The sequence below is a fragment of the Tamandua tetradactyla genome, chromosome 10, assembly GCF_023851605.1.
Source record: "Tamandua tetradactyla isolate mTamTet1 chromosome 10, mTamTet1.pri, whole genome shotgun sequence".
NCBI lineage: Eukaryota > Metazoa > Chordata > Mammalia > Pilosa > Myrmecophagidae > Tamandua > Tamandua tetradactyla.
The window spans coordinates 1,127,322-1,271,500 of NC_135336.1; the positions used below are offsets into that span (position 1 = coordinate 1,127,322).

The 144,179-nt window shown below is 45.0% G+C and overlaps 1 long non-coding RNA gene across 3 annotated transcripts; it reads right to left on the reverse strand.

Annotated features, from left to right (window-relative positions):
• Window positions 1–5,198: 5,198 nt before the first annotated feature.
• Window positions 5,199–76,741, reverse strand: LOC143648132 (uncharacterized). Of its 3 annotated transcripts, XR_013158409.1 has the most exons (4): window positions 76,552–76,741; window positions 31,203–31,314; window positions 8,681–8,923; window positions 5,199–8,266 (listed from the first exon to the last, which is right to left on the reverse strand). It is a non-coding gene; the product is annotated as an uncharacterized LOC143648132 (long non-coding RNA). The 3 variants fall into 3 exon arrangements; XR_013158407.1 differs by having other exon boundaries at window positions 5,199–8,923; XR_013158408.1 differs by lacking the exon at window positions 76,552–76,741 and adding an exon at window positions 33,561–33,643 and having other exon boundaries at window positions 5,199–8,923.
• Between the last annotated feature and the right edge of the window lie 67,438 nt (window positions 76,742–144,179).

The window sequence follows — 144,179 nt, forward strand, 5'->3', positions numbered from 1 at the left end:
CAGAGAGCTTGGAAAGTTCCTTGTCTTTGGAGGCAGAAAAACCCCTGCCATGCTGGAAGGTCACTAAACAACACCCAGCTGCCTAACTGAATGCTGGCACCACTGGATGGAGCAATGCTCTGGCCAGCAAGGCAAGTTCCTAGCAGAAACTTTCAGCCACCGAGAAGGGCCTTTCTAAAAAGTTATTCAGAAGTTAAGTTACCAACACTCATTTGAACTAGCATTTTCAATCCATACAATTTTTCTTCTGGACCTTCCAAAATGTCTGTTTTCCTCAATGATATTCTTATTCAAAATACTGCTACCAGGGCTAGAAGTTTGTTATTTTTAGAATTCGACTCATTTCTTTTGGAGCATTTTTATCTCCTGTTTAGGCAAACCATTATGTTTGCCACATACATGGACATACGGCTGTACTTGCTTTTGTTGTTACCACCTGGAAAAAAAAAAAAGAGGACTCATTTCCAGCTATTAATTTCAGACTCCTTTGCAGCTTGAAATGGAAGTTATTTTCTTTAGTATATGTCCTTGTAAATTTATGTTTAAGTTTTTATGGCAAGATGAAAGGGTGATGATTATAGTAGAATTAGAGGGTGAGGTGGTTGACAGAAGCCTCAGTGTCTGTCAGAAATAATGTGTTATTTTTCAGAGGAAGAGGGGAACCTATATAAAAGCAGCAAGGCTGGTCCCCAGGCAGTCCGCAGCAGTTGCAGGCTGGCTATATCATCGTCTGATATTCACAAGGACAGAGCAGGATGTGGCCTGTGCAAACATTCTGGAAATAAAGCCAAGAGACAGGAAAGAAGAGAAGTTTGTGAGGCAGGGGCGAGGAAGACCAGGCGGCCAGACCTTCAGTGAGTTGCATACAGTCAATTCTCAGTGGGGATGGCTGGTTGTCCAGGGCAACTATTAATAAGCCTGTGTGCTTCCATCTAGTCCTCACAGCTCCTTCTCCCTCAGCATCACTGACATCCCGGTCAGGTCAGTGCCGGTTCCTGGGATGCCACATTTCCCAGGCCTGGGTCACTCTGCCAGGCTTTCCCCTAGGCACAGGGAAACACAAGTCTCCTGGACATGTGGCCCTTGACACTGAACTTCTGTTCTGCCCGCAACTCCAAGCACAAGCAAAGGATGCTTCATAGCGTTAATGTGTGGCCTGCCCCAAAGCCGCCTTCCCCACAGTCCAGGCTGCCTGGGGATTCCCATGTGGGTACCGCTGAAAGGGGGTGAGTGGCCCCTAGCAAGCCAGCCCAGCAGCCAAGATTGATGGTGGCTGGCTCAGCAAGGGAGGGGAACCTGCACAGCCACCGATGAGCATGTCTGATTGTCATTCAAACCACACTGCCATAGTATATTCACTCTTGTTCTCCACAGAGTCATGAAAAGTTCAGCCAAGGGCGCATACTTATGAGATTAAAGGAACACATTAAAACAATGGGAAAGCCCCGTTAAAGGGTATGACATGCTAATGTCTCTATCACACACGTGAGGGATGGAACAGAAAGCCCACGGCACGGTATCCAGAATCCAGACCCAGCATGCACAGGGCAGGTGTGTTCTCTGTGCAGGGGATGCTTATTAGTCGGCATCTCCACGGGCCACCACTGTCCTAGCACAAGAGGTACTGGTGGGCAAGGCCTACACAAGCCTTGCCTGTACCAAGCTGGCATTTCCATGCAATTAGAAACATATGCTCAGCCTTTCGCCCCCCAGAGATGACTGTCTGAGAGTAAAAGGCCGGGTCCTCTTTGGGGCTACACCCACAGGTGTAGACACTGCAGGACCTTGGGGAAGGACCATGCTATTTGGGTGGCCCCAGCTGCCTGATGGCCCCCCAAAGATACCAGCAAAGGGGCTGAGGTCCCTCGTCTCACCCTTGCTCTGCCTGAGCCCCAGGGAGCAGGGGACATTTTGGGGGGCAGTGAAACCTTTCTGTGTGACACCATAATGGTGGTTATATGGCATGACGTCCTTGTGAAAACCCATAGAAGTGTAGAATAAAGCAAGCCCTGATGGGAACAATGAGTTTAGTAAGTAAAAAAGTGCATCCATATGGGTTCATCCATTACAACCAATGGACCATGTGAGGAGAAGACGCAGGGGAAACTGAACCATGAGAAGAGGGGCAGAAGGAAACTTTGTACCTGCCCTACTATTTCTCTGCAAACCCACAACTGCTTTGAAACATAAAGTCTTAAAAAGAATCACACTTTCTGGGGAGCCATGGGTCTATGCGGTTAATATCACAACCTGTCCTTGGTGAAGAAAGTCAGGTCTGAGCACCTGGATACAGCCGTGCCTGAAACTGACCCAGAGTCTTCAAACGGGCATGTTTTGTTGGCTCAGGGAATTAATGCTAGCTGCCATGACATCTGTCCCTTCTCCCTCATGTGCACTGGCTCCCTGTTACAGGCAGATGGGTGACCCCCCCCCAGGTATACAGCAATCTGAGTGGCCTCAAACTTGTGCCTCTGCCATTTGCAGGTCAGGAGAGCAGGGGAGCGTGAGCCCAGAGAAGGTACCCACTCCCAACTGCCACACCCCCTTCATGCCCTAGATCCTCTGGTGACCACACAGCAAGTCCCTGCCATGCCAACTTCCCTTCAGCCAGTTCCTGTGATGCTAAACCTAGAGTGTCCTGCAGGACACAGGGGCAGGTGGAGTCGTTTCCTGTCATCTGGGAAGTTACCAAGACTGCTTTCTCCCATGCCAGAATGCTGCTGATGAGGCCCTTCAGGGCCCCCCACTCACCCACCTAGGGCACATGTGCAGGGCAAAACAGCACCCCCAGGCTTATGAGGCTCCCATGTCCATCAGAAGCTCATGTGTAGCCAAAGCAGGCAGAGATCCCAGAGACAGGCTCCGCTGGAAGGCCAGGCAGCCTCGGGCTCTGCCAAGCACTGAGGGTCTCGGGCTGGCTGCTCTGCCTTCTGTGTCCAGCCCAGCAGGAGGGGGGATGGCACCCCTAGAGCCTCCAGGGCTGTGCAGGGAAAACCAGAAAGCAGGTGTGTAGCTGGTGCTCGGCAGATGCTCGGGAACAAGGCCACTCTCGCTCCAGGGCCAAGGCACACCCAGGGTGCAGGGGCACCTCTGCTCTGTCCTATCATTTCAGCATCCCATCTGGGAGCACCTACAATTCCTACATCTGGCCTCAGGGCAAAATTACTGCCCACCGTCCACACCCACCTTTGAAGGAAGGAATGTGTTTCATAAACCGCTTTCCCGTGATAATATCCTGAGAAAAAGAATGAATTCCTATCTTTTTAATGTTTTTTTGTCCTTTCCTAATAGGATCTCTATAAGCCACTTTCCTTTTAAGATCCAGTTTATGCACATGAAGCGGGAGCCTATAACCTCTGCCTCAGAACATGATTTTATTATTTCCTGAAGACGAGAACCCTTGAAGCTCCCCACACAGATAAAAGCCAAAACCGCTCCCACTCTTAACTGTGCCGTCGTGGTGCCCCGGAGGAGGCGCAGCTCTGCCCAGTGGCCAGTGAGCTCAGGCTGCAAGCCTTGGACCTGCCCCCGGCCCATGCCCGAGGGGCCGTGGCCTCACACACCCTTACATCTGACAAAGGCTTTGCCTCTTGTTAGAGAATATGAGACCTGAGTCCCTGGTGACCCTGAGCCCCTGGGTGACCCCCAGTCCCCTGCAACCCTGAGCACCCCAGCAGCCTGGAGTTCCCAGTGACCCTAAGTCCCCAACAGCCCTGAGCCCCCAGTAACCCTAAGCCCCCAGAAGCTCTGAGCCCCCAGTGACGCCGAGCCCCTGCAGACCCAAGGCCCCCAGCATCCCCAAGCCCCAAGTGACCCTGAGCCCCCAGCAGTCCTGAGCCCCCAGTGATCCTGACCCCAGTGACCCCAAGCCCCCAGCAGCCCGGAGACCCCAGCATCCCCAAGCCCCTGGAAGCCCCAAGACCCTGGCAACCCCAAGGCCCCAGCAGCCATGGGCCCACAGTAGCCCTGAGCTCCCAGGGACCCCAAGCCCCAGGCAGCCACAGCCTCGTCTTGCTGCCAGGCCACCATGGGCAACAGAGGCCAGGGCTGCAGGCTCATTACTTAGGGCCCTGCAGAGAGCGCCTCCCCATGCTTGGGGGTCCACTAGTCCTGGATGGATAATACATTTAATATGCACAATCAGTGCCTGTCACGCCCAGACCCAGGCCTAAGGAACTCCTCATGCTGAAGCCAACAGCCAGAACCAGAAACACCTGCTGTCAAGGGTCGTAGGTCGCCAGCCAAGAGGGACAATCATGATTCTGTCAGCTAAAGTAGGGGGCACCGTTCAACTGTAGAGGTCAGAACCGAAGAAAGGAAAATCCCATTTGTACAGATCAGCCAGGAATGATGGCCAGCCCATCAAAAGGGATTTTTCTGGGAACATGTAACAAGATTCGGTACCCAAAGGACTCTCTTGAGGAATGCAATCAACTTAGAAAAGGAAAAATTGTGAGAATTCAATGTGCCAGAGACTCCTTTCACCAAACAAATTCATATACACATACATTCTTAAAGGCTGAGGATTGTTCTTCCAAATCCTATTGACTGCAGTTTCCTTTCATTCTGTGAATCTCACATTTCATTAAAAAATGGTGCCCAGCTCCAGACAGCCAAAACTATCTTGAAAAAGAAGAATGAAATTGGAGGACTCACACGTTCTGATTTTTAAAACTTATTACAAAGCTACAGTAATCAAAACAGCATGGTACTGGCACAAGGACAGACATATGTAGCTATGGAATCAAACTGAGAGTCCAGAAATCTACCCTCACATCAATGAACAACTAATTTTTAAAAAGGGTGCTGAGACCACTCAATGGGGAAAGAATAGTCTCTTCAACACATGGTGCTGGGAAAATTGGATCTCCGTAAGCAAAAGAAGGAAAGTAGACCCCTACCTCACCCTATATACAAAACTTAACTCAAAGTAACCAAAGATATAAGTATAAGAACCAAAACTATACAACTAATACAAGAAAACATAGGGAAGCATATTCAGGACCTTGTGTGAGGCAATGGTTTCCTAGACTTTATACTCAAATCACAAGCAACAAAGGAAAAAACAAATCAATGGAATCTCCTCAAAATTAAACACTTATATGCACCCAAGGATTTCATTATGAAAGTAAAAAACCAACTTACAGACAAGAGAAAACATTTGGCAACCACATATCTTGTAAGGGTTTAATATCCAGGATATATTTAAAAAATGCTACATCTTAACCACAAAAGAACAAACAACCCAATTAAAAAATGGGCAAAAGACTCCAGTAGACATTTCCCCAAAGAAGATACACAAATGGACAAAAAAAACACAAGAAAAGATGCTCAACATTAGTCATTAGGGAAATGTAAATCAAAACCACAATGTGATATCATTTCACACCCACCAGAACAGCTAACGCTGACAAAACAGGATATAGTAAGTATGGGAGAGGATGTGAAAAAACAGAAATACTCATTCATTGATAGTGGAGATTAAAATGGTGCATTCACTATGGAAGACAGTTTGATGATTCCTCAGAAAGCTAAGTAGAGAACTACCATATGACCCAGCAATCCCACTACTTGGTTTATGCCCCAAAGAACTGAAAGCAGAGACTCAAACAGATGTTCATTTGCACACCAATGCTTGTAGCAGCATTTTCACCACCGTCAAAAGATGGAACCAACCCAACTTGCTTCCATCAACTGATGAATGGTTAAACAAGATATGGTCTATACATACAATGGAATATTATTGGGCCATAAAAAGAAATGAAGCCCTGATACATGGATGAATCCTGAAGACATCATGTTGAGTAAAACAAGCCAGATACAAAAGGACAAGTATTCTATGATCCACTGATATGAAATAATCAGCATAAAAAATTCATTCATACAGTCAAAAACCAAAATACAGGTTCGCAAGGGCAGGGGTAGGGTAGAGAATAGAGAGTTAATGCTTAATTGGTATAGTTTCTGTCTAGGGTGATGGAATAGTTTTGGGGTGATGGAAAAGGGACGGTGGCGATGGTCGTACAACATTGTGAATGAAATTAACACCACTGAATTATATATTTGAATGGGTTAAAGGGGAATTCAGTGTTATTTGTTACTGTGATAAACTTTTTAAAAAAACACACAGGACTCTACAACACAGAGTGAACCCTAAGGTAAACTATGGACAATAGTTAATAGTACAATTACAATAATATTTTTTCATAAATTGTAAAAAAGGTACCATGCAAATGCAACGTACTAATAATTGGGAAAACTGCACAGGATGGGGTGGAGGTATTTGGGAATTCTGGACTTTCAGTATGATTTTTCTATAAACCCACAAATTTTCTAAAAAAAAATTTTGAAGCAGTATGGACCCCAAATGGATTTTCATGGAGCTTGAAGGTGCATCAAACATTCTTTTCCCAAGAAAGGTAGACAGGTGCCTGGTCTGTCAGGCCTGGGCACTAGCCCATGACCCTGACCCCGTGGGTCAGCTGTGTGCATGGGCTTTACCCAATGAGCCTCACCTGCTAGGGGTCCCCAGTGGCCCACTACAGACGTGGATCTAGGGGTCTGAAGCCACTAACAGCCACTGACCATCTCACCTTCCAGAAAATTGCCCCAAGCAATGGCAGAGAGGTGGAACGAAGCTGCCCCAGAATCTGGGTGGTGATGAAACCCCACATCCAGTGTGGGTACACCGTGAGCTACTCCTGGGGCCAGGAGCAAGCTGGGGGTCCCCTCAGGAATGTTGCTGCAGGGTGAAAAGTCATAAGGCTCAGGGGCCCCGCAGGGCTCCTCAACCACACTGCACCAGGCTTGTTTCTGCTGCCTCGACACTATGGGCAGGTGTGACTCGGAACCGGTCTGCAGGTGAGAAACTGAGGCACAGAGGACAATGCAGCTTCCCAGCCGAGGGTGGGTGTGGCTTAGCCGGAGCTGGAGTCCACAGCATGCTAATTCTCCAGCTCACGTGGGGAACTCTCCTGTCCCCTTTAAAATAAGCACCACTGAGAAGTCTGACACCAGAGGTTTAGAATGCCCTGGTGAGCTTTACTGACACAAACCTATCCAACCTTTCAGGTGGTTTCTGACTTGACATTAAACCTTAGGTAAATTCAGTTGCATAGAGCCCCCAAACCAGAGGATGCCAGAGGACGCCGACCCACACACAGAAGCAACAGCTGCAGCCTGAGGTCTGCCCACAAATAAGAAAGACTAAACCCATCAGCCATGCAGGGCTCCTTCCCTGCAAGCTGGCACATGCATCCTTTCTCATTGTTTTATTTTTGGTTTTCAATGTCTTGTGAACCAGACCAATATGCAGGGCTGTTAAAAAGCATTTACACTGTCATATGTTTGTTTTCACAGTTGCTGAGCATAAGTGTTTGCTCATAATTTCTCTCCTTGAGTAAAAGCACTCACTGACACTCTTGGTTCCTGAACTGTAACCAGCACCCCTGCCCCTGTCACCCCACCCCCACCATGTCCTATGAAAAGACCAGGCTTGTTCCTGCCCTCTGCAGCAGTTTCCATCACTTGATCTGGAAGGTTCTGTGGAATCACACATGAGGAATGGCTGAAAAGACCATAATAAAGAAGTGCTCAAATCAAGCAGCACACGGTGGGGAGCTCTTTGCCATGTCCCCCGGTCCCTCCACACGCAGGCCCCTGGACTTAGGGCTGGCTTTGAACAGAAGGCACAGGCATAGCACTCTTTAACAGCCATCTAATTGAGAAAGCATGGCAGTGGCATCAAAGCCAAGCATCTGAGTGACTTCCAACCTCAACTTCCAACATGAGGGCACTGGAAAGATTCAAAAGGAGGGGACATATATCAGGTCAGCTGGCCTCCCATTAGAACACTTAGCTCCCTCTACCTACCCCCTGGCTGCTCACTAGGAGGGGATGGGACTCCATCCATGGGTACTCTGTGGCTGTGCACAGTGAGGGTGACCAGCCTGACCCAGGGACAGGGATGATGCAAGAGAAGGAAATGAACTGCAGGCTCACAGGAAGAAGCACCAAGAAGAACGCAACCAGGGGCACCTATGCGGGTTGGGGCCAGGTCCTCTGGGCCAAGCACGGCCAATTGGGCAAAGCAGACCACCCGGACTTGACCCGGGCACCAACCTGTGCTTCACCCAGACACCACCTGGGCATTTCCCGGACACTACCCAGCCGTGACTTGCAGGGCAGCCTGTGCCAGTGTCTCCAATGAGGCAGAACATTGACATTTGGATTCCACAACTGTGGAGTAATCCTTTCATTTTCTTATCTGGGATGAACAGAACAAAAAGAAAGTGAGAAATTAGTTCATTTTTTAGCTATATATTTGCAGTTGCATATCATTAAATTGAAAACTGAATACACTATCTATCAGTCGTTAATAATATTTCATTTCCTTTATCTCTCATTATCACAGTGTCATGGTGAATGCCGTCATTATCTGCCCAGTGGTGGGCCCAGAGGCACAGGCAAGGCCAGGCATGCTTGTGCTCATGCTCCTCATCCCCTCATGCCCCTCTGCCCCAGAAGGCCACTCAAGACTGTCCCCACAGCCTCTGGACCCTGCACCTATCTGTGCTCATCTGCTAGCAGGGCTGTGTCAGGTGCCACAGGCTCTAAGTTCTGCTCTGCAACTCAGGGGCCACGTGGCCTCCTCCATGTAGGCTGGTCTCAGTTTCTGCACCTGTAAAGTGGGGCCGTGTGACAGGTGGGTGCAGGTGTCAACCTGGCCAGGTGATCATGCCCAGCTGTCCGGTCAGGAGGCACTGGCCTAATCATTGTGGCAAGGATATTTTGTGGCTGGTTGATTAAATCATTAATCAGTTGATTGCAGCTGTGGCTGATCACACACATGATCAGCTAAGGGTGGGTCTCCTGCAAACAAGAGAATCCAATCCATTGGATTTGATCCAATCAGTTGAATGATCTGAAAGGAGAAGAGAGACTTTATCACCATTTCTGCAGCCAGTGGGCTCTCCTGTGCGTTTGTTGAAACCCTTCATCAGAGTTGCCAGCCTCGGGGCTGCCCTGTAGACTTTGAACTCTTGCATCCCCATGGCTGTGTGAGACACCTTCGTAAGTCTCATAATGACAGATCTTTCCTGTGGGCTCTGTTTCTCTAGAGAACCCTGACCAATACAGGCAGATAACAAGACACCTGGCAGGCTGGCAGGAAGACAGGAAGAATGCGTTCGAGGCCTGGTTCTCAGCTGGCCGTACTCCTGCCCCATGCTGGGTGCTGGCCAGTGTCTGAGGGCAGTTTTGGTTGTTAGGGCTGGGGTGGGAGCGCACCTGGCTTCCGAGGGGCTGCTCACCATGCAGTGTTCAGGATGGCCCCCTGTGCTGGTTTGAAAACATTACGTACCCCAGAAAAGCCACTGTTTTAATCCTGATCCAGTTTTATGGAGACAGTCGATTCTTTTAATCTTGATTCAATATTCTAGATTAGATTTTCCCCACGAAGATGTGCTGGGTCCAATTGTGGGTGTGGCCTTCTGATTAGACGGTGAAGTGACCACACCCATTCCAGGCAGGTCTTGACTAATTTGCTGGAGTCTTTGAAAGGGGAAACCATTTTGCTTGTTAGGGCTGGAGGTGCTGGGTACCTGGCTCCCGGGGATGGAAGCCAGGGATGCCACTTGCCACTCCAGTGCCAAGGATGGCCCCCCAGAGAGAATGATGCAGCCCCACATCCACAGTGTGAGCAGGAGAAACCCCAGGCTGCCGTGGGGGCAGGCAGGCAGCACACGCGGGTTCACAATGCTCTCAGGAAGACATTTAAAAAAATGTTCCTGCTGGTGAACAGGCATGTTCCCCCTCCACCAACTGCTTGTGGCAGCCCTTCTCTCACCACTGTGGGGGATGTCCATGTGGACTCTGCACTGCCAGCATGCACTCTGGCCCCTGTCAGCCTGCTTGGGCCTCTCCCTGCTGCCTTTTCTCAGGGAAGACCCTGAGCTGGACAGATCCCAACACTCTGCCTGGGGACTGCAGAGCCCTATAGCTCGGGTGATAATTCCCAGCATGACGACAGGTGAATCGAGGCCTGAAATGCTGAGAAGGTGCCCCCAGTGCCCTCCTTCCATCCCAACAAATAGTTACAGATAAACATAACTATACATACATATATATATATATATATATATATATATATAGCATTATATAATAAATATATAATATTGTATAATATATAATATATAGCACTATATAAATAACTATGTATTATGATATATAGAGCAGTTATATATAGGTATGACAAATATATCTATAAAACAAATAGCATTGTACCTCACATTCTCTATTATGTAAAAAAATGAGATATATAAATTTTAAGAAGGCAATTATGTCTATTTGTAGAAGATATGATTATCTACTTGGAAAAGTCAAGAGAAACTTCTGGAAAACAGGCAGAAGCACCACATTTGCCTCTGAATCAGATATCCTGAATTCAGCTTCTCATGATTCATCACAAAGTATAAAGAGAGATGTGCTGTAGGATGGTGTTTGCATAGCTTTTCATCTGTCCCTGTCACCCTGTCCCTGAGTCAGACCTGAGACACTGGCAGCCATCTCCAAAAGGGAGAACTTGACCAGGAGAGAGCCCAGCCACTGGGGATGGGGTCCACCCAATGAGCCCACCTGCAGAGAAGGGGGCCCACCTGCTAGGGACAGAGCTCACTCACTAAGCCTACGAGCTGGGGACAGAATCCACCCGCAGGGAACTGGGCCCACCTGCTGAGGTTACAGACCATCCACTGAGGACAGAGCCTACCCGGTGGGGACAGAGCCCACCTGCTGAGCTCACCTGATGAGAACAGGCCCACCCTCTGGGGATGGCTGAACCTGCCTGGAGCTCATCTGTCCCATAATTTCCTGTTTGAAACCAATTCCCCTCTTGGATTAAACCTTTGGGCCACATTGTAGCCAAAGGTTTCCCTCCTAATACAAGTGGTTTGCTGTAAATCATCAGTATGTTTATTCAACACACACACTCAAAATGCAGGGACAGAAACCACCCTGCACAAGGCCGGCCCCATTTCCTCACAGCTTCCCACCCAGTGCTTGGAACAGGTCACGTGACTGTGCCTCCACAGTCACCTGACCAAGCTGGGCAGATCAATGTGTTCAACCAGGAAACTGTCCCTTTTGGGTCTTTGATTGCAAAGGGCACAAGAGGTAGGGTGGGGATGTCACTACTCCATGTGCACAGAAAAATAGGAAAAGCTGGGCTGGAGAGAGTGGATAGTCTAACACTGCAGAGAAGCCTAGGCTCCTTCTGCACTGGGGGCTTCAGTCGATGCAAATGGGGTTTCCTATCTATCAATACCCACAAGCGGCCCCTGGACTGAAGTCCTCGTCCACACACACATCAGCAGCTCCTCCAGCCAGGCAATAGACCATGAGGAGCAAACTCTGCTAATTCATCCAGATAAACAAACACAAAACGTTCCTGAGAGATTTAAATGGCAACTTGGCAAACAAAACAACCTATGGTAGCAAGGAGAAGACAGGTGTTGGATTTCCCCCAAATGAATCTTTGCATCTGTGCGAGGTCATTTCACTCAACCCCCCAGAGAAAAGCTGGCAACACGAATGTGCAATCTGTAAAGAGGAAAGGGGCAAGGGTGCATTTTATTTAAAATGTCCAACCTCTGTACAAATTAAATAAATGCAAGACTAAAAGCTTTCACTTATACCTGTCAACGTGGGAATTAATTCAAAAGCATGGCCATCCGACAGGACTCTGGATGTGGAAGCAGCAGGGATGAGGCCATTTCACATGTCCTCACTGGGAACACAGATTGGCACCATCTTTCCAAAACAGCCTTTCCATGCTGGCCTCCAGGGCCACACCGAACACTGCCTCTGAACCAGAAACTCCAAACTCTGCTTCCAGTGATTCATCATAAAGAAATAATGAGAGCTGTGCTACACGGTGTGTTTGCAGAGATTTTCATCATGACATCCTTTCCAGTAGCAAAGAGCTGGAAATATCCTTTCATCCAGCCACACTGATGCACATGCATACACACCACATACATGCAAGCATGTCACATGTGCATGCACAAACACACAGTACATCCATACACTTACACATGTATCCACACACATGAATACACAACACACTTGCATGTGAACACATACCACATATGTGTGCACACACATGGAACTCACACCACATTCACCAGCTTACACATGCATGCCCACACACGAACAACGTGCCAAGTGGCAAAAGGTGGATTGCTCAGGGAAGACAAGATTTCACTCGATTTTTTTCTTCAGAATTTTCTCATCTTCAAGTTTTCAACCATAATGTTTTTTGGCTTTTCAAAATACAAAATATCATTTAAAACTAAGCAGACAGAGCAAGAAGTAGATTTTTTTTAAAAGAAACCTTATTATTTACCACCTGTTTCCATGTGCCTACTTTACTCCATCATTAAGTAAACATGCTCATCACTGACCTCTATTCCAGCTGTCTTTTTTCTGCATCGGGTGGTTCACTCCAGATCAGGTGGTATTTTCAAAGAAACATTCAACTTGATTCAGCAGCGTGGACAGAATTTACTGATTATGTAAATCCACTATGTTCCTTTCCAGTAATAGCACTTCGATGGCTGACAAAGAAGCCACAGGCCCCCTCAGGAGCATGGTTCCAGGGCCATGCCAGGAAAGTGGTTGGAGGGGCATGGGGCTCAGGCCCAGCCTACCTCCACTCCACATGGGTCTCCCTATGGACAGGGTGGGGGAGGGGCAGGCAGGGCCCGGACCTGGCCATTAGGCCACATCTCAGTCTGGATGTAGGTCAGAGGCAAGGCTGAGGTGGGCAGAAGTGCCCAGCAATAACAGACATGGAGAGAATGGGCTGATGCCCCCCTCCCCTGAGCTGACACCCCTCCACAGTGAGAACAGGCTGAAGCTCCCCCCACCCAAGTTATGCCACCATGAAGGATAAGGAGACAGCAGTGACACCCTGGTCTGCCCAGAACTCAAGCACCAGTGCCACCCCCAATTGTCCCTGCTCAGGATTTTGGACATCTGTCATGGTTCAGGCCACTCCCAGTAACTTCACCACTCCCAGTATCATCTGCCCCAAGGAGAAGCCGCTGGAAGGAATGATGCAATTGTAGCTGGCTGCAGGGGCTCTGTCACTCTGGGGAAAGGGAGCAGAGCACCCCCAGGCAGAGACTGAGGACACAGGGCCAGGGCCATGCTGGGGAGGCCAGTGCAGCCACATTTCAGCCCAGAGGGGCATTGCTGAGGCCCTCCCTTGCCCCCTCTCAACCCTAGTACCTCTGCTGCTGCCTGAAAATTTAAACTGACTCCACATTTCACAAAAGTAAATGCATTTCTAGGGGACATTCATATCATCGTCATGGCACTGGGCTTTGGGATCAGCACAGGAAAAGCAAAATAAGGCCCCTAGATCCCTGCTTGATCCTTGGGGCCCGTCCCCCTCTCTCTGTGAAAAAGTGACATTAGCAAGAGGAGGGGCGTCCTGGCACTCCCCGAAACTCCTTCTTCATGCTGAAAGAGAACTGGAGAGAGAGTTACTTCTTCACTCCTGCCCTTACTGTGTACCCTGGAGACACCCTTAAAGTTCCCCCATCACAAACTCTACCTTCTGCAGAGCCCAAACAAAGGGGGTGAAGCCAATGCAGTCAGCATCGCCTTTCTACCCTCTCAGCCACTCCAGGTCACACCAAGTGTCATCCGGACCTGCCCCATAGCCCCCTGCTCATTGCCTGCTTCACGATTCTCACCCTCACCCCTTCTCAGAGGCTGACCACCCACCCCCAGCCCCCAACCCCCAGGGCCCCCAAGCCCACCCACCCCCAGGCTCGGCAAGCCCAGCCACAGTTCGCAGGCTCAGTGTGGGTGTGTCCTCTAATGCCACCCACACCCAGCCCCCCTGCAGCATGGGGAGGCTGCAACCCTATTCCATGCAGCCAAATGCACCCCATGAAGACATCCCCTTTGTGCCAATGATGCATCTTCAAGAAGGGCCAAAGGACCCTGTGAATAGAGTTTTCCATGCAACTGTTTTGTTCATAACAGATTCTGCAACATAAACTGGCAGATTCAGATTCAGCCCAGAGATGTATCATGGGAAAAATAGGGAATTTTTACATCAAAATCTAGACATCCTACTCTTTCTTAGAAAGCAGAAGCACCAGTGAGGTCTCTGTCCTGTGTGGCAATAATCCTGGGGCTCAGGTGGCATCACCACCAGGGAGGTGGCCGGGGCCTTACCTGTTGCCACCACCCTCTCAGTGTCCTTCCCGCTCATGCCTTTGGCATCCACAGTCATCAAGGGCACGTGGCTCCGGGCTCTGGGTGTGGGAAGTTCCCTGTGCAGGAGCCAAGGGGCTGGGGGAGCCAACCACACAGGGGCTATGGCACACGGAATGTCCCCTCACCTCTGGGAGCTGAGGCTCATGGTGGAGAAAGAGAGCAAGCCCCCAACAGGTCCCCAGGAAGGAGTAAGGGGTAGTGATGGGGGTCTTGTCCCACCTCTGGAGGGCAGGGGTGGGGACTCACCATCAGGGCTGAGAAGAGAGGGCAGAGCAAGGAGAAGGACAAGGGGACTCCAGCAAGGGGGCACCAGGGAGCCCCAAAAGCTGCACTTGGGAGAGACCAGTGGTGCTCTGACATCACGGAGAACTGAAGGGAGGGCTCTGGGGTGATGGGGTGGGATATACAGCACTTCTGGCTTCCCTGGGATACCCTGATGTACTGAGGTGCTGCAGAGCAGACACAGTCTGCCCCCTCAGAGGATTTATGCTGTCCCAGGGGAGGGGTCCACAAATGGGGGCTAGAGGAGCAAGAACTCTAGCTGGGAGCGGTGTCTTCAGCGAGCTGCTATACCCAGTAGCAAGTGGACGGGGAGGGTGGTGGCAGGTTGGGAAGCCGAGGAAGCAGGGTCCAGGAGAGAAAGCAGTGGAGGCTGCGAGCAGTATGAGGACCAGAAGGTGCTCCAGGAAGCAAAGCGGACATGGATAAGCCTGGGGCTTGGTGGGGGCAGGACGAGGAGGCCCTGGGAGGGCTTATAAAGCTCGTCCCGGCACTGCAGGGAAGTGTGGATGTGTGGGATACCCTACAGGGCAGAAAGGCCCACATGGAGGCCAGTGGGGTGGGGGGGCCAGTGCACTGTATCATAAAACCCCTGGACTGCTGCAGAGACTGCAGGGGCAGTGACCCCTGGGGACTTCACTCATGGCCATCTAAGGGAATGGGGCAGCCCCTCAGGAAACAGAGGCAGGGAGCCATAAGTAAGTCCACCCCTGGACCCCGCACACCGCATCTCTATCCAGCAGGCCACCCTCTGCAGTGTTGACACTGTGGGGAAAGCTTTGCCAGTTAAAATCGAACCTCCCCAGGGAAGGGCCCTTGACATTGGAATCTAAAGCAGGCATGATGACAGCACTACAGCCTCAGAAGTGATGGTCAAGTCAGACCCTTCAGGGTAGCTGACTTAGTCTCCGAGCAGCTCAGGCCCAGCCAGGGTCCAGCCCTTCCCCAGGGCCACTGCCCCTCAAGGCTCATCATTCAGGCAGCACCCAGCAGAGTCACCATGCTTCCTCCAAAGGGAGGAGACACCTGCTGCAGACCACACCCATGGTCCCAGCTTCCCTACTCCTTCCTGCACTGTGAACTGTGAACATTGTCACCTCAGAACGATTTCTGTGAGCATGCCACGAGTGTGTGTGCAAGGACAGCCTGTGTGCGCAGCGGAGGGCTGCAGACCAGTGGGCAAGGAGGGCTCCCTGGTCCCGGGAGAGGAGGGCCCCCACCCTGTGACAGGAAGGGCACCTTGAGCTGTCGCCTGATTGTCGGGATGTTGACACCGAGCATGGCCTCAGCCTACAAACACATACCCTCGCGGGCTGCGGACGCAATGCAAAACCATCACCTTCCCATCTGGAGAAGCCTCAGGGTGGCAAAGCAGTGAAAGGAGAAGAATTGATAAAATGTTTTTGGCCAAGCAGCTTGATTCCTGCACATTTAAGCACATGGGCACTTCTTGGTCTCAATTCTCTCAGGTCAATATAATTTTACAGAGTCACCCAATTCTCAGCAGTGAAATGATCCAGGCAGAGAGGAAGGTCTGGGGAAGGAAGGACATGACCAGGGATGGGGAGTGAGTCCCATGATTAGAACAAAACAAAACAAACAAAAAACAACAAAAAAGAACAGAACAGAGCAGAAGTAAAGATGGGTCCTCCTTGACCCCCAACCCCCTGATGAAAACTGCCCAGCTTCAGATGCCTCGACCAGCTAAACAAGCTCAGTGAGTGAAATGTTCCAGATGGCAGTGGGTTGGCTTTTTTTGTCCAAATTATCACACAGGACTTGTATGAATGACAGGACAGTGCCAGGGTCTGAAATGCAAGAACTCGGTCAGGCTGACAGGCACTTTCTCTGCAGCTCCAAGTCAGAACTGGAGCTGGAGAATTCGGCCCTGTCCCCACCTTACCAGAAGGCTAACCAGCAAGCACACCGAGGAAGAGGCTGTCCCATACTAAAACTCCCACTGCAATAATTGTCATTGTTATCCAATTATGCTCTAGATACCTGAAGCTAGCACAGTCCACAGAGGGCCAATTTCATTAGACTAAGACTCACTTGTCTTACATTACTTTGATAATGGCTTAATAAATAAACTCAGTAAGCCCTGATACCAGGTTCCAAATGAAAAATACTTTGGCTTTTCCATTTTATGCCCATCCTTCTCCAATTATCATGCTTTCATATTTTCTTGCTTGTCAGTTCCAGACTCTCCCCCTCTCCAAGAGGTGGGAGAAAGCTCATCTCCTTTCCCTTGCAAGATTCCTCCCTGGGAAGATATTTTATGGGGTGTGCTGGAACATCTGGCTCTCTCTCCTCCTCCATCTCCCACCCCCACCTACATGCTCACTTCTCTGGCTTTTAGCCAGAACCCCCCCTCACATGCACACACACATACACACCCACACACATGCACACCCACAGTAAGACTGAGTTGGGCAGCTGTGGAAGAAACCACAGTATAGTGTACATGTCTTAATAAAAATAGGAGCAAGGGAGGTAGAAGTAATTAATGTGACTTAGCCCAGGCAGAAGGGAGTGGGGGAGCCAGCAAAGAGGATAGAGTAGAGAGGTGCCACCTGAATGCCGAGGACCTAGATGCCTAAAAGAGCCCCACAGATAGAGGTGCAAGATGGGTAGATGGGGGGCAGCTAAAACAAGGGAACAAAGAAATGGGCTTAGCAATTTCCAGCTCCCTTACAGATAGTTCAGGGAAGAGGCCTAGAGGGATGGGTATGGCACAGAGGAAAAGGGACCAACCCAGGGACCATGGCACAGAGGGCAGCACTGGCACCACTGGATGCCCCACAGGAGTCTGCCAAGCTTGCAGGTTCTAAGATTCCCAAATTGTCCCCTGTACCCACTGCACTACAACCCCTGCAGTGACTCTGAGTTTTGGGACTCCAGGGACCCATGGGTATCTTGGAAGTAAAATGCCAACTGCAAAGCCCAAATGGACAATATGATTTGCTGATGAGGAGTGAGGTGTCCTGCTGCCCCCATGCCCCCATGTGCCCAACAGCTCCTGACTCAGGGGGCATCTTGGAGTCGCTGTGAGGGAATGTCAGGCCCAGGCTGTCTTAACCAGGGCCACCTCCATGGGCCTCCACGATGTCCAGCACATTGGGTAGCTGACTCGGTCACAGGATGCAGCTCAGACAGAGAGAGGGTCACCGAACAAATGCCAACGCCCAAGGGTGCTGGGGATCTCAGGTACCACCCCCTCTGGGCAGGCATGATGACAGCACTACAGGACCTCATGCTGCACAAGGCACCTAATTATCTGCAGGTGTGGTGTAGCCTCCTGATCCGTACTTTCCCTAGTCCCCAGGTAAGTCACTGGGATTAGCAGCTGCCAGAATGTAATATACTGGAAATAGGCTTTTATAATGAGGATTTAGAAGGTTACAAATTTACAGTTCAAAGGCCATGAAAATGTCCAATTTAAGGCATCAACAAGATGATACCTTCCCTCAAGAAAGGCCGATTGTGTCCGGGGTTTCTCTGTCACATGGGAAGGCACATGGTGACATGTTGGCTCTCCAAGCATCACCAAATGTCTGTGTCTGGTTTCCTCTCTCTAAAATATTCACTTTTTAAAGGGTTCCAGTAAGTCAATTAAGACCCAATTTGAATGGCAGGGTCACAGCTCCATGGAAACCTAATCAAAAGGTCCCACCCAGCAATAGGTCTGTCCCCACAAGACTGGATTAACATGACATGGCTTTTCTGGGGTACATAATGGTTTCAAAGTGGCATAATCACCTTGAACAGAAAGTTCAAACTCTGTCTTGTGTCTAACTGAACACATCTAACCTCAAAGCTCAAGATCATCTAAAAGCAGAGGCAGAACAGAATTGTTGCACACTCTCTGGAAGCTACAAACTGCAGAGCTGCACTTCTGGTCTTACACTGCCACAGATGGGTTCAAACAAAAAAGACTAACTGATTCTCAGAAAAATAAAAATGGATTAATAGGATCCAAGCCAAGCTGCTAGACGGGGTTTTTCTGTCCCTAAAGTTGGGCACTGCAGGTCTCCCTAAACGGGCTAGCACATTAACACTGCAAAACACTAGACTTATTTTTTTAAATAGCAAAACTACAATTATCTCTGCATGCCCGTATCACCACTCTGCAGTACCACTGTGTAACGAAGTGTCTGTGAATGATAGAGCAGGGACCGCATCTGTGGTACACGAGATGGCCAGGCTTATCAGAATCCAACTATATTAATCCTTTTCCTTATATCAAAAATCAAATTACGTTCTGGAGAGAAGCTACACTCTCATGAAGAGCAATTCCACTGGGAGACAGGAGTTTAGATTAACAGCACAATATGTTGGAACTAAACAGATAAGTATCAGCCTCCGCAGCTGCTGGGTGACACAGAACCTGGGACTCTCTCAGCCCAAACAGCAAGTGTCCAAGAGCTCGGCACGACCTCACCGCTGGCATGTGCCACCCATGAGAATAATCGGGAATCTCTGCAACAGAAGCACTCATTGATGATGGCATTTTCCAATAATACAAGTTTTGCCCCACATGGCATTTCAGTAATAGGGAAATAATCTTATTTCTCAACTGATAAGGGAGAAATGCAATAAGACAATTCGTAGATAACCACATGGAGGGGAAACCTTCTTGATAAAATAACCACCTATCAAAGTAAGGAAACAACGTGATTTTCTGCCTAGAGAGAAGGAACAGATAGGCGGGGTAGTCAGCAGCCTCCTTATCTCCAGAGCAGTTCCTCTGCTCCCCCTGGGCTGGAGGAAGTGATTAATTAGCGTCTCCTTGATGCCACTTCCATAGGAACCTGGCTGGGGGACTTCTCCTTTGCACACCCTAGAAAGATATCCTTCCAGAATCCTCCTTTGAGAACCCAACAATGGGACAGTCTCCACAACTGTGGGTTTGGCAAGCTGCAGCCTGGGCACCACCAAGCGACAGAGCCCTGGCTTGTAAAGGAATCCTCTTCTCAGTGTTTCCTTTGCAATGGGCGAGAAAGCCACCAGTGATATGACTTTTTAAAAAAATATGTATTTTTCTTGACAAATATCCACACATAGAGTCCAGCCACATTATTCAATCAATGGCTCACAATATCATCACATAGTTGTGTATTCTTCACAATGATCATTTTTAGGACATTTGTATCACTCCAGAAAAAGAAATAAAAAAAGAGCTCATGCATTCCATACTCCTCCCTCCCTCTCACGGATTCCAGTATTTCAATCTATCCAATTTTTACCCTTTACCTCCCCTTATTATTTATTTATTTTTATCCTTATTAATGTAATGACACAGTTTTAAGTGAAAGAAGGATGTGACCACATACCAGGACAGCATCTCACTCCCCAGCCCACTCTCCATCCCACCCTCTCTTGCTGCCCTGGGCCCCAGAGGGCACTTTGTCAAGCTGCCTCCTTTCAGTGCAGCAGATGCAATGGCAAGCTGGTGACATGGGAGTGACCGGGAGTACCCACCTGCTCATCCACGCCAATCCCTGGCCTGGGGTGGGGGGTGGGGATGAGCCCACCCACACATTTTAATTTCCCAAATGTTCTTGAATGGGGACAGGAGTGTCCTGTCCACGGCACGCTCCCTCATATGGCACAGGGGAAGTACCACCTCCAGGTCCACGGTGCTGAGAAATCCAATTCCTCCCTCAATTTCAGGGAGACATGCCTGGGCATGGCATGGGGTACTCCAAGCCCAAAGCAGTGGCAGAGCCAGGGGTGCGGCCGGTCCAGCCTGCACAGTTGCTCAGTCCTGCTTAAAAGGGGATGGGCACAACAGCTTGGCACAGGGGTGCACACAATGGCAGCCTTCTCTCACTTAGGAAGAAGGGGCACCGCTGTCCATGGGCTCATTCAGCCTACGGTGGAGGACGTCAGACACAAGGGGTCCCTGGAAATGAATATGCTGCCAACAATTATTTTTTTAAACCGGGCTCTATGTGTGTCCACTGAATGCTCAGGCACTCTCTGCTCACTCAGCCCCGCACCCACCCAGAGCAAAGGAGATGGGCGAGTGGGAGTGGAGGGCTGGAATGAGGAGCTCTTCATTTCCCAATCTTGTTCAACCCCATGAAACTCTGGAAAGTTCCAGAATCTTTGTGTACTGGAATTTCAACTTAAATAGTGGAGTAACCCATTCTGGTTTCACAGGACTACACCCAGAGTCTGTCATTGCCATTTAAAAATCTGAGATTTTTAGAGAATAATTTGCTTTCTAGTATCAAAACACAAACCCTGGCAGTAGGGCCATATCACAGACCCACAGGTACAGTTGAGGCTGATCGAAGTAGGTAGACTCACTGTAATGAAAATGGGTCTACAGTTTCTAGGACTACCAATTCCAAATATTTGTCTAAGGATAAAACCAAAAATACCCCAGTTGAATGCTCCATTGCCTTCCTGAAGGCAGCACGCTCACCCAAAAGACACCACTTGAGACTCAGGCCATGTCATCCATGCATACCAGTTCCAAAGTCACCATTTGTGACTTCAAAATGCGTTTCAAAGGCCTCTGTAATTTTGGCAGCATGACTTTTTACATCTTATAAGCTATTTTTATTAGTCGGGATTGTAGAAAATTGGTGTTTACCAGCCGTGAACTTTCAAGCACGTATCTCAATTTTGCCTCTTTGTAGAAGTTTATCTTATACTTCTGTAGGGCTCAATCCCCAATGTGTCCAGCTCCTTCAAGAAAAAAAGGCAAGTCATAGCCATCCTTCATCAAGAAGGCTCTCTGTTCTCCAGAAAACCTAAATCCTATAATTTTACATACTTTAGATCACAATTTTACAGCCTTCAGCCCTTTCCTAGCATTCTGTTTTTATCTTAAAATATAAGAACTAGATAAGACACATTTTATAATCCCTTCTTTGTATCTGGGGGGAGGTGGCAAAGAATAAGCTAACTCAAGAAAAAATAAAATGCCACTTTCAACAGCCAAAACCCATAGAGAAGGCTGACTTGGAGTCACTTACTTTCTTTCTCAGTTCACCCGTGCTCAAGCATTAAATATGGCCCAGCACAATCCAATTACACCAACACCCAATTAATAAATAACTGTCGTTGGTGTGCTGTTTCCTCCGCACACACACACACACACACATACTGAGATCTACAAAGCTTTAAATAAGTCATTCTATCATTTATTTATTCACTTTTAAAAACACGCCTTTTGCCAAAAGGTCTCTGGCCACATATTCAGAAAGGAAAGGCCAATAAGGAAAAGAATCCCCCACGCAAAACCACCAAAATGTTTCTGAATCAAGGCCCCATCTGATGGAAAAAATGACTGCCTAAAAGTTTAGCTGGCACTCACATGTCTTAAGGGCTGGACTCCAGGACTGGCTCACCTGGGGTACTGGGGTTTGTCCGTTGACAACAGAAATGACAAGCGCCTTGTAACCCGTGGACTCAGCTGATCGTGCAAAGGCCTGGGGGGGAGGACATGGCACTGGATGGGGGTGTCACAGAGGTCTATCAGAAGGCAATAGGTAGGAGTGTCTGGCCAGGCCAGGCTCTGGAGCTGGCAGCACCTTGTGTGTTTACATTAAAAAGTATCATGAGTGACAATAGCATTGGCCTTATTTGGAGTTTCTATAGGCTGGGCAGGGCACAATGTGCTTTATACACTGCATCCTCCTATGAAATGGAACTGTCATCCCCACTCCTGAAGGGGACATAGGAGAGCACAGAGCCCCAAAACTGGCCAGATGCAGCTAGTAACAGGGGGGCCAAATGCTTTATAAGACCCTACAACCCATGCTCTGGGCCACAGGAGGCTCCATTCTCCACCTGGGGGGAGTCTGGTTCTGAGATATCAGGGTACAATGTTTGAGGACAGGCCTCTAGAGGGGGCTACCCCATTTAAATCTTGGCTGACCTGGTACCCACTACCTGGCAGGTGACCTGCATGGCCGAGCTCCAGCCCCACCTGCTTGGGGGGTGGCTGGGAGGGCTACTCCAGAGGAGCAGGTGCTGGTCGCAGAGGGGGCTCCATTGGTGACAGCTGCTCTACCAATGCCTTGAGTGGAGCAGGCATTGGAACATGCCAAAGGCTGCTGGAGGATGCAGTTGCCCTATTTGCAGAATTCATTAGTCTATGATGGCGGGGTCCCCTCCAAATGAGACAGATGTGAATAACCCATTAAAGCAGAAAGAGGGAAAAACATATCTTTCCTTTTAAAATGCTCAGCATGCTAGCCCAGCTGAGCATCAGGGACAAACAAGGAGAAGCACTTACCTGTGAAGCCCTGGCCCTTCCTGCCCTGCTTGGCAGGCGGGCTTTGTCCCTGGGTTCTGCTTGAGCTACCTGCAGGGGCTAATGGCCACACACCAGTAAAAGGGGCTTTTTCCTCTCTTGGGAGCTTGGAGCCTCTTGTAGACCCCACACTGGAGAGGTAGGCCTGGACCTGAGGTTTTCCAGCACTGAGCCCTGGGTGCCCTTTGCCCATCCAAAAAGAGAGGTGGTACTGCTAGACTGTAGGCCATCATGGCCCTTTCGGGTACCCCAAGGGACCCTCCCTCTAACCACAGACCCAGGAAACACAGCACATGCAACAGGCCCCCATCCATACCACAGCCCCCGCTGCCACTCAGGTGGTGGAGAAGTGACTAGGACTGGGCCTGGCTGGGAGCCCTGGGAAATGGGTTTAGCAGCCACTGTGTACACCTCCCTCTGTCAGCAAGGCCAAGCAGCCCCACAGCAGATCGCGGCTGCCTGCAAGTCAGGATGGAGATGCCCGGAGTCAAAGGGGCAGCCTTTTCACATTTCCCAGTTCAGCACTTTCACGGAGACAACAGATGTGCTCCTGTTAGGGTCCCCCACTCCTCGCTGCACACACCTCCCCAGCTCATCAGCGGAGCTGGGGAGCCTTTTCCACCCTAGCAGCAGTGCTGCCTGTTCAACAACCCATTCCCAAACGGGGACCTTTAGAGTCACAAAATATTTACAATGTATCTCAGCGATATCCCCAGAATTCCCATGCCTCACGGGTCTTGGCTTGCTGGGGGCCACCACAGCAAATGATCACACCCTGGGGGTGTTCGTACGACAGACAAGTACTCTTGCATAGAATTCCAGAATCAAGGTGTCAGAAGGGTTGCGTTGCCTCTGGGGGCTGCAAGGGGGCTCCTTCCTGCCTCTCCAGACTCTGGGGTCTCTGGGAGGCGCTTGGCTTATGGCCACATGGCTCCCAGCTCTGTCTCCATTGCCCTATGGCCGTCTCCCCTGTGTGTCTCTTATAAGGACACTTGCCGTTGGATTTAGGGCCCACCTGAGGACTCCAGGATGGCCTCATCTCAAGATGTTTAACTTAATCCCAATCAATGTCATCATCACAGGCCTGGTGTGGACGTGGACGTCACTCCACCATGGTCTTGGGTCTTGCTAGGACCCAGGAGTCTGCTGGACTTAGCAACCATCCCCAAGGTCGGTGCTCCTGGGCCGCACCCCAAAATCCTACCCCTTTGCTTTGCAAACAAGGAAAGCCCCCCTCTCCCTTGCTTCTCATGGACCATTTTGAAGGAAACTAGGACTTGGAAGCACATACGGTCAAATAGAAGTAAGGTGGGCTTGTTTTGCTTTGTTCTCTTTTCTTTAGGAACTAGAGGGAAGATGCAGGGACGAAGGGTCAATAGACCAAGGCAGGGCAGCAGGCCTCTGGGAAGGAGCTGCTCAGGACCCGGCCACAGGCCACCAGGCTTCTGACCTTTTGACAAAGAGCAGACAATTCCATCAGCCCAGCTGGCAGCACGCCCCATTCTCTGTCTGGGGGATGAAGAAAACTCACAAGAGCCATGAGATTTGCAAAAACAAGAACACATGTGGAAGACCTTTGGTCAAGGCACTTCACCAGCTTGTGGGATATTTTATAATGCACTGCCCTTGGATGACAAACTATTCCTTCAAAGTCAGAAAACTAGGTACAGTCTTTGAAAGATGAATGCGTGCTTGCTCTCTCTCAGCTTGTGACTTAATTTTGGTATCTTCTTAACCATTCTTTGAAAAAACGAAAGAAAAAAGGAAGGAGGGAAGGAAGGATAGATGGAGGAAAGGAGGGAGTAAGCGAGGGAGGGAGGGAGAAAGACCCTTCCCTCAATTTGAACTCACCTCCACATGCCACCTAAAAGAATTCACAAAACTTCCCCATTTTGAAATTAATATCAGAGGAAAACAATAGTTAACTACATACCAAATATATTTTGTTTAAACTTGCACATTAACTTCATTGTGATAAAATAACCCTGTAGGATGGAATTAGAAAATTTCTGTTTCTGAAACGAAGAAGGTACATGACGACAGTTTATACTAAAATTCGATCGCCACTTAGTCACAAGCGGGAAAGTGGCCTCATGCTCAGAAAAGCCACCTGCAGTGGTGCCAGCAGGGGGGGCTGGGGCATGAGCCTGGGTCAGAGGACCAGAGGTGGGCCGGGGCTGGGGAAGCTCAGGGGGAGCCTGGGGTGGCCAGGGGGACCCTGCCTTCTCAGCAAGATCCACACCAAAGGCCCTGCTCTCTGGAAACCTCAGATAGGAACCATTACAAGCCCCAAGGCAGAGGCCTGGGGGAACACATGGGTCATCCTGCAGGCACGTCGACTCAGGGACCTTTGGGGGCCTGTCCCTGGATGTCGGTAGTCTCCATGGGACCAATGTCCACTGGCTTGTCTCTCAATCCACAGCAAAGCAGTTGGCCTTATTCCCATGGCCACCTCCAGGGTCACACCATGAGTCAGTCCCATGCTCACACAAACTCTAATGGAATGTTGTCGAGGTTTCCTGTGTGGGCTGGACTCTGCTTGGGGAACTTCCTCACTCCTGCTTCCCCCCACCCCACCCCAGCTGGCAGAACCTGAGGACTGAGGGGAGCCCTGCTTTGGCACTGCTGGTCCCTGCCTAGCATGAGAGTGTGCAGCTGGCATCGAGGACGCTCCTGTGCCCACACCTTGGGCCAGTTGTGCAAACCCACATGTGCACTGTGTGTACCCACCCCACTGGGACTCAGGTGCCAGCCTTTACTGCATCACACACTCCTCACACCCACATATTGACCACGTGTGCACCTATTTCCACTGGGTCTCAGGGGCCAGCCTTTACTGCATCACACACTCCTCACACCCACATATTGACCATGTATGCACCTATTTCCACTGGGTCTCAGGGGCCAGCCTTTACTGCATCACACACTCCTCACACCCACATATTGACCACGTGTGCACCTATTCCCACTGGGACTCAGGTGCCAGCCTTTACTGCATCACACACTCCTCACACCCACATATTGACCACGTGTGCACCTATTCCCACTGGGACTCAGGTGCCAGCCTTTACTGCATCACACACTCCTCACACCCACATATTGACCACGTGTGCACCTATTTCCACTGGGTCTCAGGCACCAGCCTTTACTGCATCACACACTCCCGCACTGGGCCTCAGGTGCCAGTCTACTGCACTGCACACTCCATGCACCCACATGTCCACCACACATGCACCCACCTCCTCTGGGCCTCAGGCATCAATCTTTACTGCATCGCACATGCCTTCGCATACCCACGTGCCTACATGTGCACGCACCTCCGCTAGGCCTCAGGTGTCAGCCTTTACTTCATTGCACACTATTTAGCATACCTGGAGGTCCACTGTGTATATATACACCCCCCACTTGGCCTCAGGTGTCAGCATTTACTACATAGTACACTCCTTCTCACAGCCATGTAGCCACCACATGTGTACCCACCCCACTGGGCTTCAGGCACCAGCCTTTACTGTATCACACACTCCTTTGCACACCCATATGTCCACCATGTGTGCACCCACCATGCTGGGCCTCATATGCCACCCCTTACTGCATTGCAGACTCCTTCACACCCCTACATGTGCACTGTATATGCACCTAACCTGCTGGGCCTCAGGTGCCAGCCTTTGCTGCACTGCACACTCATTCACACACCTGCATGTGTACGCATCCCACTGGGCCTCAGGTGTCAGCCTTTACTGCATCTCACAGTCCTTCACACACCCACATGTCCACCATGTATGTACCACATGGCCACCTCTGTGCAAGGAAATCTGGGGGTGTGAGTGTCTGAAATTGGGCACACTGTCACCCCAAAAGGATTCATAAATTAGTAGGAAGAAGGAGCGAATGGATATCAGATAGGCAACTTGCAGTGTCCAATAATTCTAAGCACTCATGCCTGCACTTTCATAGCAGCTCCCACTCTGTTGTTGCCAGTTAACCACAGAACTCAGAATTGTTGACAGCATGAGCATTTCCTTGCTCATTCCTGGCTTCATTCACCTCACAGGATTGCACACCCACCCCACAGTAGGCACAGCACAGTTAGATTTGCTTCTCTTCCTGTGCATTTAGGGACTCCCTCCTCTATGGTCTGCAGAGATGGTTGAGGCAAAGCACACTTCTCAGCTCCCTCCTAAAGACTTGAGCATGGCGCTTCTGGCAGTTCCCCTTACATCGTGATAAATTCTTAGATTCTAATTCCTGGACCTTACATTTGATCTCTCTTAACTCTCTCCCTTTATGCCTTACTATGGGAATGCATCATTGATTCAACAGTTCCTAGCCTGTTTCCTCTGCTTAGGTTCTGGGGCTGGACATGGGGAAATGTGCCAGACGCTGAAAATTACCTATTTGTCCAAACCATTCCTCCCTTCTTTCCTAAAATAGAACTTCTGTTCCAAGTGGCAGTTTGCTCATCTACAAGGTAATGGATAATGGTGGGTCTAAGTCAAGCACAACAAAGTAATCTCTGCTTTCCAAATGCCCCTCTCATTCTTGTGGCTAGGACAAGCACATGATCAAGTTTCAGCCAATGAAACCTTCTATGGGGGTTCTTAGAAAGCAATTGATTTCCTGATATAAGGAAGAAACAGATGATGCTATTCTCCATCCCTCTTCTTTCTCTGAACTCAGAGGCAATGCCTGGAGCCACAGCAGCTATTTTGAAAACATGAAGCAACAACCTGACAGATTAAAGGTGGTAGAACAATACGAATAAAGATTAAGCACATGACGGTGTTGGTGAGCTGCCATGCCAGCTTCGGGCCACCTGTTTTTGCACTCGCTGTCATGCAAGAAAAATTAACACCAATATAAATATAAAGATTCTATTATTTGGTTTTTACCCTGTTGGCCCAGAGCATTCCAAAATGGTATAAATGGTAAACAAGTGTCAAAGGGCTGCTGTCCTCATGAATCTCACAATTTAAGAAAGAGAGATGATTGAACAGATTCCATAAACTCTCACATGAGAAGAAAGGGGGTAGCAGGGAGGTACACAAGATGGTCCTCAACTAACTAGGGGTGGGGGAGAGGGAAAGCTGTTCTGGGGAAGCGCCATTAAATTAAGTCATTATAAATAAATTTCCCTTTGATATAGCCTTGGCATTCATGGCATATCCACCTTCCTCAGAATAATGTCCAGACCCCACACCCTCCTCCCCCCTCCACCAGACAATGTCTCTACTCCTGCCACCCTTGTCTCCAAAGTCGAGGAGAAATATGACCCATGCCCCATCAGTTCGCACCATGCCCACTATAGTTCTCCTACCCTTATGGGCTTTTCACCACTACATTGGTCCTGGGTTTTCCCAGAACTCTGTCCACTGTACAGGAGAGATATGCAGGTCATGGAGTCAGGCTGCAGTCTCTAGTCAGGCTGGGACCATTAACTATTAACCAAGCAGAGAAAAAGATATCACCTTAGCAGTTGCCACAGATGAATCTATGGCACTGAGACTGTTCCATTATAGCCTAAGGAAAGTGGCATAAGCAGCGTGTCTTAGACATTACCATGCCCGAGTGATGATGACTGTGTGAGAATTATCCTAAAAACAAAACTACAGCCGAACAGTGTATGCAAGTCCCCTCCAATGCTTGCCAGCAGAAGCATGGGCAGTATGCACAGAGGGGGTCTAGGAAAGCCAGAAATCAGCCGAACCACACTCTGCATTTCCAAACTTAGTGGCTAGGCTTTGCAAAAGGTTCACAATACATGGTATTTGCTTCCCTATTGGGGGAAACTATTTTAATCCTAATTAGCATGGAATTTTTAGAATGGGAATGATCTTCATTTAGACATAAAACAAAATGCCACAACATTTCTTTCATCCATTTATCATAAACAAGTTAATTACTGTGTAACAAATCACTCCTGCTGGAATCTGTATATCTGGGAGCCGCTGGTGAGCTGACTCAGGCAAAGAGAAGGCACCAAAAACTGTGGTTAATAGCTTAAGGTGTACTTATAATAAAACAGGGACTCTGTGATGCGTGCTTGTCAAATTAAGGTTAAGCTCTCTCCATTGGAATAATTCAATTATCTAGTCATTATCTATTTAGCTTGATTCCTATCAGAATAATAGAAACATTCTGCTTTCCTTATTTATTTTTTGACACAAGCATTCTTACTGTGGTGGTGAGGCTACAGACTTTTCTGCATAAACAGAGGAATTTTGATCTGCCTGGGACTGGTACATACGTCAGCCTTGGCATTCACCTCCCTATGTGTGAAATTATTTCTAAGACAGAAAAATGTTTCTTTGTTCCTGAAACTCCATGCCTCAAGAAGAACCAAGAGGAGACAAGAGTGAGAAGGTGCTCGCAGGTGTTGCAGAAGCCAAAGGACCCCAGCCCACCCCGAAGGCAGAGAGGTCCTAGGATCCCAGGAGGCTCTGGGGATGGGCTGCAATTCCTCCGGAATTGGGGGGCCCTCACCTCAGGGAGGTGGGCTTAAAGCATGAGCCACATACCATGCAGCCCAAAAGATGCTCCAAGTTCACCTTTCACAACTGACTCTTGTTCTTCGCTGGGTGAAAACCTCCTGGCCAGGGTGGCACCAGCCAGGGAGTCCAAGGACAGAGGAGAGAGGGCAGTTGAACCCATGCCTACAGAGCTAAGGGCAGCCCATGATGAGAGAGGAGCACTGCCTTGAAATTTCACATTTTATAGCAAAAAGTATGATGATTTTTATTGTACTTTGTACCCAGAATATCAGTCATTACTAAAAAAGAGGGTTTACTTTTCTTCAATCCCTGAGTAAAGAAGATGTTCAGAGATACATCTTTATTTTCAAGGCTCCACCATATACTTGGGGAGGCCAGCTTCAGAAGAAGAGCTAAGGGGTCCAGGAGGGGCCTGCAGGGGGGCTGCAATCAGCACCTCCAGGTGACACATGACAGGACAATGTCCTGAGCACAAGGGACCCTCCAGGGACACTGCAGATGTGTAGGTACACACAGGAAGGAAAGGACATGAAAGACCACCTGCCCCTTCTAACTGTTCAATGCATCAAGTGTGATCAGTCTCACTTTTGAAAGCTCTCCATCACACATGCCCACTTCCACAGAGTGCTCCTTCTGCTTTGGCCAGCTTCCTAGAAGGTTTTTGTTTTGTTGGTGTTTGGTTTTATTGGTCATCAAAGAGATCAATATCATCACACTGCTGTCTTAGCAGTTAACTCAAACAACAATAAATAAGTACAAGAAGGTGGATTCAGCGTAAACTGAAAATTGTGATTCACATAGCTGGAAACAAACAAGATAGGTCAATAAGTTCTGTTACAAAGGATGAGGATCTGAAAAGTCAGCTTCTTCTATGTATGTGCGCATGCACACAAACGCGCACACACACACACACACACACACAGGCATGCACATGGACACACTGGCACAGATGCACATACACACACAGCTGTCAGTTCTTAAAGGAAAATACTATATTCCCACCTCGGCTACATAGTACTAGGAAAGCTGGAAAATAAAACTGGGGAAAAAGCCAGTAGGCTGGGGATTATTTAGTTGTACATGCTAAAATCTCACTTTGATACTATATTTAAAGTTTGCTCCCCCCCATCACTTTGAAATCAGCTAAAAGGCTCCCAATTCTGGGAAGCAGACACAGAGAGGGAAGGCACACAGGCAGGGTGCAGCTGTATAAGTCTAAAACCTCAGAGAAGGAAAAACTGATTTATTTTCCCTCCCATGCAAATATAAAGTTCATTAGCTTGTCTTGAAAGGGAAACAGATCGATATGCAGGATGATCTATTGCCGTTTGCGTTTTGAAGCTGTCTCCAAGATTCCCATCACAAATGTGGATATAATCCTGCAATTACGATAGAGCTAATTGGTAGTTCCCTCCTGCATGTGTGTTTCTGTGTTGTCAGTGGGGCAGTCATGAAAATGAATGCCACATTTGTGAACAGCACAGCTGTGGACTTATTTACCGCATTTCCAACAACATCATCTGCTTTATCGTGCATTTCCAAGCAGGATAATTTAAGAATCCAGAAGCTCATACATAAAAATACTTGGTACAAAAGTCTCACTGCACATTATTTGGGTGATGTTACCTCCAAATTTTAATTACTTGCCCAGGAAATGATTCACCTTACTCAAAAGTGACAGGCACTCATAATCTTTCACCTGTGATTTTGCACCTGCTGGTCATGAATTTGCACCTGCTGGAATCACAATCTTTGTTTCGTAGACAGCCCAGCTCTAAGACCAGCCAAGCCTAGATTTTTCAACCTCAGCATCTTCCCCAACCAACAATGTGGTTTTTAATTTACTTCCACCCTCCACGCCCCATCCCTACCTTTAAGTAGCTTCTCTCCTTCGAGAATATTTTGGGAGATTAATGCCATGTAATCTTCTTCTGAGAACCCAGACTTACAGTTCTGTCTGGACGTAAGATCCCCAGTATGGGCCTAAATACAGAAAGAGGAGAGGTTAAAACACAAATAACTTCATGGAAATCTAATCCCATCATTTATGGGACTGTATTGCATGCAAGGTCTCGGCTGCCACAGAACCATGGGTGCCCAGTGACCTCCTCCATGGGCCTGCAGTGTCTCCCTGGCCTCTGGGTACTCGCAGTGGCACTGGTCTGCACTGGATGTTTCTCTCCCAAGCAACCTGGCGGACATGCAACAGGGTGTGTCAGGCAGCCTGGAAGAGGCTGGGGGCCTGGTGGGGACCTCCAGGCCATGGGAGCAAGAAAGGTCTGCAGGGTCCAGCGGGCAGAAAAGGAGGAGTCCAGTGTCCAAGGAAGCCACTGAAGGGGGGGGGGGCTCCAGGAAGGGCCAGGAGATGAGGGCAGGCAGAATCCAGGTCAGCCTTTTGTGGGGCCATTGTTCCCCCCTGGACCTCTTACTCTGTGCTTTAGGGGTGAAGGAGCAGTAGGCTGCTGGAGTCTCCTCCAGGCAGTTTCACCCCAGGGGGAAGGAGAGCAATAAAGAGGAGGCTCAAAAATCACCTAAGCAAAGCCACAAGCTCTGAGGAAGGCTGCCAAGGGTCCAAGGGTTAAGGGGGGGAGCACCGGGTAGCCCCAGCTCCAGTTTTCTCCCCTCTTCCTCTGACACTTTCACCTTCAGAGTCCCCATCTCCAGCCCCTCCAGAATGGAGATCCCTAGCTGACCAGAAAGGGTGGGTATGGTACTAGGGAGCTCGCTCAGCTTTCCTGCCAGATGAGGCAACTAGACGGCACCAAGAGGATAGAGAAAGATGAGGGTAGGCAAAAGGGCCCCTCCCTGGCTGTGGGGTATGGGAGCCACAGGGAAGCACTGGGGGGTAGGGGATGCAGGGGATGCAGGGAGAGACAGTAGTGTGTGCAACAGGGGAAGGAGAGCAAGCACAGAGCTCCGAGTACAGCCCGCACCCCGCATCCCACAGTCACGCCTTCACCAGGCTGCCAGAGCAGAACGCGCCTCCCCACTAGCCGCTGCCTCCTTCAACCCCGCGCCTCCAGGCTTTGGCTCCGAGAGACTGCCAAGGGTCCAGAGGTCCCAGGCACCCCGACGCCCCAAGAGGGTGGCAGAGTAGGTTGCGGCCTCATTGCTGTGGAAAAGCTCCGAATTGTGGCTTGGTTCCTCGGGAAAGCAGCTGCATATAGCACCGGCAGCCCAAGAGAAGGCTGAACTCATCCATGAAAGTTTCAACCCACCCCCGGGCACACGCCTGGGACACCCCCGGTGTGCCCTGCGGCCTCAGAGCCAGGCCTCGGCCGTCCGCATTTATTTCCGAGGTTACAACAGCGCGGCCCAGGAGGAGGCAGCGAGGCCGATCAGCCACGAGAAGGGGTGCCTCCAACTCCCACAACCCCTTCGTCTCCGCCCAGGGCTCGCCCCGGGCTCCGGACCATCCATAGCTCCCCCAACCCAACAGCTCCGCAGTCTGTCCCCTCCACACCATGCCCTGCACCCCGCGAGACGCAGAGCGGGTGCTGGGGACTGAGCCAGCAGGCTTCCCAGAGCTCGGTCTCTCGCGAACTCCCTGCCCGCGCCAGCCCCGTGCCCGCTTTCCCCTGCCCGGATCCGAGCCGCGAGGGAGCCACCAGGACTCCGGCTGCAGCCCGCGGCGGGGCCGGGCGGCGAGCAAGTCCAACGGCCCATATCTACCACCCGCCCGCAGCGACGGTCCTTGCCTGCACCCCGAAGGGCGGGGCGGCGCTGTGCCGTGGGACCCCAGCCCCCCGGCAGAAGGTGCCGAACCGCATCCCGGCCGGCATCCGCCTGGCTCCCTTCGCCCGCGGCCCCAGCCCGGGAGCGCTAACTCTGGAGGCGCAAGGCTCCCGGGCGGTGGAGGGCGCAACCGCTCCACCATAGGGCAGCCTGTCCCGGTGCGGATGAGCTGAGCTCCTGGCAGCTGCCGCCAACAGCAGGCGGCGAGTGTTGCCCAGGGGGTCCCCCACCCACACACCCACCCACAGCCCACACTCTCGCCGGCTCCGCTGCACGCTGCCCCGGCGCCTCCCCACTCCTGCCGACCGCAGGCGACTTCGAGGAGCGAGGACGCCGGGCTGGGCGCCGCGGAGCGAACTGTGGGGATACCGGCGCCAGCCGGGGAAGCCGGGGAGAGCCCCGCAGGGCGTGTGCGCGCCCCGCCGGCTCCGGGGCCGGCCCTGCGCTGCCCCGGGCTCCCTCCCGAGAGGCCAGAGTGGGAGGCTGCAACTTACCCGGAGCGAGCCGGAGAGCGAGAGCAGCACGAGGAGCACGTCAGAGCCCGAGGTCATCTTCCCCGCCGCGCCGCGCCGCGACCCGGCTCCCACCCGGTGTCCGGCGCCCGGAGCCCGCTCCCCACCGCCGTCGCCGCTCGCCCGCGCCGGCTCCGAGCCTCCAGCCTGGCTGTGTCCGCCACGCTCGCCTCCCGGATTCTCGGAAGCCAGGCCAAGTGTGGTCGGCGGGCCTCGCAGCTGCCCGCGCCTTTGTTCTGGGCGCTTTGAACTGCAGGTGAAACCGAGCCGCGGCCGCGCCGAGGCCCCGCCCCGCCCCTTGCCCGGCCCCTGTGCTCGCTGGGCCTGACCCGGGCCTTAAAGGGGCCGCGCGCCGCTCCCCGCGCCCCCGCCCTGCCCAGGACTGCTCCTGGCTTCTCAAACCGAGCTCCGGCCAAAGGGGCCGAGGGCACTCCACCTTCAGGGACAAAAAGAGGAACGGGGAGACATGAAGTCCCCGTCACCAAACCCGAGCACCCCTGTGGATGGGGAGCCCATGTTGGCACTTCCATTCTGCCCTTTCTTTACTTTAGGAAGTATGTGTCCTACCATGTCCTGGACCCAAGCCTGCCAAACAGCCACAAACCCACGTTCGGGTCACTTTCTAGAAAGATGAGCAAATTCATAAAGAAAAGAGATGGGGTTCTGCTCATGAGAAAACCCAAAGTCTGTGCCCTGGCTCTCGGTGTGCAGCAAGCCATGGGGACAGTACTAACTGCTGCCTATACGTGCAGGCACAGTTAGGCCAGAGAAGCCGCGAAGAAATTCCCGGAGGAAAGAGCAGCTGTAGACCTGCAGGCGGACAGCTGAGGGCCTGCTACCCCTGCTTGGCTTGAGTGGTTTCCAAGCTGAGGACATTTCTTTAAGGGATCGTCAAATGAAAAATATGCACAACTTGGAAAGTAAGTCAGGGTGTGTGCTAGTTTCCTTTTGGCTTGGAGAAGTAAAGAAAAGTGATTTTGTTTGCAGCAAGGAAGTGGATCACTGGCTGCTCGTGGAGGAGACGAATGCGAGGTCATGGGGTACGGGAGGGTGGGAGACAGTGCAGACCCACCTGTGGATGCAGGATCCCTTCTCTGCCCCCTGCAGCTGCTAAAAAGGAGGGGACCCCCACACCCCTACAGTGGGCCCCTGCAGAAGGCTGAGAGCTGGACTGCAGCCTCCCAGCTGCACTGCTCAGGGTCTTTGGGTGGGAATGAAAACTAACATTTGGGCAGTGATCCACCATGTCCAGTACTTTGCCAAACAGCACCCCATCTGTTTGCTGCAGCCCCATTTCCAGATGAGAATGCTGAGGCTCAGAGAGAGGGCACTGCTTCCTGGGGTCCAGGGGCCCATCTCCGCAAGACTACCAGGGCTAAGGCAGAACACGTGTGGAATCTGGAGGGTGCAGCCCAGCCCAACACAGGTATTCTCCTGAGACTGCTGGTGCCCCCCAACCCGCCCCAGGGCAGGGTCACCCGCCCAGTAGATCAGGACGCAGAACCTCGCTGCTCTGCCATCGAATGCCTTCACCCAGCACCCTTGTGTGCTCGCATGGATGAGAAGAGCCCAGCTGCCAGCCCCACAGAAACTGGGCACAGGTCTGGCCCTGTCCCAGAGGAGGCGGAGCTGCCTCTCTTGTCCCTTTTGAGGCCTGGTATCACATCAACTCCCTTAGTGCCCCAGACCAGGCTGCACTCCAGGAACACTGCTGCAGACAAGAAAGTCCTGGTGTTGTCCAAGCAGACCTGGAGCCGAGGTGGGAGGAGGTAGATGAGCTCCATGGCACGTGTGTGGTGGCTGCACATCTTGCACTTTCACACCAGATGCCCCACCTCCTCCTTGCAACCTCCTAGCCACAGAGGTGGGACTTGCAGTATCAGCTTCAATTTACAGGTGAGAGAGTGCAAACATGCCTAGTCTGGGGTTGAAAGCAGGTGCTGGCGTCTCCTCCAGAAGCTCCATGCTCAGCCTTTGGGATCATCTGTTTCTTCTTCCAGAGTGAAGCCAACCACAGTGGGCAGCTTCCTGAGCTTTCATTCAGATCCACATGTCTCCGGTTCCTATGAATGGAACCTCCCTTGCAGGCCCTCCCTTGATCAGCTGCCCCCCAAGTGAACTTCCAAGTAAGCCAGAGACTTCTTTCCTGACATGATGGCCCTGTCCCTGTGACCTCTGCCTCCAGCCTGCTGGTTGAACTGGCTTTTGACAGCGTGAGCTCAGGGGTGGCCCGGAATTGGTGGTGACATGTGCACCCATCGCCACCACTGCCACATCCAGGACCACAGCAGGCATGCCTGGGAGCCTGCTGGCAGCACCCTTGCCGTGGTGGTCCCTTTCACAGCATGGTTATTTACATGCCTGGGAACAACGGTGCCTCCCACTTAGGTGCTTCAGCTTGGGGAACTGGCCAGCATAATGCTGTCTGCATTTGTAGTCTTTTTGGGGGGGGGGATTTCAAAGACTATCATGAATTTTCTCTTTCATTTACAATGATTGCCAAGCCTGGCACATCCTTAACAAGTACTTATTGCCTTTAAAAGATAATGACCCCAGATAGGCCATGGTAGCTCAGCAGGCAGAGTTCTTGCCTGCTGTGCCAGAGACCCAGGTTTGATTCCTGGTGCCTGCCCATGCAAAAAAAAAAAAGATAATGACTTTAGCAGGGACCACAATCTGATCCTCTCTACCCAGAGGCTATATTTTTATACCTGAGCATCAGTGTTGAAAGGCAACTCTTTAGCACATGGGATGGGTAGCACAGCTAGAGGGAGGCCGACCTCTCTGGTCAGCTGCCCCACGTACAACTCTGAGGTCCCCAGGAAGCTGACGTTTCCATCCAGCCTGAGTCAAGGGAAATAAGAGTCAGCATCCCTATGGGTTCTGTGCAAGGCTGAGCACTTTAAATGGATTATTCCATCTTCCTCTCACTCCCTATCTCTGAGGCAGGCCCAGGATCATCCCTGTTGCCACAGAAGGAAACCAAGACAAAAGGTGCTCTGCCTGGTAGGATAGAGATAGCTTCAGACTCTGCTGCTCTTCCCATTGAGAGGTGGCATTGACGTCCCCTCCTTTTCTGTCTGGAATGGCCTTAGTGTCTTACTTGGCCAATAGAATGTGAAAGACTTGACTTCTGGCTCTTCCAATCTACTGATGCCTCTTGGATAAGCCTTCAGGGGCCCTAAATTGCAATGTAAGAAATCTGAGCGCTCAGAAAGATACCTTCTGGAGGGACCACGTGAGTAAGTCTTACTCACAAGTCACCTGACTGTTGAGTGCAGCTCTCCTGGACCCTCCAGGCCAGCACATCTGCCAGCTGAATTCACTGAACACCCTCCACTGATACCACACGGAACCAAAGAATCATCCGGAAGAACCATGTCTGAAATTTTGACTCAGAAAACCATGAAATAGAATGACATAGTGGATGTTTTAAGCCACTAAATTTTGGGCTGATTTGTTACACGGCAATAGATAACTGTTACACTGCCCAACATAAGTTGACTTAGACACATGCGGCTGTCTCCAAAACTTGCTCACTTAAGCACCTGTGATAAAGATACAGAAAAGAAGCCTTTCTCACTTTCATGGAGGCTTTGATGCTGGTGAGCTTGCTGGCTACATCTGACAGCTGATTGGTGTTGCAGCAGTGCCTATACTGCCCTTTGCCCACAGGGAAGAGCCAAGTTGAAGACATAAAGCTCAGCACCTAGCTGATTCAGCCTCAAACAGAGAACTTACTCCTTGAAAATCAGAACCACATGCTTCATAAGCTTTTCTTCATTTATACACCTGGAAAGAAGTAGCCCATTCCCATGAAATCCTGACCCTGCAGGCAAGACCTTAGCATACTGTCCCATTTACAAATGGAATGTGTTAGTCTGCTCACGCTCTTGTTTGCAGGAGCAAACGAAGATGGAAGGATGTATCTCTGCTTGGTTTTTCTCCAACCACAAAAAGATGTAGAGCAGTGGAGGAAAAAGGGAAAAGGCTGAAGAGAGGAATGAAACAAGGCATTTCCAGAGACTCAAATGTGGATGGACTTCCTTGGAAGTATACTGAGTTGTTTTCTTAAAGACCTGAGATCTCTTGGATGAGGCATGTGAATGTAAGTCAGATAAAGGGAAGTAGGGAACATCTGCTGTATGTGCTTGCTCCTGGCAGTCAGAGGCCAGACAGAGGGATGCTGGCCCCGGATGACTGCATTGGAGGGTGGCCCCTGAGAAGCCACTCTCTGACCTCCAGTTGTACATGAAGAACACACCACACAAGGGGGAGTGGGCACACCTGGCTGTGGAGGGAGCAGGCACCCCAAACTCATCCAGTGCAGGTAGCTCCTCCTCTGCAGGGAGCAGGAGTCCCTGCCCCATAGTGGCCTGCTCTACAAAGTTCATCTTGCAAATGACGTTTGGGATGGGCAGTCTGCTATATGTAGTTCCCAGACCTCCAAATAGCTGAGACCCCAATGAAGTCCAGGCTGGGTTGGTTGGGTGGCCCCAGGCAGGCATGCATGTCCCAACAAGACAGGGAGGTGTGGGTTGGTTTGGAATGGATGGTCCAGGAGGGCCTCTCTGCATTGGAGCAGAGACTTGGTGGTGAGATCCGCCTCTGCCTGCTGCTGCTGCAGTGGTGAGCTGTTCCCCTGCAGGCTGGCCACTGTCCTGCCCCAGCCCCACAGTGTCGTATCACTTGGGGGGCTCCCCAGCCTGCCCACAGGCCCAGCCCACAGTGTGTGTGTGTGTCCTGGGGGTAGGGAGAGCAGTCTACAATGCTACATGGTGGAAGGGGGTTGGTGGACATGCACCCCCAGCTTCCATCCTCTTCAAGACCATTCTGAGAGGGTTCTGCAAGGTTCCGGGAGGGTGTCAGTGACCAGCTCGACAACACAGCCTCTTCTGCCTTTTCTGCCTTCCCTGTCTCCAACTCCCTATGTTCCTGGATTGTCTGTATAAAAAAACATGTGCACCCAGACACCAGGGTCAGACAAAGGCCAGCGGGGGTTCAAGATCCAGTCCATTGGGTTTCCCCCCAGGGCCCCTCACAGTGCACGCTTTGCCTCCCGGGGAGCTGGCTTGGACTCACCACTGCAGCCAGGGCCTCTGCTGAACCATGTGTATGGACTGCCCTGGAGTCATTAAAACCACAGTAGTTGGCAGAAAGCTTTAACCACAACTAAAATCAAAAGCCAGGCCTCAGTTTTTCAAATTCACAAACTAATTAGAGCTTTTCAATGTCCAGCAGCATCAGAAACCAGGAATGCTTCCATTCAAAGAGGGAAATGGGGCCTCTGAGCCAGCCAGGGTGCTTCAATGTAGCCAGAAAACCAAATATTTTTCTGAGCTGTTTCCCTGAGGTTGAGAAGAAAGTCAGGTCCTGGGCACCCATGATGGAAAACCCGACAGCAGCGTGGCCATGGGCAGGAGCCTGTGTTTTCATAGCCTTTTGCATTGTCTTCCATGAGCGTGGGTATTCATTTACATGGATTTTCCACTACTGTTCAAAATGTCTTGACTCTGGGCATGTAAAATAAAGTTAAATTGATAATTCAGCTTAAGTCAAGTGTATTCACACACAGTACTCAAGGCCACTGGGAGAGGGCAGCCGGTGCAGCTGTCAGGCAAAGAATTCAGGAGACTGTCCCCTTCTCTGACTCCAAGGAGGTGGGAGAGCTGGGAATAAAGATGAGACCAAGGGCTGGAGGAATGTCTGTCAGGAGAAAAGGAACTAGAGGGGGGCTTGGGGCAGGCTGAGGAGGACAGGAGACACACAGAGGCAAAGAAGAGATCCCAGAGAAAAATGGCTTTCCCTTCTCCTTTAAAAATGGGACACCTCCTCCGTACAGTTGGATCACTGTGCTCCTGACAACTTGAGAGATTAGTTTTACAAAGGACAGCACTTGAAGGAATCTAAAAGCTACTGTTGATTTAGAATCAGAATCTCATGGTTGCAAGAGAAGCATATCTGTTTTAGGAAGGATTGGAAAGACTCTGATTCTGATATTTGGGTGGTAAGTTTAATTACCAATATAATTTTTTAAGTCAGATGAGAGTGAATCACAATTAATGCTGCCTCAGGTTTCTTTAAAAAGAAACATAGGGGCTCAGGTAACCCCCAAACCTAAATGTATTGAGCTTCAGGTACAGCTGTATCCAGGTGCTCAGCATGTTTCTCTTGCTCTCTGGGTTTTGTCCTCCTCCATAGTCTCACCTATTAGCTTTGCTCTGAATGAGGCTTCCCCCTTCTGGTAACAGAATGTGACAGTGGCTCCAGCACCATGCCCTCCCTCCTCAGCAACCCCAGCAAGGGGAGCTGACCTTATCCAGTTCTCTCAGCAAAAATCCTAGGCATGGGTTTGAACCACTGTAGCACTCTCTGAACCCACCTCTGTTTCAGGATGATTCAAGAGTTGATTGGCTCTATCTGGGTCACATAACCGTGGCCAAGCCCAGGTGGTATTGGTCCACCCGAACCTGGTGTTGGGGAGTGTGCAGATGAGGACATGTTCCCAGAAGGAAGGATGCATGCTAGAGGGCAGAGAGCACAGATGTTCCTGAGATGAGAACTGAGCCTCTGCCCTTGTGGCACCTGGGGTTCTTCCCTAATGGCCTAAGGAGATCCTTCCCTGGAATCTGTGCCACTGGTGAGCATTCCCATGAGTGCATTTATAGGATATATTTAGGAAGTGGCACCGTTGTCAGAAGGTACACATGCTTGTACCATTCATAGGTGTCCATTTTAATTTTCTTTGGCTATAACCTCATAACAGAATAAGTGGGCATTGAAGAGGGTTTGCTCCAAGCCTGCAAAAGCTGAGACCCTGGCCAGAAACACTTCAGTTATTGAGACTCTTGTAGATGGTTTGACTTCAAGACCACCAGGGGAAGTGGCGTGGAGGGGGTGGCCACAGGCCCCCCTTCCAAAGCAGCCCTGCCTGTTTACTCTTCATGTGCAGAATGCAGTACTTTATGCTCAGCCAATGCACAACAGGCTGCTCTCCTAAATCAATACGAAAGTGATGGTGGTGACACGCCACCTTCACAGGGTGCAGCTCGAAATGAGCGGCTTTCAAGCAGTAAAATTGAAACTGAGTGGAATTCCAGAGTTAGCAGTGGGGGTGGTGAGGTTGTCTTTGTAGTATAAATTCATATGCACTGTAAGAAATATCATCCACCTGTACAGAACTTGGCGTGATTCCAGGAGACGGGCAGACGCTGCTGTCGTGTTTACCCAGCATGCTTCAGTAAACTTCCAATCTATTTACAGGTATGCATGACAAACTGTCTTGAATGTATGAGTTATGGGTTCTGCTGTACATGAAATCAGTTATATGAGATGGAGGAGGTGTATTCAGAACATACCCTTAATGCCAGCTAAGCTTGGAGACCAGAGATCAGTCTTCAAGTGAGGGAAGTTTCCAACAAACTGCAGATGCATAGTCAATTGGCCCAGACACCCTCCAGGTTCTCTAAATAAGAATAAAAGACAACTTCTGTGTCTTGCACAGGTGGTTAGCTAGTAAATAAATCTGGGAGGAAAGGGAGAGGTTGTATCACAAAATTGCGTCCCTCCATTACAAGTGTTTTGAAGGTCCTGCATGCCTTGTCTTCACTTCAAGGTTACCTCTGACAAGACAAGCAGGTTCTCTTAGTTGTGGTTGGGGAAATTGAGACATGGTGCCATTAGGCAAAAGCCCCTCCCCAATTTATTAGATGTGGTAATGGGACAGATTGGTTATCCTAGGCTCTGACTTGGAAATAACCAAAGACTACGTGGCCCCCCTTTGTGTGCCCATCAGGCAGTGGCAAAGGGTATTCTGGTTTGGGTCAGTAGCTACTATAAAGGAGGCTGGGGACCCTTCAATCTTGCCCATTTCTGAAAACCAGTTTCCCAGGCAGTACAGTGGTAGGTGCCTGTTTGATGCTAACTGAACAGCACATCATTGTTCGTCCAATACTTGGCTGCATCCAGATCTTGTGCTTGTGCACTTTGTAGAGAACCTCTCTACAACTCAGGGCAGGAGGCAATGTTCTGACTGTTATTGAAGTCCACAGATGAGAAGAACAAGGCTCCGAGTGACAGGGCACTTCTCATAGGGAATGCTCTTTACCCGCTGGATGAAGATTTGCAGAAAATTATTTACAGGAAGTCGAAGTGGTGGTTACTGAAGGTGATGTTTATTTTCTTGAGATACCACATACATGCACACAATTCTGGATCTCTGAAGGCATTTTTTTCTATTCATCAAAACAGAAAACTTGAATTGTTCACCCCAAACTCAAATCCAATAATGTAAAACCTCGCTGTGATTGACAGGGGTGGAAAGTGAATAACAAATCTGCACACCTCTGGATCTCCCATTGCTCTGGGCAAACACAAATTACAGAGAACAGAAGCCATTCAGGAGAGGTGAGGCCTGGCTCTGTTCATATTCCATTCCCAGCTCTGCTAGCATATGGGAAGTCTTCACATTTATTTTCCAGAGGCCAAGAAGCTTCATAATTATTGAAATAAAGAGGTGGTTTGAAAGTGGTGTCAAGAAGCAGGCAGCATAATGATGCTGCAGCATGACGTGCTGTCAAACAACTGAGCTACTTAGTGCCGTACCTGGCAGGGCCTTTGTTTTGGCAGCAACTGGATGCTGATCTCTGTAAGACCTTTTAATGTGCAGTGCTTAATTGGGAAAGATGCTCCCTTTATGGAGCATTCATTCAAAGCCCCCTCGCAGGATGCCTGTGTTGTCAAACCTGGCATGGATGGCCTGGTTTGGGTGGATTGGGCTGGGCTTGGGGTGGGTTGACCTAGATTTGGCCTGGATTAGCCTGAGGTGGCCTGGGTATGCCCTGGATTAGGCTGGATTAACCTGGGTTTGGCTACATTAGCCTGGTTTGGCTTGGGTTGACCTGCATTTGGCTAGATTAACCTGAGTTTGGCTGCCCTTCCCAGGCCCAGCTCTCACTTGAGGAGGCCTCCTGGAGGCTCAGCCTTTGTCTTTCATGAGCTGAGGAGGCTGGTGAGCCCTCTGCATGGGGCCGCACAGACTTCTCTGTGCACACCTGGTAAACGGTCTGGGCTGGGCGCAGGAAATGTCAGCACTCCAGCAGGGAAACTGGGGAGAATATGAATCTAACTGTCTCAATGAAGCCCACTATGAGTGCAAGGCTAAGAACTAAGGCTGAGATAGGGAGAAGGAATTAGAGGAATGTGCTCTATGGTTTCACGGTAGCACGTTTCTATAATGTTTGGGCACACAAGCATCATAGAATTTGCCAATGCAGAAAAGGCCCTCAAAGGCATTTAAAAAGTTAAAATGTCATTTCTATTCAATAAATGTCATCTTTTAGAGTGCAGTTCTTTGAATTGTTGAATGTGTAAGTAGTTTAGTTTTGTTTTGCTTTTATTGCTGAGGGACATTTGGATTCTTTCCAGTGTGGGGAAATTACAGAGTTGCCATAAAATGTATATGCAGGGACTTGTGCAGATATGTTTTTATTTCTTTTAGATTAATGCCTAGAAGCAGGATGGCTGGGTTATATGGTAACTGCACAAGAAACTGCTGAATAGTTTTCTGTGGTTGCATTCCCACCAGCAATGGGTGAGGGTTCCAGGTGCTCCACGTTCTTGCCAGCATTTGGTGTTGTCAGTTTTTGTTCTGTTTTGTTTGCTTGTTTGTTATTTTCTTAATCCATTCTGGTAGATGTCCACTGGTATCTCGTTGTAGCTTTAATTTACATTTTCTCAATGTTAACAATGGTGAACATCTTTTCATGCACTTCATTACCATCTGTGTTTCCTCTTTGGTGAAGTTTCTGGTCAGATCTCTCACACCTCCCTTAGCGTTGGGCACTAAGGAACACTCTATCTGTCACAGATACCTTCCATTAATCTAACAAACATGGCTTGTGCCTACTCCTTGCCTGGAGCTTTCTAAGCATCAGGCAAATTGCAGATGAGGCAAGGACCAGCCTATGTGGATCTTGTACTCCATTGGAGGATGCACACCACCAACCTGGGATAATACCTAAGGTAATTTCAGTAGTGACTTATGTGTGAAGAAAGAGACGGAATTCCTAACAGCACCTGGGAAGAGAGGCATAAACACAGGCCATGGGTGATGAGGAGAGATCTCTTTGAGGAGGTGATGACCCACAGAGACTCTGGAACTTTCCAGGCAGAGAGGTTGGCAAGGGCCAAGCCCTGAGCCCAGGCTGTGTGAGGAAATGAAGGTTGGTGTGACTGGTGTGGGAGGAGATAAGGGGCCAACCTCTCCCTGTCCTCGGCTGATGGGACCCCCTGTGAACAATGTCCCCATGGGAGGCTGACTGTCGGGGCAGCAGTCAGTTGCTTTCTCTCCTCAGAGCATTGGCTACTGATGCTCAGCCACCACCAGTGGGCCAGTGGGACCCACCATTGGGGCAGGTGGGTGTGGGGCAGCTAGTCCCAGCATGTCTGGAGAAGTAGCAGAGGTGAGGCAGTGAGAGTGGGAAGGAACCTTCCATCTGGTCAAAGCAGCCAGCACCTTGCCTTGAAGAAAGCAGCGAGTGCAGTGTGGTTCAACTCCGAGGTGAAGGAAATGGTCCAAGACCTCGTCAGGGTGGTGATGGCTGCTGTTGGCAGAATGGGGTCCCCAGGCATCTTCTCTGCAGCTTTGGACAGTGTCCACCTGGCCCCCTCCAACACTCTGAGTCTCACACTGTGCCCAGCAAACAGCTTCCTTAAAGGAAAAGTATGTATAACAGGTGGTGTGAGCAGGTCTTCAGCATTTCATCTGAGCTCAGGGGCCAGCTCAACTCTACTATGTCTCAAGCACATCAGGATCGCCTATGTGTGTGTGCACACACTTATTTTTTATTTCATGGCTTCCCTATAGAAATTTTAGGTTAAGCCATTTGGCTGTTTTTGATGAGCAAAGATGGGAATTTCATATTTTTCTGTTGAATGCATAATGCACACATGTATACACTCTTTAATTCTCCCTGATTCTTTGATTTGTGTTTGTGATGCTGGGGGATTTTGGTCCACAGAAAATGCTAGGAACAAAATGAAAAGAAAAATGGCTTTAACCAAAATAGCATTTCTTTTCAGTCATGAGAACCTGTATTGAAAGTTCTGTGCAGCAGGGCAGCAAGCCTGTGGCTTTTGGCTACCGGGTGGTGCTGTCTTCCTCAGCACGCTCAGTTCCAAGGGGCAGCCAGGCCTGGCAGGGCAACTAGAGGATGTGGACAGAAGTGAGGGGTCAGCCCTTCCCCAGGCCCAGCTGGCAAGGATGGAGGACGAGGGGTGTGTTCCCAAAGGGAGTGAAGACACTGCAGAAATCACCAGATGACCGGGTGCGGGAAAACTGCAAAGAGGAAGGAACTCTGTTTGCAAAAAGTGGCAAAGGGCAAACAAGTTCTAGATATTGTGCAGCATACATAAGAGGACTTTGGTTTTACCCCTGGGAACTAAGAAGAAAATAGAAGAATTGCCATTTCAACCAGCCCAGACATGTGTGACTCGAATATCTTTCCCCTCCATATTGTGCTTTCAGCCTTGATGAGCTTCTGCAAGGGGCCCCCATCATATCCAATAACCCAAGACTTCTCTCTCCTTCGACTCCTCTTTTTATTTAGTGTAAATTTAATCAACTGTGCCCCTGGCCAAGGAATGGCAAGAAGGTCAGGGCAAGGTGTGTCTCTCCAGTGCCCAGCACAGAGGGCTCAAAAGTGCTACTGTGGGTGTGCAAGGATAGTTCAGTGGTAGAATTCTTGCCTGCCATGCAGGAGACCCGGGTTCAATTCCTGGCCTGTGCACTCCCCCACCCACCCCCCAAAAAAGTCAAGAAATGGTGCTACAATAACCAGATGCTCACATAGATAAAGAATGAAATGTGACCCCTACCATATAGCATACAGAAAAAAAAGTGCTTACTGAATGAATGCTTTGAATCAATGAATGAATGAAAATACCATTAGCTCCAATGTACAGTTGAACTCACCCCTGGCCTGTACATCCTTGTTGAAACACTGCAAGAAGCTTGCCATTTATACAGTCATGGTCTATAGCATGCCTGTCCTTATGAATCCAAAATTTTACTTTGTGGTGCCCAGCCCCAGTTTTTACTCTAATCATGGCTTACACACTTTGAGTGTTCCCACCTCTCCATACATTTTCTTACTTCACCTTTAAATTAATCCTGCAGTGTAGAAACACCAATTATCCCTTTTGGCAGGAGCAGCAAGTTGGTGCAACAGGAAGAGGGACCAGTTTGGACTGAGACAGTTTGATCCCTGTTCTTGAGCTGTATTTGTCATCTACAGCTATGTAACAAATTATTTCAAACTCAGTGGCTTAAACAACACAAATTTACTCTCTTACTGTTCTGGCAGTCAGAAGTCCAAAAAGGGCCTCCCTGGGCTAAAATCAGGGTGTCTGCAGGGCCTCATTCTTTTCTGGAAGCTCAAGGGGAGGAGCATTCCCTTATATTTTCAGTTTATAGATACTGTCCCATTTCTTGACTCAGGGCAGATTCTCCATCCTCAAAGACAGCAAGCGTGGGGCAAGCCTTTCTCAGACACAGCTCACTAGCTTTTCTTGTCTCACTCTGACCACAGCTGAGAAAGGTTCTCTGCTTTTAAGAAATCATGTAATTAAATCGGGCCTGGCAGGATGATCCAGGATGTGCACTGATATTTTGAGGTCCATGACTGCAAAGTCCCTTTTTCCCCATGAAGTGACATAATCAAAGGTTTTGGATTCCAGGCCTGCACATCTTTGGGGGGCTATTATTCCTTCTACCACAAGAGCCCATTCTTGGGGCCACCAAGCCTCATAAATTCCATTTCCAATGATCGTTTCAATTCCATTTGGCTTTCCATCCCTTCCCATCGGATTTTGAATGTTTTTCAATTCAGCTATTAAAAATAGTTGCCTCCATTTTATTGCCTCCATTTTAAATGCTCTGGAAACAGTGTATAGGCTTGCATATTCTGAATGGACAATATCCTAGCCCTGTCTACTCATTCCAAATTGGGTGCTCTTCTTTCACTATGTTTGGTGGCAGTCCACCCCTATCATCAACTGAAATCCAGAGCCTAAGGTGATTAGGGCTTCCTGGGGCCAGTTCTTAAAAAGACCCCCAAGGGACAGTTGGCTTGTTCATTTACCTGACCAGATAGCAGGGTGAATCTGGCAGAGCTGGTTAACACGGCAGTTTCACACAGGATTTTAGTTAGGATATTAACTCCCTTTAAGGCAATTTATGCTTGATCTGATTTAATTTGCTCTGAGTATATGTGAGATAGATTTCTAAACTGAAACTGATGTGTGGATCTAAGCATGTTCTGAACAGTAAAGAGCCCAAGCATGTGAGTGGGCAGAGGGGATGGGGGTTGAAGTGCAAACACACCCAAGCAACTGAAGCCCGGTGTTTGCCTTAGAAGGTGCAGGCCAAAAGGAGAAATTGTTTGTAGCATTAACAGGGGCTGGGAAGGGAGGTCAGGGAAAGGTGGGAAAGAAGGTTTGGTAAGGTCCCTGTGGCAGGCAATCCGGTACACATCTACATACCAGTAATGCCACAGTGGAAGCACTTGTTGAAAATGCAGGTGCCCACTCATGGTCACTGGAAGTTCAGGTTCTGGGATGAGCTGAAGCTGGTGACTCGTGTGAGAGTGCAAATCAGATGGCAATCAACCTCTAGGTCACAAACAAGACTCCTTTTAGTCAAATCTTCCTCAGCTCACAGTCCTCAAACCTGCAGTGATGCTGAACTCCACATGCAGGTACCAGACCCTATGTGTCACCAAGAACACATTAGAAAAGAGGTCACCAGGAAGACAGGGTTTGCAGAGATGGCCATGAGGATGCTGAGAACACCTCGTGGTGGCTCCCCCTGCATGCTTCCTGGTGTGTGCATGCGTGTGCACACAATGGCACATCCCTATTTGCCTGGATGTGTGCACACACATATGCACATGGTGGTGCATCTGTACCTACCTGGACATGTGCACACACATATATGTGCATGATGGTACATTCACACCCACCTGGAAGTGTGTATATGGCAAACACATGCAATGGCAGATACCCTCTGGGACATGTGCACATACACACACACATAGTGGTGCATCGGTACCCATGAGCATACATGCACATATGTGCACAATGGTGCTGTACCCATCTGGACACATGTATATGTGTGCATATACACACACATGTGTGGCAGTGAATCTGTACCCACCTGAACATGTGCACACACACACACATGCTCATTATGGTGCGTCTTTACCAACCACGTGTGCACAAGATGGCACATCTCTACCCACTTGGACATGTGTATATGTGCACACACACTTGAAGTGGTGGATCCATACACACCTGTACGTTTGCACACACATACACTATGAGGATTCATACCCGTCTGGATGTGTGCACACACACGTTGGTGTATCTGTACTCACCTGAACATGTGTACATGTACTCACATGTGTGATGGTGAATCTGTGTCCACGTAGATGTAGTCATCTGGATATGCACAAATGCACACACATGTATGATGGTGGATCCATACACTCCCACCTGGATGTGTTCATATGCACATGATGGCACATCTCTACCCACATGGACATATGCACACACATGCATGATGGTGTGATGGTACATCCATACGCTCCTGGCTGTTTGCACACACATGTACAATGGTGGACCCATATGCTCCTGGACCCTTGCACATGCACACATAATGTAGATCCATACCCACCTGCATGTGTGCACACACATGCACATGATGGTGGATCCACAGGTACACATACATGATTCCCTCATTAGTGAATCATCTGCCTTTAAAAACTTAAAATATTGCAGGAAATAGAAGGAAAAAGGAACTGCTTGCAGTGCTGGAAGAGATTTGGGGCTCTCAGCATTCTCACATATGCATTTAGCTCTCGGTCAATTGCCAGACCCTGTGCTAGGACTAGAGGCATTGGCCCTCAAAATGGACGTGTCCACTCAGCACATGGAAGCATGTGAGTTCACTAATTTAACTCATTTCCACCCACTGGTTGGGAAGCAGGAATTGTCTTCATGTGATCGACGGGAAGTCTGACTGCAGAGAGCCTGTGACATGTCCACGACCAAACACCTGATGTTGGCTGAGTAAGGTCTGGAGGCACCCAGACTCATCTCTCTGATTTATTTGTTGTTTAAATCCAGGGACAGAGCACACTTGGAATTCCCTCACATCCCACCCTGATATTGGCTGTAGGTCCAAATGGGGCCATAACTCTAAAGTTAGACAAGATCATCCGACAAGTTCCAGAACCCATGGAGAAGGTTCAGGCTGTGGCCCAGGGGCAGCAGTGGCCATGGAGCCAGGCTGCAGCCTGGGGAGATAAGCGGAATATTCCAGGAACCATCAGCCTAGTGGAGCCACGTGCAGGGCTCGGCACACACACATACTTGGTAACTAATGCAGGAATGGATAAGATGCACGTTTTAGAGGGAGTCAAGATGGGGGTCCTGCGCAGAAAGCTTCTGGAGCCTCCCTTCCCTCTCCTGCTGCTGACTCTCTTGCACATGAGAAAAACATTGATGGCGTCGCAAATCTGGGGAACTTGACCAGCCCCGATCCTGTGCCCAGACCCACATGGGCTCTGGCCGCTTAATTGCACCAACTTGTGGTCACCCTGCTAAAAGGCAAGGAGGGTGAGGCTCCAGCGAGGCAGCAGTTTGTTTTGGGACCCACAGCTCAGAGGGGGTGGAGGCAGGCTTGGTCCCATGGCCATGAGCTGGCGCCCGAGCTTCCTGTTGCCCCAGCTGGTGTGCTGTGGGTCCTGGATCAGCACTGAAGACCAGTGCCATCTGGTCGACACAGAGTGAGAAATACACGTGTAGTTGAGAAATTTCTAGGAGATGCATTATAAAAGGGAGAAATATAACAGGTGAAATTGATTTTAATACTATAGCTTAGTTAAATGCTCTACCTTAGTTAAATCAATATGCCCCAAACATCGTTTTGACATATATTTAATATAAGCATTGTTAGTGAAGTATTTGCAGGCTTTTGTTAGGCTAGGTCCTTGAAGCTGGGGTATAATTTGCATGGGGGTACAGCTCAGTTTGGGCCGGCCACACTTCAAGCTCTTTGGTGGCCATTGTGGCTTGAGACTAGCACCTTAGACACTGCAGGTTAGACCCTGAGGCCAAAAGATGGTTTCCTGGTGGGCAAGGCTGGGGGTACTGGGCAAGCCACCCCACACCGGGCTAGAGTGCACTGTTTACATCAAGGAAATGCCTCTGACCCTCTGGGCACAGAATTTCCTCCCTTCTCTGGCCCTGAGTATCCCAGGAGTTGGAAGGTGCCTGGCCTTGGGGAAGCAGGATGCAAGGGCTTGCTGCTCTCCTTGTTGTCATGGTTACCAGTGCATCCTGTGAGGTCACTCATCATGGGCAAAGGTACTGGACCTCCCTCATTCCTGTGCCCTGTGGGTGTCCTTCTGTCTATAGGGGCACCTGTTGTAGAAAGGTAGAAAGGCGTGGGTGGAGTAAGGGGCAGTTTCTTCCTTCCCATACCCCCGGCAGGCAGAGGCCTGCACCCATCCTGAGCCCTTTCTGGGGTGTCTGACCCTTGACCAAGGGGCCCAGGGGGGGAGGGGGCAGTAGCACACATTCATCTCGGTGCTAGGGGTCTGTCTACAGGGCTGACCTCCTGATTTCAGAGCTACCCTCTTTCTAAGCTTGGTTCTCCAGCCTTCTCGCGAATCTAGAACATTCCAGAGCCTCCCAGCCTGTGGCTCTCCACCCCACTGCACAGTAGAATCACCTGGGAAGCACTTATAAATAGAAGGTTCTGAGGTCCCCACCTCCAGATACAGTTGCTCAGTGGGCTTGCAGCATGGACTGGGCATTAGCGATTTACAAAGCCTCCCAGGGAGGTTAAGGCTTGGGGGGCATGCTCTGAAAGGATTCTCTCTCTTTTGTTTTCTCTAAATGTGTTGGAGACAGAGTCTGGTGACTTGAAGCAAGGAACTCTCACTGCTTCTTCCAGCCTTCCTGGGAACACACGCTGTGCATCAGTACCATGCCTAAATGTGTGCTGCTGGGGACGGTGCTGGCAGAGTGTGTGCATCTTTCCTTGGGAGCAATAAATATTGACTTATTTATGCCAGTAATCCAGGGGGAGCTGTCTCTCTTCTCTGTGCCTTGGCCCAGATTATCTACTAAAGTTTTCGCAAGTGGGTGTAACTTGTCTGCAGGCTCAGCCCATGCCCTTGAGCTGGCTTAAAGGATCAACACAATCTTAGCTGAACAAATATTTAAGAGCTGCATATAATACTTGTTCAAGGGTCTTGCTTTTCAGAGACATTTCAACAGGACCTCTGATCCCCAGTGGTCAATCAAATAATTTCATAGTGAGTGTGTGGGATAACATAGGTTTGCAAGGAGGTGTCCTCTCAGGAGCCCATGGGGTGACCTCTGCCACCCTGTACCTGGAGTGAGAGCCCCAGGCAGTCATTTCCCGAGGATGCCCCATCAGACAGCAACCTGAATAACTCTTGTCAAACATCCAGTTCTTAGGATGAGAATCGAAGCATTGATGCTGGCAAGTAAATCTATAAATCTCATTTTTCTCATTTAAAAATGTAATTCAGGGAATTGCCTGAAAATATACTGCTGTGTTCCAGTAGCCATGTTTCTTGATGATGATTGAACAATGATATAACTTTCACAATGAGACTCTCTGAATGTGAAAACCTTATCTCTGATGCTCTTTGTAGCTACTATATCAACAGAAGAGTAGAACATATGGAATAAAAATAAATAATAGGGGGAACAAATGTTAAAATAAATTCAGTTTGAAATAGTGGTAAATGAAAGCGAGGGGTAAGGGGTATGGTACGTATAGTTTTTTTATCTATTATCATTTTATTTCTTTTTCTGTTATCTTTTTATTCCTTTTTCTAAATTGATGCAAATGTACTAAGAAATGATGAATATGCAACTATGTGATGATATTAAGAATTACTGATTGTATATGTAGAATGGAATGATTTCTAAATGTTTTGTTTGTTAATTTTTTTTTAATTAATAAAGAAAGTTAAAAAAATAATAATAATAAATAAAAATAAAAATGTCATTCAGTCTGGATTATGGTTTGGATGTCCTGATGCATCGGAAGATATTTGTGATGGCCAAAGTGAAGTTGAGAAATGTGAGCCACGAGGAGTCTTTGTCACACCTGATGACAGAGGCCCTTGCACCCTGCAAGAGACACGGGCTGACACTGCCCGGTGGGTGTGAGCTGGGCAGGGCACCTGCAGACTGCAGTTATTACTCAACCACACAGCTCTGTCCCTGTGCAGTTTGTGCTGTGTCTCTAAAAAGTTCAAGAGTTCTTGTATTAGGAGGTCCATTTTTAATTGATGCCTGAAATCACCAAATATTAATTCTGCAAGAGCAATAAAATAGCACTCCCCCAGGGTATGTATTTAAGAGGTGGTGCAATGGGTAATGCAAATTGACAGGTACAGTTGCCAAAGAAATAGATACAAGATGTCTGGACTAAAGGTCTTTTTCAAAAATGACAGGGTGATGGATGAGCCAGCATGGTTTCTTCATGGCATGATTATGTTTCTAGGTCTGGGAGGTTGGGACAAGGCTGTTCACATCACTGACCATTCTGATCCCCGTGGCTGTGCAGTGTGATGGATGTATTGTAAGGTCCCAAAGGTTTCTTCAATCCTGTGCTGTCAGATTCAATAGTCACCAGCCATGGGAGGGGATTTACATTTAAATTGAATTAATTCAAAGGCACTAGAATGAAAGCATTCAGTCCCTCTGTTGCACCAGTTAGTTACATTTCCAGCACTCACTGGCCACAGGGGTTGCCATATCAGGCAGGGAAGATGCAGGACATTCCCATCAGGGCAGAAGATTCCACGGACAGTTGGGGCTAATCTTTCAACTCATGCCCTTTGATCTTCCACTCGTGTAATGAAATATGGGCAATTTCCAGAGCAGGGGACACACCTCCTACGTAAACGTTTTTGTCTTCTTTCTTCAGTGCTGATCTGTGTGCACACGAGGGCTGCTGGCCAGTGTCTCCTGCTGAGCCATAGTGGATGGTGTTTCCTGGAGGTGAAGGAGGTGCAGTGGGAGCTGTGCTGTGCGTCTGGGCATTCCCCGTCCTTCACAACCATGCTCTTGGAGCCTGGAAAAATAATGAACTGGTCCCACACTTATTCTTCTGTTCTGGAGACTTTTGTTGTCAACTCAAGATCCCTCTTTGAAGACCCCTTAAGAGGGACAAGGGAGAAAACAAACTCTAAATTGAAGCTAGATGTTTCCCCCACAGACACATAATCTCTCAATTTCATCTAACTTGTGGAAGCTTACTGAAAATCAGTGGAACTCAAGCATTGCAGGAGAATAGAGAGGCTCAGACTCAGGAGCCAGACTCAGTGGGCTTCAAATCCCAGTTCTTTAGGACTCTTCCTACAGGGCTCCAAACTTGTCTAAGTGTCTATTTTCTCAGCTCTAAAGTCAAGCAAAGAATTCCTCAGTAGGTGGCTGGGTGAGGAAGGAGGAAGCTGATTCGCAAGAGGGATTTCAGGGGATATTTGGCATCAGGAATGCTGGTCCTTCCCTGCTCTTCTCGTGATCTGATGAATATTTGCCTTTTGTTTGTCAGCCTATTTCCCTTTCCTGAATTGCTCTCTGCAGATATTAAACTATCTGTGCAGAAGGCTGAGTATCACCAGGCCACCCAAAGGGCTTGCTCATGCATCTAGGGTGGTGCCATGGTGCATGAACTCGCTAAATGCATCTCTGAAATTCACAGTCACTCCAAATAACTGATGTATTAGCCTTCTTTCACTGCTATAACAGATAACCACAGACATAGGGGCTTTAAACCACATCTTCACTGTCTTGCACTTCTGGAGAGAAGGCATCTGATGTGGGTCTCATTGCACCAAAATCAAGAAGTCAGAAGGGCTGCATTCCAGTTAGAGTTTTTAAGGGAGACTCTGTGTCCTTTTCCAACTTCCAGAAGCTGCCTGCATTCCCTGGCCCCTTCCTCCATCTTCAGGGCAAGCAGAGGGGGCCAGGTCCTCACTTTGCCCCTCTCAGAGCCTGCAGCCATTGTCTCCTCTCTTCCTGTGACTCTAATGACTTCTCACTCCCACCTCTCACTGTCCCCTGTGAGTGATGGGGCCCAGCTGCACTCCAAGGAAACCTCCCTATCCCAGTGTCAGCTGATTAGCAAACTTCATCCCAGCTGTGACCTTCAGCGCCCTGTTTTAGTTTGTTAAATCTGTTGGAATGCAATATACCAGGAATGGAATGGCTTTTAAAAAGGGAATGTATTATGTTACAAGTCAACTTGGCCATAAAATGTCCAAACTAAGGCATCCAGAGAAAGATACCCTGACTCAGGAAAGGGACGATGACATTCGGGATTTCTCTGTCATCTGGGAAGGCACATGGTAGAGTCTGCTAGCTCTCTCTCCTGGCTTCCCATTTCAAACAGCTTACCCAGGGGTATTTTCTTTCTGCACCTCCAAACTTCTCTCTCTGTGTGGGCTCTGAAGTTTTTTCCTTACTGAGGGACTCCAGTAAGTGATCCACCTTGAATGGGTGGAGATGCATCTCCATAGGAACTACCTAATCAAAAGACCATGGGTCACATCTCCACAGAAACAACCTGATAAAAAAGATCCCACCCAACAATATTGAATCAGTATCAAAGAACATGGCTTCTCTGGGGTACACAACAGCTTCAAACCAGCACACTCCCCTTTCCAGGTAGCCTCACATAGTCAAGGGTCCTGGGGTAGGACAAGGACACCTGTGGGGGGCAGTATCCTTGCTACTACAACTGAGAATAGGATAATAAAGCACAAGCAAAGACCTCATGGTTTCACTCTGTGTTGCTATAGCTTTAATTATAACATGGGCTTGCCCTGGCTTGCCAAATGTGAAATGGTCAAGATGTTCAGTTTTGTTTTTCTCATGGTTCCTAATATTAGAGAGGAGGTCAGCAAATACATCTATTGAATATATTCATTTACTGACACCGTTTTTGCCCGAACAATACATTGAGATAATGCAAAACCTCAGAGCTCATGTCTTTCAATCAGGTAGAAAGTAGCAGTGGGGTTATGCCCTACCCCCTTTATGCTGTTCCCTGAGCATAATGAACAGCATGGGCAATGCATTCCTCACTTCTCAGGTGCTTTCCAGACCTGCTCACTCTCCCCTTTGTTATATCCCTTTGTGGTCCTGGGCATATGGTGCTTTGTTTATTAATTCCCCAGGGCAGAAACTTCCAGAGCCATGACATCATGGCAGATGACAAACAGCATTTGTCTGATGATACTAGTTTTCCAGTATAATAGTTAAGGAGATTATTTAATGAGGCTGAAGTCAATGTCACTTAACATTACATTACTTAACATAACATTACAGCATTATTTAATAAAAGAAATTTTAAGATGGTGCTGGGGAATTAGGTGCATAACTCTCATTATTGTTAATGGTGTTGCATACCTAATTCTCTGCTTGGTGCTCTAAAGTGTTGGCTCCAGCTCCTCCTCTTATGGAAACGAGACTATGAGCATCTGCACAGAACACACTGATGCCAGGTATAAATAGCTGCAGCAATGTTTCTTCGTGTGTGCAGAAATTAACCCTGACCCCAATGGAATGAGAGCCCACATATAGATTCAGACTGACAATCAGTGGCATGCAAGGGTCATTACCAAGGAAATGAGGTAAACATCTGATTAGTTTTTATTGAATTTCACACTTAGAATGTAAATCTTGGAAATAGGTAGGACTCTTTGCCTCTTGGATTCTCAGTACTGGTATTTTTATTTTAAGCAAACTGGTTTTTCATTCTCCAGGCAGCTAGGAAATGGGCAGCTCCCCTGTGTTGCTGGAAGGTGGCATGTGCTTTGACTGGGGTACTGGGGAAGGAAGTCCAGGGAGGGACTTTCTAATGAAACAAGTGGCCATGTGTGCTCTGGTGAGAGAGGGCTGAGGCCACCTGACGTATTGGCTCTTTGGGGTTTGGAAGGGGCCTGGGTGGACAGCCTTGAGGACCTTCTCTCAAACTGAGTCTCCCATCATGATCATGGCAGGGGACAGTGGGGCTAACCATCAAAATAAGCACCATGGGAGCAGAGAGGATGCTGACCTGGCTTAGCTGTGTCCTCTGCTTGTCACTCTGCCTGGAACATAGATATTTGTCAGTATCTATCTGTCCAGGACAGACTTCCAAACATTGACATTTCAATAGGAAGGTAGGAATTCAAGACTCTTTGGGTGGCAAGTGGCAGAGATCCAACTAAATCTGGACTAAGTAAAAAAGAAAATTCATTGGCTCATATGCAGCTGAGAAAGCCAGAGTCATTGGATTTCAGGCACAGCTGAATCCAGGTGCTCAAATTATTTTGCCTGAGACTTTCTTCTTCTTCTTTCTGCTTTGCTTTCCTTTATGACGGCCTAACTCAAAGGTATCATTTCCCCTCTTGGTGGCAAGATGACCACTTGTATTCCAGGCTAACCTGGGTGGAAACCCAAAGGAAGAAGATACCTCTTCCCCAGTAGCTTACAAAAAAGTTCAGCGATTGTTTCTATTGACCTGTCTTAGCTCATGGGCCAATGCACTAATAACAGTGGCCTGGGAATGGACTATGCAGGCTCTCCCAGCCTGGGTCTGGGATAAGCACAACACAACAAACATGGACTCAGGGTGGCCAGGTGTCTTCCCAAAGGAAAAGGTGTATCCAGTGATTGGTGATGGAGAGCAGACCAAATCACCATCTTCTGTGGGAAGGGGACACCAGTTCCACTAGCAAAGCAGTGGACATAGGTGAAATGGGAGCCAGAAAACCTGACTTTGGTAAAAGTCTTGGCAACTGCTAGTCTTGTGACTTTTGTTAAATATCTTCATTTCAGTGGGACTAATCATGCCTGCTTACCTTACTCACTGGGCTTTTGTGAGAAATAAGTAGGATGACAATGTTCAAAACACTTTGCTACTGTAGAGCATGGCTTAGACACATGTGTGAACTCCCAATCAGACTTGGATTTCAGATGAACAACAAGTAAATTTTGGTAAATATGCCCCCCTCCCATTGTTGTTTATTGCATGGGACCTACTTATACTATAAATTGTTTGCTGTTTATCTGAAATTCAAGTTTAACTGGCATATATATTTTCTTCAAAATCTTGCAGCCCTCCTGTGATTATGACCTAAGACCAGCACATCCCCCTCTTATGCAGGTTGTGCCTTTGTCTTCTTTAGTCTCCTGGGAGGGTCAGGGAGAGGGTGGTCTCTAAATGTCTAGAAGTCTGGCCAGTATGGCAAGGAACCCCCCAGGCTGCCATGGGACTCCCAAAGGGGGCCACCCTGAGATGAAGCAGACAGTGGGTATGCCCAAAAGGGAGGCCCAAAGCATGAACCATTTTCCAAATGGGTAAAGGGGATGTGACTTAAATATATTGAGTCATGAAGGGAATGAAGGGAGGGAGAAGAGTCTCTCCTCCAAATCCCAATTCCCAAGTGCAGGGGGCATTTTTGTGCAATTTAAAGAAAATTGCCTGAGACTAAATAAAGGAAGCATGACTTCATGAAATTGGGATGACACACATGGAAGTCATTACTTAAAGACCCAAAATACATGTGTGTGCATGGAGAATTTCACCTCACTCATATGTTTGTAAACTGCTACTATTTCCTCTGTGCATGTGTGTGGGCTGGGGATGCAGGAGTTTACTGGTCAGTTCAGGAGATTCGTGAGTTACAGGTAAGGAAGGAAGGCATCAAACATTAACAATATGAACAAAGTACCAGTGCTGCCTGTGGCAGTTGGCACGGCTTCCCTAAGCTGAGCATATCCATTTCTCTGTGTATCTTCATTTGTATTTTCATCTACATCTGTCTGTCTTTCCTCTATGTTTTTATCTACATCCACAACCCATACAAGAGGGGCATGCACTGGTCTTAGGTGTACCTATATCTGAGTGTGTAAGTCTTAAAGATTTCCCAAATGAATACAAGCTTGTAAGCACCTCCAGATCCACATAAAGACAGGACAGAATCCCAGAGTGACATTTGACTTGAGCATTGAAGCATGGATGGAAAGCCAGCAAGTGAAAGGAGTGGAAAAGCACATGCTTGGTGCAGGAGAAGAGAATCCTGAGGATGTCACAGAGCTTGATGCAGCCAATTCTCATGACAGCTGCTGGCCGGGTCCCGGGTGGCTGTGCCTTGCCATGCTGTGTCATGCCCACTGGGATTAGGTGTGGGTCTGATGAGGGAAATGTCCACCTCTCCTAAAGCAGCAGCTGAAACAAGGTAGATGTCAGGCAGCCCTTTGGGGTGGAGGAAGCCTGGGGTGGGCATCTAGGACATGGCAGGGAGTGGCAGCATCCTGCACGCTCACATTTCTGGCTCTTGTCTTTTGGCCACATCCACCCAGACTGCGCGTCCCTCCTCCAGCTGATGTGCAGTCCCCTGAGGCCACTGGGACTGCAGACTGGAAGGAGGAGGAAGGGAGCAAAGTCACCAGGGCTTCCTGGGGAGCCCCAAGCCACATTTTGGCCTGCAGCTTGCTGCAGGGATCGTGGCTGGGTGGCCAGGTGGGCGGAGGGCTGTGGCTGGGCTAAGGACACCGCCCACCCATCTCTGGCATGTCATGTGAGAAGGCAGGCAGGTGGGAGGATGGCAAAAATCATTTGGGGTCAGAGGGAGGCCTCTAAGTGAGAGCTGATGTCTGCATGGTAATAGTGAGTTTGGAAAGGACACGCTAATGAACAAGCCATTTCTGGGGTAGATTTGGCAGAATTTGGTGACCAAATACACATATTGGGTGACAGGGAAAGGAGGTGACATATTCATATCTGGGAGGCTGGATGAGTGGCAGTGTCTTTGATTGAAAGTGAAGTGAAGGAGTCTGGAATGTCTGCAGCCTTTTGAGGTGGTATGAGCAGAGAGTGGAGCTCGCGGGCACCTGGGATGGAAGAGGCTCATCCAGAGAGCCAGGATGGACAGCACCACTGATGGCACAGAGAAAACCAGCACCTATGAGGTGAGAAGGGCAGCCTAGCAAGCACAGATGAAGGAGAGCCAGGGACAGTCCGGCAGTCAACATCAAGGCAGGAGAGAGTTTCACAAGTGAAGGGGCACAATTTGGGCCTCTAACTATGACTCCGCACCAAAAAAGAAGACCTGTGGCCTCTAGGGCTGGGGCAGGGAAAGTTCATCATTAGACTGGGACATCCTATTGTGCCAAGAAAAGGGGAAATGCTCACAAATTGTTGGACATCTCAAAAGGACACCAGAGGTAGCTCAAGGGGCTCCTGCTAGCTAATTCCAGGGCAGTTTTAGCATCAAAATACACTGCACCACATCAGAGAAGAAGGTAAGTAAGAATCCGCTAGTCCATGCTGAAAGAAACAAACGCACAAATACCTTCTTAAGTTTGGGGATATGAGGAAATCTTCTCTCCAAAAAATGCCAACCACAAAATGTTGCCGAATGAAAGAAACCCCCACATCGTGGCAAAGCCTCCCCGAGAGTTGATTATTCATTAGTCAGAACACAGGATAACTTAACATCAGAGAAATCTGGCAGACATGGCCTGAGCCAGTGATTAAACCTAACAGTCTGCACTGCACGTTGAGGGAAAGTAGGCTTATTACTTGCTACAAGATGTGCTGAGAAGGACACAGCATTCATGCCCAAAATGATGCCCCCCAAACTAATCATGAGGAAATGATCAAATACAAATTGAGGGATATTTTCCCAAAAAAGATCAATGCCACTAAAGACAAAAAGTAAAAATTAACTCAGGGGGACTGTTCCAGATTAAAGAGGATTAAGGGAATCTAACAACTAAAGGCAATTCAAGATTCTTGATAGTTCCTGCAGTTTTTCTGGATTAAAAAAATAAAACAACTGCAAAAGGCACTTTGGGAGTAATTAGAGAAAATTTATATAGGGATGGTATTTGAGGTAATAAAATTGTACCATCATTATATTCTCTCTGAATTATAACTATATTGTGGTTGTGTATGAAAATATCCTTGTTCTTAGGTGATACGTGCTGATACATTTAGCAAGGAAGCTCCTTGATGGTTGCCTGATTCACCTGTTTCAGTGAAACAGTATGTACTAGAAGGACAGAAGGAAATGCCCACCTGTATGTGTTTGTATGTGTGTGTGTTCATTGTACCATGCTTGCAGCTATTTTGTAGGTTTCAAATTTCTCAAAATAAAAAATGGAGAAGAAAGAAAGGTCAGTCGGGCATATTGTCAAACATTGCAGATAGGCTTATGAATCTATTTGTTGTATCTACACACATACACACAATATACATACCATCATCCTGCTATTTAGAATCTATCCTACAGGAATGAGAGCACACATTCATAAAGATGAATGCTTAAAGCCTCTTTCTGCCTCACAACCAAACCAAACAATCCTGAAACAAACTGATTATCCATCCAATGATTAAAATATGGGGCATTTATAAGATGGAAGTTTATGTAGCTATTAAAAAGAATGCCTTCTGGCAGAATGACAAACCCTCCCACCAGAACTGCTGGATCAAAAAAAAATTTATGTGCATGTTGTGCTGGCAGGACAGTAAGTTCTACTTCGAGACCAGCAACTGATTATCATGGGGAACCCAGAGAGGTAACAAAAGCACAGAAGCTAGTTCTACCTTGAGGGAATTTGCTAATACAAGTAAATTTGAATTTCAGTTTTACAGCCTCCAGGGGTGTGGGGAGAGATTTGGAAGTTCAGGTCTGTCCAGTGCTAAGTATAACAGGAGCTCCTTGCCCATACACTGGGTGCCCAAAGGGCTATACCCTCCATGTGAACTGCAGTGAAAATCCATCCTTGCCTCTGGGTACTATGAGGAAACCCCACCTGTCTTGGATTTGGAGGGAGACAGGAAAGGGAAAACTACCCTGAAAAGGTATAACCCAGAAGTAAGCTTTGCAGGCTAAGTTTGCATTGTCACCTAGTAAGGAAAACCTCAAACTGAGAATATAGTAGTCCTGGTTCATAATTTCCTAGGAAATTTGTAGAAGCAAGAGGAAATAATCCTACCTTTAAAACAGATCCCAAAGAATTCCTGTAGATGATATTCTGAGTAAATATAAGCTTACTTAAAAATTTAAAACCTCACACAGAATTTAGCAAAAATCAACAGACAATGTAATAACTGTAAAAGTTTAGTCATTAAAATGATCAGGAATAGAATGTAACTTAAGTGTGCTTCTATGTCTAAAGAAATAAGCAAAAGGTTTGAAAGTATGAGGAGCATGCAGGAGAATACAAAATAACCAGATTTTTAAAAGAATCAATTAGAAATGTAGAAAAAAGATAAGGATTAAAATTAAAAACTCAACAGGTAGATTTAGTTAATGGCAGATTATATACAGCTGTAAAGAGAATCAGTTTGCTGAAATACATATATGAAGCCATTATCCAACATGCAGCCCAAAGAGACAAAGAAATAAAAATATGAGAGCACAAACAAATGGGAAGCATGGACTGAAAAAAAATCACAGAGTTTCAGAATAGCAGGAGAGAGTTAATAAGCCATAATGACTAGAATTTTTCAGAACTGATAAAAGAGGCCAATTTACAGGTTTAGGAAGTGTAAGTAATCTTAAGCAGGATAAATAGCTTTTTAAAAACACACATTTAGATGCACTTTGGTGAAACTGCAGAAAACTAAAGACAAGAGACAATCTTAAAGGAACCAGAAAGACAGATTGTTTAGGAGATTAAGGCAGACAGGCAATTTATTGGCTTATCTATAGCAATAATTGCATGTATTCTCATGATCTTTAGAGAATTGCCTTTTACATTTATTTCTTTAACTCACATTGAATTGGCTGTTGCATATGATGTGTTAGAACTAGAATTTAGTTTGGTTCTTTTCTTCCTCTATGAGCATCCAATTTTTCAGCATCATTTGGCAGCTCTAACAACACCCACCCTCCCCTCAGCTCTGATCTTAAACCTCCATCCTCCTCCTACTCTCTCTTAGCAATGTGGTCATAAGCCAAGCCACGGTTACCATCATGTAATGCAGCAGTCTGGGAGGGAAAGTCCTCTCTTCTTGGTTCTTCTTTAACAGTGGAGTGGCTCTCCTTATCCCTTTGCATCTGCCTAAATGTTAGAGAATCTGGTATGGCTGGGATTGCAGAGAACCTGCACATCAGTTTTCAGAGAAATGACATTTTAAGAAATACCGAGTTTTCAGACCCATTAAAATGTTGTATCTTCATTTATTTGAATTTTCTCTGAATGAATCAATACAATTTTGTAATTTTATCAATACAATTTTGTAACAATAGAGGTATTGTTAAAAAATTTCATCCACAGAGGTATTGTTAAAAAAAAACACATTTTGTTGCCCTTGTGAGTGATAGCTTATAAAATTTCATTTCGGCTTGCTGCTGGCATATTGAAATGATATTTATTTTGTAGAGCTATATTTTTTCTAGAAACCTTAAATTTAATTTATCTGTGGCTTCTTCTAACAAATATGGACATTTTTGTTTGTTTTCAAATCTTTCTTAAATATTTTTAATTCTTTTCCTGTTAATACTTTCTATTACCTGTTAACTTCTTATTTTACCTGTTTGTTTTCTGATTTATATGCATTATTTCTCCTTCCCTTCTACTGAATTTTGATTGAATCTTTATTCTTGATAATACAGTGTGTTAGTTAGATTCAGTTGTCAACTTGGCCAGGTGAGCATACCTAGTTTTGTTGCTGTGGACATAAGCCAATGGTACATGAACCTCATCTGTTGCTAATTACATCTGCAGTTGGCTAGAAGGCGTGTTGCTGCAATGAGTGATGTTTGACTTAATTGGCTGGTGCTTAAATGAGAGAGCACAATGTAGCATAGCCAAGCAGCTCAACATTTCTCATTTCAGCACTTGCATCTCAGCCCAGGCCTTTGGGGATACAGAAAGAATTCATCCCAGGGAAAGTTGTTGGAACCCAGGGGTCTGGAAAGAAGATCAGCAGAGACCATCCTGTGCCTTCCACATAAGAAAGAACCTCAGTGGAAAGTTAGCTGCCTCTCCTCTGAAGAACTAACAAAATAAATCCCCTTTTATTAAAAGCCAATCCATTTCTGGTGTGATGCATTCCAGCAGCTAGCAAACTAGAACATACAGAGATGTGATTCATGTATTTTTTACCTTCCTTCTCTTCCAATATAAGCATGTAAGGCAATAAATTTCCCTCTAAATACTGTTTTAGCTGCATCTTTTTATTCTATATACTTCCTAATTTTTATGATGATTTCTTCTTTGACCCATGATGATTTATAAATAGTTTTAAAATAGCTACACAAATAAGACTTTAGTTTTTTTTTTAATGTTTATTTCTATTTCAATTGTTTTGTAGTCAGATAACTTGATCTTTCTCACAGCAGTCCCTTGGATTATGCTGAGATTAACTCATGACTCAGTATGTTTTCAGTTTTTTATAAATATTCTATGGGTCTTTGAAAATAATTTGTTTTATGATTGTTGAGGATATGTGCCCCAGGAAGCCACGTAAATCAAGTTGATATTTTTCCTATGGACTGTGATGTGATGTGAAAATGTTTGAAGAAGTATCATAAAGAAACCAACCTACCACCCCCCAAAAGAAAAATTCTTAAACTGGGAGAAAGCATTTGCAACACACATAACTGACAAGGAAGAATTAAGTATCCAACATATATTATTGACTCCTAAGATAAGTCAATAGAAAAATAAAATCAAGTAATCCAATTAAAATTGCCACCAAAACTTGAAATGACATTTATAGATGAATCTTATATGGCCATAAGGTATGAAAAGTTTTAGGAAATACAAATGAAAACAAACAAGAGTCCCTGTTGAACATAGATTGACAAAAACCCAAGATCAGTAACCTCTGCTGGTAATGGATGCAGGACAAGAGATCTACTTAGGTGGGCCAGGTACACCAAAACTTTGAAGAACTATTTGCTAATATTTAGTAAATTTAAAGATGCACATACCAACTGGCCCAGTGATTAAACTCCTAGGTATTTGTCCCAGGGAACTCCCTCCACAAGAGGCAAGGACAAGCATGCTCACAGCAGCATCATGAATGAATGAGTAAATAAATGTGAAAACACCTCCTTAAAGAGTGGAATAGAGAAATAACTCATAGTATAATTTACAAAGGATTGTTGTTACAACACTGGAAATGAAACAGTTATAGCTTCAGGCAATCAAACAGATACAGCTCAGGACAGAATGCTAAGTGAAAGGAGAAGAAGCTGTAGGAATGCATATGGTACTATTCAACTTATATAATGTTCCAAATGCGCAAAATGTAAATAAAACATGGGAAAGTTGAGAATATATTAATGGAAATGCGAATGTGCATGCTAATACCATAAAGAGAGGCAAGGAGACAGTGAGCAGAAATCAGTGGTTGCTTGTGAGAGGGCAGGAGATGGGGAGAGAAGGAGAAGACAGAGGGTGTCTCCAAGGTCTGCAAAGTTTATGGTAATTTGTTTTCTCTTAAACTCTTTGTTGCATTCCAGGGCACTCATCACTTTGTGATTTGTTATAATTTACACTTACATTATACATTTTTTTTGTGTCTGCCTGTAACCTCTCTTTCCCAAATCTGTTACTCAACAGCATCAAGAATGTTCTTGTCAATGCAAAGATTGGCCGGGACACTCCATTTAATAAAATCTTCTATTGACACTACTTATCCCACGGATAAATAGCAAAGTGTCCACAGGCCTCTCTTCATAGTTTGTGGCTGTAGGCTCCCTTTTGCCACCCCCACTCCCTCCTCCTTCCAGCCACTCCCCACCATTGGCCCTTCTCAACACCTTTTGTAATCTCACTTTCTTTTCTTTCTTTTTTTACTTATTAATTAAAAAAATTAACAACAAACAAAAATATTAACATATATTCCATTCTACATATGCAATCAGCAATTCTCAATATCATCACATAGTTGCAATTCATCATTTCTTAGAACATTTGCATCGATTTAGAAAAAGAAATAAAAAGACAACAGAAAAATAAATAAAATGATAACAGAAAATAAAAGATTATACATACCATACCCCTTACCCCTCCCTTTCATTTATCACTAGTATTTCAAACTAAATTTATTTTAACATTTGTTCCCCCTATTATTTATTTTTATTCCATATGTTCTATTTGTCTGTTGATATGGTGGATAAAAGGAGCATCAGACACAAGGTTTTCACAATCACAGAGTCACACTGTGAAAGCTATATCATTGTTCAATCATCATCAAGCAACATGGCTACTGGAACACAACTCCACATTTTCAGGCAGTTCCCTCCAGCCTCTCCACTACATCTTGAACAACAAGGTAATATCTATTTAATGCATAAGAATAACCTCCAGGATAACCTCTTGACTTTGTTTGGAATCTCTCAGCCATTGACACTTTGTCTCATTTCACTCTTCCCCCTTTTGGTCGAAAAGGTTTTCTCAATCCCTTGATGTTAATTCTCAACTCATTCTAGGGTTTTTCTCAATTCCTTGATGCTGAGTCTCAGCTCATTCCAGGATCCCCATCCCACATTGCCAGGAAGGTCCACACCCCTGGGAGTCATGTTCCATGCAGAGAAGGGGAGGGTGGTGAGACTGCTCATCATGTTGGCTGGAGAAAGAGGCCACATCTGAGCAACAAAAGAGGCTCTCTTGGGGGTGACTCTTCTTATCTTTCTGCTTTAATGTACACTGCATGCTGGCCCTCACCCCTCCCTCACTCTCATAAAGTTTCAGCTCAAACATGTCGCATGAATCCTTTATGAAACCTTTCACTTTGCCAGTCTATACAATTTGTGTCACACAAACCATTCTAGTAATAGAATTATATACCTTTTTACTTCTATCATGACGTGTATGATCATGTCTGAGGAGATGCCTCTTACAGCTTTTTTAGTTGGCAGCCATCAGGAACCAAGAGAACTGGGAAAACATTATTACATGTGGTAGAGGGACCATTGTTCACCCAGCCTCTGATCTGGTAACCCATATGTTAAAGAAGCAAAGGCGCAAGCCTTGGAGAGATGCTAAAGACTTTAGAGGCCAAACTGTGGCTTTCTCCTTGAGTATTCAGCCAACAATAACATTCATTGTTATTGTGATGTTTTGTTGTTGTTGTTGTTATTTTTTTAATTCCCATGCATAGAGCCCTTTGCAGGCATTCTGATTTAATTTGTCTGGGGTGACACCCAGGTATGGGGGGTTTTTTCAAAGCTCTTCACTGAGTAGAGAGCCTCCAAACACCTTTCAATGTCTTATAATTTTGTGTATGTATGTATGAGATAGTAATCACATCTAGCAGGTTCAGTTTGTGAGAAAATTCTTCGTATATCATCCAATTTAAATCCACTCAGCAAGTGTTTCTTAAAAGCCTACTAGAGGGGTAGCACTCAGTCCCATCACGCGCTAAGGAGAAAGAGAGAATGAGCACTCCAGCAAGAAGTTGTGAGAGCCTGAACTTGTAGATGTTTTAAAACATGAAAAATTCCAGGGGGGGATTGTTTTATAAAATCATGAAGTGTACGAGTATTATAGAAACACATCATAGTCATCAAGCATGTTTCTCCAGGGTGTGGGATTTTGTTTTATTTTTACCTTGGTAAGGAAATACCATTTTATTCAAAATTCTTCTATGACATCTCATTTGTATTCTTGGGAGAATATGGCCAAGATTCGTACTTTCTCCTTTAGAGAGATCTTGACCAACAAAGTAGCAACTGATAAGTGTTCTGTGGCTGCCTGAAGGTAAATAAGAAGTCTTTCAGAGCTAGGTGTCTTAGGGTGTGTAGTTTTTGTTTTGTTTCATTCCTTTTTTTGTATGTGTATGTGTGTGTGTGTGTAGTAGTTCTCAATTCAACTCACCAGTATAACTTTAAAAAATACTCAAGTGTGAGCTATATTCCTAGAGATTCTGATTTAATTGTGAGGGTGATATTTTTAAAAGCACCCCAGGTATTTTATAGCTTTCATGTCTCAACATAATGTTTTGAATATATAGTAAGTAGTTATAATAACTGCATAATGTCTTTGTAAATTTTATCATCAGTTTCTGGGTTGGTTTCAATTGATGATTATCATTATGGGTCATGTTTTCCTGCCTCTTTCATGTCTAGTAATCTTTGATTGGATGCCAGACGTTGTGATTTTACCTTCTGGGGTGCTAGATATTTTTGTAATCTTATTCATATTCTGAAGTGTTTCTTCTTTTTCTGGAATTGCAATTAAGTTACTTGGAAAAAGTTTGTTCTTTCTAGGTCTTGCTTTTATGATTTGTTAGGCAGCTCCAGACACTGCTGGGTCTAGGACTAATATTTCCCCACTAATGACACAGAACTTTCTGGAGTCCTGTATCAATCTCTATAAACTGGCTTGTGAGCAAGGACATGGTCCCTGGCTGTATGTGAGCTCTTGTCACTGGGTCACCCTAATCCTTTCAGATGGTTCTTTTCCTAGGCACAGGTGGTTCCCTTACCCACATATGCTGACTAGAATGCTTTCTCTGTCTGCATCTCTCTCTTCTAAAAGGCCATTCTAAAGTGATCAAGGTTAAGAAGACAACCTTGGTTTCGGGTATCAAAAGGTGCCATATGAAGGGGATTTGTCCTTTCTCTACCCCAGCACTACTGCATTTTCTTAATTTCTTTTATTTTTCAAGAATTGAGTCTTAATCTCTCCAGAGTTCTATTGATTGTTGAGTGACTTTGAGATGGGCAAGTGAAACAAACCAATGAACCAATGAATGAATGCACTAAACTATTGATTAAGGAGGTGTCCACTAAAACTGTGGCACAAAGCACTCTTCAAACAAGTCTTCATCGGAGATTGGGAGCTGAGTTGTAGTGAAATTTGGGTGTATCAAACTAACATTACTTCTTTCATTTGTTTTTGTTGTTGTTGATGATGATGAACTGAGCCATAGCTCTGTAAAAAATAAGTACAGCAGTTTTCCCTTTCCAATCCCCACAAAGTAACTATTATAACCTTGAAATAAGCAGGCATTAATTAAGTATCTGAGCATATTGCACTATGCTGGGAATGCTGAGGGAAAGAGGGAATGTAATAAAAATATGTTCCATGTCAGCAATGCTAACTGAGTTATGGAGATGATAAATGCTGTTGTGAGATATTTAAATGGCAGAAGAAGGCTGGACACCATTGAAAAGAACTAAAATTTATTTTTTATTAGTAATGTTTATAAAGTTCCATGACATCAAGCCACATAGTGTCAATAAATGGTACCTATTATTATTATTAAGGAAATCAAAATCACACCTACTTGGATGGCTATGATAAAAAAAGACAGAAATGACAAGTGTAAGGGATGATATGGAAAAATTGGAAACCCAGAACACTGTAGTTGGGAAAGTAAAATAGTATAGCCACTTTGGAAAACAGTGTGGCAGATAATCAATGAACAGAGAGTTACCATATGACCCGACAATTCCACTCCTTGAGAAAGAGAAATGAAAACACAGAAACACACAAGAACTTATACATGAATGCTCATAGCAGCAGTATTTGTAATAGTCAAAAGTGGAAACAACCCAAATATTCATCAACTGATTGATGGAAAAATGAAATGTGGTATATGCATACAATGGAATATTATTTGACCATAAAAAGAAATGAAGAATATAAATGCCACAACATGGATAAACCTTGAAAACATTGCATTTCTATTTGTCTATCTTCTTTGGATAACTATTCATACATGTTGCCAAGTTTTAAGTGGCTTAAGTGGGTTTTTTTCCTTTTTATTATTGAATTCTAATAGTTCTTTATATTCTAAATATAACTCCCTTATCACATACATGATTTGCAATTTTTTACTTCCATTCTGTGGTTTACCTTTTCATTTTCTTGATGGTCTTCAGAAGTCCTTCTTTTGTTAATTTTGATGATAGTCAGTTAATCTACTTTATTTTCTTGCCTTTGCTTTGGGTGTCATATCTAAGAAACCCTCATCTAGCCGATAGTCATGAAGAGCTTCACCTATGCTTCCTTCTAAGAGTCTTATAGCTTTATCTCTTATAGTGGGTCTTTGATCCATTTCGATGTTTTGAATTAGTTTTTTGTGTATGGTGTGAAGTAGGGAGACAACTTCACTTTTCAGCATGTGGCTATTCAGCTTTCCCAGAATCATTTGTTGAAAAGATTATTATTTCACATAACAGTAAGAATTTGTCTCTGGCCTCTCCACTCTATTCTGTTGCTCAGTATGTCTACCCTGATGCCAGTACCTCACTGTTTGGATTACTGTAGACTTCTAGTAAAGTTTGAAATCAGGAAGTATGTGTCCTCCAATTATTTTTCATGGTTGTTTTGGCTATTCTGGGTCCCTTCAATTTCCATATTAATTTTAGGAAAACTTTGTCAATTTTTACAAATGGTCAGCTTGAGTTTTGAAAGGGATTGCAGTTTGTAGGTCAATTTGGGAGATATCATTCTTTTAACAATACTGTCTTTTGACCCATAAATGTGGTTATCTTTCCATTTATTTAGGCCTTTTTCAATTATTTTAAACAGCGTTTCAAAGGATAAGTTTTGCATCTCTTTTGTTAAATTTATTCTTAATCATATTATTCTTTGTGTTGTTATTGTAAATGCAATTGCTTTCTTAATTTCATTTTTGGTGTGCTCAGTGTTACTATATAGAAGCACAAATGATTTTTACATATTGATCTTGTATTTTGCAAACTTGTTGAGGGCATTTATTAATACTAATGGTTTTAAATAGTTTCCTTAGATGTTCTACATGCAATAAAATGTTATCTGTAAATAGAAATTGTTTTGCTTTTTCATTTCTGATCTGACTACCTTTTATTTTATTTTCTTGCCTAATTGCATTGGCTCTAGTGCAATGGCTAATAGAAGTGGTGAGATCAAACATCCTCATCTTATCCTTTGTCTTACTAAAAATCCATTCTTCAGGTTCAAGAACTTTCCTTTTACCCTTTGTTTGTTGGAGGTTTTTGAATGAAGCAATATCTAATTTTGTTAAATGCTTTTTCTGTGTCTCTTGAAATGATCATGAGGTTTTTATCTTTTATTCTATTAATTTAGTGTATTGCTTTAATTGATTGTTGGGTATTAAATCAACCTTGCATTCCTGGGATAAATCCCACTTGGTCAAGGTGTATAATCTTTTTTATATATTCCTATATTCTATTTGCTAGTATTTTGGGGAGGATTTATGCATTGATATTCATAAGAGATATTGCTTTATTGTTTTCTTTACTTGTGTTGTCTTTGTCTCATATTGGTGTCAGAGTAATGCTGGCCTCATAGAATAAATTGTGAAGTGTTCCCAATATTTCTATTTGTTGACCCTTAACTTCAGTTCTTGTGGCTCTTGATTCAAAGAAGGACAGTGACATAAAAACATACAGGAACATTGAGTCTCTTCCTTGCATTAGATTTGCATAAGCTTAGTTCCCTAGGACACATGGATTAGTCAGTAGATTTTGGAGGAAACAAAGAACAGACTTTTCTGGTCTCAGATAGATGAGCATCACTGGAAGGCCGGGTAGGTATGATACTTTGAGGAGAAGATTTACTAGTGGGCATGAAAGAAATGGGCCCTTGAAGTGCATACTGGGATGAGTACCAGGAAAGGCAGTGAAAACCCAGAGTGGCTGCTAGTGTCCCAAGACAAAGGTAAACACTGTCTTTATTCTGGGATAGTTTAGAGAAGACACAGCTACTCTGATGAGACAGAGAAGGTGTGAGGGAGCCCCACATTGTTTCTCAGATTCTCTCACATGGTTGAAGCAACAGAATGTTTCCATGTGATATAAGTGGTAAAGAAGGACACTAGACCAGAAAGGCCCTTGAGAAGATGTCAGCATGTTGGCCTAAATGCACAATGACTCAGTAGTTGGCTATGTGGATGGATGACATCAAGAACCCTATAGGCTTCAGACACCTCTATTTTTTGTCAGATTGTAAACTTCTAGAACTTAGCTACAACAGCATAGTAAAGAGAAATGTGCAGAGTTAAAAAGCAGCAATCAAACAAAACTAAGGATAAATTTTTCCCAACACAAGGGAATGGAGTCTAGGGATTAGGTTAGGTTTGGGGAGAATGGGAAATTTTCATTAATTAAATACTTATATCAGTTGGCTGAAGTTCATATCACCCTCTTTAGACTACATCACTGCCTCCTAATGTGAGTGGTATGAAAAAAATGTCATGGAAAATTGTATCAGTAAGCTATTGCTGCATAACAAACAATTACAAAAATCTATGTTGCATGTAGAATAAGAATTTTTTTCTTTTGTCTGTGCTTCAAATGGGTGCTGGTCTTGGCTATGGTCTGCTTGGTAGTTCCTACCTACTGGTCTACCCCACATTCCCCTTTCCCCTCTATCTCACTATCCCTTCTACCTATATTCCACTGGCCTAAGCAAGGAATGTGGCCAAACCCAAAGTCTAGATTCAGGGAAGAAGAGTCTATGTTTAGTGGAATAATCAGAAAATTTATATGATAAGGGAAGAATTATAGGGAAGAATGCATAAGTGGAGCTAATTAATCCATCTGCCAAGGAGGTCCACAGAAAGAGAGGTTAATGCAGACAAGATCTGAGATGAACTTCATGGAGAAGAGAAGACTAGCACTGGCTGTTGAGGAAGGAATTGAGTTTGGCCAGGATGGAACAAGGAGAAAGGTCTTCCCACATGTGGGCCCTGTCCCGAAGCAACATTAGCACAACAGGGAGGAAGCCAAGTTTGAGAGAACATGACTGAAGTGGTAGCTGTTGTTATTTTAGCAAAACATGGACTGAACCTGCGTTTTGTAGACCCAATTGCAATTGACACTTTTATGTAAGGACAAATTAAAATGACTGCTTGATCTTTAAGTGAATATAATTTTCAAGAGCCCATAAGACATTATTGGTTAAACAGAATAAAGGCATTGTAAATTTCCCATCAGGAAACAGTGCAGTTATTCTTTTCTGTAGAAAATAAATACTAAGTTCCAAGTGGTATTTTTCAATGCATCCATTGAAGAACTAGATCAGCCAGTCCTCATCTCCACTGAGTCTTGCCTGGGTGATAGACAACTGCTGAATTACTGTATGCAATGGGTAATTTTACCATCCACAGCCTCACTCTGCTCATTTAGCATTGGAAAATATCAATGCTTTTGTAAAGGATTTTAAAATATTTGACATGTATGTTTCAGTCCCTAGAGTACTGTGAAGGTTGTGCAAAGAAATCTTTGTTTAAAACTCAGATTTGGTAAATGCAGGCACACCTCGGAGATATCAAAGGTTCCATTCCAGACCACAGCCATAAAGCAAATATCACAATAAAATGAGTCAGGAAATTTTTAAAAATTTCCAAGTGTGTATAAAAAATATGTTTACACTACACCGTAGTCTATTAAGTGTGTAATAGCATTATATCTAAAAAAAAAGTACAGGCCTTAATTAAAATGTGACACACAGACACGAGGCAAGCTTGGTATTTTTCCAACACACTGTTGTTGGAAAACAAACTTGTCCCACGGAGATGTGTCACAAGACTTCAATTTGTAAAAAATGCAGGATCTGCAAAGTGCAATGAAAAAAAGGTATGCCTGTCCTGAATAGGGAGTGTGGATGCAGCAAGAAAAAAGTGTGCAAAGTCACGAGTGCAGAAAAGTTTTAGTGCCAGTCTACCATCCTGTCGCCACACACCTGGACACATTTTTGGAGGTTAATAATGTAACAGAAGACTTTCTAACTCGCCATGAACCATGAAGCTTTTCATTGCTGAGAGCCTCAGCTCCTTGATTCCTTCTAAAGAACCCAATGGAAGTCCAGTGGGGTTCATGGAGAGGTGGCCAGGTCAGTGACCAATTTTGCTAGTTGGTTCCATTCCAAAGGAGGCATTGCTTCTGCCAGCAGTTCCAGGACTGTGAAGCAAAGCAGCATCCTGTGCTCCAGGTCCACGTGGGGCTGAAAGGCAGCATTGAGAATGCAGAGACTGAAATTCTGGATGTGTCCCTGGACAGCCACAAAGAATGAGCCCCTTGCAGTGCAGTTCCATCACCCAACTAGAGGGCCACCCAGCCTGGGTTTCCCCCGACTGGAGTGAAGAAGGTTGGGTTTAAGCAATGAACTTTAAAAAGGCATGGGCCCTATAACCTGACAAAGATTTTTAACCAGAATAAACAGAATTCCCCTCACTGGATAGGAAAATGGAGGGTGGGCTTCCCTGAGGAGTCCTGAATTGTATATTAGAATCTGGTTACTAACTACCTCTTACCTGGTTTATGACAAACTGGTTTACTCTAAACTCAAATGAACTTAAGTGCCAAAGGGAATATGCTGGTTTATATACATGGCAGGGCTGTGAAGGGTTGACAACAGTAGATTTGCTTGGGGGGTCTCTAAGGACACTGAAGACCCATTTTGTTTCCACTCACTGCTGTGCTGTCCAAGGCTGGCTTCACCCTAATGTGGTTCTCTCCAGGACCCCGAGATGGCTGCAGCTCCTGGTGTGACATGCATCTCTGTCCCAGGATTCCTGGAAACATCCCCTGATTAATGAGATGGAGACTGGTCCCATCTGTGACCCCAAGTCTGACCCAGGGCCTGGAGTGCCCTAACGGACTTGGCCAGGGGCACAGGCTCACCTGTTGGGCATGGGGTGGAGCCCCCCACCTGGCTTCCAAGAGTGTCTCAGGAACTGCAGGCATTGGGGAGCATGTGGGCAGTGCACAGTGGCAGGTGACAAGTTGTATGTCCACTACAATCATTTCTAGACTTTGTAATTTCACTGCGGATGAAAGTGTCAAATGTGTAGAGAGCTAAAGTGGTGTTACCAGCTGCTTATTCTGATGGTTAATTACAAACCAGCACCAAGAACCCAAAATGCAAGGGCAGCTGACACTTGCCTGCAGTGTTCTTTTCCCATATTACACAAGTTTATTGTGACACCCCCAAAGTAGGAAGGCTATAATCTCAGAATTGAATTATGTATTAAGAAATCTATTAGAATGTTTATATATAAATGTGTAAGTGGGTTTTAGCATATAAAAATAATAATTCCACATTGTCTTTATTTTACCTGTTTGTCTCATTTTAAAGTTCATCAGAGGTCAGCATTGGCCCTCTAGGTGTTTGGGACCCATGACCTCTAACCTTTTCCTAGAGATGGGCTGTAAGATGTTCATACATTGGGAACTTATGGGTTCTGTGGCTAGGTAGGGTGGAGTCCAGTCCTAGGCTTACCATTAACCATCTACTTGACCTTGGAAAAAATATTTAAATTCTCTGTGTTTTGCCTTCTTTGACTTCTTGAGAGGATGATCATTGAACCTACCTCATGGGGTTGTGGGGACACTGAAAGTAGACAGTGCCTAGGTGCTTAGGAAAGAGCACAGCATGTTCTGCTCCATTGCTGCTGGGCATTGCTGGGCATTACATTTTATTGCCAGGATTGAGGAAAAGTTCCACGCTACCACTAGCCTTGGATGGACTCTTTCAGAGGCACAGAGAAAAGCCCAGGTATGCAAACACTCAACTTTGCAAGTGAAGGGAAAACCTCCCTGGCTTGCCTTCCACCCACTCTGGTTGGGTGGGCGAGGTCCCAGTGAACCATGTAGATAGACTCCAGGGCTCTATTGTCCACTCTGGCCCATATCCGGGCCCACTGGGAAGTGACTCTGGAGCACTGCCCAGAAAAAGGCGGTGTCTGGGGCTTGCATGGACCCCAGAATGTGAAGGAAGTGACTGAAGGCCAGATCCAAGCCTGCTAGAGGTGGAGAGACCACATGGAGAGGCCCAATCCCAGGCAGGACCACCCCCAAGCTGTCTTGGCCACAGCAGACTAGCTCGACCTGGGACCAAGCCAAGCAACCCAAAATTTGTGGCAATAATAAAGCATTACTGCTGTAAGTCACTGAAGTTTGGAGTGGTTGTTACATAGTGGTAGGTGACTGACACAGAAGCTGATTTTAGTATTTGCTACAATGAACACAATCTTCCAAATGAAGAAATGCACTTTGCCCCACTTTTCACCATACCTTTTATTGAAAAGGTTTCTGTTCACTGGATTTGTAGCAATCAAATCACCATTCTCTTAGCTGCTCTATCAATAGGTCATCATCCTCTTTCTTTTGGGTCATCAGCTCCAGACAGGTCTTCCATTCTCTGATCTGATTCTAGATGTTTAACTATCCAAGAGGCATTTGTGCATGGATGAGCACTCATCAGAACGGAGTTTGAATGTTCCAGTCACTGGAACACTTATATACACCAGAGTCTTCTAAACATGCTATATTTAATCTTTCATAATGCTCTTGTGGGTAAGCATTATAGATAACATGGCCATTTTATAGATGAAGACATAATGGAACAACTCTTTGCTATGATGAAGGATTTCAACTCAGGCAATTTGGCTCATCTAACCTCTTAATCACTGCTCGAACTGCTGTCAGCCAGCATTGTGCTTTCTTTTTCTCAGTTTATTAATCTTCCAAATCTGATATAAAACCATTTTCTAAACATTGTGGCTATAATTATAAATTAAAACATAAATTTTTATAAATCAAATTCTCCCATACATCCAAAATTGATGATTGTCTTAGTCATATCCTCTCAAAACAGTTAAAAAATGTATGTTTGCTATGGGAAATTCTCTGAAGTGCCTCAAACACTTCAAGACACAAGCACGTAATTACAGTATTATATAAAATCAGATCTAAACCTATGCCATTTAAAATCATTTCAAAATATCAACACACCATGGGCATGGCTCACCCTAAGCATCCCCCAACTCATTTCTAACCTTCTGGGTATTAGCATCGTCTCACGAAACACTAAGAAAGAGGATGGTGATCCAGGGCACTTGGGGATGCAGGCTTTAGGTTATTTATCAATAGATTCATGTTTTTTTGAGGGGGGTTCTCAAGAACTGGTTGTAGCTTCTAAGGTGATTCCAACCCCAGCCAGCAACTGTGCACCCTTATAACCTAAATTCCAATAAATGAGAATTACATATATCCTAATGGGGCCACCTGCTCTTTTAGTATTGCAATCATATTTAGTTATCTGTATCTTTTTATTTGTGTGTACTTGATTTTTTTGGGGGGAATGCATGGTCCAGGAATTGAACCTGGCTCTCCCTCATGGAAGGTGTGCATTCTACCAGTGTATCTAATATATATACATCTATTTTTGCTTGGGCATGTACTGGTCATCAAACCTGGGTCTCTGGCATGGCAGGGGAGAACTCTGCCTGCTGAGCCACTGAAGCCTCCCTGTATTTAATTTTTAATTATGAAAAATTTCAAACACAGAAGAAGGAAGGATGAACAATGGACATTTACACACATAGCACCCTGATTTAAAATTTGCTAACATTTCATCATAATTTCTTCACTTATTTCTCTTTTTTGAAGCATTTTAAAGTAAATTACAGTCATCATGTCATTTCCCTGAAATACTGCTGTATGTATCTGTAAAATAAGGATTTTTTTCCTACATAAGCACAATGTCATCATCACCCATACAAAACTAGTAACGATTCCTAATCATATACTCCCAGTTCCTTTTCAAATGTACCCAGTTGTACCCTACCTTGTTTGGGGTACAAGCAAGAATCAGGCTTTCTATTTGGTTGTCCTATCTGATAAGTCTCTAATTTTCCCATGTCATTGATTTATTAGAGAGACTCATCTGGCTGCCTGATAGTAGACTCCACATTCTGAATTTGTCTGATAATGCCCTCATTTCAGCTTGTGTCTCTTTTCCCTGGCATTTCCTGAAAACCAGAAGTTAGGTCTCAAGGCCTGATTAGTAAACACCATGGGGCAAGTCTAATTTCAGGGTGATGCTATGTACCCCACATCATGAGATACATGGATGCTGGCAGCCTCCCCAGTAGGACATTAAGTTTTACCTTTGAACTGAGGTGGTACCTGTGAGATCCCTCCACTGGATGAGTCATATTTCCCTCCATTAACCAGCAAGTGGCCTGTGGCAGTAGAATCAGGCATCAGTATTCTGGCACCTTTCATGGAAGGCTTTGCAATGTTTATAATCTTTTCCATTTTGAGTGTCATTATGGACCTGTAGCTTTTTGCTGAATTGACCGGTTACCCATAATGTGGGTTACCTTGTCACAATATGTCCATTGTGAGCCTCTTGGGTAAGCTCTCCTAGCTGTTGGACACCATCCCCAAGTATTCTAGAAAGAATTCTCACTCTCTGACAGCAAGGTGTTATGGTCATCTTGAGTTTCCACTTCCCGGGACATCAAATCAATAACTCTCCAAGGACCTCTGAGCCTGTCATTGTGTATTAGTTGGCAAGGTCAAACCCTGGCAGCTCTGGGTATGTATCAAAGTGTTCTACGCCTGCACTGATGGAGGAGGGGAAGACACTGCTTCAAACAGAAGCTCAGTTTAACCATCCCTAAATCCATTAAACAGACTTTATTCCAAAGTTTTAAAAATGTCATTACTTGTCTCTGTATGTTTACCTAAAATTTTGCTGTAATTGTAATTTTAATTCTCAATGGCCCCACTGACCCCCAACCTTTGGTTGCCTGTTGACATGGTCTGTTCCTTGCTCAACCCAGAGCCCCCTTCCCTCCTTCTGGAAGTCACTTGGTGCCTGGCACTGTGCTGTGCCTGGGACAATGTGAGCAAGACAGACAGAGTGCTGGTCTTTTTGGGGGGACCTCTCAAGGGCTTGTCAGCTTTTCTCTGTGCTGCCTCCGCTTGCCCTCCTCGCCTGCTCCCATGGCCCACACATGCTCACCTGTGCAGCATCCTGTGCCCCATGCACTCACTGGGTACCCCTCCTGGTCCCGACCTGTGGGGGTGGGTGGGGGTGGGTGTTCCATGCTGGGGGTGTGGCCCACCCAGGGGTGAGCAAGGTGTAGGCTTGGGACCTAATGCTTTGGCATATCCAAAGTAAACCTACCCAAGATGTGGGGGTTGTAGACCACCTGGATCTCCCTGGGAACCCCCTGCCCCTGCCTCATGCCCCACCTTGATTCTGCCAGGACAGGTTTCTTGGCTCCCCGCAGTTGACCCTGCTCTCCATGGGGCCTTTTAGGGTCTTTTACAGGTCAGAAAGCCCTGAGGGAAGCACAGGAGCCATTAGCATGTGGGTGCCCTTACAGTACTCCATGCCCAGGTACCTCCCAGGGCCCCGCGAGGATGGAGCAGGCACAGGAAGGTGAGCTATTTTTCCCACAGAGATCGTGTGTCTCTGAGGCACCCATAGTTTCCCAGTTCCTTAAAGGTGATCTTTGGGCCTGACACTAATGAGTTCCTCCTTGTTCAGTTAATGGACTCATGTCAAATTTTTTTGATGTTATTTTATTGAGATATTTAATTTAAAAATTCTTTTGATTTTGAATGAAAAATGTTTTATACTATATATTAGCAATATAACAAAACAAACAAAAATAAATAAAAGGTCACTCCCTCTAAAACCTATAAAATACCGCCCAAACAAGGAAACTCTACTAACACACATTCACAGTAAAAGGAGGGAAAGCAGTGAGCACGCAGCCAATGGATGGTGTTCCTGCCAGTGAATAACCACAGCTGCACTGATGAAAAAACAAGATATTTGTCAAGAACAATTACCCATTAAGAGACTTGATTCTGGAGGATTTGCTAAAAAAAAAAAAAGAGTCAATCAGAAGTAAAAAGTTGCTTTGCTACATCTTGGAGGAACTATTTCTGGGGAGAGGGCTGAACACAGAGTGGAGCCCCCCAGGCCGAGGGGTTCACAGGGTCTGCAGGAGGGCTTGGGGGGCCATGGGTGAGAGTGGGGGAACTGTAGGGGATGCAGGTGGGTGTGGGGGGCTTGCAGGGGCTGCAGGCAGTGGTGGTGGTGGGGCTGTGGCCATGCCAGGAGGCCAGCGCAGGACCCTGCTCAGAACAACCCTGCAGAGCAGAACTGCCTTTGCAATCCACCTGAAGTAGGTAACCACGGACTTGGGAAGATCCACTTTCTTAGAGATTTATGCACATCCAAGTTGAAACATTCAAAGTTTTTTTTTTTTTGAAATATTCTTGAGTACCCTTTGAATGACCCTTTCAGGTACAGAGCCAAGGTGGTTTGAACTGCTGGGTCCTTCCTCTTCAATTTGATAATTCAAAGGTAAATCCCATTGAATCCATTCTCTGTTGATTGGCTAAAGTCATTTTATTTCTTCTTCATTCCAGAAGAGCCTGGAAGCCTGATGATATCTGAGAATCTGTGCTCCACACGTCACTGCAGAGAATCAGAGCTACTTTTACCGAGCACCTACTATGTCCCAGGCACTTTCATAATCATGTATAACCTCCCACCCTAAAAGGGAGCCATGCCCCAGGAGGAGTGAGGAGATGGGGGCTCAGGACAGTGACACACCTTGTTACAATAACACAGCAAGTAAGTGGCAGAGCCTAAGGATGGTCTAATCCCAAGGTTTTCACACTTGATCTGTCTAATTCCAAGGTCATCTTCTTAACTGCCCCCCCATCGGCCCCCATATGCCTCCCTTGCCATTTAGAATTGGTGAGTGTTCAGTCACCCTCGGTCATGCCTCACTCCATGTCCCTTAGTTTTCCCAGCACTGCAAGATTCCCTCCAGCTACAAACAGACTGCACCAGATCTTCCAAAGAACCAATTTTCCTCATTTCCTCTGTGAGCGTGTCTGCAACAGCTTGCCACTCTCCACGCTCCAAGCAGGTCTGATTTTCCAGAACATATATTCCCAGCTGAATCTTTAGAACCCTTTGCAATGTCACACCAGAACTGAGGATAGAAGTGGGGGTGGGGGTGGGCAGAAATATGATTTTTATCAGTCCAATATTTTATAATCCCCCCATGCATGCATTTTCTCAGCAATGGGATTTCATTGCCTGATTAGAAAACTGTTTACCATGCTTCATAATGGCTCATCTCCTTAATGTTTCTTTATTGGATAAATTATAAGTTGCTTCTGATGGTATACTTGCCAAATCTCAATATTAATTGTGTATAGGTCCCTTTTCAGGCCACTGGGTAATTATGTCTATTTAGAATTTATCTCCATTGTTTCAACAATGCGCTATCATTGTCTCTTGTTCAGTGTTTTGCCTCCAGCATAAAGAAGCCAAACAAAGAATTTCAAAATGTTGGCAAGAAACATTCATCTAAGCAGATATGATACCTTAGAAAAAAATGTCTGTCTGCAGCACTCCACCACATGCTTGTTTTCCCTTTCATAACGTGTCAGAACAGATTTGTTTGTTATTTCCAAACCCATGCCAGTGGGGAAAGAGGGTAGAGACTGCCAGCTCCATCCCTTTCCCACTGTTCTCTCCAGGTTCTTACAGTTGATCTGCATCCACTGATGAGCCTCCCAGGAGATGGCCTGGCTCCGAGGAAGTGTGCAAGATAGCTCCCCATGGGCAGTGACCCTCCAGGTTAAGAGGGAACACAAGGTCCTCCGACACCTGGGTCAGGCGAGGCGCTTTGCAGAGCAGTGCGCCTGGTGGGAAGGACCCATGGTGCACAATGCTGGAGAATGCTGGTCTTTCTTGGATGCCTTCCAAGGAATTAATTACCAGAAGGTCACCATGGAAACCATCCTTAACTTGTGAGCAGAGGCTGTGATGGTTAGTTATCAAGACCACAACTTTGTGGGAGAGGCAGATGTATATTCTGTGATTATTAAATCAAAGGTGCATAGCATGTCACCTGAAATCAGTGGGCTGTGGGGTACTGCGGGCCGATGATGGCAGGTATGGGGCCATGAGACACGGCCGAGGCAAGTATGCAGTGCCAGCGGGAGTCCCAGACCCTGCGATGCTCCACAGAGACCAGCCCCTCTTCCTTCCTCACCCCCCTCTCCCCTCCTGTCTTTGTTCTCTTCTCTTTTTCCTTCTTTGTCCTGTGCTTTTGTCCTCTCTTCAAAAATAAACATCCATTGAGCTCTTACTTTATGCCACAGGCTATGGTGATGTTGGGCAGACAGTGACAAATGAGACACAGACAGAGAGTGAGGGGAGGACAGCAGTAGGGGGCAGGGCAGCCCCAAATCCAACAGGTGAGCTAACTATGGCTGTGAATAAGACAAAACTGGGCCATGCAGTGTGAGTGAGTGTGAGTGTGTGTGTGTGTGAGTCTGCATGTGAGCAAATGAGTGTGTGGCTGTGTGTGGGTTGGCCACTAGGAGTGCGTATATGTCAGAGAAGGTTTGGTTGTGTTCCAGTGTGTATGTGTCAATGTGTGCATGTCTGTGTGTGTGAATGAGTGTGTGTGTGTAAGTGAATGAATGTATGACTAAAAATGTTTGTGACTGTGTGAATGAGCATGTGTGGGTTAGTATGAATGAACGTGTGTGAGTGTGTGCCAGCATGTGTCAGTGCCTATGTGTGTGCTCACTGTGTATGTGCCAACATATGTGTGTCTGTGTGGAAGTGAACAAGTATGTGAATGTGTGTGAGTGTGTAAGAATGAGTATGGATGTGTGAGTGTGTGAATGTGTATACATATGGAGATTAGACCTGTGTGAGAGTGGGTGTGATTTGGGTTGACTTGATGTGAAAGAATCAGCCCTGAGAAAAGCTCAGGGAAGAGCATGCCAGGCTCAGGGAACAGAAAAGTCAGTGTCCAAGGCAGAAACAAGGAAAGCAGGTAGCAGGTGTGGGCGGGCGGCAGGGCTGGTGGGCAGCAGGTGGGGGCAGAGGCGGGCACTTCCGGATGCTGTGGTCACTCACTGGCTGAACGGACACCCCCAAGAACCACAACCTTCTTGCAGGAACACCGGGCCTGGCAGAGCTGGGTAGCCAGCCCCCATTCATTCCAAGGGAGAAGGAATGAGCCACACTTCTGTTACTGAAATAGTGAATCCTCATTTCCCAAGCCTTCAAGCTCCCTCCGTTTTACACCCTGGCCTTTTGAAGACATTTATGTTCTAAAGATGGGATGTTTTGGTGGTATGCTGAAGGGTTAAGGCAGGGCTTTGTGTACTTTCAGGTGAAGGAATAGCTGGGGATCTGGTAGAAAGGCAGATTTTGATTTGATGGCTCTGTGGTGGAGCCTGGGATCCTGAATTTCTAACAAGAAAGCAATTTACTGTCTTATCCATAATTTCCCCAGCTTTCTGCATTTTCCATTATTGATCACATCCTTTCAGATTGTGGCTGTTGGGGAGCTGACAGCAGGGCAGTGTTTGAGGATCTTCTCAGCAAATGTCTCCAGGTTGTAGAAAAGTTAACTTTTACAATACTGGGCAACCTCGGCCTCAGCCCCTCCTCTGTGTTCACCAACTGTGCTGGCTTGAAGCTGTTGTGGACCCCAGAAAAGCCATGTTGTTTAATTTGATACTGTTGGGGATCTTTTTGATTGTTTCCATGGAAGTGTAACCCACCCAATTATGGGGTAACTTTTGATTAGATGGCTTCCATGGAGATGTGTCTCCACCCATTGAAAGTGGGGTTGCTTACTGGAGCCCTTTAAGAGGGAACCATTTTGGAAAAAGCTTGAGCACTCATACAGCCAGAAACCTTTGGAGATGCAGAAGGAAAACACCCCCAGGGAGCCTTATGAAAAGAGGAGAGAAAGCTAGCAGATGTCACCACGTGCCCTGCCAGCTGAGACAGACACCACAAACCTCATTGGCCCTTTCTTTGGAGTTAAGTTATCTTTCCTTGGATGCTTTAATTTGGGCTTTTTCATGGCCTTAGACTATAAACTTGTAACTCAATAAATTCCCTTTATAAAACTGTTCTGTTTCTGATATACTACATGCTGGCATCTTTAACAAACCAAAACACCAACCTGTAGGGCACCTGAGGTGGCAGGTGGGAGAGGTCCACCTCACTTTGGTGACCTGAGCCCATTTTGTTGCAAAGATGCCACAGAGAGGTTCCATGTGCCTCTCACCCAGATTCCCTGCATCTAAGTGTTGGGCATTTGTCAAAATTAGGAAATATTAACTGGCCCAAGACTCTTGGCTAAATGGCAGAGTCCCCCTGGCTTTCCACTGATGACCCTTTCTATTCCAGGACTTGTTCAGGACAGCATTGCAGCCCACATCTTCCAGGACCTGGAACGTCTGGAAGCCAGTGGTCAGGTACCTTGTAGACTGTCTGTGTGGGTTTGCATGGTGTTTACTCGGGTAGGCTGAGGCTCTGACTCAGAGGAAGAAGAGCACGATGCTGCTCACCCTTCCTGGCACTATATCCGGGTCTGCAGCCCAATCGCCATCCCTGGGGGCAGGAACCTTCTTCCCTTGAGTAGGTGGTGGCTCCTGGTCTCCCACTGTGAAGTTATACTGTTTCCCATTCATGCTTCAGGAGTGGGTCCTTGAGACCAGGCCACCCCCAAAGAGAGCGAGGAATATCAAAGAATCTGTGGATATTATGTTTTTTTAAAAAAAACACAATAATTAAATATTTCAGAGAGAGAGACTTTGAAACTATGTAAAGACCCTGTTTCTCTTTAAAGTTTCACCCAATAATTTTAACATCAATTGGTGTCTCTTATTCATCACAATTACACTATGGTGTTCAAATGGTGAATTTTTTCTATTTCCTTCACTGCTTCTACATTTATTCACTGGAATTCTCCTATAAGAAAGATTTGTTTCTTCTCTTTCATTCTATTATTTATTAATGTATCTCTATCAATGTGGATTCCGGAATATCCATTTTATAACTTGGGGTATAATCCAATATGTACTATATTTATTTTACTATTCAAATTGCTCCAGCTTTGGCCATTGGGAAACTTTTTCCTGTTGACTTCTGAATCCTTTTGAATGCACCATGATTTTTTATTTTTTTTTTAGTATTTTCTTATTTTCTGATCTTAAAAGGTGCTTCAAGCATATCTTGTATTTTCTTTCCAGCACTAGCCAAGGAGTCCTGGAGCCTTTTATTGAAGAGTGGGATTTAGAAACCATGATCCGGGCTCTAGATGTGTGTGCTTTGCTACTAGTTAGTTATTGATTTAAAAATATTTCTTCTATTTTTATAGGCATTTTACATTATAAAATTTCCTTAAACACTGTTTTAACTTCATCCTACGTATTTCAACATGCATTATTTATATTCTAATTACATTCAAAATCTTTTTATTTCCTTACAAATCTTTTTAAAATCCATGCATTAATTAAAAGTGTGCTATTTAATTTGCAATATTTAGAGATTTTCCAATTGTGTTCATTGTTATTGACTTTTTTTTTTTTTACATGGGCAGGCACTGGGAATCGAACCCAGGTCCTTGGGCATGGCAGGCAAGCATTCTTACCTGCTGAGCCGCCGTGGCCCGCCCTGTTATTGACTTTTTAAGTTTAATTACAACTTTGAGAACATCTTTGTATGACCTCTATTTTCTACATTTATTAAGATTTATCTTATGGTCCAGAAAATGGGCTCTCTTGGTGAATATTCCATGTGTACTTGAGAAGAAAAAGTATACATTTTTCTGTCAGATGAATTGTTCTGTCAATGTCAGTTCAGTCAAGTCAGATGGTAATGTCATTATGTAATCCATGTTCCTGATGATGTCATACTCCATCTTTTTACTTTTAATGTATCAATTTATTTTCATTTAAAATGGATTTCTTGTAGACAACATATATTCAGGTCTTCTTCTTTATCCAATTTGACAATCTCTGTCTTTTTATTGCTGTGTTTAGACCATTTACATTTAAAATAATTATTGATAGAGTTGCATTACAATCTACCATTTTGCTAGACATTCTCTATTTGCTTCATTTGTTCTTTGTTTATTTTTTTCTGCTTTTTCTACCTCCTGTAGGCTCAATCCACTTTTATAATTCTGCTTTATCTCTTCTGTTGATTAATCATTTATACTTCTTAAAAATTTTTAGTGTTTATCCTGGGGTCTAATATGTACATATTTGAACACTCTGCATTTACTTTCAAATAATATTGTACTTTTTCACATGTATTATATTTCTAAATCCTTTCTTCCATTCTTTGTAAAATTGTCATATATTTCACCTTCATGTATGTTATAAATATATAATACACAGCATGTTTGCAAGATGGTGGGGCCCATCCCCAATTCTGTAGCCCCAAGAGCCTCACACTTGGCCTTTAACAATGTATTAAAATTCTTTCTAGCTGCAGCTTCTTCCCTGTATGTATAGTATCAGACAGCATCTATCCCAAAATGTTTGGGTCTTCTTTCTTCCTGTAAGCACCTATCTCTTCCCAAATTTTTGGTTGGTTGTTTGCTCTGCAGTCTCATTTCTCTAGTGGGTTCAATAAAAGTCAGTGGTTTACAATTTTTCCTGTTCTTTTCTTGTTGTAAAGGTGGGAGTGACATTCTTTCTGGCTTTTTCAATTTCTAGTATAAAATTAGAAGTCTTCAGCTCCATTCTGCTTGAATTGTTTTTTACTGTCTTTCAGAGTATAAAGGCTCCATTACAGCAACTCATTCTTATCTGTCTGGTGCATCTTATAGAAAACTGTCGGTGTGCCTGCCAAGGATAAGGAACACTTACCCATATTACCTCATGCTAGGAATCTGCAAAACCTTATCTCAATTTTTCATTCCTTTGAAAAGTTTTTTTTTTTTTTTTTTGGCATGGGCAGGCTCCAAGAATTGAACCCAGGTCTCTGGCATGGCAGGTGAGAATTCTGCCACTGAGCCACCATTGCACTTTGGACATATTTTTTTTAAATCTCTATGAAAAAAATTCTCTAGAACTCTTTGAGATGCCCTTAGAATGGTAATAATTTCTGGAATCACAGATCTGGGCTCAAATTCATATCCCTTCACTTATGGTTGAATCATGATACTGACTTTTCTATCTCTTTAAGTCTCTCAGGATGCAATCAAGGTGGATAATTATGACCACCTAGGCAGCCACTCTTTTATCTTCTCTTATGTGGGCTACTCCTCTTAAACCCATCAATATCTAAGTAACTTCATAACAGCCTCAGGGCCACTTGTTCCTTTAAGGAAGGTTCTTTGGTAGATATCCATGAAGCAGCAAATCCTTCTTTATTCCAGAGTGCTGCATCATCCCTCCCACAAGCTCTAGCCCTGCTCTGTGGAGCACAACTACTCCTTATCCAATATTTCCCCTCCCAGTGAAACCTACTCTCATCCACCAGATGTCAAAGCTAAAAACCTGTGAGGCTAAAAAAAAAAGGCAAAAAACATTCCTAGTGCTTCTTTCTCCTTCACGCCCACATTTCTGAATCTTGAGTTCATAAATATCTCCCACTCTTGCTCACTGCCCTGCCTCCCAAAGCCACTGGCACCTTCTGTCAGCATCTTGGGAGGACTTCTGAGTCAGTTTCCCTCCCAGCAGTCCTCCACTCTGCTCTCTGAGTGCTTTTGCTGGAATGAAACAGAGTCACAACCCTCCCAGCTTTAAGCCTTTGCCAGCTCTCCATGCCCTTGAACCACCCACCACTTTCTCTGCTTCTGTGGCACTGGCAGTTCTGCTTTGGGTCCCAGTCTTCTCTGACTTTAGCTCAATGAGGGCAGCGACTGTATTCTCTTCTTTACTACAACCTCCCAGCAACCAGCTGAGACCTGCCAGTGGCTGAGGCTGGGCATTCCATAGACACTGGCCAAGTAAATGAATGAGTGAGCGAGCAAAGGATGGGAGTCTTACTTCTGGCCTCTCCCCTTGTTTTGGGTCAAATTTTCCAGAGGATTAATGAGGATATTAATAGTCAGCACTTTCATAGCCCTGACTATGTGCTCAGCACATATATGCATTAGATTATTTAACACATACAAATCCCATGCAGAAAGTGTTATTATGTTCATTTTAAAGATGAGAAAATTGAGGTGCAGACATCATCAGTAATTTACAAAAGTCACAAAATCATGTATCACCTTAGAGAAATCAGAAAAAATGGGTTTAAAATGGTGTATCAATTTTATATTACAAATGGCGACAACTATTTATTTTTCAAATTAGTAGTTAACTTAAAGTTAATTCCACCCCATTGGATATTTAATCAAATGAATGATAGATTCTGAGGATTGTCTTGGTAACCATCTATGTCTTTGTTGATTTGTGTTATTTCTGCAGAAATTTCCTAGAAATGGAATCTTCGGGTCCATGGGTGTGCACATTTTAATTTGTAAGTGATACTGCTCAACAGCTGTGCAAATTTTTTTTATGTCAAAATGAACACCACCCACCCCTCATTCTCTGAAACATTCACATGAACAGACCCTTACATCCATGGTGAGTGAAGGTTCTCCTTCCTATGTTCTTTGCAGTGCCCCTCAAGATGGGGCAATAGGATGGAGACACCTCTCATCACAGAGCAGGGGTGTGGGTGGCCGAGCTGTCCTGGGAGCAGGTCACTTTTCCCCAAGGGATCCAGGAACAGGCACACAGGGTGAGATAGCATGCACAGAGATACAGCTTGGTTTGTGAAGGGACAAGGAGGAGTGACCAGTGTCAAGAAGAGTCTGATCTCCAGGCCACTGCCCTCACAGTCAGGTGAGGCCCACAGTCTTCTCCACCACTGTACATGCCCATGGCTCCCAGGCCCAGCAGCCCCTTCCTGCTTGGGGCTGCTGATGTGGCCACCGGCCAGGGGCTTTAGTCTGTGTGGCCCGCCATGCATGTTTGTTGCCTGGATCTTCTTAAATGTGCATTTGTGTGGCTGGTGCTGCTGCAAACCCAGTGACTGCCCACAACCAGATGATTACATAGTCTACCAAGGGGCCACTCACCCCCCTCTGCAACCACAACCAACTGACCTCTCCCTGACATGGCACCCAGAAGCCCCAGGTGCTTCTGCCCTGTTGGGGGAAGAGGGGAGTTTCCTAGGTCAGGCTGGGCTCAAATAGCAGAAGCAGGCTGAGATGGCACTGGCACCCTTTTCTCATCCATGGTGAAAAACCAATCTGAGGGCAAGAAATACATGAGATTTGAGGTTTAGACTCCTATCTACCTGCTACATTTGACAATTCTTCTTATAGTAAGGAAATATTTCTCCTCCTGAAGGTCTTGAATTTTGCTTATCATTTGAAATGAAGTTTTTGACACTGCAGGGACATCTTCCATGAAATGTCTGAGTTCAGTTTGGGGTTCCTGGAAATCCATTTTGTGAGACAGTTATGTCAGCAGTTCCACATGCTTGCAGAGGCCTCAGTGAAGCGGGCAGTTCATGAGCATCTGGAAATGAGGCACAGTCAAGTTCCTGTCTTGGGGCTCCCCAAGCAGCCCCATCCTCTGGAACAAGAAACACAAGATGAAGGTAAGGAGTAAAGAGGGCAGGCAGGATGTGACCCAGGTCCCTCTGGAATGGCGCCGGGTCTCAGCATTACTGCTGCTTACGTTGTTGCACAAGCAAACAGGTGAGTGACAGGTGTCTGTGGATGGTGGAAAAGACACTCTGAGGAACCTTGAATAGGGAAGGCATGAACTGACCTGGGGAGAGCAGGAGGGAGGGGTTGGCAGGCAGGACCCCCTTCTGCAGACCCCACACTGCAAGTTCCTGCCACTCGGGGCCACTGGGACACATCTATTCCCACCTCCCTGGAAACAGGCAGCATCGTGTCCGGGCTTTCCACCTTCTCCCTGAGATCTGGCTGGTCAGTAACTTACCAGCACCCCCGCATTCCCTATCCCCGGTCTCCACTTGCTGATGGGGAGCTACTGGTGTAAGGGAGGGCTCTGGCTTTTCTTTGGAGCAGCGGGTCATTGCTTCACATGTTCTGGGAGTGCAGACAGGTGCAGTTACACCCATGGCCACATTTTCACTGTAAGGGGATCACAGAGACACCCCAGCAGAGGCAGTGGTGGATGGGGAGGCACCAAGGAGATGGAAAATGACAGCGCAGAGGGTCTCATCTGAGCCCTGCCTCCTGCAAGCGCTGCCCTCAGATGCATGGGAAACATGGGGGTGAAGCTTCCCTGTGGTCAACAGTCCCAGGAGGGAGGGAGGTACATGGCCTGGGGGCAAGTCGTGGCTGGTAGTTCATTTGAGAATAGAGGGGAAAAGGATTAAAGGGGGATTAGAGCAGAAAATAAGTAAATAAAGTAACTCTGCAAAGAGGAGTGGCTTATTTATTTTTGGGCTCTAAGTGGGGCATTGATTGGTTGAGCAATTCTTTCATTCATTCGTTCATTCAACAAAAAATTTACTGACAGCATAATGTGTGCCAAGTAAAATGTGCTGGCATGACGATGTTGAACAAAATAGAGAAGGGCCAAACATGAATCAAATCACAACATCAATAAATATATAATGGCAAGTTGTGGTGTGTGTGTGTGTGTGTGTGTGTGCATGTGCAAGTGATGTTTACAGATCCAGTGCAGCATGTGCAAAGATCCTGAGGTGTGAGGCCACAGTGAGTCTGGGGGCAAGGCCCGAGGGCCAGGAAGCCATGCACTGGCTCTTCCCTTGTCAAGACCACCCCCCAGGGGGCCCAAGAGCAGCAGGTCCTATGGGGAAAGCATGGACATGGGCAAGGCACTGGGCTTTCCCTCCCTTCTCACCTCCTGCCTCTGCCTGTGACTGCAGTTTCAATAGCTTAGGAGGTAGACAAACTGGCACCTGCTTCCCCATGCTTACCTTTTGATTTTCATAAATGCAGATTAAAATACTTATATGTTCTCTAAAGACCTGGCATGTTTAAATAACCATTGTCCCTTCATGTATTCCCAGGAAGGAGGAATCCTTATTCTCTCGGATAGAATAAGCATTAAATCCACAGGGGAGTCATTAAAAGATGGCTATTTCTCTGCATTTGACTGAAGCTGCAGCTGTAATGTATTTATTCAGGATTTAGAAAATGGAATTCAGTTAGAACTGAGATGTTGTTAAATTAAGTAATTCCTCTTGTATCTGTCTGATGGACAAGGGTGGGCTGGCTGCAGGGGGGCACCCCCCTTCCTACCAATGAGGGGTAGATCCTGCCTAACCCCTTAATCACCTACTTAATTCTGTTAGTGTTATCTGAGGACCAAGCAGGTTTATTGACACAATTTGATACTTTAATGGGAATAATCTTCTTTACTCACATTGGCTGAAAGAGGTTTAACTTTTGCAGTATTACTGTCAGGTAGAAGGCAGGTGGCTTGATCACACTCACTTTGATGAACCAGGTATTAGGAAAGCATAAAACAGATAGAAATGGATACGCTCATTCCCTTTTTGTTTTTATTTTTTATAGAAATAGAGTTTGAGATTTTTAATGACATGGAGGCTGCAGGCTATTTAGAAAGGAGTCCTATGACCCCTGCCTTGTTGCAGTAAAATTTGCAGTCATTGTCTGTCAAAGGGAGTGATCCAAGACAATTATTATGGACCTAAAGATCAAGCTTTCTAGACAATTGGAAATCAAAATGAAAAATAATGATGATGAACAAGACAAAACACACACAAAAAACATATATGGATTATTGATTAGACAATTGACACTGAACAGATACTTTAGACAACCCTAAAGTATTTCTTCTTTGCTGCCTGGTTGTGATGAGATGTGAGTATGTGGACTATAATGGAAACAAAACAGACATCCACAGATGTAGGTAAAACTTCACACTACTATTATAAAAATTATATGTTTAAATATATATTCTGAGGACATGAACAGCATCTCTTGAATAGCAGGCTATATTTATTTGAGATTATGGAGTGCTATGATGAACTTCCACTGGCAAAAAGCATGCTCCCTCCCTGCAAGCTACACAATTTATTTGTATCAATTGGTAGAAGCAAATGCAGTGACATCTCTTCTATTTTCAGAAGCTAAATAATGGATAATTTGGTTTGAAAGGAAAGGGATGGGGGGATGAAAGGCTTAAAACACCAAAGTCTGTGGATTTCTGAGATCGATATTGAAATTCAGGCATGAATTAAGAAAAATGATCTTTTTGTTTGCAGTCCTTTGGCAAATAATAACCTCAATGAAATTTTTCATGCATGGAGAATGAGGAAGTTCAGCTTGGCAGCTTTCAAACTTCTTCTGCACTCACAGAAGTGCTAACATAAGACAAACTCTCCATAAGGCACTGGCATCCCTTCTGGAGCCTCTGGAAGCAGATGGCATGTCTTTGTGAAATAAGGAAAAGGAGTGAGCAGAGTGACTCTTGGCAACAGGACCTTCTGAGGAGGTCACTTCAGTGAAGGTGTGGCCCTGCTGCCTCGGGATGGGTCTCAATTCTGTCACTGGAGACCCTCAGGGAAGGCCACAGAGGGAGAAGTCATGGGAGCACCAGAGGCTGCAGATCAGTGGACCTGAAGAGAAGCCAGGAGAGGCTGCCATGTGCACCTCCACATGATGGAAAATCCAAGGGTGCGGGGTGGCCAGCAAAGAGCTCCTGAAGGGCACAGTCCTTGGGAGAAAGCATCACCATGAGGATCCCTCAGTTTTGGACTCTCCTCACCTCAAAACTGATACATGAGCTGATACATTCCTTTTGGTAAAGCCAACCCAGTGCATGGTATTTGTTTCAGCAGCCAGCAAACAAAAACAGAGACATCTCTCAGCTCCCTCCTGGATGGTGTATGCCTGCAAACAAGAGCAGAACACTATGGCACCTCCTCCTGTCTGGGGAGGTCTAGGGAACTGCACATGGCAGAGCCTTAAACATGGCAAAGCACACTATGCACCTGCCTCTTCCTGGTGCCTGGGCAGGCTGCCTGCTCCCCTTAATGTTCTAATCAGTTGGCGCCCTTAGTATGCTTACTGATAGCCCATAGTTTGCTCCAGAGAAAATCCCAACCACTCCAAGTGTGGTTCTCTTGAAACTGTTGGCCTGCCTGAAATGGTTTATGCACCCTTGGGAATGGTCGTGAAATAGTAGGTCTTGAGGTAAATACCAAGAAAACAAATGCCACAGCTGTACCCCTGGAGCTGCCCTGGGCCCTGGAGATGTTCTCTCTGGATGGCTTTGCTAATGGATGTAAATCTGTAATATTTCCACTGAGAGTGGAAATCATAATAATAGCCGAGTCTATGTAAAGAAAATAAAAGTTTACAACATTGCACGAGTCACACCAGGAACGAGGAGCACAGCCACGAAGAATTTCCCTTTAACCATCTTGTCTCCTGACATGGCAGGTGTGGGTACCTGTCCCATGTGTGGGCACCTGAGCAGAGTGTTCTGAGCCAGCTCATGGAGGAGCAGGCAATAGGCATGATTTTGCACACTTCTCATTCCCTAAATCATCATGTGAGAAATTGGGCTCTAGAGCCTAGGCATGAGTGTTAATAGCTCTCTAATTTATTTGGCCATGTTCAATTCATGGAAAGATGGGTCTTGGGGAGAATGTAACGAAAATACAAACAACTACAACAACAACAAATCCACCCGTCATGGGCCACAAATACACATTATTTCAGGGAATTCTTACAAAGTACTGGTTTTTATTCTAGCTTTTGAGGTAAGTCTGTGATCATATGACTTTCTTGGCCAACAAAAGGGGGCCCCGGGGTTTGAACTCTTTGCCCCCTTAACTGTGGAGTTTCACAGCAGCTTGTCGCATGGTGGCCAGCTCATGCCATCCTCTCTGTGAGTGTGGTCACCTCACACCTGTCTGCTGCAGCAGGCACTGCCAGGTGGATGGTTGGTAGAACTAGCTTCTCCCGGGGTGTAGACATGGCTTCTTGATGGGGGTTCCACTGCAGCAGGGACAGGTCTCAGGCTGCCTTGGGGTGTGCCCTGATCTTCCAGCACATGGCACTTTGGAGGGTGTGGAAGCTCATTTAGAGAGTGCCTTCTTGCTTCCCAAAGCCACGTGCAGTCAGGTGCTGCACACCCTGGACCTGGGGTGACCGGTGGCTTGTCCCTGTGGCCCTGGCCAATCCCAGGTGACTTGCTCCTCTCCAAGCTTCATCAGCCCAGGCTGAGGAAGAGGTACCAATACTGCACTGAGCCTCCCATGGAAGACAGATGGCAAAAAATATAATAACAATAATTACAGCTTCTCAACCACATGGCTTCAATCTCTCACTGGCAATTTCAATTTTAAAATGTTTCTGTTATAAATAGTCTTGGCAGGGACTGTCTGAAAGTCATTCCATAACAATTCTGTCCCCTGAAAAATCAGTCAGACTTAGATAATTACAGGAGAGTTGAAAACAGAAGGATAGAGATTTGTTTTCCTAACACTTTTTTTCATTCAAGCTAGATGACAATTTTTTGTTTACTTGGTTCAGGTAAAATTCCGGTTGCATTGTGGGCTTTTTAGAAGAATGAAAAATTTATTTTCTCCTTGTACAGCATGGTGCACACACAAACTCTTATAATAGTCTTTGAGGTGATCTATAAAGAAAGGCTCAACTGCAAATAAAATTAACAGGACTCTGGGAGCCAGTGTTTCTCAACCCCTCCACCAATTGCCTGAACCTGCTCATCAGTCCTCAGATGAGAACAGTTAACATAGGCTCCCATATTCCCTTATTTGAGGAGTCTTAAGATCACATCTTGGAGGAGGGGGGTCAACTTGGTGGGGGGAAGCATCCAGGAAGGGTCTGGGTGTGGAGTGGAGAGAGGGAAACCACCTTCTTCCACTCTCCCTGTAGCTGCAGCAAATTCTGGACACAAGGATGGCAGCCCCTGCGCTGTCAGATTTTAATTTTCCACAATTCAGGCTTTGATGTGGAATCTTCCAGTTTGAAATATTGGCAGGTAATTTAGAAAGAAAAGTGAAAAGGTCCACGAGAAGCAATCAAAACAGACCAGCAGGCTGTACACTGTCTCCAAACTGCAGCTTGTGCCCGTGACCTTGACTCGGTTCCCACGTTCAGGCTTGATCCAAATGTCTTCCCAAACCTCATATTGGACGTGTCGCCTGCTTTGCTCTGGAATAGCAGCTTTTATATTCCGTATTTTTATACCCTGTTTTTATCAATACGTTATTTACTCAGTTTATGCTCTACCTCCCGTTCTGGGGCTGCCCAAATAATTTTTATCAGCAGCCTGGTCAGAACAGTTTATCTCAGTCCTGCTCCAAGTATATTCTACTTACATTTTGTTCTGTCTTGCCATATTTTATACATACCCAAAGACATATGGGAAGTTTAAAATGCATTGAGCACCAAGCAATTTATTTACTGGAGTGATTGCTTGGTGCACTTTGAAACAATTGCATTTAAAATATATCATTCTTTTAGTTACCTGTCTGGTCTTCACTTTTCACTTGATGTTAATATTATTTGACTTACTGTTCAATCAATAATTCCAGTTCAGGGAATAACTGGTTTCCCTGAACTGTCCCACAAGTGTCCTTAATTTCCTTGCTTTCCTTCCCAGCATTATTCATATCAGCTCCCCACTCCAGGGGGCTTTCAGCCTTACGGCTTTTGGCTATTGGTTCAGGACATCCTATCACATGCTCAAGAGAATTTGAGCTTGTGTTTCACAGTAGGTCTACAGCTTCTACTCCTTTTGCCTTTTTCTTTGACTCCTCCAGTGAAATCTATTTGATTTATGTCCTTCAAAGTAAACTGATTTTCAATTCATGTGGGTCGTCGTTTTTCTTCAAATTTCATGAAGCCATACATATATATAAATTTATGATAAACATCAACACTGTCTGGGACATGGAGAAATTTAGAAAAACAATCCCTATCCATTCACTACCAAGATCCATGCTGGAACAAGAAACCCAGAATGCCGGTGGCAGTTGCTTTTCCTAGCAATTTGTTTTTACAAATAAAAGATGTACTCTAAAATTGGATATTAACAGTGGTGCATTGGAAATTGACATGAGCAGTACTTGCACATAGTGTTGTTAGGTTTTCCTGATGCCAGTGAAAAGTTGGCTTGGTGAAAATCAATTATTTTATTAATATATACAAGACCCAGATCCTCACCCTGCTTAGAGCTTTTTTAATGAGGTCGATGCTGAAAACACAGGGCTTTGGAAAAAAGTTGAACAAATGACATGCCATTTTTGTTAAATCATGGTTGGTTATATAGTTCTCCTTTTTCTCTCCCAGAATGTAACAATCTAAATAACCAGAGCAGTTGGGCGCCATGTGGTCCCATTAAAATGGGCTCTCAGCCCTCAAATTAAGTCACAAAAATTAAGCTGAAACCGTGTTCTCCCCTCATAGCGCACAAATGCCCAGATCCCGATATGTCTCTACAAAGTTGCTTGTCTTCATCCTGCATAAGACCATGATGCTTATTAGTGCCACAATTTCAGAGCTACTGAGAGATTTAATTGGGTGGAATGAGTGATTTTTTAAATACTTCAGGTTGTGGATGGCACACATGCCACAGATAAGCTAAGCTACCCTTGCCTGTGTCCTGGCCTCAGTGGGTTGGAAGACTGAATGTAATCTTGTCTTTGACATGGTGGACTCAGCAGTTTCCATCATTAGGATGAAGCTGAGGGTAAAGCACACCTTGTGAACAGGGGGAGTGAGAGAATGCTCAGGCCTCCTATATGACTCTTTGGCAAGACTATTCCATTTCCAAGCCTTAATTGGAATATTTTAATCAGCTAAGAGTGGAGAGAAAAGCTACCTTGTGGGAAATCCAACTTAAATCCTCCTCTTTTTAGATTTCTAATCAGATATTTTAAAGGGAAAACTTGTTATAGCCTGTTCACAGACTCAGTGAAGCACAGAAAGAACATGTCATAATGCAGCAGTGTCCTTAAAGCTACAGCTGCCTGGAAATGGAGCCAATCCATCTCTGCCAAAGAGGCTGTGGGGTGAGCTCCAGTTTGGCTAAAAACCCCTGCCCTTCCTGTGCACTGGGTATTAAGATCTCACACGTGTTACAACACATTGTCACCTTATTATGTCACTTCCTCCCGAAGTATTCAGGAAATTATGACAACATGTGGCTCATCACACAAGGATCTGTTGGGGCTGGTTACTGAGCCAGCCTGTGGGAACAGCTCAGGTTGGGGGGCATCAGAGGGTGGAACTTGGGTGAGAAGCAAGTGGATGCCCACCTCACCACACCATGCCCACCTCCGGGGAAGATTCAGTCTAGAGTGGAGGCCACATTCATTTCCCCCACCAGCTGGTCTTCTTGGGCTGTCCATTCCTCAAGCAGGTGGGCCTGTTCCTTCCGTGGTGCCACTGGCATGAGGGCATGAGTGGTAACTGTGGCATCCTGTACGAGGACATCACTGGAAGCATTGCACTGGACAAGGGCTGAGGAATAGTGAAATAAATGGTGGTACCTGAGGCAAAGGGCTGAGAGCCCAAGAAAGCAGGTGGAAGGGCTGTCAACACATGGAATGTAAGAAACAATTGTAGGATGATGTGCATTGCACAACCCTAACTTTATTAAAAAGAGTATGAAATCAAACTTCATGCGTGGGGGGCAAGGAAGGGAGAGGGAGAGGGAGAGGGCTATAGGGAGGGGGAGAGCGAAAGGAGGAGGGAGAAAGGGAGAGGGAGAGAGGAAATTAGAGGGGGAAGGGAAGGAGAAAGGGAAATAAAGGGAGAGGGGGAGAGGGTGGGAGACATAGAAGGACATGGAAGGCAACCCAGTGGGTTTTCTGCTGCTGTCTCTGTGGAAGATGCTGCTGTTTGGGTGGAGCTCTCACTGGGTACATGCCTCTATGTCTGCCTGCATTACAGCTGGCTGCAGCAGTTTGTAATAAAACACCAGGACACCAACAAAGACAGGGTGGAGGTGACACGGATGACAAAGCCACGAAGGCAGGTTAGGAGCTGCACAGAAAATCTGAAATGCAGTGCCACCATGGCTGCACTGGCTCACATGCCCTGAGAGCCCTGCCTGGCTCCTTGGGAACGGCAACCTGAAAGCCAGTGACCTACACACAAAACAGAATGCCCTGTCCATTCTCAAGGCCTTTCCCCTTTGGTTTCCAGAAAGATGACAAGAATCTAAATTCCATCATCATCATCATATAGTCACCATCACTATCATTTATTTGACTCCTGTGATATGGTCGATGGACTCTCTGAGCATGCTCTCATCTAGTCCTTGCCACCAGTTCAATGTAGGGGCCATTATTATGAGTTTATACAGGAAGATACTGAAGTCCTAGTGGTCCCGGGAAACTAGTCTAATTGTGAGGTATCTCACAGTGGGAAGAGGGGTGTAACCACATGTGTTTACATCCTCATCTGTTTTCCTAAGAAGGAAGCTCAGCAGAAGGAAACACAAGTTCTGGGTCTTGTCTGGACTTGGCCAAACCCCACAGCTTTGTTCTTGTAGAAACGTCAGAGCTTGGTGGCATGGGTTGAACGGTGTCACCCACAAGATGTGCCGAAGCCCCATCCCAGCACTGCTGAGGTGCCCCAATTGGGAAATGGGGACTGTGTGGACAGAATTAGGCTTTGTTGAGACCAAACACGAGTGGAGTGGGCCTGGAGCCCATGGGACTGTGGTCCTTATAACAACAGGGAGATACTGATGTGCAAACAGACACACAGACCAGGTCATGGGATGACAGAGGCAGAGAGTGCAGTGCTGCAGCTGCCTCCAGCGATGGCCGGGGATGCTGTGAACACCATGCCCTGGAGGAGGCTGGGGAGGCCCCCATCCCCACCTCCAGGTACAGAGGGAGGATGGCGCTGCCCGCACCCTAATTCCACCCCCAGATTGCAGAGAACCGATTTCTGCTATTTCAAGCACTTGGTCAGTGGCTGTTTGTTCCGTTGCCACAGGAAAGCAGGACGCTTGGCTTCCAGGTACATTCAAGGGGCTCAAGCACCCCAGCCTCCTTTGCCTCACTGGGTGGCTGACACTCGAAGTCTGAACATACTGCAAAACTCTGGCCATTTTCTACAAGGCAGAGGATTGTTATTTGGGTCTTCAAGGTGACTAACAAAACAAAGGCCAGTGGCAGCATTTCTGCTTTTGGTGGCTTGGAGGCTGGCTCTAGAACCACAAAGCGAAGGGCCTCCTGACTCCCTGGGTCCCCCATGCAGAGAACTTCTTGGGTGTGTGAGGCCCAGGACAGGCAGGGGTTGGGGGCAATGACCGGGGAGGACCTGTGCCCTGGCAGTAAAGGGCTAACCCTGCGACCACGGCATCCTCCAGGGAGAGAGAACTGACCAGGTTCAGACTGGGAGGACATCTCCTCTCCATCCTCCAGGCTGGAACTGCCACCTACTGGGTGTGGAGTGAGGTCTGATGGCCACCCCAACACCCTGCCAAGGGGAAGGGGAAGATGGAGCCAGTGTGGGCCCCCTACTCCCAAATGCAACCCCTGACAGTTTTGCAAATAAACTTTTCTGGCTGTTCATGGAAACTCACCTGCTGATGTGGATATTTTCTTTCAATCACAGGACATGTTGGAGCTTCCCAAGGGAGGCATGGAGTGTGAGTTGCCAGCCTCTTCCTGCTCAGCCAGGGCTGGCTGTCCACATGTTTCAGGGCTTCCTGGTGGATGATGTACAATGAAATGACCTTGGAAAACAAGGACCACTTGTGGATGAAGTGGGGAGGGACAAGACCCCCAGAGCAGCTCCTGGAGTGGGGGGCAGTGGTCCTTCCATGAGCTCCAGCTTCCATGAAGTAAGAAGATTCATGGCAGAGCACATTCCAGTGGATGCTGAGCCCCACTTTTTGTGGAAGTCCTGAAAGAACGTTGCTTTTTTTCAAAGAGCCTTGATCCTTCCAAGCTGACCTCAACTTATTAAAAACTGGTGGAACGATGGCCAGCGACCTTGACCTTGACCTTGACAAGAGCAATCTAAGAAAATTTCACTTCTTATTTTATAGACTTTCATGCTCGTTTTTGTAACTATGAAAAGCCATATTATTTCATTATAAAAAATAAACACAGATTGATATAGTTTTAATTAGCAGATGACAAGAATTCATAGGGAAATGATTCTTCCCCAAATGCACAGAAACAGTGTGTGGAATGCATTTCCCTAGTAATTATATTTGTACTAGGGGTTTGTCCAGTAAATCAAGTTTTCCTCATAAAGATTATAAAGATATTTTTCAGGCCAAAATCTGCTCGCATGACCACAGATTCTGAAGTGGCAGAGTTCAAATTAATGACAATTTCCCACAATTAAAGTTATTATCAGTCATCCAATAGGTTGTGTTTGTGAGCTGTCCTGTGTGCTGAGTACTTGGAGAAAGAACAAATGGGAGGGGGAGGCTTGCCTTTTGCTGAGTACACAACTGTGGTGGAGGTAAAATGCTTTAGGAGCACAAATATTTCTTTTCCCTTAGGCTTATAATATCCTGTCCTGCATCCATGCTAAAAACACACACATACATTTTTGTCTTTTGATTCATAATTCATGTGCTTTATGCATCAGACCTGCTTATGATCACAACTGTTAACATCTTCTCTTTGTAAGACAGGATTTGAGGGAAGTCAATATTTTTATGTTGACAGCAAATGCTTGCTCAACATAACTTGTATATTACTTTCTTCAGAAACCGAAAAGAAACAAAAGCATGCCCCTGAAATAAAGTTTTGGGTATGGAGACAACTGCCAAATTCAAAATATAGGACCTGTTTATCTCAGGATTTAAAAAAATGATTAGAAATATTTGTAGTAGCAGGGCATCACCTGAGCAGTCTTCAAGATAAATTAGAAAAAATGGTACCTTGCTTTTGACTTATTACACAGAAAATGTAAATGTGTCCTGATAAATCTTACTCAATGAGTGAAAAAATACCAAGGCCAGTTTATCCTGTTTATTCAAGGCTAAAACCCTGTCCAGCCCTCTTGAAGAATGCTGAAAATTTTATTCTTTTTTTCTAGCAGAGATCCGGAGAAAAGATGGTACTTTTCTATGTGATTGCAAATAAGAATGCTAAGATTTCTTGGCTGAACGGTTTCGCTAGGCAAAAGATTGCTAGGGTGGTGGGCTGTTTGAAAGTATTATATACCTTAGAAAAGTCATGTTTTAATGTTGACCCAATCTTGTGGGAGTAACTGTTTCTTAAAATCCTGATTCACTATTGCATGTAAAAGCTTTTGATTAGATTATCTCCGTGGAGATGTGATTCACCCAATTGTGTGTGTGGTCTTTGATTGGATGGAGATGTGACTCCACCCATTCCAGGTGGCTCTTGATTACTTTATGGAATCCTTTAAAACAGGAAACATCCTAGAGAAACCTTAGAAACAACAGAAACTTTTGAGCAGAATTGACAGGTAGAGAGCTGAGACATGGATGTTTGGAGATGCTTGGAGTCCAGCAGACGTTGCCATGAGATGATAAGCAAGCCAGAACCTGGAGAGAGCCAAGGGAAGCCAAGAGATGAAGACCAGCCCTGAAGAAGCAAAGTGAGGAACAGAGGTTGAAAGCAATGGAGCATAGGAGCAAGGGACCAGCAGGTGCCAGCACATGACTTTCCAGCTGACAGAGGGGTTTCTGACCCATTGGCCTTCCTTGAGTGAAGGTAGCCTCTTGTTGGTGCCTCAATTTGGACACTTTTACTTCATTAGAACTGTAAATATAACTTTTTAAATTCCTCTTTTTAAAAGTCATTCTAGTTCTGATATATTGCATTCTGGCTGCTTACTAATACAGGCTGTGTAGGTTATAAAATGTCAGACACACCACCAGAGTTCAGTAGTAATCGCTGGCTTTTTACTGTAGGCCAGGAAATTAGTTATTTAATACTATCGCTGTGTGTACCTAGGTTTTCCCCTTTGCTAAACTGCAGTCCCTGTAAACCCAGATGCATGTCACTCACACACCTGAATTCCAGGGCCTTCCCTCAGCAGCAGCGTCTAATCCATCAGGGAATTATTGTGAAATTAGCTAGAACAAGATGACTGGAACAGATGAATTTTGCACAAGAGTAAAGATTTTGAAAAACAACTCTGGGCAGTTGTGTCTCAGTCTAGTACAGGCCGGCAGGCAATGTCACCAAGGCTGTCTCACAGGAAAGGGCCCCCCCCCCTGCTTGGGCCTGGACCACTGCAGACTTTGGTGATGGAGCCACATAGGCAAAAATAAAATAGGAGCCCAGTTTGGGGGATTTCCCAGGAAACCACTGTCAGGCAAAGCAAGAAAAACTGCTTTAAAACTTCCAAATCAAGGAGCTGAATAGCCCCACAAAGGAAAAGCATTTGTTTCTTTCATTAAAGAAACATTAGTTGGGTGTCCAGAAAGTGCCAGGTATGTGTTTATATATATTTTTAAAAATTGTGAAGTTCTCCATCCTACTTCCTAGGTTTAACGTGGATGCCAAGAACCTGAGACAGGAAATGCCTTTCCTGTGGTGACATAACAATGTGGCCCTCAATCTGTTGGATTCTTCTTCCTCAGTTTGATTGCTGCCTCCTCTTCTTTATGACTCCAGAGTCGGTGCAGACACTGCCCAAGCTGGTGGGAAAGTGGCAATTTGGAGGGCATTGCTTGAAGAGAGATATCTTTAAAAGCTTCAAGGTGATGTCGGAGACCCGGGTTCAATTCCTGGTGCCTATCCATGCAATAAATAAATAAATAAATAAAATAAAAAATAAATTTTAAAAAGCTTCTAGGTGGTTCCTGTGGTTGGGCTAAGCCCCATGCTGCCCCAGATGCCTTACCCTTGCAGGTCTCTGGGCTGCCAGTGTCTTCCATCACGTGGTCTTCACTGTGCAGTGTGCTCCAAGAAGGAGGTCACTGTGAGTGAAGGAGGGGCCTCGGGGAACTCATGGCCCGGGGAAGGGCCCAGAGCAGCATAGGGACACCTGCTGGGCAGACCCCAGGGCAGGATGCACAGCCTTACGTTGGTGACCACTGACATTTGGGGTGGGATAGTGCTCTGGGGCAGGGCCCCAGATGTTTTAGCAGCATCACTGGAGTCCACCTACCAGGTGCCAGGGGCATTGGCTGGGTGTGACAACCAAAACCTCTCCAGATGCTGCAGGTGTCCCCAGGGACAGAGTCACCCCTGGAGGAGAACAAGCTCCATCTGCAGATGAGGGTAGAAAAACCTTCTCCTTGTTTTCCTTTGTTCTTCTGGTTTGTAGGACAAGCCAGGCTTTCTCATGCTCAGACACAGCTGATGTGGCCTCTTTCCTGTGCCCTTCTCCTGACTGGTACCTTCCATTCTTCAGAGAACCCCTCCCCACAGCACTAGGAGCCAGGGTTTTACACCCAGTGCCAGGTGCTGTGCTTGGCAGACAGAAAGTGTTCAGTGAATACTTATAGGGTGAAAGGGTACTAGGAGGTTTTTTGGAGGTGACAGGCATTCATTGGAAAATGGGATTTTGGAAAAGGCCAAAAGAAGGGAGGGAAGGAGGTAATTCATGGTCCATTGATGACAAAAGCATGCATAGTTTGCTGTTATCAACCAGTCCCGTCCAGTGACACCCAGGTTGGAGACTGAGAAGTTACGGTCCAGCCCTCGGGCATTGGCAGAGCTGCCAGGCAGTCCACTTTGGTTTTTCCAGAACCATCACTTCATCAGTTTCCTAAATTCATGCACAACCTGGAAAGACAGGAAATGCCTCAAAACAGCAGCTTGTGGTACTGCAACACCACCGACCAGGGACCTCCAGGGCTGGGAACCTGTCTCTAGGGGGGTACCAGTGCCAAGGAGAAGACATGCCCCTGCCTGTGCTCTTCCAAGGAAATGTCCAACCTGGCCTTTCACAGGACACCTTAGAACCCACAAACTGATCACACAATGCAAGGTCAGTTTCCCACAAGGAAGCACAATGTAATGTAAAAGGCGGGGACAGTACAGGGCTCATGGTGGGGAGAAGGAGCTGGGCTTTTCTGCACATCCTGCTTCCTTTCCTGTAGGAAGCTGAGGTGTGGGGAGTTTGAGATGAGAGTTAAGGACGGGGAAAGTGTCTTGTATGCCCCCTCCTTGTCTCAAGTCCTCTGGCCTCAGGTTCTCTGCTTCACCAATTAGACCACAAGAGCTCATTCTGGAGGCACATTTTGTTTCCCTGTGCAGAGGAAATTTGACTTCGCAGGGCTTTTAAGTTCAAAATGACCATGGTGCCCAGCTTGGGCTACTCATTCAGGGCTTGAGATGCTAAGTGTTCTGCAGAGGCATACTATTTAGTGTGACTGCCAATTCCTTACTAATTGATAAAATTAGGTTGACCTGTGTGCACACGGCACATGGCTGGGTGCCTGCCACATCTGTGACTATGGCTGGTGGCTTCCAGGGGGTGAGGGTGGGCAGGGGTCGTGGTGGAGCAGGGTCTCTGGGCGGTCCTCTCTCAGCTGGCTCAGGGAGCTGCAATAAAATACAGATGAGCAGGGAGGGTCAGGCCCGACTGTAGATGAAACAGCATCTAGTCAAACAGTGTGAGACAGCAAGCAGCCTTTGAAAGTAAATCTTGAAAGGTAAATAGGGACACACACCTAAAACAATAATAATAAAAAATTTTTGACATTTTAAAGCCAATATGATATCAGAAATAGATTTTCTTCCTCGAATATTCATTTGTCCTTCAGTCTACAGATCACGATTGAGAAAAGCAAATAAAAGGATAGGTGCTACTGGCTATATATTTTAGGCATGATAGAGACCTGCAGTACAGCATTCTCTTCTATATTGGTAAATAAAAGAATACTATTACAGGAGCTGGTCACAGAGATGAGATGTAGAATCTCCACTGAGACAGCAGGCAGCTACTTTGAGCATTCTTGCAGGAAATAACTAGACCCTGGGGTGGGACAGATTCGTATTTTTTCTCCTTGGTTTGTCGTGTCTCTTGCTGGCATAAATAGAAAGCCAGTCCCTCCATGCCCACTGGCTGAGCACTGCACAAATCACAGAGCACAGCATAATAAATCCACGGGCTCTGCGACTCTGGCCGAGAGACCCACAAGCCCCTCTCCTGCCTGTCCAGCATCCAGCGACCCCCGATGCCCAACTTCCAAGAGGAAACAGTGGGAGCAAGGCTGGGACAGGAGAGTGCATGCAAAGTGTGTGTGTATGTGTGCGTGTGTGTGTGTGATAAAGGAGTGGTGTGAGTGGAGAAAGACCTGCTTAGTGAGATGAATCCACAGCCAACAGGAATTACCCAGAAGCATCTTTTGAGGAACACTCCTGGGTGGCTGTGGCTTCTTTGATTTCTAGAGCATTCCTCAAACCTCACGATGGTGTTCTTCATCCAGAGGGACTGGGCGTGCCAAGGGTGGGGGTGGGGGAGTTGGATTCATTTCTTCAAGCCCCCACCTCCCCAATCTGCCTGGTGCAGCCTGAAGGAGCACGCTGCTGACTTCTATTGAACCTTGTTGCTGCAAACCCTTTGGAGGGGGAGTGCGTACGGATTGGCACGGGGTGTCATGTGTGCTGTGGCCTCAGTTTTGCTGCTATAGCCAGAGACCGAGGTGTGGGCATCGGCCTCCCCTCCTTCCTTTTTCCAAAAAAATATGCTGTTTCCCTTGGGATGCTGGAATCCAGCCTCGGGGCAAAGTAGGACACAGCTTGGCAGAACGCAGGTGCATCCCATCTGCTTACAGAGAGGCCACTCTCCCTAAACCTGGGGCTGGGGGGCTCCTTGCCAGCTGGACTTGCCTGGGTTAAACGAAGCCATGGCAGCTCACCCCTCACCCTCAGCTGCTTCCATGGTGGACAGGGCACAGGGCTGTCATATGGGGGAGGGCTTAGGGATTTGGCTGCAGCTTTTCTAAATCTCAATATGTTTTGCAGGAGTAAAGGATGGCATAATTTACCACGGTTGAACATGTGCTTTGTTCAATGACAGCATAATTAGACATTCTTTCAGCAGACATGTTAAATATATACTGATGCATTAAAGCTCCATTCTCAGATCCGCTGTGCTGATTTATTCCTTATGCTTGGCTCTCTGCCTGTTGATAGCCATATAAAACCAAACTTTCATGCCAGAAAACAAAAGTGACAAGAGAAAAAGAATGACTCCATATGCTAACTAAGTCAAGGAGGGGGGAATTGGTGGAGAGAAGAGTTGGAAATGTGCACACATCTCTACACACCAATAGATACACACTTAGCACTAGTATTGAAAAGGCCTGGCTCTACTCTTTTCCCCCCTACTTCTCTAAACAATTATGCAATAATCCCCAAAATTATTGTGATAAATGCAAAATTATCAAAAATAATGTCAAGAAATGGGCATTGATTAGCTCTGTCATTCATGAACTTAAGGAGCAGTACTCAGATGCTCCAGAGGAAATCCATGATGCTTGGCATTCTCATGTTACTCGTCAGAGTCAGGAGAACCAACACAGGATTAACTATGAAGAGAGCATGGTGGTGCGTTTAAGTGTCAGTAAATGAGAGAAAGGGCGGCAAAAACGAGCAAATGTCATGAGCTCACAGCTTCATTCCTTCACACACCTCGGTGACATCAGTGCTTTGACAGGAGGAATACCCCATCTTGATGAGGATCAGAATTCTGTTAAGAAGAGAAAGAAGATGCCTAAGAAAGGTTGGAAGAAGAAAGGTTTTCGGAGGCAGAGGTGATTATGGGTGTACATATATATATATATATATATATATATATATTCCTACCCTCCCATCCTGGGATACTTCTAATTTCACTGTATGTAGGTTTTTGTTCTTAGAAATTCATTAATTATGTACCCTGGACATGCGGAAAGGTCTTAATAAAATCAGTTTTACTTAAAAAATAATAATAATAATTTATTATTATTTTGCATGCATAATACTATAATATTTTTGCATGCATAATAATAATTTTGCATGCATAATACTGACTTCCTTCACTAGAGGGCAACAAAACCTCAGTTTAAGTTGCCTCCACCTCCTGCTTCCAGTGACAGAGAGCCTTTATTAAGATGCAGGAGGATTTCATAATGAACCCTTATTAATTTTACTTAAGTGCAAAGTTGCTTTTGAGAATCCAGTTGTACTTCTGAATATACATGATCTGGACTTCCCATCAGGTGGTGAGGAGATGCCTCCCAAGCCTCTGCTCTGGGGCCGAGTGCCCAGGTAGAAGGGACACTTCCTGCCAAGCCCATTAAATCCATCCCTGCCTTGCTCACTCCAGAAGAGAGTGCCACTTTTTCATATCAAAACTATATGTACAAGGACAGCATCAAGAAAGTGGAAAGACAATCTAAAGAATGGAATAAAATATTTGGAAAGCAACATATCAATATATCTGATAAGGGTTTAATATCCAGAATATATAAAGAGCTCCCACAACTCAACAACAAAAAGACAAACCAACCAACTGAAAAAATGGGCCAAGGATTTGAATAGACATTTCTCCAAAGAAGTTATTCAAATGGCCAACATGTCTATAAAAAGATGCTCAACATCATCAGCCATTAGAAAAATGAAAGTTAAAACTATAAGATCCCATTTTGCAATGACCAGGAGGGCTATTATTTGAAAAGTGGAAAATAACAAGTGTTGATGAGGATGCTGAGAAATAGGAATACTCATTCCTTGCTAGTGAGAATGTAAAATGGTGCAGCTGCTGTGCAAGACAGTTTGGCTGTTCCTCAGAAAGTTAAACATAGACTCACCATGGGAGCAGGTGATTTCACAACTAGTGGAACTGGAAAGCAGGGGCTCAGACAGCTATTTGTACACCAGTGTTCTTTGCAGCATTATTCACAGTAGCTAGATGCTGGCAGCAACCTAAGTATCTGTCAGCAGGTGCATGGATCAATGAGATGGGGCCCATCCATATAACAGGATATTATTCAGCCATAAGAAGACGTACAGGACTGGGTTATGCTACAACATGGATGAAACTTGAAGACATCGCGTTGAGAGAAATGAGCCATACACAAAAGGACAAATGATTTCTCCTACATTAAATGCCTAGAATAAGCAAAGTCACAGAGACCAAAGGCAGCATGTTGGTTATCAGGGGTGGTGGGAGGGGGAGTTACAGCCAAATGAAAGTGAGATGTCTTTTGGGATTATGAAAATTGGCTGGAAATAGAAAGTGGTGAAAGTGACACAGTCTTGTCAAGGGACCTAATGTTAAATAATTGTCCACTTATAATGGTTAAAATCATATTTATGCCATGCATATTTTACCACAACTGAAAATAAATGTTTTTTAAATTAAAAAAAACATATATATATACAGGGACTTACCTGCAGATCGTAAAAGCTTGGTAGCAGAGTGAGCTATCTGAGGCTGTGGATGAGGTTTTCTTGCTGAACACACAGCTGGCTCTCCACTACATTATGACCCCCATTCCTGCCTTAGCAGGGAGTTTGTGGGCAGCAGCTGCCAGTCCAGAGGAGTACCTGTCCTTTTGGGGTGTCAATTTCCAGGTCTCTTTTAGAAGTCTTGGAGAACCCTCACTGAGAGGAGGGAGGAGAGGCAACTTTTATCTCTGCCCAAAGAAATAATGTAATTTTTTCACCACCAGAACCTGCACTGGCCCTGTGTTAATTTAATTTTTGAAAATTCACTTGATGGAATAAAGGAGCTACTGGATCTTCTTTCCAGCTTGCAAAGAAGGAACAGCCACAGCTGCCAGGCCCTGCTGAGGAAGGAGGCTCTTTAACAACTGGGAGAAATTGATTACCCAGATTCAGTCAATTGAAACATAATTCCATAAATCTGCTCTTTGATCATAGATATGTTCAAAATATTAGGAGTTTTTTCGAGATCGCAGGTTCTGATGTATTCAGTGCCGTCATTTCACATGAATTCTAAAAACAGAATTTTCGATCAATTCAGATAACAAGGGGCTGATTTTCCTTTAGGATAACAAGGGGCTGATTTTCCTTTGGAGAGGAAGTATGACATTTATAAACATCCTTACTCAGTTTTTATAATTCTTCTGCTAGAAATAACCTGGCCTTTTCTTGGATGCTAGTGCTTTGTGATGGTTGCCTCGCTCAGGAAAGCGGCGTTATTTTGTCTGAGAGGAGGATGGATGTGTGCACATTTAGGGACAGTAAAGACGTAGAGATGCATATTTTTCCATAAACGGCTGACAGCCATTTGGGAGAAGGGGCTGGGGTGCGTACAGCGGTGAAGCATGGGCAGCGTGCCCGGGGCATGTGCGATGTGAACGTGGTATCCTCATCAGGCTACTGGGCTGAGAACACCCTCCTGGGGCCCTTGGTGCATTTTGCTCTCCTACTCTCTGGTCCAGAAGGCACTATGGCTGCACATCTGATCCCCAATGGTGTGGCCGCTCTACCCAACTTCCCAGGCAGTGACATGGGTCCTTCCAAACTGAAGACTTAAACAATTTCCTTTAAAATGCAACTCATTATACCAAAGAAGAACTAAATGAAAAATACTCCAGAGGGGGAGCAGATTGCTAGCTATAGAGTAAAGGTGCAGTCTAGTCTTTGCAAGCATTAAATATTTAACATAATTGCACCACAGGTGACAGGAAGATGTCTGCATTGTTGAATTCGACTTAATTAAACATAAGGAGAAATCTAATACTAATTCAGGTTGCATCTTTTAATCGATTACAAAACCTCACCTCTTGAGCTGTTGTGTGGCACCTCACCTTCTTATTAAGGAGAAAACTAGACTGGGTAAGAGCTAAGCAGAAAGGCCAAAAGCATACAGATGCTAGCTCAAAACAACTGGGCCAAACTCATGGGCTAAGGGAGAACTATGGCTTTCTTGTAGAGACACTTCAAGAACACCTGACCATTTTCACATCTTTTTTTTTTTGGTTTTTTTTTATTAATTAAAAAAATTAACAAAACATTTAGAAATCATTCCATTCTACATGTACAATCAGTAATTCTTAATATCATCACATAGTTGCATATTCATCATTTCTTAGTACATTTGCATCGATTTAGAAAAAGAAATAAAGACAACAGAATAAGAATTAAAATGATAATAGAGAGAAAAAAAAACCTATACCTCACATGCAGCTTCATTCAATGTTTTAACATAATTGCATTACAATTAGGTAGTATTGTGCTGTCCATTTCTGAGTTTTTATATCCAATCCTGTTGCACAGTCTGTATCCCTTCAGCTCCAATTACCCCTTCTCTCTTTTTTTTTTTAATTAACGGAAAAAAAGAAATTAACCCAACATTTAGACATCATACCATTCTACATATGCAATCAGTAATTCTTAACATCATCACATAGATGCATGATCATCGTTTCTTAGTACATTTGCATCGGTTTAGAAGAACTAGCAACACAACAGAAAAAGATATAGAATGTTAATATAGAGAAAAAAATAAAAGTAATAATAGTAAAAACAAAACAAAACAAAACAAAACAAAACAAAAACCTATAGCTCAGATGCAGCTTCATTCAGTGTTTTAACATGATTACTTTACAATTAGGTATTATTGTGCTGTCCATTTTTGAGTTTTTGTATCTAGTCCTGTTGCACAGTCTGTATCCCTTCAGCTCCAATTGCCCATTATCTTACCCTGTTTCTACCTCCTGCTGGACTCTGTTACCAATGACATATTCCAAATTTATTCTCGAATGTCTGTTCACATCAGTGGGACCATACAGTATTTGTCCTTTAGTTTTTGGCTATACTCACTCAGCATAATGTTCTCTAGGTCCATCCATGTTATTACATGCTTCATAAGTTTATCCTGTCTTAAAGCTGCATAATATTCCATCGTATGTATATACCACAGTTTGTTTAGTCACTCTTCTGTTGATGGAGATTTTGGCTGTTTCCATCTCTTTGCAATTGTAAGTCACGCTGCTATAAACATTGGTGTGCAAATGTCCGTTTGTGTCTTTGCCCTTAAGTCCTTTGAGTAGATACCTAGCAATGGTATTGCTGGGTCGTATGGCAATTCTATATTCAGCTTTTTGAGGAACCACCAAACTGCCTTCCACAGTGGTTGAACCATTTGACATTCCCACCAACAGTGGATAAGTGTGCCTCTTTCTCTGCATCCTCTCCAGCACTTGTCATTTTCTGTTTTGTTGATAATGGCCATTCTGGTGGGTATGAGATGATATCTCATTGTGGTTTTGATTTGCATTTCTCTAATGGTCAGGGGCATTGAGCATCTCTTCATGTGCCTCTTGGCCATTTGTATTTCCTCTTCTGAGAGGTGTCTGTTCAAGTCTTTTTCCCATTTTGTAATTGGGTTGGCTGTCTTTTTGTTGTTGAGATGAACAATCTCTTTATAAATTCTGGATACTAGACCTTTATCTGATATGTCATTTCCAAATATTGTCTCCCATTGTGCAGGCTATCTTTCTACTTTCTTGATGAAGTTCTTTGATGCACAAAAGTGTTTAATTTTGAGGAGCTCCCATTTATTTATTTCCTTCTTCAGTGTTCTTGCTTTAGGTTTAAGGTCCATAAAACCACCTCCAGTTGTAAGATCCATAAGATATCTCCCAACATTTTCCTCTAACTGTTTTATGGTCTTAGACCTAATATTTAGATCTTTGATCCATTTTGAGTTAACTTTTGTATAGGGTATGAGACATGGGTCTTCTTTCATTCTTTTGCATATGAATATCCAGTTCTCTAGGCACCATTTATTGAAGAGACTGTTCTGTCCCAGGTGAGTTGGCTTGACTGCCTTATCAAAGATCAAATGTCCATAGATGAGAGGGTCTATATCTGAGCACTCTATTCGATTCCATTGGTCGATATATCTATCTTGATGCCAATACCATGCTGTTTTGACCACTGTTGCTTCATAATATGCTTTAAAGTCAGGCAGCGCGAGACCTCCAGCTTCGTTTTTTTTCCTCAAGATGTTTTTAGCAATTCGGGGCACCCTGCCCTTCCAGATAAATTTGCTTATTGGTTTTTCTACTTCTGAAAAATAAGTTGTTGGGATTTTGATTGGTATTGCATTGAATCTGTAAATCAATTTAGGTAGGATTGACATCTTAACTATATTTAGTCTTCCAATCCATGAACACGATATGCCCTTCCATCTATTTAGGTCTTCTGTGATTTCTTTTAACAGTTTTTTGTAGTTTTCTTTATATAGGTTTTTTGTCTCTTTAGTTAAATTTATTCCTAGGTATTTTATTATTTTAGTTGCAATTGTAAATGGGATTCGTTTCCTGATTTCCCCCTCAGCTTGTTCATTACTAGTGTATAGAAATGCTACAGATTTTTGAATGTTGATCTTGTAACCTGCTACTTTGCTGTACTCATTTATTAGCTCTAGTAGTTTTGTTGTGGATTTTTCCAGGTTTTCGACGTATAGTATCATATCATCTGCAAACAGTGATAGTTTTACTTCTTCCTTTCCAATTTTGATGCCTTGTATTTCTTTTTCTTGTCTAATTGCTCTGGCTAGAACCTCCAACACAATGTTGAATAATAGTGGTGATAGTGGACATCCTGGTCTTGTTCCTGATCTTAGGGGGAAAGTTTTCAATTTTTCCCCATTGAGGATGATATTAGCTGTGGGTTTTTCATATATTCCCTCTATCATTTTAAGGAAGTTCCCTTGTATTCCTATCTTTTGAAGTGTTTTCAACAGGAAAGGATGTTGAATCTTGTCAAATGCCTTCTCTGCATCAATTGAGATGATCATGTGATTTTTCTGCTTTGATTTGTTGATATGGTGTATTACATTAATTGATTTTCTTATGTTGAACCATCCTTGCATACCTGGGATGAATCCTACTTGGTCATGATGTATAATTCTTTTAATGTGTTGTTGGATATGATTTGCTAGAATTTTATTGAGGATTTTTGCATCTATATTCATTAGAGAGATTGGTCTGTAGTTTTCTTTTTTTGTAATGTCTTTGCTTGGTTTTGGTATGAGGGTGATGTTGGCTTATAGAATGAATTAGGTAGTTTTCCCTCCACTTCGATTTCTTTGAAGAGTTTGAGGAGAGTTGGTACTAATTCTTTCTGGAATGTTTGGTAGAATTCACATGTGAAGCCATCTGGTCCTGGACTTTTCTTTTTAGGAAGCTTTTGAATAACTAATTCAATTTCTTTACTTGTGATTGGTTTGTTGAGGTCATCTATTTCTTCTTGAGTCAAAGTTGGTTGTTCATGTCTTTCCAGGAACTGGTCCATTTCATCTAAATTGTTGTATTTATTAGTGTAAAGTTGTTCATAGTATCCTGTTATTACCTCCTTTATTTCTGTGAGGTCAGTGGTTATGTCTCCTCTTCCATTTCTGATCTTATTTATTTGCATCCTCTCTCTTCTTCTTTTTGTCAATCTTGATAAGGGCCCATCAATCTTATTGATTTTCTCATAGAACCAACTTCTGGTCTTATTGATTTTCTCTATTGTTTTCATGTTTTCAATTTCATTTATTTCTGCTCTGATCTTTGTTATTTCTTTCCTTTTGCTTGCTTTGGGATTAGTTTGCTGTTCTTTCTCCAGTTCTTCCAAGTGAACAGTTAATTCCTGCATTTTTGCCTTTTCTTCTTTTCTGATATAGACATTTAGGGCAATAAATTTCCCTCTTAGCACTGCCTTTGCTGCATCCCATAAGTTTTGATATGTTGTGTTTTCATTTTCATTCGCCTCGAGGTATTTACTAATTTCTCTTGCAATTTCTTCTTTGACCCACTCGTTGTTTAAGAGTGTGTTGTTGAGCCTCCACGTATTTGTGAATTTTCTGGCACTCTGCCTATTATTGATTTCCAACTTCATTCATTTATGATCTGAGAAAGTGTTGTTTATGATTTCAATCTTTTTAAGTTTGTTAAGACTTGCTTTGTGACCCAACATATGGTCTATCTTTGAGAATGATCCATGAGCACTTGAGAAAAAGGTGTATCCTGCTGTTATGGAATGTAATGTTCTATAAATGTCTGTTATGTCTAGCTCATTTATAGTAATGTTCAGATTCTCTATTTCTTTATTGATCCTCTGTGTAGATGTTCTGTCCATTGATGAGAGTGGGGAATTGAAGTCTCCAACTATTATGGAATTTGTGTCTATTTCCCTTTTCAGTGTTTGCAGTGTATTCCTCACGTATTTTGGGGCATTCTGGTTCGGTGTGTAAATATTTATGATTGTTATGTCTTCTTGTTTAATTGTTCCTTTTATTAGTATATAGTGTCCTTCTTTGTCTCTTTTAACTGTTTTACATTTGAAGTCTAACTTGTTGGATATTAGTATAGCCACTCCTGCTATTTTCTGGTTGTTATTTGCATGAAATATCTTTTCCCAACCTTTCACTTTCAACCTATGTTTATCTTTGGGTCTAAGATGTGTTTCCTGTAGGCAGCATATAGAAGGATCCTGTTTTTTAATCCATTCTGCCAATCTATGTCTTTTGATTGGGGAATTCAGTCCATTAATATTTAGTGTTATTACTGTTTGGATAATATTTTCCTCTAACATTTTGCCTTTTCTATTATATATATCATATCTGACTTTCCTTCTTTCTACACTCTTCTCCATACCTCTCTCTTCTGTCTTTTCGTTTCTGACTCTAGTGCTCCCTGCAAGTATTTCTAGTGCTCTCTGCAAGTATTTCTTGCAGAGCTGGTCTCTTCATCATAAATTCTCTCAGTGAATTTTTGTCTATAAATGTTTTAATTTCTCCCTCATTTTTGAAGGACAATTTTGCTGGATATAAGAGTCTTGGTTGGCAGTTTTTCTCTTTTAGTAATTTAAATATATCATCCCACTGTCTTCTACCCTCCATGGTTTCTGCTGAGAAATCTACACATAGTCCTATTGGGTTTCCCTTGTATGTGATGGATTGTTTTTCTCTTGCTGCTTTCAAGATCCTCTCTTTCTCTTTGACCTCTGACATTCTAACTATAAGTGTCTTGGAGAACGCCTATTTGGGTCTAATCTCTTTGGGGTGTGCTGCACTTCTTGAATCTGTAATTTTAGGTCTTTCATAAGAGTTGGGAAATTTTCAGTGATAATTTCTTCCATTAGTTTTTCTCCTCCTTTTCCCTTCTCTTCTCCTTCTGGGACATCCACAGCACGTATATTTGTGCGCTTCATATTGTCCTTGAGTTCCCTGATACCCTGTTCAAATTTTTCCATTCTTTTCCCTATAGTTTCTGTTTGTTTTTGGAATTCAGATGTTCCATCCTCCAAATCACTAATTCTATCTTCTGTCTCTTTGAATCTATCATTGTAGGTATCCATTGTTTTTTTCCATCTTTTCTACTTTGTCCTTCACCTCCATAAGTTCTGTGATTTGTTTTTTCAGTTTTTCTATTTCTTCTTTATGTTCAGCCCATGTCTTCTTCATGTCCTCCCTCAATTTATCAATTTCATTTTTGAAGAGGTTTTCCATTTCTGTTCATATATTCAGCATTAGTTGTCTCAGCTCCTGTATCTCATTTGAACTATTGGTTTGTTCCTTTGACTGGGCCATATTTTCAATTTTTTGAGCGTGATCCGTTATCTTCTGCTGGCATCTGCACATTTAAACAGATTTCCTTGGGTGTTGGATCCAAAAGTTTGGAAGATTTTTCTGTGAAATCTCTGGGTTCTGTTTTTCTTATCCTGCCCAGTAGGTGGCGCACGTGGCACACGTTTGTCTGTGGGTCCCACCAGTAAAAGGTGCTGTGGGTCCTTTAACTTTGGAAAACTCTCGCTGTCCGGGAGGTTCACTAGCCGAAGCGGCTTGGAAGAGTGCGAGCCGGCCCGGGGTCCGAACGCGGGGAGCGTCGCTGGCTACCGCAGTCCGAGAAAGCACCCGTCTGAATTTCCTAGTCAGCCTGGGGCGCCAAGCATGGCTGGAGGGCGCCAGCCGCAGCGGCCCGCCCGGGAGAGTGCACCATTCCCGGGGAGTCACGGGTTTGGAAGGGGCCCCCCGTCACCATTCTCTGCAGCCTGGGGATTTCCTATCCAATTCTCTCAATTGGTCGGGGGGCCTCACGTGGTGTGGGCGCCAGCCGCCGCGGTTTGAGGGGACCACCTGTCCAATTCTCCCAGCCGGCCTGGGAAGGGGGAAGGGAGTGACTCCGGCTGCTTGCTGCCCCGCCCGGTGAAGCCCGCACCACTTGGCGATCTCACCACAGCAGGTTCTCTCAGCCAGCCAGCCATTCCAGGATGGGGTACGCTGTCTTTTTTTATCTCTGTCGTGGCTTTGGGAGCTGTTCTGTATCGTTTCTACTCCCCTAGTAGCTGTTCTGGAGAAGAAACTAAGATCCGCGCATCTTACTAAGCCGCCATCTTCTCTGGAAGTCTCCCATTTTCACATCTTTAAGGGTATAGATTTTTGAGTCTTCCTCTCATCTCACTGGGGATATGAAATGTTTCAGCTGGGATGGGTGTGCTAGAACCTTGGATTCTTTCACTATTCTATATGGGGAAGGAGAGGAAGCATTCAGATGGAACTGTTCCCCATTAGAGGGATAACAAAAAATGTAGTAAATCATAATCTGATTACATGCTCCCACCCCTAATTAACTCTAAGAGCTACTAAAATGCAATCAACGATATTGGCTGCATGCAAGAAAAGTTTGAACATTTAGTATTTGCGGTTGAGATAGTAACCTTTCTTGATACCATGGCTGGAACCTGTGAAATTACTTAATTGACCTACATGCAATGTCCCTAAAATGAAGAAAGAAACCAGCCAGACCTCAGACACCCCTGTGTAGCTATGAGAAAGACTGTGCTTAAGTCTGCTTTTTCCAGTGCATGCACACATGTTGTAGGGAATGCACACTTCTCTTGCAGCTGGATCCTGACTGTGAGATCACTGGCCCCAGGTCAACAATGCATGGTTGACAACACATACACAAAAGCGTTTAGTTTTTGAAAAGCCATAGGTGTAGCAGTTCAACTTTGAGAAATTTATTCTAAAGAAATTGTCATTGCCATAAACCTAACCAGACAGATGTTTGCTGTAGTATTGTTTCTTTTTCTGGCACTCATTTTTTAACTTTTTAAATTGGATAAGATAACATACATACAAAGCACAGAAAGAAGAAAGCAATAGTTTTCAAAGCACTCCTTAACAAGTAGTTATAGGACAGATCCCAGAGTTTGTCATGGACTACCTACCATACCATCCTCTCAGATTTTTTCTTCTACCTGCTCCAGAATATGGGAGGCTAGAAGGAATAAATTTTTTATCATCACAATTGACTTTTTTTGTGAAAAATAACATAAACAAAAAGCAATAAATTTCAAAGCACAGCACCACAATTAGTTGTACAACAGATTTTCAGAGTTTGGTATGTGTTTCAGTTTCACAATTTTAGGTTTTTACTTCTAGCTGCTCTAAGATACTGGAGGCTAAAAGAAATATCAATATAATAATTCAGCAACAATCATACTTGTTTGTTAAACCCTATCTTCTCTGTATAATTCCACCATCACCTTTGATCTTTCTCCTACTCTTTAGAGTATTTGGGCTATGCCCATTCTAACTTTTTCATGTGGAAGGACTGTCAATAATAAGGGGTCAGGAGATGGAACTAGCTTATGTTCTGGAAAGACTGACCTCTCTAAGTTTCAGGGCTTATCTGGTCCAGGGACCAATCTGGAGGTTGTAGATCTCTGGAAAGTTACACTAGTGCATGGAATCTTGAAGAATCATATATATTACCCTAGAATCATATACACTACTCTTTAGGATTGGCTTGAATGGTTTTGGTTGGGGTTGGCAAGTTATGATAGGTAGCAATGTCTAGCTGAAGTTTGCATAGCCTCTTGACTCTATTTGAACTCTCTCAGCCACTGATACCTTATTTGTCATGCTTCTTTTCCCCCTTTTGATCAGGATGGCATTGTTGATCCCATGGTGCCAGGGCCAGACTTATCCCTGTGAGTCATCTCCCATGCCACCAGAGAGACTTTCACCCTTGAATGTCATGTCCTACATAGAGGGGAGGGCAATGATTTCACTTGCAGAGTTTGACTAGAGAGACTGAGTCCACATCTGAGCAACAAAAGAGGTCCTTTGGAGGTGACTCTTAGGCATACATATAGGTAGGCTAAGCTTCTCTGCTATAGACATAAATTCACAAGAACAAGCCTCAAGATCAAGGACTTCGCCTATCGATTTGGGTGTCCCTAATGTTTGAATATCAATAGAGATTTACCTGGTAGTAAAGTTTTGTAGTTCTATATTTTTTCTTCCATCCCTCAAGGGACTTTGTCAATACTTTTTGATTATCTGCTTAATATAGTCTAGGATGTATCCAGGCATTACATTAAGATATACAGGATTAAAGGCCTTCTTTCTTACTCTAGGCTCCCTGTGTTTGGGTTGTTTAAATGAGCTATCCGGACAAGTTGAGTCAGATTATGTGCTACAGAAAATTTAGTTTCCAGACAAAATAAACCTTTCTTCCTTTGATCTCAAAGAGCAGGTGAGGTTCTAAAGCATTCAAAACTGTGTAAATGTTTGATGTGTACAAAGAAGCACTTTTAAAGATTACATTGTGGAAAACTTCCTGACACAGGGACATGCCTACTCTACATTGTTATATGGAACCTGCCAAGTGAAGTGGCCACTTCCACTTCCTGGCGTCTGGCTAACCATGTGGCTCTGGAATCCTGAATAGATAGAAGGCAAGGGGTCTCAGTCTATCGGAGGTGGGGCCAGAGGAGAGAAGACAACCCTTTTTCTTGCGTGGGTGAAGGAGGAAAGTTACCAAGGGGCTTCTGCCCAGAAGGCAGACACTTGAAGGAGAGCAACAAAGACACAAGGTCAGTTAGAAGCTCTCTGGGGCAGCTGCAGTGAGGGTAGGATTTCTGTGGCAAAGGACGGAAGGGTTGGGACATGTCCTGTGCTGGCAGTGGGTGAGGTCAGGACCAAGTGTCTAGAGCGCAGGTGGGCAATTATCTTCATAGCAAGTCTCTGGCTGTGCCTCACCTTCCTTTTTGTTGCAAACCTGGTTCTCCAGCCTGGATGATTCCGTGAACTATGAGATGCTCTTCCAATAAAACACCTGCATGAGTTGCTTATTGCCTTTACATCAACTTAGCACAGACTTACTTGGTTTAAAACAACTTTATTTAAATTTAAACTGAATTTTAATCTTAACAATTATGGAAGTCAAAAGTCTGAAATGGATCTTATGGAGCTAAGGTCAAAGCTGGGTTCCTTCTGGAGGCCCCAGGAGAATGTCTTCCCTAATTTTCCAGCTCCTAGAGTTTATCTGCATTTCTTGGCTCAGAGACCCACGTCCCTGCACCCTCTGCTTCTATCATCACAATGCCTCTGTCTGCCTCTGACCCACTGCCTCCCTCTTATAAAGTCCTGTGCTGACACTGGGCCCACTCCAATAATTCACAATCATCTCTCCATCTCAAGAATCCTTGTTTTAATCACATCTACAAAGTGCCCTTTCCATGTAAGTAAGCACACGGGTTCCAGGGATTAGGAGTCAAGTCGTGTCCCCACCAAAGCCATGCTCAGTTCTTGACCACATTCCCCTTGTAGATGGGACCTCTGACTATGCTAAGGTGAGTCAGTCTCCAGAGATCCTATTTAGATGAGGCCAGGTTAAATCGGATGGGCATGAGGCCATAGGATTCCTTCGGAGCAAAGGAGCTTGGACATGGAGGTAGAAGCCAGAAGTCAGTGGCAGCAAAAGGAGCAAACCCAAGGAGAAGTGGATTGCCATGGAGCATTGGCTCAGGTGATGTAGGAGTTAAAAAGGTTATTGTTTAACCTAAAGCTTGCAAACACAAGTCTATGAGGAAATGCAGACTTGAGCTTTCAGGATCTGGAACTCCAATAGAAGCTGAGATATGCAGATAAAGCACAATGAGGTATGGAAGAGGCTTGCTTAAGGGAAATCAACATCCTAGCCTTAAAAGTATTTACTTCCCTGAACTTGTTTTTGCATTATTTAGCTTTTGCATGCAAACAACCTTTTTCACTTTTCTTTGTAGTATATAGTTTTGTACTTGGCTGAAAATAAACTTGTGTGAAGACTGATATCTCCGGATCCCCTGATCCCAGTCTCTCTCTTGCTTTACTTTAACACTCCTTAGGGTCATAGTTGCAACCAACAAGGTGAACCAAGTGGTCCCCAGGACCCTGGCAGGTCCGCACCAGAGTGCTTCAGGCTGCGGGGAGAATGCACGGTGGGTTGAGAGCTTAACTGTGGACTTTGAGCCTCCAAAACTCTGAGACAATAAATTCCTGTTGCTTAAGCCAACTGGGGGTGGGGGTTAGGTTGCCAGCAGGCCTAGCAAGCTAAGGTAACACCTTTGGGGAGCCTTGATTCTCTCACTGTGATCCTTTCTCACTTACATTAAGCTGTCCTTATTCTTTGTAACCAAGAATTCTGACCAAGGAATAGGCTGCTGTGCACAGAACAGCTACTGTTGTTGAGGTGGGGAGGGAGGAATATATACTCCCTATGTCTGCTTGTGTGCACACAGATATAAACAAGCAATTTTAAAAAGCCCAAAAGAGTGCATGCTGATGTGTTACTATGATTATTTATGGGTGGTTAAAATTATAAGTGCCTTAATTTTCTTCTATTTGTTCACCTCTAACTTTCCATACTTTCTACTTCTGTATTACTTTTGCATTTTGTATTACATTTATTAGTAATTTAAAATCACATCATCAGTAAAAGCAGAAAAAGCATCTGGTGAGATCTAATACTCTTTCATGATAAAAACACTCAATGAACTAGGAATAGAAAGGAACTTCCTCAACATAATACAGAGCATCTATTTAAAAATCCACATACTTAATGGTGAAAGATTGAAAGCTTTCCTTCAAAGATCAAGAAAAAGTCAAGGATATCGGCTCTCACCACTTACATTTAATATATCATACTAGTAGTCCTAGCCAAGACAATTAGGGCAGAAAAAGAAATAAAACACACTTAGATTGGAAATAAGGAAGTAAAATTATTGCAAATGATACAATATTATATATAGAAAATCCTAAAGAATCCACATAAAAGCTATTAGAGCTAGTAATTGAATTCAGTACTTATAGGATAGAAGATCAATATGAAACAATCAGTTGTACTTCTACACTCTAGAAATGAACACTCCAAAAATGAAATTAAATGAACAATTACATTTGCCAGAACATCCAAAAGAATAAAATACTTAGGCATAAATTTAATCAAGAAAGGCTTGTACACTGAAAACAAACAACAACAGAAAACACTGTTGAAGGAAATTAAAGAAGCCCTAAATAAATGGAAAGACACACTGTGTCCATGGACTAGAAGGCTTAATATTGTTATGATGGCAATATTCCCAAGAGATTTAATGCCATATGCAATCCCTATCAAAATTTCAGCAAACTTATTTTTGTGGTTGTTTGTAAGAAATGCACAAACCAATCCAAAAAGTCATAAGGAAATTCTAGGGACCCTAAATAGCCAAAACCATCTTGAAAAAGATTAAAGTTGGAGGACTCACAATTCTGCTTTCAAAACTTATAACAAATCTACAGCAACCAGTAAGGTATTGGCAAATGAATACAAGTATTGATTGAAGGAATGGAGCCGTGAATCCAGAAATAAATCCACCCATTGAAGATCAGCTGATTTTTCCCAGGGGTTTCAAAACAACTCAATGGAGAAACAATGGTGTGCTTACAACTGCATAGCCACATGCAAAAAGATGAATTTTTGTCACTGTCTCATGCCACATATAAAAACGATCTCAAAATGGATCAAAGACTTAAACATAAGTGCTAAAACTATAAAACCATTGTAAGGGGACATAGGTGTATATTTCAATGACTTTAGAACAGGCAATGCATTCCTAATTATGACACCAAAACACAAGGAATAACAACAAAATTATGAATTAGATTTCATCAAAATTAAAAACTTTTTGCAACAAAGGATGCTATTAAGAAATGAAAAAAGACACCCTACAGAATGGGAGAAAATACTTGGAAATCATGTATCTGATAAGGTTCTAGCATCCAGAATATATAGATAGCTCTTGGAATGCAATAATAAAAAGACCAACAACCCAATTTTAAAAAGTAAAAGGATTTTAATAGACATTTGTCCAAAGACGTACATACAAAGCCAGTAAGTACATGGAAAGATGCTCAACATAATGAGTTATTAGAGAAACACAAATCCAAACTAAAATGAGAAGCTACTTCACACCTCTGGAACAGCTATAACAATGATAATACAAACAAAACATGATGAGAAATAGAAAGTTTGGGTGAGGAGGTAGAGAAGTTGGAACTCTAACGTAGTGCAGTGTTATAGAACTCTGGCAGTTCCTTAAATATTAAACAGAGAGCAATTCTACTCCTAGGGACACATCTAGGAGAATTGTTCACACATGAACTCATACAAAAATGCTCATAGCAACATCATTTATAGTAGCCAAAATGTCTATCAACTGATGGATAGATAAAACATGGTATTTTTGTGGAAGTTTATTAAAGCAAGCCTACAGAAATGTCCAATCTAAGGCATCCAGGGAAAGATACTTTGGTTCAAGAAGGCCAATGACATTCAGGATTTCTCTCTAAACTGGAAGGACACATGGCAACATGGTGATATCTGCTAACTTTCTCTCCAGGCTTCTTGTTTTCATTAAGCTCCCAGGGGGCAATTTCCCTATTCATCTCCAAAGGTGTCTGGCTGCATGGGCTCTAGAGATTTTTTCAAAATGGTTCCCTCTTGAAGGACTCCAGCAAGAAACTCCATCTTGAATGGGTGAAGACACATCTCGATGGAAACCATCTGAGCTGGTTTGAAAGCATTATATGCCCCAGAAAAGTCATGACTTAATTCTGATCCACTGTGGAGGCAACTGTTTCTTTTAAACCCTATTCAGTACTGTACTTTGGAAACGTGATTATCTCCACAGAGAAGTGACTCCATCTATTCCAGGTGGGTCTTGATTGGTTTACTGGAATCCTTTAAAAGAGGAAACATTTTGGAGAGAGAAACAGAGCTACAACAGAGCCATGAGAACCATAGAGCCCACACAGCCAGACCTTTGGACATGAAGAAGGAATATGCCCCCAGGGGAACTTCGTGAAACAAGAAGCCTGGAGAGGAAGCTAGCAGATGTTACCATGTTTGCCATATGCCTTTCCAGTTGAGAGAGAAACCCTGAACTTCATTGGCTTTTCTTGAGCAAAGGTAACCTCTTGTTGGTGTCTTAATCTGGGCATTTTCATGGACTTTCACGACCTTAGAACTTTAAACTTGCAACTTCATAACTTCCCCCTTTTAAAAGCCATCCCATTTCTGGTATATAGCAGTCTGGCAGCTAGCAAACTAGAACATCATCTAATCAGAAGTTACTACCCACAATTGGGTGGGTGACTCCATGAGGATAATCAAAAAGCCCCCACCCAGCAATATTGAATGAGGATTAAATAACTTGGCTTTTCTGTGGTACACAAGACTCAAAATAGCACAGCATTGAAGAAAGAGAAGGTTGGCTTGTCATCCTGGAGGGGAGAGGGCCAAGCCTGCAGTGCCCCTCCACTTCTGCTCCCTGTCTTCATTCACTGATGACTAATGGAAACCTTGAGGGGCTGAGTGGTGGGCTCTCACCCCTGGAATGAAAGAACAGCCCCCAGGTGATGAGAACCTGCCTCTTGAGCTCTCATCACTGCAAGTATAGTCCCTCTTCACTGCTTGTGACACAAACATCTGCTCTTTCAACATTACTTCCTTTAAGTGCTTTAAAATGCATTTTTGAAAAACATAAAAAAACCAGAATCCTAGGCAAATTTGTTGTGACTTTTGGATTATTTTCCCTAGAACAATATGACACTTGTTTAGTGGGCTATGCACTTTTTCTTTGACATTGAGGTAAAACTCACATAAATCTAAACATTTAAAAATGGACATTTCATTGGTACTTAGTGCCTTCACAGTGCTGTGCAAGCAACACCCCTATCTAATTCCAAAACCCCAGAGCCATTAGCAGTCCCTTCCCATGCTCCCCCACCCCACCCAGCCACAGGCAACCCCTAATCTACTGTCTCTGTGGTCTTGTCTCTTCTGGATGTTCCATATAAATGGAATCCTACAAAACTCTTGCATTAGTTAGGGTTCTATAGAGAAACAGAATCAACAGGGAACACTCACAAATACAAAATTTATAAAAGTGTCTCATGACCGTGGGAATGTGGAGTCAAAAATCAGCAGGGTAGGCTGTGAAGCTGATGATTCCAATGGAGGGTCTGAATGAATTCCACTGGAGAAGCTCACCAGCCAAAGCAGGAAGAGAGCCTCTCTCTTCTAAATTCTCCTTAAAAGGCTTCCAATGATTAGATTGAGCATCACCCATTGCAGAAGACACTCCCCCTGGCTGATTACAAATGGAATCAGCTGTGGATGCAGCTGAAATGATCATGATTTAATTCTATGAAATGTCCTCATTGCAACAGATATGCCAGCACTTGCCTAACCAGACAAACAGGTACCACAACTTGCCCAAGTTGACACATGAAGCTGACCATGACAATCCATCGTTGTCAACTTGGCAGCTATATATATCACCTTAAACCATTCCTAATTTCTAAATAAAAAATATTAACACACAAATTCTTTTCCTTTCACCTAACAATACTTAATGGTTCTGCATATAACTGGAAACACAGCAACTCTCTCCAGAATACGGTGCAAGTCTTTGAGTAATATTCATTCTTAAACATGATATCTTACAACTTAAATAGTGTAACAGGAACAAAACAAAATCACAGTCCTCATTTCTGTAATGGATCATGTGGTCATAGTTCATATTTATCACTACCTTCTTCCACTACCCATTCCATATTCCTTTTACTCTCAGCAAGTGCTTCAGCTGGCCATGGTTCTTTGCCTGGTGGGGTGACCTAAACCTCCATTCCTGAAGTTTCAGAGCCATTGGTATTCCTGCCTGGATTGGGTTGTTGCAGTTTTCCATTGATTTTAATCACAGGGCATGGTAGTACTATAAGACGCCCTAGGGGATCTCTTATATTGCAAGAAAACTTTTCTTTACCTCCATTGTATAGTTACAGTACTATTTCCCCCTGATAGTCAGGGTCAATCACCCCAGCCAATAATGCAATCCCCTTCTTGGCTTGTTGATCCAGGGGCATGAGTAGCCCAAAGTGACCAGGTGGCAGTCTTAGATTTCAGTTCAATGGAACCATTGTTTTTTCTCCTGGTGGAAGCACTCCCCCTTTTAGAACTAAAACCTGTAGACCAGCAGAGCTCAGGGATAGGAAGCAAAAATTTTCCTAGTAGATCCCTAGGGGTAACAGTGAGGGGTGCCACTCCCATTTTCACCCCTTGGTTCCTGGACCCATGGATACTGGCTATGAGGGAAACAGCACCATACAGTGGATGCTGATTCAGAGTATATATAGCTTTCTGGAGAACATTACCCCAGCCTTCCAAGGTATTGCCACCTAGTTGACACTGTAATTGAGTTTTCAAAAGGTCATTCCATTGTTCTATCAATCCAGCTGCTTCTGGATGATGGGGGACATGGTAAGACCAGAGAATTCCGTGAGCATGTGCCCATTCCCACACTTCATTTGCTGTGCAAAATGTTCCTTAATCAGAAGCAATGCTAAATGGAATACCATGACAATGAGTAAGGCATTCTATAAGCCCACGTATGGTAGTTTTGACAGAAGCATTGCATGCAGGGAAAGCAAACCCATATCCAGAGTATGTGTCTATTCCAGTTAGAACAAACCACTGCCCCTTTCATGAAGGGAATGGTCCTATGTAATCAACCAGCCACCATGTAGCTATCAGGTCACCTCAGGGAATGGTGCCATATCAGGGGTTGACTGTGGGTCTCTGGTGCTGACAGATTGGGCACTCAGTAGTGGCTGTAGCCAAGTCAGCCTTGGGGAGTGGAAGTCCATGTTGCTGAGCCAACACATAACTTCCTTCCCTACCACCATGACCACTTTGTTCATGAGCCCACTGGGCAATGACAGGAGTTGCTGGGGAAAGAGGCTGACTGGTATCCACAGAATGGGTCATCTTATCTACTTGATTATTAAAACCTTCCTCAGCTGCAGTCACCCTCTGGTGTACATTCACATAGGACAAAAACATGTTCATGTTTTCAGCCTACTCAGAAAGGTCTATCCACATACTTCTTCCCCAGACCTCTTTGTCACCAATTTTCCAATTATGGTCTTTCCATGTCCCTGACCATTGGGCCAAATCATTAGCAACAGCCCATGAGCTAGTATGCAAATGCACCTCTGACCAGTTTTCCTTCCATGCGAAATGAACAACCAAGAGCACTACTCGAAGTTCTGCCCACTAGTAGGATATCCCCTCATCACTCTCCTTCAAGAACACCCCAGAAAGGGGTTGCAGTGCTGGAACTGTCCACTTTCAGGTGGTACCTGCATATCATGCTGAACCATCTGTAAACCAGGCCTGAGTTTTCTCTTCCTCTGTCAATTCACTGTAAGGAACTCCCCAGAGGCCATAGCTCTGATCTGGGAAAGAGAAGGTAATGGGGCAGGAGTGGAGACCATGGGCATTTGGGCCACTTCTTCATGTTACTTACTTATGCCTTCAGGAACTGCTCTGGCCCTATCTCATATATACAATTTCCATTTTACAATAGAGTGCTGCTGCACACATCCAACTTTATGGCTTGATGGGTCAGACAACACCCAGCTCATAATAGGCAACTCTGGTCTCATGGTAACTTGGTGGCCCATGGTTAAGCATTCAGTCTCTGCTAAGGCCCAGTAGCAGGCCTAAAGCTGTTTCTCAAAAGGAGAGTAGTTATTTGCAGCAGATGGTAAGACTTTGCTCCCAAATCCTATGGGTCTGTCTTGTGATTCTCCTATAGGGGCCTGCCAAAGGCTCCAGACAGCATCTCTATTTGCCACTGACACTTCCAGCACCATTGGATCTGCTGGATCATACGGCCCAAGGGGCAGAGCAACTTGTACAGCAGCCTGGACCTGTCGCAGAACCTCCTCTTATTCAGGTCCCCATTCAAAATTAGCAGCTTTTATCTGGTCACTCAATAAATGGGCTGGAGTAGCACACCCAAATGAGGAATATGTTGTCACTAAAATCCAAAGAGACTAACTGGGCATTGTGCCTCTTTTTGGTCATAGGAGGGGTCAGATGTAGCAACTTATTCTTCACCTTAGAAGGGATATCTTAACATGCTCCACACCACTGGACACCTAGAAATTTCACTGAGGTGGAAGGCCCCTGTATTTTTGTTGGATTTATCTCCCATCCTCTGAAGTGCAAAGGCCTTACCAGTGAGTCTAGAGGAGTTGGTAATTCTTGCTCACTAGGTCCAATCAACATGATATCATCAATATAATGGGCCAGTGTGATGTCTTGTGGGAGGGAGAATTGATCAAGTTCCCTACAGACAAGATTATGACATAGGACTGGAGAGGTGATATATTCCTGAGGTAGGAGAGTGAAAGTATATTGCTGACCTTGCCATCTGAAAGCAAACTATTTCTGGTGGTCCTTACTAACAGCTATTGAGAAAAAAGCATTTGCCAGATCAATAGCTGCATACCAGGTACCAGGGGATGTACTGATTTGCTCAAGTAATGATATCACATCTGGAACAGCAACTGCAATTGGAGTTACCACCTGGTTGAGCTTATGATAATCCACTGTCATTCTCCAAGACCCATCTGTTTTCTGCACAGGCCAAATAGAAGAGTTGAATGGGGATGTGGTGGGAATCACCACCCCTGCATCCTTCAAGTCCTTAAGAGTGGCAGTAATCTCTGCAATCCCCCCAGGAATCCAGTATTACTTCTGCTTTACTATTTTGCTAGGTAGGGGCAGTTCTAGTGGCTTCCACTTGGACTTTCCCACCATAATAGCCCTCACTTCACGAGTTAGAGTGCCAATGTGGCGATTCTGCCAGTTGCTCAGTATTTCTATTCCAATTATACATCCTGGAACTGGGGAAATAACTGCAGAATGGGTCCAGGGGCCCACTGAACCCACTGTGAGATGGACCTGAGCTAAAACTCCATTGATCACCTGACCTCCATAAGCCCCCACTCTGACTGTTGGACCAGAGTGACATTTTGCATCCCCTGGAATTAGTGTCACTTCTGAACCAGTGTCTAATAATCCCTGAAATAGCTGATCATTTCCTTTTCCCCAATGCACAGTTACCCTGGTAAAAGTCTGTCAGTCTCCTTGGGGAAGGCTTGGAGGAAGATTAACAGTATTAACTTGTGGCATTGTAACAGGGTTCTCCCCCAAAGGGACCTGGCCTCCCTTTCATTCAAGAGGCTCTGGGTCTGTAAACTGCCTCAAGTCTTGAAATTCATTAAGGGGCCATGACTCTGTGTTTTGTAATTCAGGTTAGACTTCTGTTCACTTGACCTAGAACACTTTTGTTTATACAGCTCCAACAAGAATTTAGTAGACTGCCCTTCTATTGTACCCCATGTTTAACTAGCCAATGCCACAAATCTTTGTAAGTCATATAATTTTGACACCTGCTCTGAGTTTTCTGTCTATTACAAAAGCCACATCTACCCTCTCTTTGGTGATTAAGTGCTGCCACCTGGCTTCTGCCAACTCGGGATCCTGTCATCCCCACTGTGTTTAAGGATTCCCACTCAGTGACAGCAGTTCCCACGGTAATTCTGACCTACAGATAAATGCAACTACAGAGCTCTTCAGGGATGATGGTGCTAGTCTCACAAATTTATTTCTCAGTGTTCTGGTAAAAGGTGCATCCTCCGGATATTCCTGGGGTATAAGAGCAGGCTTGGCATGATAAAGCCACTCTAACATTCCAATCTCTCTAAGAGTCTGGATCCCCTTATCTACATTATACCAGGAAAGTTCTGGCACTTCAACTTCAGTTAATGTCGGCCACCTTTTGATCCATGTTTCAACCAACCATCCAAACAAACTGTTAATACCTTTTCTAACCCCTCAAGCTATAATATTGAATGCAGAATCTATGCTTAATGGGCCCATATCAATAAATTCAGCCTGATCCAGCCTTATATTCCTCCTACCATTATCCCACACCCTTAATATCCATTGCCACACATATTCTCCTGATTTATGTCTATATAAATTGGAAAACTAACAAAGTTCTTGTGGAGTATAACCTCCTCATGTGTGATACTTGGTACCTCACCTTTAGGGGCCTGTTGGTACTTTAATCTAGTTATAGGCCTGGAAGAAATAAGGGATGGTGGGGGTGAGTCATGAAAAGAATTAGAACTATCTTCCAAGCCATTTGATTCAGGGCCTTCATTTGCAGTTTAATCTGGTGAAACAGGATTAATCACTCTATGGCTAATATTTTCAGGAGGAAGTTGGGTGGCCAACTCCTCAAGACAGGCTGGAGGTGGGGTGGCTATGTTTTCAGGGTTTACTATTACAGGGTTATCTAGAGAAGACTCAGCATGGCCTAGGGTGTCAACCTCTCCCCTGACATCATTATCAATCCATATGTCACCATTCCATTTTTCAGGGTCCCAGTCCTTTCCAATCAATGCCCTCACTTTAATGGCAGACACCATGCAACATTGAGGTTTCAGTTTATGTTGTAAAGTTCCTACTCTAACAATAAGATTCTGAGTCCAATTTTCAGAGATCTCAAGTTTACAGCTACAGGAAATAAGATTTTCCTTCAGGATACTCATAGAAACATCTACATCTGTCAGATGGTACTTAAACTTCTCTTTTGAAACCTTAAGCCCATCCATTTCACTCCTTAGTGAAGCCAATGTATCTAACAACAACCAGCCAAAATCTCTACACCTCTTATTTCCACAAAACTCAGTAAAGGTGTCAAAAACATTATCCCCCAGAGCCTGGGTTCATACAAGTAAAGCATTAGGAGAATCAAATGGTGATATTTTGATTATCTCTTTTTCCAACTTACTCCATGGATTGGGACTGTCATTCTGATTATGGGAATCAGAGTCCTTAGTGCCTTTGAGTCTAATCAGAGTAGAAAACCATCCATAAAAACCCAATTTTAAGATTCTGTTTCTTAAGAACCACTCCTGGTACCAAGATGTATTAGTTAGCGTTCTCTAGAGAAACAGAATCAACTGGGAACACTGGCAAATATAAAATTTAGAAAAGTGTCTCACATGACTGCAGGAATGCAGATTCCAAAATCCACAGGGCAGGCTGTGAAGCCGATATTTCTGATGGAAGGTCTGGATGAACTCCACTGGAAAGACTCACCAGCTGAAGCAGGAAGAGAGGCTGTCTCTTCTGAATCCTCCTTAAAAGGCTTCCAGTGATTAGACTGAGCATCACTCATTACAGAAGACACTTCCCTTTGGCTGATTACAAATGGAATCAGCTGTGGATGCAGCTGATGGTATCATGATCTAATTCTATGAAATGTTCTCATAGCCAAAAACAGTCCAGTGGGGTGGGCCACTGGCCTGGTGGCTCAGCGGGCAAGAATACTTGCCTGCCATGCCAGAGTACATGGGTTTGATTCCTGGTGCCTGCCCCACATAAAAAAAAAACAGGCCAGTGCTTGCCCAACCAGACAAACAGGTATTACCACTTGTCCAAGTTGACACATGAAGCTGACCATGACAACTCTTGTTGCTTCATTCCTTTTTTTGAGGAGAATAATATTCATGATAGGAAAGCCCACAATCCATTTATCCATTCATCTCTGGGTGGCCAGTTAGATATGGTGTCTACTTCCTGGCTGCTGAGAAAACTGCTGCTATGAGCATTTATCTATAAAGATGTGAAGATCCTGTTTTCAATAATTTGGGGGTATATTTTCATTTCTTAAATGCTGCCAGAATGCAATATATCAAAATTGGAACAGTTTTTATGAAGGAAATTTAATGTTATTGGTTTACAGTTCTAAGCCTATAAAAATGTCCAAACTAAGGTATTCATGGAAAAACCCCTTTATTTACGGAAGGCCAATGGGTCAGGTATACCTCTGTCAGCTGGGTAGTCATGTGGCTGCCATCTACTGGTCCCTCGCTCTTGGGTTCCATTGCTCTCAGCCTCTGTTACTTTGGGAGTTCCTCAACTTGCTTCTCTAGGGCTGGCTTTCATCAGTTGGCTTTCCTTGGCTCTCTCCAGGTTCTGGCTTGCTTAACATCCCATGGTGATGTCTGTAAGCTCCAAGCATCTACAAACATCCATGTCTCTGTCCTCCAAGTGTGGGCATCTGCATCAGTTCTGCTCTGAAATTCCTACCAACTCTCTCTCTTTTGGCTCTGCAGTTTTTCTGACTCTCTCTCAAATGTTTCATTTTTTTAAAGTATTCCACTAAACTAATCAAGACCTACAATGGATGGAGTCACATCTCCATCTAACCAAAGTGTCACACACACAATTGGGCATGTTACATCTCTGTGGAGATAATCTAATAAAAATTTCCCAACCTACAGCATTGAATCAATATTAAAAGAAACAGCTTTCAAACAAGATTGGATCAGGATTAAGACATGACTTTTCTGGGATACATAATAGATCCAAACTGGCCCAGGGCATATGCCTAGGAGTAGAGTTACTGGATCAATTATTTGGTATTTTTTTGTCTAACTATTTGAGGAAACAACAAGCTGTTTTCCACAGTGGCTGCACCATTTTCTATCTCCCCTACCACTGTACAAGGGTTCCAATTTCTCCACATCCTTGATAGCATGTTATTTACTAAATTTTGATAATAGCCAACATGGTGAGGGCAAAGCAGTATCTTACTTTGGTTTTGATTCACATTTCCCTAAAGACTAATAAGACTGAGCATCATTTCATATGCTTTCTGGGTATTTTTATATGTTCTTTGGAGAAATGTTCATTCAGGTCCTTTGCCCATTTATTTTTATTATTTTTCTTTTGTTACTGGCTTTAAGAATTCTTTATATATTCTGGATACTAGACCTTTATCAGGTATATCATTTGCCACTATTTCCCCATTCTGGAGGCTGTCATTTCACTTTCTTTTTATTGCCTTCATGCACAAAAGTTTTTAATTTTGATTAAGTTCAATTTACCTAATTTTTCCTTGTTTGCTCATACTTTTATTGTCCTATATAAGAATCCATTGCCAAATCAAAGATCATGAAGATTTACCCCTATGCTTTCTTCTTGGAATCTTATGATTTTAGCTTTGAATTTTAAGTCATCCATCCATCCATGGTGAGATAATTTTTGTATCTGCTAGGAGGAATTCTTTCCTTCATTCTTTTCATGGGGATATCCAGTTTACCCAGAGCCATTTTTTGAAGATGGGCTATGTACTGCTACAATAATACTGATTTGTTACAGCAATTAGGCAGCTGCCTTATGAGCAGAAGACATGGAACAAAGGGATTGGACCTATTTTCCAATTTACCCAAGGCCTTAGTGTCACCAATACACTGCCCCCGAGTGATGTGGTCTTGTAGAAGCATCCTATTGATGACGATGTGTGCCATTGTGGAAGTCAGCCTCTGGCTTCAGATTTGTATGCTTATCCTTTATAGTCAAATTTCCTACAAGGGTTATACTGATGGATGAAGGAGAGCAGGAAGCAAATTTTTATATGGTGATGCATTCAATTCTGTGGATACAGTCTGGCCAACAGAGCATGTCCTCAGTTCTGAACAGCTGAGATGTCTGGGGCCACAGGACTGAGAAAGTGGGTTTTAAACCTCTGTCAGTTCACACAAGCTTCATTTCCTAAGTGCAAACTAACTGTATGCACCCAATCAGTGTTTCCTAAGTTAGGTGAGTTCTTTCTTTCCTCTCCACATTAAATCCCCTCTGTTAGGAAAACTGGCATTGCCAATAGTGGAGGGCATTTCCATTGTTCTGAGAGGGGAGAGAACTCCAGGTCCAAACCCATGACCAAAACCAGTTCCTCAGCTTATAGCTTTGATGGTTTCCTTGTAGTTTCTCATCTGTGTGGGGTTAAATGTATCCTACACATCCTTAACTCCTTCCTCGTGGGGCTATTTGAGGCCTGTGTGAAGGTGACCATCAGTTTATAGGGACCCTGCCCAGAACACCTGGTCCACAGGAGGAGCCCAAAAAATGAGCCCAGCAACAACAAAACAATAACAGCAGTGGCCTGCTCTGTTGCTGCATTTAAAATTGGACAGTGTAGGGGGGTGCAAGTGTAGTTCAGTGGTAGAATTCTCACCTGCCATGTGGGAGACCCAAGTTCAATTCCTGGCCCACACAATTCCCCCCCCAAACAAGAAAAATGAGCAAATAAACAACAAAATTCAACAAACAGTGCTGCAATAACACAAAGGAAAAGAATGAAATGCAACTCCCACCATACAAGATACCAAAAAAAAAAAAAAAAAATGGACTATGTAGGGAGGCAGAGAATGGGTTCTTAGAGAAAATATTCTTACTTAGTCTAAAGGCTGTAAGTCCATCTGATGAACTGTACCTCTGTGAACTGGGAATTGTATTTAAAGAGAATTGCACATATAATTTGGCGAACATTCTCCCTAGTGTTGCAAACCCCGTGGACAGTAGGTCTCAGGGTCACGTCATTAAGGTCTTGCATTTCCTAACTTAGAAATAAAAGATAAAAGAAGCCCAAAGGGGGGCAAATAGGTCAATTACTCATAAATTAAACTTTTCTATACAATAAAAAATAACTGAAATGGAATTTAAAGAAATATACTGAAAAATAATTGCAAGACACGTGAATGGTAGAGAGGAACAGCCACCACGGTGGATGCATTTGAACAATCTGCCAAGACCGAGGCTGCAGTTTCTCACTGAGTGCCCACAGCGACAGCTAATGCCAGGAGACCTTTAGTAAACAGTCTTTCAAATTGGCATTACCAAATAAAATATACATAATTGTTTAGTACAAATACATCCCAAATATTGCACAGGACATACTTATACTAAAAAAAAAGTGTTGCTTATCTGAAATTCAAATTTAACTGGGCGGCTGTATTTCTATTGCTAAATGTAGCAATCCTATTTTTTTATTAATTAAAAAAAATTAACAAACAAAACTTTAAGATATTATTCCATTCTACATATACAATCAGTAATTCTTAATATCATCACACAGTTGCATATTCATCATTTCTTAGAACATTTGCATCGATTTAGAAAAAGAAATAAAAAGACAACAGAAAAAGAAATAAAACGATAATAGAGAAAAAAAAATTATATACACCATACCCCTTACCCCTCGCTTTCATTTACCACTAGCATTTCAGACTAAATTTATTTTAACATTTGTTCCCCCTATTATTTATTTTTATTCCATATGTTCTACTCTTCTGTTGATATAGTAGCTAAAAGGAGCATCAGACACAAGGTTTTCACATTCACAGAGTCTCATTGTGAAAGCTATATCATTGTTCAATCATCATCAAGAAACATGGCTACTGGAACACAGCTCTACATTTTCAGGCAGTTTCCTCCAGTCTCTCTGCTACATCTTGAACAACAAGGTGATATCTACTTAATGCATAAGAATAACCTCCAGGATAACCTCTTGACTCTGTTTGGAATCTCTCAGCCATTGACAGTCTCATTTCACTCTTCCCCTTTTGGTCGAGAAGGTTCTCTCAATCCCTTGATGTTAATTCTGAGCTCATTCTAGGGTTTTTCTCAGTCCCTTGATGCTGAGTCTCAGCTCATTCCAGGATCTCTGTCCCATGATGCCAGGAAGGTCCACACCTCTGGGAGTCATGTCCCATGCAAAGAGGGGTAGGGTGGTGAGACTGCTCGTCATGTTGGCTGGAGAGAGAGGCCACATCTGAGCAACAAAAGAGGCTCCCCTGGGGCTAAGTCTTAGGCCTAAATTTTTTTTTTTATTAATTAACAGAAAAAAAGAAATTAACCCAACATTTAGAAATCATTCCATTCTACATATGCAATCAGTAATTCTTAACATCATCACATAGATGCATGATCATCGTTTCTTAGTACATCGGTTTAGAAGAACTAGCAACACAACAGAAAAAGATATAGAATGTTAATATAGAGAAAAAAATAAAAGTAATAATAATAGTAAAAAAAAAGACAAACAACCAGACAGACAAAAACAACAAAAACAAACAAACAAACAAACAAAAAACCAAAAACCTATAGCTCAGATGCAGCTTCATTCAGTGTTTTAACATGATTACTTTACAATTAGGTATTATTGTGCTGTCCATTTTTGAGTTTTTGTATCTATTCCTGTTGCACAGTCTGTATCCCTTCAGCTCCCATTTTCTTACCCTGTTTCTAACTCCTGCTGGACTCTGTTACCAATGACATATTCCAAGTTTATTCTCAAATGTCAGTTCACATCAGTGGGACCATACAGTATTTGTCCTTTAGTTTTTGGCTAGACTCACTCAGCATAATGTTCTCTAGGTCCATCCATGTTATTACATGCTTCATAAGTTTATCCTATCTTAAAGCTAGCAGTCCTATTTTAATTCAATGAATTGATGACTGGTTGAAGGAAATTGATAAGAATTATGAGGAGACTGTGCACAGCCCCACATAATGCTGATCATAATGGACAATGTTCAACCTCTGTAATGTACCACAGAGCAAGAACGGGGGACTGGGTTATCCTCTATTAAACCCCTGCCTTGAGAGCACAGCTGGTGCTGTGGGAGGTGAGAGCACAAGGCTCATCCTTTGCCCATGGCAGCATACACTGGGAAAGTCTTTTGCAAAGTTAATTTTTTTTGATGAGACATAAAAATATAAACAACATTTGACCACAATAAATTTAACTCCCAGGAATCTATCCCCAAGAAGAAAGTGCATCACTAAGGAAAATTAGAAACTTCCCCAGGATAGTTGATGCCCAGGGGCCAGAGGAGTCATTCCACAGCCCACCTTGGCTCACGGGCCCTCAGGTCAAAGCCCACATGTCCCCCATTTTACCTGGAGTGAAAGTTCCCTGAGCATGTCCCCTGGTGCTTCCTTCGCTCGAGCCACCCGTGCTTCCCTGCTGTTCCTCCAAGTGCCAACCTGGTGCTGCCTCAGCCCTCTGTCTCCCAGCCTGGAGTATGCATCTTCCAGTGCTTCCCCCACTCACCTGGCCAAGTCTCCACCCACAATACCTTCCCCAAGAGCCCTGCCAGCTTCAAACTCAGAACCTGCAAACCTTCCACCTTGCTCAGATATTTCCTGATCCCTTTTCACCATTGTACATAGAACAGAGCATACACATTGGGTTCCAGGTATTCCCCTTCCCCCATGAGGGTTTTTCCCTGCGGGGGTTGAATTCACAGCCACTAGCAGCAGGTGCTCAATAAATGTTCACTGAGTGAATGAAGGGATGAATGAATGAATGAATGAATGAAATATTGAACCCCAAGGTCCAGCAATAGTATAATATTTGAGAACTCTGTCACATTTTGGTGTCATAATTTATACGTTTGTGGAGCTATTAAGGCAAAGTAGGGAAATGAAAAAATAAATCAAGGTAAAGATCAGAACACAAAACCATCTTATGGGAAATTATTTATCCTAATAGATTAAGATCAAAAGAGAACCTAAAAATGACAGTAGTGGTGAGACTGGCAGTGATTAAACTAAACTAAATTTAATTTTGTCTTAATATTGCTTAATATTGCTTGAACGATAATTTTAAAATTAGGTGAAGGGAGCAAAGGAAATGAAGAGCCAATGACACATTTGGCCACTACACCCTAGCAAATTGTTGCTGGACAAAGGCTTGGATTCTTTTGCCTGATGCACTCAGATGCGCTCAGATGCACTCAAATGACCAATTTGAGATACTGCCATGTGGGAGACCCGGGTTCAATTCCTGGACCATGCACTTCCCCCCCAAAACAAGAAAAACAAACAAATAAACAACAAAATTCAACAAACAGTGCTGCAAAAACACACACAGAAAAAGAATGAAGTGCAGCTCTCTTTCTTTTCAAAGAGAAAAATAATTTATTACTAGGTGCATAGCAGAAGATCCGATGGCCTATTGGTTCAAAATCTATCTCCCCAAACTGCAGTAATTTTGATAGTTTTATAATGTTAAAAGATGAGTAAGTTTAGGATAATGAGCATAGTGGCCCCAGCTGATGTAATTAGCAGTGATCTGATTATTGGCATGTGCAGATTGATGACATGCTTAGTCACAGAATATAAGAAAATGGCAGGATGAAGTATAGGGGACTTATAAAGTCTAAGCTATTGCGCATGTCAGGTGGGCCCACTTTGGTTAGATCCAGTCTTCTCTATCAAGACAATTTTGTACTTTGGGTGGGTTAGCTCTCAGCTTACCCAAGACCCTTCATTAATAAACATTGGGACTTTTCTTTTAAGGTATCACAAGATTCTAAAGTTGAAAAACTGGATAACTGGGTACAAATGAAAGTTAGTCACAAGGTTTTTACAATCACAGGGGCAGAAGATAAAGGCTATATAACCATTATTAGAGATCAAGGCAACCAGCTTACAATTTAGAGATTTCAAGTATTTCCTTCTGTCTACTCCAGTATGCCAGACAGCAAAAAGGCACATTTAGATAATGATTCAGTAATCAAAATCATTCCTTAAATCTTAATTCCTTGGTTATAAGAGCAGCCAGCAGTAGGATTGTTACCAGCAAAGAAGGCGCTGAAAGGGCTTAACCTAGTCCCTTAAACTCCTTGAACAGATTCTACTTTTCTCCATGGCCACCTCCTGCTGGAATCTCAATTGCCTGGAGACCAATCCAAAGTTTGGCTCAAACTCATGGTAGGTTTCATGTCTTGTTTTTCATCTCCAACCTTGGTTGAGGCATAGCCACTATCTCAGTTGCAAAGTGTAAGCACTTTATTCTTTTTAAGTATTTCATTGTTGGGATCCTTGGGATCCTTTGAGCATGAAAGGTGTCACATAAAGCCAAATTACCTTCTTCCCATTCTATAAAACCTTCTCTGCTTCCTCATCACTCCACTTTGAAGGAAACGCAATGAACATATTCAAGCATTCTCCATGTGGACTTTCATGTAAATATATTGTAAATGTCTTGCTTTGTTCAAAGACATTGACAGCTATCTTATGGTGAAAGTACCTCGGAGATATTCATGCTGATTGAATATCCCCTAAACCAGGTTTTAAGGAACAGTGCCTTTCAAAAGAGACAAGCATCCAACCCTTTTGTGAATGGTTCCTCTAATCACTGCTCCACTTATTATGGACATTTAACTACTGCATTGAAGAATTTGCACTGCTTAGTTTTCTCTTGAATTCTGCCTTCCTGGTTCCTTTGACTGTGGAAAAAGAAGAGTGGGAAAGGGAGAAAGGAGTGCCATAATCGCTGATTATACACAAGCTTTTCACAGCAAATACTCATATCTGTCCAAACTAAGGCACCAACAAGAGGCTACCTTCACTCAAGGAAGGCCAATGGGTACAGAACCCTACTTTCAGCTGGGAAGTCATGTCCTGGCACCTGCTGGTCCCTTGCTCCTGGGCTCCATTGCTTTCAGCCTCTGTTCCTGTAATATATTGTAAATGTCTTGCTTTGTTCAAAGGTATTGACAGCTATCTTATGGTGAAAGTACCTCGGAGATATTCATTCTGTTCCTGTGGGGGTTCCTAACTTTGCTTCTTCAGGGCTGGTCTTCATCTCTTGGCTTCCCTTGGCTCTCTCCAGGTTCTGGCTTGCTTAACATCTCATTGAAATGTCTGCTGGGTTCCAAGCATTTCCAAACATCTGTGTCTCTGTTCTCTGCTTGTCAGCTTTGCTCTAAAGTTCCTGTTGGGTCTCTCTCTGTTCTTTCAGAGGTTTCTCCAAAATGTTTTCTCTTTTAAAGTATTCTAGTAAACTGATTAAGACCTACCTGGAATGGGTGGAGTCACATCTCCATCTAATCAAAAGGCCACACCCACAATTGGGCAGGCCACAGCTCCATGAAGATAATCTAATCAAAAGTTTCCAACCTACAGTATTGAGTCAGCATTAAGAGAAATAGTTGATCCCACAAGATTGGACCAGGATTAAAGCATGTTTCTTCTGGGGTACATAATACTCTCAAAACTGTTACACATACAAAGGTAGAGAAAATGGTAAAATGCCTCGGCCCCCACATGCCCCCCAGATTCACCTGTGATGAATATTTTCACCCTTATTTGCCTGCCCTCCCCTTCTGAAACCACCTTAAAACAAATCTCAGACATTCGCTTATGTTTTGACTTTTAAGAACAGCTTCCTAGCCTCTTAGCAGCAGTGGGTATTGGTTCCTCTCTGGTTTAGAATTCAACATTACAGCTGGAAGCTCATATTTAAGCTAACTGATAGGCTCCAGATTATTTTCTCTTGAGGTAATATGAATGATTTCTATGTAGGATTAGAATTTTGGTGTATGGGAAGAAAATGGTGTTTAAAATCTTAGTATAATTAGATGGAGGAACCTCTGGATGTGCCAGCCACCTCCTTCCTGATGGTGGGACCTCATTCTTCCTGCCAGGCAGGTGCCCACCTCCCCTCACACCTTGGGGCAGGGTTTTGGGCAGCTTGGACTACTGGTGTGGGACACATTGCTAAGGAGGTAAAGCCAAGGCCTGGAGGCCCAGGATGTGTCTGAGTCATCCCCACCAGTTGGGAGCCCCAGGTGTGGTGGGCACAGGTGCCTGGCCACCATGAGTGGTGACCCAAGGCCAGCTGCCCAGCTCCATTTGCAGAGGTGCCTGGGCTTGTCCCAGGCCCAGGAGAGAGGCCCCCACAGAGTATGCAGCAGCCACCTGGAGCCCAGATTAGAAGCAGAAGCCTGATATGTTGCAGTTCTCTCTGTCATGTGGAACTGCAACTGATATGTTGCAGTCCCTAAGCCACATGAAGTATTTCCATGGTGTGCTGGTTTGAAAGGATGTATGTACCCTAGAAAAGCCATGTTTTAATCTAAATCCTATTTCATAAAGGCAGAATAATCTCTCTTCAATACTGTATGTTTGAAACTATAATCAGATCATCTCCCTGGAGATGTGATTTAATCAAGAGTGGTTGTTACGTTGGATTAGATGATGATATGTCTCCACCCATTTGGGTGGGTCTTGATAAGTTTCTGGAATTCTGTAAAAGAGGAAACATTTTGGAGAATGAAAGAGATTCAGAGAGAGCAAAGCAGAATGACATAGCCATGAGAAGCAGAGTCCATCAGCCAGTGACCTTTGGAGATGAAGAAAGAAAATGCCTCCCAGGGAGCTTCATGAAACAGGAAACCAGGACAGAAAGCTAGCAGATGACGCCATGTTCACCATGTGCCCTTCCATATGAGAGAGGAACCCTGACCATGTTCACCATGTGCCTTCTCACTTGAGAGAGAAACCCTGAACTTTATTGGCCTTCTTGAACCAGGGTATCTTTCCCTGGATGCCTTCAATTGGACATTTGTATAGACTTGCTTTAATTGGGACATTTTCTCAGCCTTACAACTGTAAACTAGCAACTTACTAAGTTCCCCTTTTCAGAAGCCATTCTGTTTCTGGTATATTGCATTCTGCCAGCTAGCAAACTAGAACACATGGGATTAGGTCTGTGTTTACTCCAGCTAAGCTCCTTAGAAACATGCAGTCCAGGGCTTATCCCTGCCCTGTGCTGCAGCTGAGGGGGCCAGTCTGGGACCCTGTGTGCTGTCCTGCCCAGCTCTGCCCATCCTGGGCACCCATTCCACCATTTCCTTTGTACAAGTCTTCTTAGGCCTAGGAAGGCATCATTCCAGGGGTTGTTTCATTCTGTGCAGATTGTCTTTGTTTTATTTAGAGTCTAATGTTTCATTCTTTGCAAATTGTCTTTGTTTTATTTACAGTCTCTGGGGAATTGTAGGAATCTCAAAGACCGAAAAATAATATTTAAAGGGAAAGATCATAGAGAGAGAATTCAGGCTGGGTTCATGCTCTTTGTAGAGTGTCCAGTGTGCACCCTTGGTTTACTTTCTGACGGCAGAGGGAGGGTCCAGAAGGCAAATCATTTGATCTTTCCATTGCACTGAATCGTTTCCAACCTTCTATCACCAGGGATTATAACAAAGACACCCAGGAGTCTCAGTACAATGACCCTGCAGAAACAGATGTGACATTTATCAGAGCTCTCCTCTTTCTCCAGTGGCAAATCATTTCAGAAGATGTGAGCCAATGATGCCTAGTGACTCTCTCACCATAGAGGGACTCCTGACCCATCCAAAAGAGACACACCCGTGGTCTCACCTGAGTTTTGCAAAAAGTCAGAGGAGGGTCTGCTGCTCTCTTCCCATTTTATGTCTAAAGAAACTGAGCCCACAAGGGTTGGCACCTCCATCGAGACCAGCCAGTGCAGCTGCATTGGGGTGCAACCCCAGACTCTTTCCCTGCTCCCACCTGGGCTGACCTCATGAAAAGTCAGTGGGGGCTGGTTCCTGCAGCAATATCATGAAGAGTCACTTTCAAGTTTGTTTTCTCTCTGCTTTCAAAATTGGCAGCTTTATGACACCTTGGTCTCCTTTCAAGAAGGCTTGGTCAAATCCGTGTTCATTCCAAAGCATTTTAAAAGCAGCTGTTTACCAGAGTGCTGACACAGTGATGTGTCACTGATGCTCGTGTGCATCTGTCTGCAATCTAAGGACACCCTGAGCACAAGCTGATCTCAGCAGTCAGGGCTCTGTCGAGCCCCTCTCAGCCTGGGTTTGTGCCATAAAGTCACATTTATCCCATTCAGGAAGATCCATCCATAAGTCCAATGTCCAAACAACATTCTTGCAATTTTCCATCTTCAGAGACAACTGGCAATTAATACTAATTATAAAAAGGCAAAGGGATCTGTGGGTTATCATTTGAGTCTCTAAAGAGGACATCTATTAGTGAAATTCCAAAAGTGTGATTGATTCACAATGTCCTAAATCATTCTGTAATTTTAGGCTCGGGGTGGGGTGGATGGGCTGTGACCTCTGGTGGAAAAATACCTGTCACCAGCCAAGTCGACAGTCCAAGTTTACACAGTGCAACATGCAAAACAGCCTCTGAAGGCAAATCTTGTGATCTATGTGGTGGGGAGGGCAGAGGCAGTACATTTCACATCCACCATGGAATACCATCAAAGTAGCAGGTGCTGAACCTCGAGTTGCCCTTTCTAAACGCTGGGGTATGACAGACCTTGCTTGGTTGAGTAGCACACATGGCCAGCCCATGACTTGTATAAATTATGTCAATAAAATGAGATTCAGAACCTAGAACATTTGCAGGTGGCCGATCATGGAAGAGGAGCTCCTTGGAAAAGGTGGGTCAGAGGGCCTGCAATAGACTGAAAAGGTGGGCTCTGGGCCCAATAAAATGGACTGGAAAAACTGTGGTCAGTCGGTTCACTTTGAACACTTTGCTGAGACTAAATCCCCGGGCTGTAGTATAATTGAATTTACTGGAAATCATTTTGCAAATTTATCAATTGTATGAATTACTCCCAAGCAAAAATGTGTTTCTATTAACTGCTGCTAACACGTGCAGTGAATCTAGTAGCATGGCTGGTTTCCACAGCCTTTGAGAGTATTTCCAAATAATTTGAGAGCATAAAAATATCTTGGGTATTTTGAGCTGCAGTAATCGTGAATATTATGAATTTAAACATTGGAAATGATTGGGTGGATCTCCTTCCTGTGGTACTTTTCTCTGGTCTTTCCAGCCTTCTTAATTCATGGATTTTTTTTTAAATGAGAAAGGGTTGATTTAGAGCTCTGGAGATTGAGCTTGGGAAAATGGTAAACAATTGGAAGGCACATGCACATTTCATTGCATGTACCATTTTATTCATATTCTAAGGAACAAATGAGATAGTATGTGAAAAGGTCCAGCACATAATAAGAAGTAAAAAAACAACAGCAACAAAGTTTGCATGTTTCTTCCTTCGTTGGACTTTTGGCAACACCATCCAAGGTCTCTGGGCTCATTAAATATTGCTGTGGATTTTCCACATCACACATTTGCCCACCCCGGGGTGCCCCAGCTGGTAACCCCTCCCTGGGGGGCTTCTGCTGCCCTCCCATCTTTACAGGCAGAGTGAAGGATGATGTCACTTGTCCTGCAGGGAGATGGCTTCACTCTCTGATGACCGGGCCCTGGCCTCCTGTGTTGGGCACAGAAGAGGGGAGCTCGGACCCCTGGAGGTGGGTGAGGCTGGGCTGCCTGAGGGGAGACCCCTCCTTCAGAAGGACCACCCAGCCACCAGGTTGCCACCTCTTAAGAAGACAGAGGCTGCCACAGTCAACCAGGGGAGGTGGCAATGAATTCTTTTGGCAACTCAATGTATGCTGCCTCGTGACCCTCTCTTCCTTGGCTGTCCCAAGATAAAGCCCCTCTCTTCATCTCTCTTCCCCTGTAGCTCCCCATCCATCCCATCCTGTGTGGCTTTCTCTCTCGCCGTTTGGGTTTACTTGGAGACTTTGCCTGGACCAGCTGCAACCGCTGCACTCCCCACATTTACACCCCTGCTTCAGGCATTTCCAGAGAAATCCATGGCCTTGCAGACAGGGATCACTATTTAGACAAGACATCTCAGCCATGGCAGCCTGGCAGTGGCCAGCTGCATCTCCAGGAGTCTTCTCCCTCTGCATTGAGGCCTTTCAGGTCCTCCTGACCCTTTGCACATGGCCTTGCCTTTCATATGTGAGAGAAAAGTGGAAGCCAGTGGTGGCCAGCTCCCTCAACAGCTCAGAAGTGAGGAAAGCACCAGACAAAACAGTCTCCTACCTCAAGGGCACATATTCCAGGGGAAGGAGAATGGGGAGGATAAATATGTGAAAAGGGTTAGGTGCTGTAAAGGAGAGTAAAGCCAGAGAAGAGCATTGTGGATGCCAGGTTGCATTTGAATTTAAGGAGGGTGTGTAGAAAAACATTACTGAAAAGGTTCAATGACATCAGAGCAAAGCCCTGGAGGAGGACATGGAGGGGACACACAGCCACTCCCACCACTCTCACGATAAAGGCTGAAGCCCTAATGCCAACCCAAAAGCTGGGGATAGAGTGGCCATTGCCAGCTGCCTCCTTGCCCCTCGCTCTCTGCTCTGCAGATACTTTTCAAACCTGCCACCTGCCCTCTGATGTGACCTACTCTTCCCTCTTTCTAGAACCCTCTTCTCCCCTCCCCCAGCCAAGTTTTCTTCCCACTTGTCCATCACTTCTCATCTCATGCAGAACCTTCTACACTTTAGGGAACTTCCATGTCCCCTCCTGAGAAACCTCCCACCCTGTGCTAAGTTCACCATTACCCTCCAGGTTTCCTGCACAGAGGGCATCACAGGTTGCCATCATATGTTTTCTAGGGACATCAGCCAGGGAGTGCTCCTTCACCCAGTAGGCTGTGAGGTCCACTTGCCCAGAGACTGGTTGATTGCCTTGACCCACGGATAGCCCAGAGCTGTAACTTGGAAGCAAATGGCTCAGAGAGAACAGAGCTGGGTGGGTGCATGGCAAGGATGTGCCTTCTTCATCTCTGCATTTCCTGAAGCTCTTACCACAGTGCCCAGAAGAGAAGTTGATACTCAGAAGGTGCTGAGAAATTTGGCTGAAATTTGGATCTAACCTCATTCTTTAATACTTTTTAATCTCAAGGTCTGGGACAGTGTGTCTGACCTGGACTCCTTCATCATCCCCAGCAGGCAGGTGTTACATGTGCCCCAGTTTAAGGCACCCCACTGTGCAATCTGCCCTGAGTACAAGGCCACCCAGATTCCCCTTGCATTTTCAGGGGCTTGAAATGCCCCCTGTCCTTGGCCTATCCTTCCCTTGGCACCCAGGGAACCCTGTGGCCTGTGCCTCTGCAGGTGAATCTGCATGTCCACGCCAGTGGGTGACCCAGATGCTCTTCCAGGCTGCTGTGTAGATAAGGGGCTCTGAGATGTGCACAGGCCCTCAGGGCCCACCTCTCCCACCTGCCTGCTGGGCTCCCATGAGGCCAAGACTCTCACTCTCCATCTGGCACATCATTAGGGAGACCATAAATGTACCCACCAACAAATGCTCCAATAAGTGCTGTGTGAAAACAAAGCAAGTGTGGGACAGTGAGTGATTCCATGAGGGAGGCTACTTGCTCAGGGTATAGTGAGGACATGGCGGGGACCGGTCCTTGGCATGCACTCCCAGATCTGAGGGGAGCCTGGCCGGGAGCTGGGGGGCTGGGGGCAGGAAGGTGAGAAGGTGATGCATGAAGAGGCCATACAGCCAGACAAGGTGGAACCTGTAGGCCCTTCCTGGAGAAGCACTTACATTTCCCATAAGGCAGGACTTCTGGTGCCACAAGGACGAGAACCCCGTGGCCTGGGCCTCTGCAGGTGAATCTGCATGTCTGCCAGACAGGGCCCTGAGACTGGAGCTGAGAATCTGTGAGGGTGGAAGCCAGGAAGATTCTAGCACTGGGGGACTGGCAGCCCAGGGTGGAGCAGGAGCTGTTGCCATAGGGGAAGAGGACCCTGACAGTGGAACCTGCCATGCCAAGGCCTGGGTCAGGGACCATGCTTCTCCTGAGAGCAACTGTGCTGGGGTATGAGGGGCTGTGATTGCCCCCTGCTGCCCTCCCCTGTGGAGCCTTCTAAAACACCACATCCTTCCTACACAGTGCCATGTGGCGTACACACACACACACACTCACACACGATGGCTGCAGTGAACAGAACATGTGCCAGAAGACTTGTTTGTGTAAAGGCAAGTCCCTTTCCAGCACCTGGCTGCTGTTGCAGTTACACATAGTTTAATTAGACTTGTTTTTTGAAGATGGAATAAATACATACTGTGGAAGGCCAGGAGCAATTAATCAGGCCCAAGCAGGGAGAGTCCCCACACCTTTGGGGCAGAATGTCCCCGAGAGTTAAACAATAACCAATGTTAAGAAACTGTGGGAATGGGATATGTTTTGGCAACGGCTAATGGCATTCTTCTGCTTCTATGATCTGCTTGCTTGCTAGAAACTGCAAAAAATAAATAAATAAATAAAAACCACAGCATGATTTTAGCCTTTATAAGCATGCCTTGAAAACCTCTGGGGGCTGCT